Genomic DNA, 144,179 nt, shown 5'->3' on the forward strand with positions numbered 1-144,179 from the left:
GGATACTTATCCTCTGAGCAATGTGAACAAACATAAGAGGTCACTTATCGCCCAGATTTACCAGCTCGCTGGCCTGGCTCAGACTGGAAGGGCAACCCTGGGATCTGATAGGTGGCTCCAATAGCACCCAATGACTGTATGGATCGAACTTATGGCCTCGGCTTCCAATCAGTTGGGTCGGCCGCTACACTTTAGGATTTGCCTTTGCTCATGGAAGTATTAAGCCATCCTTACAACAAGCCCCAATAAATTTGCCTTATTGATATGCGGTGGGCAAGGTCTGTATTTCAATGGTGTGATTACATAGCTGCCTTGTTTGTACCGTCTATAGAAACAACAGATATTATGATTAAAGTAGAAGCTCTAACTAACTTCATGAAACAGGCCCTCCTGGACAACACAAAGGCAATCCAAGTTTTAAATGAAGAACAAATACAAATGAGAAAGACAGTGATTCAAAATTTGATGACTTTTGACATATCTGGGCTTCCCTGGTGGCTCAGAGGTTAAAGCGTCTGCCTGCAATGCGGGAGACCTGGGTTCAGTCCCTGGGTCGGGAAGATCCCCCTGGAGAAGGAAATGGCAACCCACTCCAGTATTCTTGCCTGGAGAATCCCATGGACGGAGGAGCCTGGTGGGCTACAGTCCACGGGGTCCCAAAGAGTCGGACGCGACTGAGCGACTTCACTTTCTAACTTTCACTTTCTTTGACATACTTATGGCTGCCCAAGGAGAGACCTCTGCTATAATTAAAGTCAAATGTTGTGTATATATCTCTGATTTGTCTGGCAATGTATCAGCTGCTCTAGACAACATGAAAAACCAGGTAAAAGCTATGTCAAATGATAATCCTTTTTTGGACGTTGGTATTTTCTTGGATCAAAGTGACTGGTGGAAAAATCTTTTTGTCATTATTTTGTTAATCATTGTATGACTAATTTGGGGACCTTGTATTCGCCAGTGTATACCTCGATGTGTAGCCTCCAGACTGACAGCCCTGCTGCCGTTACACAGTCCCCGCGTACAGTACCTACCCATGACTGATGCCCGTCTTTCAAGATAAGATGAGCGTCAAGAGGGGGCAATGTTGGGTGGGGCCAGTGTCAGGAAAGCAGGAGAGACTCCATCTTGAAGCCTGTCATCCATCTGAAAGGCAGGAGGTAAACTGGGCCTGAACCCTGCCCAGGAGTGAGGAAACCATTGCTAACGAACCCTCCCTACAGATGGCAAATGGAGATTGTAGTTGAGGTCAGGCTGCCCCTGTTAGATTAACCGTGAAACATCCCCCCTTGATGTACAATCATCGTTTCCCCCCTGCTTTAACCTTAATTGCTTGTTCTCCCAGCACCTACTTGTAAAACTCAGTCATGTACAACAAAGAAGTTGCTAACATGTAACCAGTCACATAGCCGGGAGTATAAAACTGGGCCTCTCAGAAACATCAGGGTCCTTGTTGGGAACCGATTCCCCTTGGACCCGCTGGTGTAATAAACCGTACTCCACTGTCCTGAATGTCCCACGAGGTGTGTTTTGCAACTCCAGATTCCACAACAATAATAAGATTGAATAGTGATTTTATAATGATTATTTGCCTGATTCACCCGCATATTTATTTCTAAGAGAAGAAATTGGAAACTTTCAAAAATCTACTCAAAGCCTGCTACATATTTTAATTAGAAAGGCAAAGCCTCTCTATATTCTTCTACTGAATTTTCTTGAAGTGAAGTGAAGTCGCTCAGTCATGACCAACTCTTTGCGACCCGTGGACTGTAGCCCACCAAGCTCCGATGTAACTCAAATCTGAGTATGTATTACACATCTCAGAGATGGTGGGGAAGGGTGGGGAACATATACATATTAGGTGCAAAGAATATACATACATATTTGTCAAATTAAAAAATCGACACAACCTAAAAAGTTCAGAGTTAACGTTTTACTTGGTCGGAATTTTTAGGACTTCAAGCCTGGAACACCAGCATCTCAAGGAACCCCAAGAGAACTGTTCTGAGGAGGTGAGGGGAGGGGCCAGGTTATACACAAGTTTTGAAACAAAGGTAGTCTGAACATCAAAAGACTGTTGTTAATTAAAGAAAACCAGATATCTCAAGTTAAGGCATTTAGTGCTTTTCAGTATATGGGAAGATGCCAAGAGTCTGGGCTCACTGAAATCTTCCCTTTCATATGCATCTCACCTACGTGGGGCCAGTATCTTGGGTTTTTTCACATCCAGAGCTCCCCTTAGAGAGTGGGAGTCCTATGGGCTGCTAGTTATCATGTATGTTTCTCCTTCCAGAGTGCCCATAGGGCTCAGGGACTCACACTGAGGGCTGGATTCACTAATGACTATGACATCCTTACTTACTGAAAAGGCAGGAATACTCCATTTCTGAGTTTTTCCACTGATATGAAGACTAGGCCCTTAGTCCGAGAGAACTTTAAAAATATTTATTTGTTCCCAGAAGGGTTGAGCAATGCTGAGAAATCTGTTGAACAATGCTCTACCCTCTTCATTAACTTGGAATTTGTTTTCCCTGGGGTGTTACACAGGAGTATTTTCCTTTGTATTATTTATACTCAAAGGGCTTATCAAGCAAATTAATAATGTGAAATGGATTAAAGGTAGAAATCTTTAAAGTACTGAGGCAAAACTTTTAAAGCACCCATTTGAGGCTTGAAAATTAGTTTTCTCTAGGCACAAAATAACAGGGTGATTACAAAAGATTTCTTCAGTTTCCCAAAGCATCTACCCTAAAAATCTTGACCAGGAAACATATGGTTAGCTTATTTGTTGTCATTACCTGAATTTGAAAAAATAAAAGCCCTTTTCTTTAAAAATTCCTCTGCTGCTGCTGCTAAGTCGCTTCAGTCGTGTCTGACTCTGTGCGACCCCATAGACGGCAGCCCACCAGGCTCCCCTGTCCCTGGGATTAATGGAGAGATAAAAAGACAATTATTTTAAGATGTTAAGGCAAACAGGAGGAGAAACTGGGGGCTCCAGTGACCTCAGAAGCTGCAGCTTCAGTGGCCTGGAAGGACAGAAGCCACACCAGAGAGGATTCAGGAGAATAGAGCACCAAACTTTCTTTTCTAGAAGTTTTAAGACAAAGAAAAGAGGAATGGGTGTTGCTGGGTTAAAATGAGGTTGCTTGTTGTTTAAGAAAAATCTGACTATGTTTGTAGCTTGAGAATGATTCAATAGAAAGGAAAGAGTTAAAATGCTTGGAAGAGAGAACATTGAGGAGACAGGAAGTGATGGAACCAAAGGTAGGATGAGGGTACAAAGGAGTGATCAGAGTTAAAAAAGAAGCTGAATACTTTTTAAGTTGGACAGGTCAAGGAAGGTCAATACAGGGTTAAAAAAAAAGCCGGGGGTGGTGAGGTTGGAGTCCTAAGGCTGCTAATGTGCTCACCAAAGCAAGCGAGTAAATCAAGCAAGAGGACTCCACAAGGCCAGATGTCCAAGCAGAGAGTGGCAAGGGTGAGGTACAAATTGTTAGGTAGTCAGTGTAGGGTTGAGAGCCTTGGTCTTCTTCTAATTTCAACTTATTCCCTCACATAGATGTTTTGCTCTGTTAGCCCAAAGCTCCAGTTTCTAGGCATTCAGAGGAATGCCTCCCTGGTCTGGAGGGTCATAAAACTTTTAGACCCAGGACAAGACAATCATTAACTGCTGTCCAGTATATCAAGGAGAACTGCAGGTAAATCATTAACTCTTAAACATGCATCTGGTTCCTAAATAATGGTCTGGGGTCTTGAGATAGTGTTGAGGGATGGCGTCTCAATGTCTCAGGAACGGAGAAACTGGGAACCAAAAGAAAGCCATAAAAATGAAAAACTGGACATTGCAACATTCAAACTGATTGGTCAAAAATGACATATATTAAAGTCACAAGCCAACCAAAAATGTACAGATCAATACTAGTAACGATATAAGAACTGCTGTTATCTCCTTCTTTTTGGGTCTCTTCACCCCCTCTCAGGGTCTATGCTGAGAAGTTTGTATCTCTATCCTTTAAAATAAACTTTGCCTGTGTGTTTGCGAGTTTGAACAATTCATTCTTTGGTTCCATGGACAGAACTTGGTTTTCACATTTCAAGGGTAATGCCAGGAGGGCAACCATCAGTAGCAGCCTGGAGGGATCCAGGTTGCAATAGTTTGGAGAGCTCTTGGGGAAAATGGAATTGATAGATTACCTGATGTTGTTGATTATCTGGGAGAAAAGATGACAGATCAGATGGACAAATGGAAAAAAGTCAAGATAGGTACCAAGGAAACCATGCAAGTCAAACATAACTTCAGACACCTAATACATGCTGGATGCTATGTGCTGCTGCTGCTGCTTCAGTGGTGTCCGACTCTGTGCGACCCCGTAGATGGCAGCCTACCAGGCTCTGCCATCCCTGGGATTCTCCAGGCAAGAACACTGGAGTGGGTTGCCATTTCCTTCTCCAATGCATGAAAGTGAAAAGTGAAAGTGAAGTCGTTCAGTCATGTCCAACTCCCAGCAACCCCATGGACTGCAGCCTACCAGGCTCCTCCATCCATGGGATTTTCCAGGCGTACTTTAATATGTATACTTTTATTAATCCTCCTCATTTAAAGAAGAAGAAACTGAAGGACAGGGAGATGAAATCAGTTGCTTAACATCACAGATCTAATAAGTGACAAAAGCAAAGATCTAATCCCAAGGTCTGGCTCCAGAGTCTCTAACCCTAACCACTAGAATATACTGCCTCTCCAGGGAAGGGGAATGAGAATCAAAAATAGAAAGAGACAAGAAAGAAATGCTATCATTATACACTCTGTGGCTATGCAATGAATAATTTTTACTAGCCATAACTACATATTAACTTCCTATTAATTTATAAAATTAATTACATTATTTTGTGAAAAACGTGATGTGATTAGACTGTCAAGATAGCAGACAGAAGTGCTCAATGGGTTAAGCTTTCAGCCTACATGCAACATAAAAGATAAAACACAACAAATATAGTCAACAGGTCAGGAAATAAAAGCACAAAATATTATTTTAAAATATGGAGTTGGGACTTCCCAAAGGCTCTGCTTCCACTATAGAGGGCATGGGTTCAATCCCGGTGGGAAAACTAAGATTCCACATGCTGTGCAGTGTGGAAAAATAAAATAAAATAAATGTTTAAAAAAATATGGAGGTAATAAGGAAAAACTGCTTGAATAATTGAAAGTGATTACCTCTGGGGAGGAGACTGAAAAGGATATGAGGGAGATGCTACTTCTTTTTATTTTATGTTTTATAATATTTGCAACATTTAAAAAACATTGTATAGGAAATCCCCTGGTGGTTCAGTGGTTCGTGCTCCATACTCTCACTGCTGAGGGCCTAGGTTTGATTCCTTATGGAGGAACTAAAGCCCCACAAGCCAAGTGGTGTGGCAAAAAATCCACAAACAAACAAAAACCATTGTACATATATTAATTTAATAGAAATGCAGGAGAATGCAATCACCATAAGGACTGGGGTGGGGGCACTATAGCACTTGGATTGTTTTTTGCCCGAGTCCCAAAATTTATAGCTATTTTTTCCTAAATGAATACTTCCTTGATTACCTGTAACTGAAATTAATTAAACTTTCACTATCAGATTGAGGTCCCAGGACCTTTATAAGTGAAGACTGGAGACATTTCTTCTTTTATATTTAAATACCAGTAGAATGCCTCACTAGGTTTTCTTTTCATAGCTGAGAAAATTTTAGGGAATTAGAATAATTAGTTTTGTTGGCTTTTAAGCCATTCTTGAACTGGAAATTAAAATTTGCAATGAAGTTTTCTAAAATCAAAAGTTATAAAACAGCAAGTGCATGACTATTTTTTTTCTTTAATAACATATGTATATCAATATTGTTTTCAGTTCAGTGAGTGTTTTTAAACTCAGCATTGCCTTCTCCTTCCTAAAAGGGAAAAAAGAAAATGAAAAAAAAAAAAAACCACTTCAAACTCACAAGGAGAAAAAAGCAAATTATAAGCTTGTTATTTATAGTATGTCATATATATATATGCATATATAATTAACCTGTATAAAAGGAGCTAATTTAGTTAATTTAAGAACATTTTTGTGGGGGGAATATTTCACATGGTCTGCCAAGAGCTACAGTCTTATTAAAACAGGCCTTTTATTGCTTATTCCAGAGAAAATCCACATCAAACGGGACTGTAAAATTACCTACATGTGAGGAGGAACACTGTGCAACTGTCTTTCTTGAAAAGGCCTGCAGAGCACTTAAAATAAAATTAAGGTGCCACTGTTTTCTGTCATGCCTGCTGACATTACGTCTGTTCTTTTTGACTCACCACAGATGCAAAGGATGTTACTGACCAGACCTTAAGCAGTAACTGCAAAACCCTCAGAACCAGGAAAGGAGGAAACCTTCAGACTCAGCATGAAGACAAAAAAGAGTTACCAGCCAGTCCATTTCTACAGAGATCAAGCCATTAGCACTGTCACCCACAACAGTGCACCCAGAAGGGACTTCAGGATGGAGAAAGCCAAGAAGCATTATGCATTTTACCCCAGAGATAGTTAAGATGCATCTCTAAGGTAAACATCCTGGCCCCTATATAATTAAGAGGCATATCTATGAAAAAATTTCAAGAATCCCAGATTCCTACCTCTTCCCATTCATAGAAAAGTATTGAAATAATTAAAAATATTGAAATTTCAATTATTTCAATAAAAATATTGAAATATTAAAAAAGTATGAAATAATTACCTTGAGATTAGTAGTTATCTTTTTATGTTTGACCACGTTTTTTCCCCAGCTAAAAATTTATTATTTACATTATTTATTTATTATTTACATTTATCCTGGCTTTCCCCTTCTTTCTCTGAAGCCAATTTCTCAATTCGGTCTTATCTGAGAGGCCATTTCCTGGGCTATGATTCACAGTAAGGTCCCTGAATACAACTGAACTCACTTTACATTGTGTATTTTTCTTTCAGTTGACAGCGGCCATATTCCTTTGAGATCTTCCAGAAGAGAGGAAGAATCAGCCTGCATAGATTATTTAACATTTTTAAACTGGTTTATTAATACCAGTCATGTCGGACCCTGCGACCCCATGGACTGTAGCTGGCCAGGCTCCTCTGTTTATGGGATTTCACAAGGAAGAATACTGGAGTTGATTGCCATTTCCTACTCCAGGGGATCTTCCCCACCCAGGGACTGAACCCTCGTCTCTTGCATCTCCTGCATTGGCAGGTGGATTCTTTATCAATTTAATTTAATGCATGGTTAGTCCCCATTTTGCAGATGACAAAACTGAGGCTCAGAGGTCATCCAGCCAGTTCTTGGTTAATATCTGATGTTAATATCATCATAGAATCCTTCCACATTTGACATAGATTTGAAAAAAAAAAAGCTCAGGATTCAAGAGGCCTGGATCCTACTACGAGCTCTGCCTGTAACCCAGTGGTATGCTCCAATTTCCCTAAAAGGTGAGGAGACTTCATAGCCCCAGCAGGCTTAAACTGAAGTGGATTTCACACCTTCCCCTCCCCAGGGGAACAGAAACTCCTGGCACCCAAGTAGTCTCCCAGGGTGAGAAGTGGGGCCAGAATGACCATCCCAAACAACAGTGAACCTGACTAGACAGTCTCAGTGAGATCCTTGGCTTCTGATGAGTCATAGACAGCCACCAAGCAGGTGGCTGCACCAATCTGGTACTGTTTAGGCTGGTTTTGTCGTTGTTGTTGTTTTAAATTATTATTTTAAAAATTTTAGTTGGAGGCATTTCTCATTACTTACCATGGCTCTGAGTAGGGCCTGCTCCATTATTTCTCTTCCTCTAAATGCTGGCACCTGAGATTCAAGGAGATTGTTACTGACCACCACTCTTGGACCCTTTTAATCAACAGAAATTGATAAGGGGCCAGAAGAGAATTTCAGGCAAGAAACTCCAGCCCCAATAAAGGTTGAGAAACATCACAACCTCAGATATGCAGATGGCAGAAAGCAAAGAGAAACTAAAGAGCCTCTTGATGAGGGTGAAGGAGAAGAGTGAAAGAGCTGGCTTAAACCCAAATATTAAAAAAAAAACAAACTAAGTTCATGACATCTGGCTCCATTACTTCATGGCAAATAGAGGGGGAAAGTTGGAAGTAGTGACATATTTCCTCTTCTTGGGCTCTAAAATCACTGTGGATGGTGACTGCAGCCATAAAATCAGAAGATACTTGCTTCTTAAAAGGAAAGCTATGATAATCCTAGACAGTGTGTTGAAAAGCAGAGACAACTCAGTCCACCAAGGTCCATATAGTCAAGGCTATGGTCTTCCCAGTGGCCATGTACGGTTAGGAGAGCTGGACCATAGAGAAGGCAGAGCACCAAAGAACTGATGCCTTTGAACTGCGGTGCTGGAGAAGACTCCTGAAAGTCCCTTGGATATCAAACCAGTCAACCTTAAGGGAAATCAGCCCTGAATATTCATTGAAAGGACTGATACTGAAGCTGAAGCTCCAGTATTTTGGTCATCTGATGAGAACAGCTGACTCATTGGAAAAGTCCCCAATGCTGGGAAAGTTTAAGGGTAGAAGGAGAAAAGGGTGTCAGAGGATGAGACAGTTGGATGGCATCACCAATCTAATGGACATGAACTTGGGCAAACTTTGGGAGATGGTGAGGGACAGGCATCCTGGCGTGCAGCAGTCCATGGGGTTGCAAAGAATCAGACAAGACTGGGCTACTGAACAACAACAGTTTCATCACCAGGGAATAGAAGCAAGAAATGGGTACCCTTGCGAGCTCTCGGAGGCAGGCTGCGTGGGTCCTTGACTGGTGTAACAATAGGGATGGATGAGTGGGTTTGGCAAAAGGTGAACCTTATTATGGGCTTCCCAGGCAGCACTAGTGATAAAGAACCCACCTGCCAATGCAGGGGATATAAGAGATGTGGGTTCATTCCCTGGGCCAGGAAGATCCTCTGGCAAGGGGCACGGCGACCCACTCCAGTGTTCTCACCTGGAGAATCCCACGGACAGAGGAGTTTGGTGGGCTACATCCCATAGGGGTGCACAGAGTTGGACAGGACTGAGCACGCGTACAGGTACCTTACTGTGTCTGTCTACCCCTTTGGTGGTGCAGTGTACAGGGATCATGCATGTACCCTGCTTTAGCTCCTGGCACCTCAAAAACTTGTAGTGACTTTTTTTGTATCCTCTTGCTCAAGGTTGTCTCAACTGTGCATGTGTGCAGTTATTTTTAGTCACTTATAATTTCCCTGTATCCTACTGCTCAAGAAGGTTGTCCAGGTGCAAGCACTCTGGAAGCCTGTCTCAATTCTAGAAGGGTCTGTGCTGCTCATAATCCAAGCATTGGTTCCCATGGACTTTTCTCTTAGTTTCCATCTCCTCAACTGCCAACAGACACTACTTTGCCAAAGGTGAAGGTCAGATTTGTGTCATGTCCCAGGGGATCAGATACGTGCCTTCCAGTCCCTGTACTGCTTTTTCAGCTTTACTGTTAAACTTTGGGCAAGTTATTTAAATTGCCTGAGCTTCAGTCGCCCCATTTCTAAAATACAGAGAATAATCCTTATTTTAAGGAATGAAAGGAATTTGGTGCAAAGTTTGCACTAACAGAAATTCCTCTTCTTGGGGAAGTGGCCATGAGGAGATTTAGGTAGGGAGAACTGTTTCTGCATGTCACAAATATCCGTGCTCACTAGCATCCGACTCTTTGTGACCCCATGGACGTAGCCCGTCAGGCTCCTGTATTCAAGGGATTTTTCCAGGCAAGAATATTGGAAAAGGTTGCCATTTCCTCCTCCCAGGGGTCTTCCTCCACCCAGGGACTGAACCGGCGCCCCTTGTGTCTCCTACATTGGCAGGTGAACTCATTACCTCTGAACCACCTGGGAAGCGAGAGAGGAAGGCGGGATGCAAACCAAGTCCCTGGGCGCGGATGTGCTCTCCTATGGGTGGTGGAGGAGAGACTGGAAAACAGGGAAGCACAGAAAGGGTTCTCCCTGGATCCCTTAAGGTGCCATGGTAACGTGCCAAGACAGCTAAGTGACCAGGGATTCGTAGCGTGGGCAGAGGGAATCTTACCAAAGTTTGAGAAACTTTATTGGGAGATGAAGAAGATAAAGGGACTTCTGAAACAGGCATCCCGTGCATACACCAGTTCAGGACGAGGCCGAGCACAGACTAGCACCCGGCCATCCTCATCGCGCCGGTTCAGTGCAGGGCACTCGGAATCATTCACAAAAGGCTTTATTGGAGTCAGCAACCAGCTCTTCCACCGGAGCCGCGGATTGGGGGCGCTGCTCCCTTCAGGGCCGGGGACCGAGAGTGCCGGGCCAGCCTGTCGGCGGTCGGACTTCGCAGTCCAGCGCAGCACCGGGAAGTGATGACCACCGCCGGCTGCTTGACGCCAGCGGAAGTGCGAGCCGCGGGAGATGGGGTTCGGAGGCGGTGCCCCGGGAAGGGGCGGGAACGGGGAGGGGCTGAGGGCGGTGGCGGCCTGACGGGGCGGGGCGTGGGCTGCGGGGCGGGGCCTGCAGCGGGGGGGCGGGGTTTGGCGGAGGTTGTTTTCACCCAGGCCTAGGTCCCCCAAGCTCAGCTGGTGCTGCGCGGCGTGGAGGTGTGAGCGGTCTGCGGGCGGACGGTTGAGCCGGAGCTAGCCAGGAGCGCCGGAGGGAAGCTGCAAGCGGGCGAGCGCGCGGGTGGTGGTGGTCGGCCGCCGCTATGTCAGCGCGGTGCTGTGCGGGCCAGGTGAGAAGAGGGAGACGGATCGGTGGAAACCTGGCCAGTAGCCCGAGGCACCGCGGGCTTCCCTGGGTGTGCGTCCCGCCTCCGCCGCCGAAAATGGGGCGGGTGACCCCGCGCCGCCTGGGTGAGTGCCCCGGGCCGGAGCGCGGCGCTCAGCCGTCGGGGAAACCCTTTGCTTCGGCGGGCGGACCAGAGGCACACGGGGGGCAGCCCGAGAGGTGACCCCGAGGTCTTCTCGTTGGGCGTTAGGTAGGAACTTGGCTTAGGGCGGGGCAGGCAGGGTTCGGGCGGAAGGTGCCGACTGTTTCTGGAGCGTGTCGCCTACTCTCCAGGGCACGAGTGTGTGGAGCCGAGCTCTGTAGGCCACCGGGCTCTGCCAGTCCCGTGAATCCAGAGAAGACGTGGGTTTGGGCAACCACTCCTCTGCCATGCCCTGAAAGAAACTCGGCTCGTTTGGCTCAGGCGTATTGCGCTTGACGTCTCCCAAGGCTCCAGAACTCTGGCTCTGTTCATTCGAGAACAGAGAAGCCTGCTTTCCAAACCGTAGGGCTCAGGTGTCGGCACAGGGAAGAGTCAGCCCTGCTTGTTGAATTTCCCGACCCAACCCTGGCTGGACACGAACGCGCCGCCTGGGTAGGAACCTCGAGCGTTCTCATCCCCCTTTCAGCTGTGAACTTGCCCGAGCCTGTTTGTAACTCTCGCCTATTAAACTCCCGAGATCTTAAAACACCTGTGCCCGCTTGGGATCGGCGTCTTCTACGGGTTGGCAGTACGTCAGGGCAGAATTGGTAGTAGGTGTTAACCTTTAACGCTGCTTTCATTCCTTCTTGCAGCGTTAGGAAGGAAGAAGTAGGTAAAATCTGCCAGACGTTGCTCTCCCACCTTCTCAGACATGTTGATTATCAGCATTTCTTTACAGAGTTTTAATGGTTCGTTTTTTCCAGTGAGTCTAGCCCGGCTGTCGCTGCTTGCTGGTACATTCAGCCTTGCGGTAATCAGGCCAGCCCGTAAGGGATGCAGGGGTTAAGCTGTGGGTTTCTGTATAGCCACCGATTAGACTGGTAGATAATCCGACCTCTTTCCAGTGGCCCTGTGAGAAGTTATCGCTTGGGTTTTTGAGGTGTAATACTGTCCTTGGCATGCGTTCAAGCTGGTCTTTTCAGAGATGAGGAAATCGAGGTTTTTAACTTGAGGTGGAATGACTTGCCTTCTGTCAGGCAAAGTGACAAGAGAGGGCACTGGAGACCAAAGTGGACCTCACAAGGCGGCTTTCAGAATATTCCAGATCTCAAGAAGGCTTTGCAAATCGTTCATTGTGGTCGTTTTGAGGGAGTTCCATTTTGAGGTGACCCCTCATTATATAGTGATTAGGTTACGATATTTCGAGGCACCTGTCCCCAGTCGCTTGAAAGCCCCTTGAGGCTTTCTGTGGCTCCCAGTGGGTAATTTAGAGCTCGGAAAATTATTGCCAGTACTCAAGTGGGTCTTGTAAAAGAATTATTGGTATGGTTGATATTTTGGCAGGGTTTTATGACTTGTTTCTAAAATCCCCTTCTCAGGATTTTGGAAAGAACCAAATACTGGCTGTTCATCAGAGGGAAGTTAACTTCTTCTTTCTTGGGACCGCTTGAGGCTTCACTGTGGTGGGTCTCAACGCTGGGAGGCGGGTGATGACGCTATGATTTCATATGAATGAAACTGTTAAGTTTACATTAAAAAAAAACAAACACAGCCCCGTCAGAAAGTATCCAAGTCTAGAAATCCTTACAACTTTTTTGAGCACATGTGCACTGTTTTTACTTACATCACTTCTGACATCAATTTACGGACCCCACCAGCCCCCACCCCCTACTCCACACCAGTCAGTTCCCCAACTCACCGGATATTAACTGGATGTACAACAATACAGTTTAATTCTGACATTACCTGGATGTCAGATATCCCCCAGGCTAGGGGCCTAATCCTACACCACCACCCTCCTCCCTGTCTGGCACCCCGCACATTTCAGCATTTAGCTGTTGTCATTAAGTCTTCTGGGCCTCCCATACCCAAGTAGAAGACCAAATAAATATTCCTGATTATATCACAATATCACATCACCTACTATGTGCTAAGAGCTGGAGATAGGCCAGTGAGCCAGACAGACATCATCTCTGCCTTCAGTGGTTGTTCCTGCTGGGGCAGGGATGGGGTGGCATTATATAAACATTGGAGCAAGGAAACAATAATATACTGTAACCAGTAAACAATACTGATGCTGTAACAGGTCCTGGTGGGCAAAGCGGCCTCTGTAGGATTGTTGGGGAAGTCTGTCTGAGAAGATGCCCTTGGAATTGAGACTGATGGAGAAGCACCCATGTGAGGGTCTGGGTAGCGAGCCTTCCAGGGTGTTTGAGGAATAGTGAGGTGTTGGAAGAGTCCAGGAGGCTGGAGTGTCGTAGATGAGGTAAAGAGGCAGGTAGGGCCAGGTGGGGTCAGTCACCGATGGATTTGGGTTTTATTTCTCTTACAGGGAAAGGTTGTTGGGGGATTTTGAGCAGGTGAGAACTGTGGCTTGATTTACACTTAGAAGATCGTTTTGGGCGCCATGAAGATTTGAGTGTGTCAGGGACTAGTGTGGAAGTGAGAGCAGTCAGAACCGTTCATTCAGTGAATGCTTTTAAACCGCCTCCTCCTGGGTGTGAGCAGTGTTCTAGGCTTCAGCAGTGAACCACAATCCTTCCTGGTGGAGCTTGAATCCTGGCGATCTGCTATTGCTATAGGCCAAGGAGAGAGTGTACTACCTTAATTTAGGGCATAGTAGTGCTGACGGTGGGATGGTGTTGGTTCTGGGCATATTTTAGAGGTAGAGCTGGACTTTTGCATGGGTTAGAAGTGGAATGTGGAAATGAGATTCTGTTTGTGACCCAGGCAACTGAATAGATGACAGTGTCTCACTGAGGTGAGGAAGAAGGATATTTGGCAAGAAAAACCCATCGTTTTCTTCTGGCTTTGCTACATTTGAAATGCCTATTAGAAGTTAAATAGAGATGGCCAGTTATCAGTTGGATTTTTAAGTTGGGAGAAGTTTGAAGTTGGAGATAGAAATTTGGGGACCTTAACTGAAACAATGTGTAACCCAGAAAATAGCCTGGGCTTTGGACTCAGGTCTGGGTTTGAATTGGGGAAATTCGGACACTAAGGGCTGGTGTGACTGTGCGTATTATTTACCCTCAGTTTTCCTCAGCTGTTGAATGGGTATGCTAATATCTCCCAGGGTTATTGGGAGGATTACATGCAATAATGTCTCTAGTACAGGATTTGGTATAGAGTCAGGGACCCCCCACATCTTGGTGGCTGTCACCCAGTTGTACCTGGACAGTCTCCAGGTTGTTTTATTTTTGCTTTGACTCTGATACACTTAGATTTTGCTTGGGTTGTTGGCTTCTAGTCTGTTAGCTGCTCAGTCGTGTCTGACTCTGTGACTCCATGGACGGCAGCCTGCCAGGCTCCTCTTCCATGGAATTCTCTAGGCAAGAATACTGGAGTGGGTAGCCATTCTCTTTTCCAGGAGACCTTCTTGACCCAGGGATCAAACCCATGTCTCCTGCATTGTAGGCAGATTCTTTACCATCTGAGCCACCAGGGAAACCCTGGTGGATGCTAATGGAAGCAGAAATCACAGGAGGATGGTCACTCTATACCTTCTGGGTACCCAGCACTGTGCTAAGGCCTCTAGGCAGTGAACAAAGCGCATCCTTGCTCTCCTGGAACTTAAAGGCTAGTTGGGGCTGGAACTGTGAGGTAGGCTCACTACTGAAAAATGACAGGACGCCCTTTCAGAGGTGAAATATATAATTGGAAAATTTAGATAACCGCTATCAAGGCAATTTGAGAGTAAGGCTTGGCAGGTTTTACTCCAGGCAGGTATAAGCATTAATGATAATAGTAACAATAGCTGGAGCTTATTTCATGTCCACAAGTGTGCTGTTTTTACCTACATTATATCACTTACACTTCACAGGAACTCTGTGCGGTCGAGGAACGTTCATTTTGGCTTCCTTTTGCAGGTGAGGCAACTGCAAGAGATAAATTAGCTTGACTGATGTTTACATGGTGGTGGAGCCAGGCCTTCAACACTGCGCCACCTGACTTGAGTCGGATTTTTTAATTGGGAGACTGCTATTCCTTATTATTCTAAATACAATATGAACAAATCAGAAACTGCTGCTCATTGTTGTTGCTCATAATGGCCCTAATAGCTCAGTTGGTAAAGAGCTATGATGCTTCCCTGATAGCTCAGTTGATAAAGAATCCACCTGCAGTGTGGGAGACCCCAGTTCAATTCCTGGGCTGGGAAGATCTGCTGGAGAAGGGATAGGCTACCCACTCCAGTATTCTTAGGCTTCCGTATGGTTCAGCTGGTTTCTTTAATCTGTCTGCAGTGTGGGAGACCTGGGTTCGATCCCTGGGTTGGGAAGAGCCCCTGGAGAAGGGAAAGGTTACCCACTCCAGTATTCTGGCCTGGAAAATTCCATGGACTCAGAGTCCACGGGGTCTCAAAGAGTCGGACACAACTGAGCGACTTTCACTTTCATAGTGACCCTAAGGCCGTGTTAAATACCTCATTATGCGGCCGTCTTGGTAGTTATTGGCAGTTGTCAGGAGTCTGGCGAGGTTTAGCTTCTTCCTCACAGCGGTCCAGGTTATAGACAGTGAGTCTCAGACCACATTCTGCGACTGGCGCAGATAGTTATCGGCAGGCAGGCACAGAACAGGTACACAGCCTGACCTGTGGCTTCTCGAAGTTGCAGCTCTTTGTCCTTCTTGGTGAAGCAACATGCAGCTTGCATGTTCACCTGGAGCAGATAACCTTCTAGAAGGAAGAACTTGCCCAGGACTGCCGAAGCATAGGACCTCTTCGATAGGTCAAACCCACGGTGCCCCTCTCAGGCAGAAGACTCACTTTGTCCTTATAACCAGTTCATATAAGGGCAGAAATGCCAAGGTATTTCCAGCCAGATCATATTACTTGATTCCTGAGATTTTCCCCAACAAAAGTCTGTTTCTAACGTCTGTTAATTGTCTAAAGTCACCCAGAGACTCCCCATTGTCAAAGATAAATAAAACTGGACATTAGTTAAAGCAATGAAAACAGATTTTATTTGGTAATCACTCATTGACGGAAAGAGCTGAGCTGCGTTCTGATGTACAGGTGCCTGGGAAAAGGCAATGGCAACCCACTCCAGTACTCTTGCCTGGAAAGTCCCATGGACGGAGGAGCCTGGTGGGCTGCAGTCCATGGGGTCGCGAAGAGTCAGACACGACTGAGCGACTTCCCTTTCACTTTTCCCTTTCATGCGTTGGAGAAGGAAATGGCAACCCACTCCAGTGTTCTTGCTTGGAGAATCCCAGGGATGGGGGAGCCTGGTGGGCTGCCGTCTCTGGGGTCGCACAGAGTTGGACACGACTGAAGTGACTTAGCAGCAGCAGCAGGGAGTTTTAAAGGGAGGAGTGAGTGGGGGCCCAAGCAGAGTTAGGGAAGTGAGACATTTGTTCATATGGGTTGGGGGATGAGTCTAGCAGGGTCTCCTGGCTAGCAAGTTAGATTCTCTTCTTCCACCAAGACTGAGAGATAGGCCCTATCTTTCCAGAGGGCTTCATTTTAAAGGAAAGGAGTTTAAGTCCTTGAGAAAGACATTCCACACTTGTTAGGAAATGTGTCTGCCTGTTGCTGTCTGCAGGAGCAGAGGAAGGACTCAGGGTTGTATAATGCTGTTAAGAAAGGGAGGTCAGGGCTCATCTTGACTGTATAAGTTTCTTTTCCCAGCCTTGAACCTTTCCGCACAAGGACTCAGAAGGCAGCTGTGTCATCCCAGGCAATGCAGCCTTAGGCTGCTAGAAGCCCTGATAAAGTTTGCTCAAGTTCTTCATGCAGGAGTTTGGGCAGAGTTGCTGTGCACCCCACTCCAGTACTCTTGCCTGGAAAATCCCATGGACGGAGGAGCCTGGTGGGCTGCAGTCCATGGGGTCGCGAAGAGTCAGACACGACTGAGCGACTTCCCTTTCACTTTTCCCTTTCATGCGTTGGAGAAGGAAATGGCAACCCACTCCAGTGTTCTTGCCTGGAGAATCCCAGGGACGGTGGAGCCTGGTGGGCTGCCGTCTACGGGGTCGCACAGAGTCGGACACAACTGAAGTGCCTTAGCAGCAGCAGCAGCTGTGTATCGAGAGTTCTTGCAGCTTTCACCAATTCTCATCATTCCGCTGGTTAACAAAACCTGGGGTCATGGGAGTTAGAGATAACTGAAGTTCCCACAGGAGGTTCTTAGGGGGTGGCCTCTGTTAAGTGTTAACTGGAATTGGTCGATCTTCCTTATCAGGGCATCTTTTCACCTCTAGATTGTAGCTTAAAACAGATAAGCACACAAGCACAATCAATCCATGAAGACTTCTTTGAAGAGTAAATTACGTACCAGATAAAGGTACTGGTTTCTCTGAGGTGTCTCTCCTTTTTCTCTGTAAAACCCAAATCTCTCATTTAAGGCCAAGCTCAAGAAGCCTTCTCCTCAGAAACGACCTTTCCCTTACTTTTCGAGATCCTTCGGAACTTGCACCCCAAACCTGTCTGTACCACCTAGAACATAGTCGTCTGACACACTGGAGTTGTTCCCTGGTTACTGCGTGGGTACACTTCCTCTCTCCTCCTAGACAGAGCATGTACTGTAGACTAGATGAACCCCCTGTTGTGTGTTTTTGGTTACACAACTCTCTTTCTCTACAGCTCGTTGTTTACAGTGATTGGAAATGTTAGGTCCACATTACATCACGTGTTGCTTCCACACTTGGAAGGGATCCAAGTACAAAAGTTCATGCTTTTCATGACTGATGCTCTTTTGAACAGTGAGGGGGTATTTATGAAATACATATCCTCACCCAGAGAGAACTGTATTTGATATTTTGACTCAGATTTAACATATAATTTTACTTTGCAGAGTTGGGATTACGTTGTAGGTACCATGTTTGATTCACCTCTTTGCTGAATTACAGGGTGACCAAGGCAGTTTTTTAAATGTACCAGCCACTCATTTGCAGCCAGGCTTTTTATACTTATACCCAGGAAGTAGTGTAGTGGTCCTCTTCCTTCAACTTTGGAAATTTTTTCAGAGGAATTAAGTAAATGTAAATATGTGACGGTCGGCTAATAGGCTTATGTATTAATAGTGTGTATGTATGGGTGTTTCAATTCCCAAAAGACTAAAATAATGAAAATCCCAATTTCACCCTTTTCAGATGCCATTGACAATATGGTGCAACCATTTTCTTCCTCTTTTTTAAAAAACAGTCTTTGTTGAATTTGTTGTCATATTGCTTCTGTTGTGTATGTTTTGGGTTTTTTGGCCACAGCAAGACATGTGGGATGTTAGCTCCCTGACTAGGGATCGAACCTGCACTCTTTGAAGTCTTAACCACGGGACTGCCAGGAAAGCCCCCTGGTTCAGCCATTTTTAATATCATCTTTAACTTTGGTCTTTTTCTTTACAGCTGTTTATGCAGATACCATCTGGCTAGATGGTGTTTGGATCCCTGTTTTCTTGCTGTGTGAAAGATTCTGTTTTAGTTGCATTAAGTTTGAGTCCCGTGCTTATCACTAGTGTTGGCAGTTTTTTCTATTCATTTTATAAAATGTAATCCAGATGCAGTAAAATGGCTATATTGTTGCCCTACCTTACTGACAAAGGTGGTGGTTTGACTGAAGCTAAACTGTTACAGAAAGAGTGGTTTGGAGATGTCTCTGTGTAGTTAGCCAAGTTCAGGTTGTTGGAAAGAAGTCTGTCACTGACCTTAAACAGTAAAGAGAGTGAAGATCACCGTTGTAGGTGGAAAGTCAACATGAAAGTTGCTCATTCAGATTTGTTTTCTTGGGCAGCTTTAGAGCTGACCTGGCAAGCTGACAAGGCTTAGGGTTGAGGCAAGTCTGAGTGGGCTTACTTTGCTGGGATCAGGCCGATCTGTTGGGAGTAGAAGGCAGCCTCCAAATCATCTCTCTGCTAATGAGGTAAAAGGGAAAAACATCTTGCCCAGTGCTTGCTTCCCACCTTTGTTTCCTCTGTCAATATCACCTCTAGATTTCCCAAAGATACTTAGTATCTGCAAGTGTGTTAGATGTGAGACTCAGAAGTGTTTCCGTTTCCCAGGTGTTTTCATGTAAATCAAACCTTAGAAAGGACAGAGCAATAAGGAAGGCATCATCTACTTGTATATGAGAGCAGGACAAGTGATATGTGGCCTGTTCATCTATGATAATTTGACATTAAAAAGGACGTCCTTGTACAGTGTGGTACGTCTGCAGAGCTAGCCATTGGACACAATTCCATTTTATCCTTTGACTAAGCTGCTTTCTGTGGCTTTAATTATAATGGTAATTATAGATAAAGATCTTGTGTTCTTTCCTTGTCCTAAGTCAAGCAGCATTGTAAGTGAATTGTCCTTGCATATTGCTGCTGTTAGTTGGATTTATGGCTGAGATTGGGCGCTGAGAGCAAGGTGAATCAAGTACTCCTCTAAAACACCTTGATTGTCCTTAATGCCAAAGTGAACCTTTGCAACCCTCGTTAAAATGAATGTTAAAACATTTCCAGTGGGGATATCCTCTTATTTTCTAGTCAGTGTTTTAAAGATTTTAGAACATAACCTGGAAGTCAGTGCAGTATGTGTACAGGAGATTCAAATAGTGGATTGTTTTGATTACACAAAACATCTGTTTGAATTTTGAAGGAAGCAAGACTTTACTTTTGGCTTTTCTTGTGTAGTTTGCCTTGTGAAATTAAAGTTGAGCTGATGTTTAAGGAAAGCAGCTGTTCTGGAAAAACTTAGGGTAGGTTTTTATCACAGAATAAACTTTGAGACAGTTTGTGGGTTTGAAGTAAGGTTACAGTGTATAGTGATTAGACAGCATTTTTCCCCTCGTGAAAACTGTCTAGTCAAAACAAAAGTAGGGAAAACGCATACACACAACCCCTTCAATCTTATTTATGCAAAGATAACTAGGAAAGATGGAAAATCAGGCTAATGTTTGTTTAAGTATCATTTGTTATAAACTGGCCAACTGCTCTTTGAAACAAAGCCCATGAGGTCTTTATGGGATTTATTTTCCAGTGCTTTGTATCACAGTAATTTAACCGAGGGCTGAGTCGCCTAATGTTCTGATCCTTAGTATGTGTGGCTCACCAAAACTGGGGAAGAGTTCATTTCTTTTGTTCCTGTCTCCCTGCTCATTGAACTCCTCCAGTGGCGTTCTCAGAAATAATGGCAGTATTTTGTAACCATAGTAATGAAACTGTTCTCTATAATAAGATACTCTGTTATTATGAATTTTCTCCAGCTTTCATAGCATTATTCCTCAGAATCCTAGGACATTGTTGACTTATTTCATTTTCTATTTTTCCTTTTAAATAAAGGCTAACAACCCCTAAAGCTATATGTCAATTGATAAATGTTCATTGGGTACCTAGCATAATGTAAATCAGCGGACTGCCATTCATGCTTAGGAGCAACTGGTGAATTGATGCTGGATGAACTTGAGTATAAAATTCCTTCTGCATACCTGATAGAGATTTGTGTACCTCACCTTTTTTCCTTTATGCTTGGGAAAGGAAAGGCAGCAAGCAGCGGGTCCCTTGAGGGAGATTAGCCTACCCAGGGGAGCATGTGGAAAGCTGGGTCCCTGAGAATGGGCTCTGGGGGTTCCATGTAGCCCTGTGGTCACACACATATGTCTGTGTGTATTCTAAACACTTTTCCTAGAAGAGGATCTTTAGCATTTCTCAGCTTCTCAAAATCGTCTTCTGACCAGGAAAACCCCAATATAGCCTGAGCTTGGAAAGACCAGCCCTGAAGAGGCTTGGGTACTTCCTCTTTCCAAATTGCAGGACGCTGAAGCTTATTTACTGTAAGTTTTCCAGTAACCTGCCAAATTTTAATGTAGAGGTGACTTCCATCCCTTTGATTTTTCTCTTCTTCCTTCTCCCTCTATTCTTTTTCCCTTGCCCCTCTTTTTCTTCTTCTTCTTTTTCTTGTTTGTGTGTTTAATCTACAGGGATTTTATTCTTTGGAAAATTCTAGGGAGGCATGTCTAGTTCTGGATCCAGGTTAGGCTGTTTGTATGGTGATTGATGAGGTAGACTGAAATTGGAAATTTTTGGAAGAGACTTTGAAAGGCATCCCTTTTAATTCCCCATCTGAAGCTTAGAGATCTTTTAAAAATTCCTCTGCCAAGTTACATCTGGTGTGTTTGAACCTCTCCAGTGTTGGGGGGCTCACTACTGTTCCCAGTTTTTAAGTTTTCTGAGCCTTGCTTTCTTTGTTCATCAAATGGGGGAAATTTGTGTGTGTCAGTATTAAACTCTGTCATCTGTAAACTGGTGATGCGGGTGTGTCAGGGTTCAGAGCAGAAAACTGAGACCACTCTGAGTAATTTAAGCAGAAAAGGATTTAATGCAGGTAATTAGCTGTTTAAGAAATAAAAGACCTAGAGGAACAAGCGTCAGGGGCCACCCTTTGAACTGTGGGCTTTAAGAGCACACAACTGCAGCAGTAATCCAGGAGCCTGGAAGCCCAGGCTGCTCCCATCACCACGACTGCCTCGACACCCACACAGGTGGTGGCTTCACACCAGAGCCCCGTGTCTGTCCATTGCAACCGCCTGTCCTGTTCTAGAATCTTGCCTGGCGGCAGGCCTTGCAGCAGGTGGTGTCCCCTGCCAAGTTTTCATCTTCCAAATATTGTGAGTGTTGCCAGTTGTCAGGTCCCAAGCAGCAAAGGAGTCTGAGAAATGTTGCATATTCCAGATTCTTCAATACTGGAAGACCCATAGGAGGAGGAGGGAATGGAGACTGAAGGAGATAACTAACCGTGTGGAGCGTAAGCTAGCAAGAACTAGTGTGATAGCTCTACCCTCGTGTGTACGGCACTAATCACATCGTGGCTTGACCAAATGACGGCCGCCAGAGTGTTAAGGGGGTTCATTTAGAGGCAGGAAGATGAAACGTGTGTCATGTAAACTGGTTTTCCTCCCCTAGTCTCTTTGTTGCCTGCTAATTTTCCCATATAGTCAGCTTGTTAATCCTCCTACCAACGTTTAGTCCCAATCATGCCATCCCTTGCTGATTTTTCAACCCCACTGGGGTTAATGTAATGGATTTTCTAAATGCAGGTCTTTGGTAGGATTCTGTTAGTGGTTTGTATCAAGGTAACATATTCCAAATAACATTTCTGATATTAGTAATTTGTGTTCTTTTTTCTTTTTAAGGCCTCCAAGAGTTTATCAATTTGAACAGTGTTGTAAAAGAAACCTTTTAAATTGTTGTTTGTTTTCTGTTTCGTTGATTTCTGCTCTTTATTTCCCTCTTTTTACTTACTTTCAGCTTAATCTATTATTATTTATTTTAGGTTATTTTATTGACTATTTTAAGATACTTAGATCCTTATTTTAAATCTTTTTTTTCCTCTAAAATGGGTCATTTTATGTCCCACACATTTTGATATCATTCATTTCAAAATATTTTCTAATTTCCCCTATGATTTCTACTTTGATCTGTGAGTTATTTGTAAGTGTATTGTTATTTTACAAATATTTGAGAATTTTCCGGAAGTATTTTTGCTATTGATTTCTAGTTTACTCCTGTAGGGGGTTTCCCTGATAGCTCAGTTGGTAAAGAATCCACAAGCAATGCAAGAGACTCCGGTTTGATCCCTAGGTTGGAAACATCCCCTGGAGAAGGGATAGGCTATACCCACTCCAGTATTCTTGGGCTTCCCTTGTGGCTCAGCTGGTAAAGAACCCACTGGCAATGCGGGAGACCTGGGTTCGATCCCTGGGTTGGGAAGATCCCCTGGAGAAGGGAAAGGCTACCCACTCCAGTATTCTGGCCTGGAGAATTCCATGGACTGTACAGTCCATGGGGTTGCAAAGAGTCGGACACGAGCGACTTTCACTTTCTTACTCTTGTGATCAGTGAACATACTCTGTATATATTTTTCCTTTTAATTTCCCACAGTGCGATACATCTTGGTGAATGTTCTATGTGCTTTTGAAAAGAATTTATTTTCTACAGTTATTGGATATAGTGTTCAGGTTGGTAGTTAGTGTTGTGCTCATCATCTTTATCTTACTGATAGAGCGGTCTAATACTGTCAGTTACTGGGAGAAGGATGTTACGTTTTTCAAATATGATTATATTTTTGTCTCTTTCTCCCATGAGTTATGTCAGTTTTTGTCTAATATATTTTGAAACTTTTAGGTCTATAGACACATTTGGGATTGATATATCTCCTTAATGGCTTGATCCTTTTGTAAAATGATTCGTTTTATCTCTGGTAATGCTGTTTATCTTCAAGTCTTTGATGACCGTACTACCCCTGCTCCCTTTTTATATCACATTGTTTTTTTCTTTATTTTTTGGGTCATGCTGGATCTTTGCTGCTGCGTGGGCACTTCTGTAGTTGTGCCGAGCAGGGGCTTCTCTCTAGTTGTAGGCTTCTCTTTGCAGCGGCTTCTCGTGTTGTGGAGCTTGGGCTCTAGGCACGCGGACCTCAGTAGTTGCAGCTCCCAGGCTCTAGAGCACAGGCTCAGTAGTTGTGGATCCTGTGCTTAGTTGTTTCCACAGCATGTGGGATCATCCCAGACAGGGAGGGAACCTGTGTCTCCTGCACTGGCAGGTAGATTCTTTACCACTGAGCCTCTAGGGAAGCCCCAAGCTACCCTTTTAACTCATTTGTGTTCTGTATTTTAAAATCTGTCTCTTATAAACAAATGTAGTTGGGACTTGTGTTTTGATCCATTCTGACAATCTCTACCTTTTAATTGGGTTTTTAGATCATTTACATTTATGTAATTATTCATGCTTGAACTTCAGGCTGTATATTGGTGGTCAATTCCATTTCTGCTTCCGCTTCTTTGTTCTTCGTTACCTTTTAAGGGGAAGGTAGGGTGGATGTTAAATTTTTTTCAGTATTCTATTTTCTTTATAGCCTTAAGTTATTTTATTAAAGTTTTTTAGGCTGTACCTTACAGGCATGTGAGATCCCTGGCCATGAGATCAAACCTGTGCCCCACTATGGTGAAAGTGTGGAGTCCTAACCACTGGACCACGCACTAGAAAATTCCCCTTTATTGTCTTTTCCTTAAAATTCTGCAAAGATTATAATATATAATATTTAAAGGATAAGAGTGGGTCAATTTGCTAGCCACTAATTCAATTTTTTTAGCAAATGATGAATTAACAGTATTTTCTGCTTTATAAAAATAATATATAGTTATAGAAAATTTGGGAAATACAGGAAAGTACAAAGAAGAAAATGAGTAGCATTTGTAATCCCACAGAGAACAAACCCTGATAGTTTTTTGTTTTATTTCATTCTAGTATTAAAAAAAAATAAATAAATTAGACTGGGAGTTCCCTGGCTGTCCCGTGGTTAGGGCTCTGCACTCTCACTGTTGAGGGCCTGGGTTCCACCCCTGGTTGGGGAACTAAAAAGATACCACAAGCTGCATGGCTAAAAGCTAACTAACTAAATAAAATAGACAAAATAAATTAGACTAGACTATGCTTTGTGTACTGTTTTATATCCTATTTTCAAACATTATGGACATTTCCATATATGGTAATAATGAGAAAATTTTACATCACATTTAATTGATCATGTTGACATTTATTTCACTAATTATCCTTTAGTACATGTTTAGTATATTAAAAAAATCTTTTTTGTTTTTAGCCCTATACCTCTTACTTTAGGTTAGAGCTGTGGAAATAGTCCTTCCATCATACAACATGACTATGCATTCCTAAAAATCACACTCTGCCAAACAGAACAGTACAAAGCACAGGTCTTGTGGGGAAGATGGCTTGGAGCACAGTAGTGAATGTTTTGTCAGTGACACATTAAGAATTAAAGGAGCCTACTAAAAATGATATTACAGTTTTACAAATGTAAAATGTTTAAGAGATATATAAATACTATGAAAATTTGGCACTTGATCTTGAAAAAGACCTGAAAGTTGCTTGTGGAAGCAGGTGTTGGAAAAGTTGCAGCTTGTAAATTGTTGTAAAGTGGTGGACGGAGGGTTATCTGAAGTTGGGTCGGAAGTTGTAACCCCAGATGTGCTTTGGAGTGACTCATGACACACGTGGAGCAGGAGAGTGTGCAGCTACGGTTTCTGTGCAGCTCAGTTCAGCTGGGCAGTGTTCTGCCTTTGGTGCACATTTCTCACAAACAAAATGCACACATCCTGTTATGCTCACATTGTTACTTAACATGGCAGGAAAAGAAAAAGTTTTCCTTGACCCTCTTAGGGTCTCGGCTGGATCTGAAAATTAAATTAACAAGGACAGATTATTAGGTGAAAGGCGTACACATTTATTTTATATACAAATTTTATGTGACTTGGGAGCCCTCACAGGGCTTCCCTGACAGCTCAATTGGTAAAGAGTCCGCCTGCAATGCCGGAGACCCCAGTTCAATTCCTGGGTCGGGAAGATCCGATAGAGGAGGGATTAGGCTACCCACTGGTATTCTTGGGCTTCTCTTGTGGTTCAGCTGGTAAACAATCCACCTGCAGTGCGGGAGACCTGGGTTCAATCCCTGGGTTGGGAAGATCCCCTGGAGAAGGGAAAGGCTACCCACTCCAGTATTCTGGCCTGGAGAATTCCATGGACTGTATAGTCCATGGGGTCACAAAGAGTGGGTCATGACTGAGCGACTTTCACTTGGGAGCCTTCATAAGGAAATGAAGGTCTCAAAAATAGTGAGACCTACTTTTATATTAGATTGAACCAGGAGAGGCAGTTGTGGGAAAATGACTCAACTGTGTGGGGAGGTAAAAGGAAGATACAAATTATTTTAACAAGGTCCCTTTGTAGAGAATTCTCTCCATCTCAACTTCTTGTCCTTGATAAGAATGTCTTCCTCCTGGTGCAGGGAGGGTGCTTCTCCTGTAGGAAGTACATCTCCTCCTTTCAGGAAGAAACACGAAGGTCAGAGTGCCCTCCTTGCACCTGCTGTTTCTCATGAATCTTAGCTCAGAATAATCAGTATGCCAAACTGCTTTCTGGGGGAAGATGCTCTGAACTCCTTCCATATTAATCTTGGTAAAACAAATCTATATTTTCAGGGCAAGTATAGCAGAACCAAGTATAAAATGCATAGCTCAGAAGCCCTGGACGTGGCAGATATCCTTCAGGAAGGCTGACCAATTCACATGCCTGTTAGCAGCCTGAGGGAGGAGCTGGCCCCCCTGTCTCTCTTTGGACCAACTCCCAGAAAACTGGTGCTGGAAGTGGCTGGAAGGGTCTGCTGCTCCTCCTACCCAATTGTGCTTTGATTTCTTGTGCTATCCTAAGCGGACAACTCTAGAGACAGGAACTTCCTCTCTTCGGAAACAGCTCTGCCTCATTTTAGGGAGCTCTGGTTGAATTCCTCTTCCTGCCAGCCTCCCCAAGCTGAAATGACCTGTTGGCCCAGATAATGGAGAGTTGCCATAGTTTTGCAGAATAGAAGAGGCAGCATTGAAGGTGGCAATGGGCTCTGGCTCTTGGGGTGTGGAGGACCATAGTTGGGTACATGCAGCTGCTCCTAGTTATGAAAATCCTCACTGTCCACCCAAACGTTAAACTGAAAATTGGGACATGCTGACAAAAGGGGAATTGTACCTCTGGGTATGGGAAGTTTCAGTCAGAAGCCAAATTACTGGAACTTCTGGCATACCCAAATCATTTTTAAGGGTAATGGGCAGGCAGTTTGAGATTAGAACCATCCTGGGGAGTTTTTGGTTGGCAGCAAGCCAGAGAAAGTCTCACTGCTGACTGTGAGATTCTGATTGGAGTAATGCCCATCCCTCCTTTGGGGGGCTTCCATTCTCAGACACCTTTCAGACGAGGAGAATCTAGTCACTTATACAGTCACCTTCTGGAGCTAGATAAATCCTTAAGGGATTAAAGGAGAGACAGGTCCCAGAGCTCAGATCCTCTTCCAGCTGCACACAGCTCTTCAGCGTGCAGCGGTGCCTGCCGCTGTGGCCTTTGCTCAGCCCCTGTGCCTTGTACACAGTGGACATTTGGTAACTGATGAGAGAGGGGATGGGTGGGTATTGGGCTTTTTCTGCGTGTCTTTGCAGAGCAGTTCAATGAAGCGTGCTTCCCTTGTGGCTCATCTAGTAAAGAATCTGTCTGCAATGCGGGAGACCTGGGTTTGATCCCTTGGTGGGGAAGATCCTCTGGAGAAGGGAAAGGCCACCCACTCCAGTATTCTGACCTGGAGAATTCCATCGACTGTATGGTCCATGGGGTCACAAAGAGTCGAACACGACTGAGCGACTTTCACTTTCCAATGACGAGTTCATGGATATAGATTTTTTAAAATTTTGTTTCTTTATTATTTACTTTTGGCTGTGCTGGGTCTTTGCTGCTGCATGAGCTCTTCTCTGGTTTGGCGAGCGGGTGCCACTCTCTAGCTGTGGTGCACCGAACTTCACATTTCGGTGGCTTCTCTGCTGTGGAGTACAGGCTCTAGGGTGCACAGACGGCAGTAGTTACAGCAGGTGGCTCAGTGGTTGAGGCACACAGGCTTAGTTGCTCTGTGGCATGTGGGATCTCCCTGGACCAGGGATTGAACCTATGACCTCTGCATTGACAGGTGAATTCTTTATCACTGAGCCACCAGAGGAGCTCATGGATACAGATTTTAAATATAATCTTATAGCTGAAATTTCACTTTTTTTCCCCCCTCTGTATTTTGCTGCAGTAAAATCAGTTTAAACCTTTTGTCCCCTCTCTTCTCTTAAACTCCCAAGCAGTCGTTTGAATTTTTTTTTTTTTCCATGAAGTTCTGCTCTGTGGATCATGTGCTTTAACAGAAAGCAGTTTTAAGAATGTACTTTCTTACTACTTACTAAACCATATAGTTTGTGAAAGTTGCAGGTTGCTGAGTAAGGGGTATTAGGCTATTTAGATTGAGCTGGTTAACCAACAAGGCTCTCTATGCAAATTGTTATGCCCAGCAGTGGCTTCTGGCTGCAGGCTTTGAAAAGCGTGAAGCACTAAATTATTTCCTTATGATGGGATGGGGGGGCAGGGCGCGGTGAGTGGGGAGGAGAGGGATGTGGGTTGTCATGGGATTGTATTTTCTTGGAAGCCAGAGGTCTGGCAGAGCTAAGGCTCTGACTTCACTTTCCTGCTGTGGCGTGGCGGAAAGGAAGCCCGCTGCAGAGCACTGGAAGCAGCTCTCATTCTCCCATCTGCCCTTCATTGTGAGACCAGCCATACTCCCAGATTTTAGATGCCCCGCTTCTCCTCCCAGCACTGTCCTGCCATTCCCCTTTCCCCATCTTTCTAAGACTGAGGGTAATATAAATGCTTGAGTTACTATAAGCAGAATAGGGAGCTCCTCATCAGAAACAGTTATCAATTCTATAAGGCTGTTATTGGAAGGGTTGAAGAAAAAGCTGTAACTAATTGAGTTGTGACATTTGGGAGGAATGATCTTAACTAGTGGGTCCCTGGGGCAGTGCTGTTTGTATTTTGGGTGAAGCAGTTCTTTCTCTTGAGGGAGTCCTGAGCTGGTATTTATTAATAGTATGCTTGGTAACATGTAGTGTCTAAGCTAAGCCAGTCAGATGTCAGTAGCACTCAACAGTCTTTGTAAAAACACTGCCATCACGTTTATTAACAACAACCCACCAGGCCACAGAAGGGTGGGATGGTGCTGCCCAGATAAGAACTACTCAGTGCTTTGGCCTTTTTCTCATAGTTTAAAATGCAGCATGGACTGGATCCTACTTCCTAGGGCATATAGAGATGGAGAAAGGGCACAGCAACGTAGATAATTCGACCATCGCACCGCCTTGACTCCCATAATATGTGTTCAAAACTTGACATACAGATGGCAGGCTGTGTTTCGGGCATAGTTTACTTTCAATATTGCTCAGAAGTATCATATTAAGGTTGAGTGTTTAAGCTAGTTAGATAAAGTGTATGTGATAGGAGAGGGGAAAGCATGCTTTATGGTGAGAGGGTTCATTTAGACATTTCCCCAGCGTGCATTTAGTTGCTTTTTTGTGTGGATAGTCCAGAGGCTGTACAGTTGAGTAGTTAAGAGCCAATTCTGGTGATTGGCAGCCTGAGTGAAGGAGATAGGAAACTGAGATTATCAGTTTGGTTCCACAACAGTTGGTAAAGGATGTAATTTATTTTTATCTGCCCCCACCCACAGTTTACATATGTAAATGAGGCTTTTCTTGACTAAAATGTACTGAGGTGAATAGAACTAGGAAAAAAAGTGTGCCACTCATAAAAGTGGGTGCCAAGATTATAGTTAAGCTGTCAAATCAGTCTTTGTCAGAGTGCTGCAGCGGGCTGTGGGTTACTAGGAAGTACTGAAAGGGCTGTTTTGGATACAAAAAATTGTTAGAGGAATGGGAGCTCCGGTACTAAGAATCAGCCGTTTCCAAATTGTGCAGTCTCAAGAAAACTCAGTGTTGAAAGATCCATGAAACACTTAATGTAAACTTCACAAAGCATTTGACAGCTGACCAATAATTTAAGAATCACAGGGAACAATTTCAGCTCCAAAGTGCTGGGAATTTGCCCTTGGGGACGCTTTATTCCTGTTTAAACTAACAGGTGTTCAAAAAACCTCGTAGTTTTATTTTTATTCTTAAAGTGGAGTTGGAGCAGTGCCCAAGCATTTACTTCTCTGCTGAGCAGAAATACCCAACCTTTTAAAATTATTTGAGATTTCCCTTTTTTCTTTTTTTCGGGGGATACTTTATTGTTGTTTTCAGTCTCTCAGTCGTGTCCGAATCTTTGCAACCCCATGGACTGAAGCCCGCCAGGGCTCCTCTGTCCATGGCATTTCACAGGCCAGAATGCTGGAGTGGGTTGCCATTTCCTCCTCCAGGAGATCTCCCCAGACCAGCGGCTGAACCCACATCTCCTGCACTGGCAGGCGGATTCTTTACCACTGAGCCACCAGGGAAGCTCAACTACTTTCTTATTTGTCTAAAAATGAGTATATTAGATTATTTTTTATTTAAAGAAATTCCTTATAAAAAGTAAGAGCTTTGAGATGTAGTTCACATACCTCATAGCTGAGTTCACATAGCTCATCCATTGAAAATGTTAAAAATTCAGTGTTTTTTTAGTATATTCACAGAGTTATACAGCCATCACTACAGTCTAACATTAGGACATTTTTGTCACCTCTGTGATCATTAGCAGTTGTTCCCAGTTTCTGCTCAGACCTCTTCAGAGCCCTGACAACCACTAATTCACTTGCTGACTCGATCGATTTACCTATCCTGGATATTGTATGAGAATGGGACTGTACACTTTTACATGACTTTTGTGATGGGCTTCTTTCACTTGTTTTCAAGAGTCATCTGAGTAGTAGCATGTGTCCATACTCCGGTCCTTTTTTGTGCAGTATGCCACATTGTACTCAGCCATTTTTTCAGTTGATAGGTGTTTAGATTGTTTCCACTTTATGGCTGTTTCAAATAAATAGTTTTCCAAAGAGGTATTCCCACCAGCAATGTATGTGGGTTCTAATTTATCCATACCCTCACCAACAGTTTTTCCTCTTTTTTAAAAAAATTTGGATTATATCCATTCTAGTGTGTGGAGTGATGTCTTATTTGGTTTTGATTTCCCTAATAGCTGATGATGTTGAGCCTCTTTTCAGGTGCTTATTGTCCCTTCATATTATTCTTTGGAGAAATGTCAATTCAATCCATTATGGTGCTCAGTTGCTCAGTCATGTCTGACTCTTTGCAGCCCCATGGACTGTAGCCCGCCAGGCTCCTTCGTCCATGGAATTTTCCAGACAAGAATAGTGCAGTGGGATGCCATTAACTTTGCCAGGGGATCTTCCCAACCCAGTGATCGAACTGGGTTCATGGCTCATTTCTAAACTTTTTTTTTTAATTTAATTTTAAGGGTTCTTTTTATATTCTAGATACCAGCTCTATAAGACATGTGATTTGCCTGTGTTCCCTCTCATTCTGTGAGCTGTCTTTTCAGTTTCTCAATGGTATCACTTGCAGCTTAAAAGGTTATGAAGACTTAGTCTTGTGTTTTCTTCTAAGAGTTTCATAGTTTTAGCTCATACGTGTAGGCCTTTGGTCCATTTTTCGAGTTCATTTTTTTGTGTATAATGAAGAGGCCCAACTTTATTCTTTTGCATTTGGATATCCAGTTCTAGCACCATTTATTGAAAATATTGTTTATTTCCAACCTAAGTGGACACAGATGAAGAGAAAATAAGATGTACAACGACAATACAGATAGACCTTGAGGCATTATGTTAAGTAAGTCAGAAGCAGAAAGGCAACTATTGCACGGTATCACTTACGCTTGGAATCTAAATAAAATGTCATACTCACAAAAACAATAGAAAAGTAGTTGCTGAGGGAAAAGCAAATGTTGGTTAAAGGGTACAAACTTTCAGCTCTAAGATGAATAAGACCTGAGGATCTAATATTAATATATAACCTGGTGACTGTAGTTGATAACACTCTTATATAACACTATATATAATTGAAATTTGCTAAGAGAGGAGAACTGAAATGTTCTCATACACAAAAATATGTGAGGTGATGGATGTGGTAATTACCTAGATGGGCGGAATCCCTTCAATGTGTATCATAATGTGCCCTTGAAATATCTTTACAGTTTCGTCAATTTTATCGCACTAAAGCTGAAAAAAAGAAAAGAGTATCTTTTTCCTTCAGTGAATTAACTCAGCCCACTTGGCAGAAATTAATTAACCATAAATGTTAGGGTTTATTTTTAGGCTCTCAATTCTGTTAAGTTTTTGAAATTGACTCTATGTTGGAGGAATTACTCATCTGGGGTTTGGACACAGTGGGACTCTTGATCAGTGGGCTGGAGGTTGCAGTTTGGGGACTGATGACCAGTCATTCTTAGAGAGTTGACTCATTTCTTTGTGATCATGAGATGTATTTACCGAGGTCTAATTGTAAGTTACACAGGGTTGTAGTAGATGTTGTTGGAGGCATGAGAGATGGTTTTGTTTGTACAAATCACAAAGTATAAATACTGTGGCAGTAGAAACTGGAGTCATCCCTATATCACAGTTAAACTGTCCTCCTGAGTCATGGAGTTGTCTGGACTGACTGAAGTACACTTCCTTGCTGTATGAAGCACTAACCAGTTCTTCATGTAATATTGTCATTTATTAAGCAATAGCTTAATTGGAAAACAAATTTTGATTGGATTTTCCAAAACAATTATTGTTTTTAAAAGTGCCAGTTCCTCTTTTTTTCTTTTCCATGCTTAGTTTGGTGAGGCAGTTAAGAGTGCTGACTTTAAATCACACCTGCTTTTAGGGCCTGTCCTCACTCTTAATAAGCTATGAACATGGGCAGCTCATTTCCTTGAGCTAAGCTTCTCATTGCTCTGGTGGGGATGGTAAGAAAAGTGTCTCACAGGTTGGGAGAAGTTGTCCACGTGTAAGAGAGGCCATCTGAGCACTGGGAAGTGAAAGCTGCAGAGTGGGAGCACTTCCCTTTGTTGTTTGATGTTAGGTAGTTATGAAACATGCCCTCCCAACCCTCACCAAACCCACTGAAGGAAACTGAAATGCAAGGGGAAATAATTTTTTTGGTCACTTGAGAGGTTTGGGTGATGGGACTGAGGATGCTGAAGCTACAAGTTCCTGGAACAAGTTGAGTTGCCAAGAAGAAGAGAACCCTTATGTTCCTTGTCCCCCTGTCCCTTGTGCAGTGGGAAGAGAGCTGGCAGCCAGGTAAATCTCCCTAAGCATCAGCTCCAGGTTTGAGTTGGAGGAAATGAGATGCCAGCTACTTTGCAACTAGATCCCAGCCCTTTAAGCCTCTGAGCTTTCTTTTTGAGGGCGAGAAGAATAATGTTGGTACCTACCATTGTTGTTCTAAGTGTTTTACTACATTTTCTGTCCTAAGAAAAGGTGGCAAGCATACACAGAAGAACTGTACAAAAAAGATCTTCACGACCCAGATAATCAGGATGGTGTGATCACTCATCTAGAGCCAGACATCCTGGAATGTGAAGTCAACTGGGCCTTAGAAAGCGTCACTAAGAACAAAGCTAGTGGAGGTGATGGAATTCCAGTAGAGCTATTATCAAATCCTGAAAGATGATGCTGTGAAAGTGCTGCACTCAATATGCCAGCAAATTTGGAAGACTCAGCAGTGGCCACAGGACTGAAAAAGGTCCGTTTCATTCCAATCCCAAAGAAAGGCAATGTCAAAGAAGGCTCAAACTACTGCACAATTGCACTCATCTCTCACACTAGTAAAGTAATGCTCAAAATTCTCCAAGCCAGGCTTCAGCAGTATGTGAACCGTGAATTCCAGATGTTCAAGCTGGTTTTAGAAAAATCAGATGAACCAGAGATCAAATTGCCAACATCTGCTGGATCATCGAAAAAGCAAGGGAATTCCAGAAAAACACCTATTTCTGCTTTATTGACCATGCCAAAGCCTTTGACTGTGCAGATCACAAGAAACTGTGGAAAATTCTTCAAGAGTTAGGAATACCAGACCACCTGACCTGCCTCTTGAGAAATCTATATGCAGGTTAGGAAGCAACAGTTAGTATTGGACATGGAACAACAGACTGGTTTCAAATAGGAAAAGGAGTACATCAAGGCTGTATATTGTCACCCTGCTTATTTAACTTACATGCAGAGTACATCATGAGAAACGCTGGACTGGAAGAAACACAAGCTGGAATCAAGGTTGCTGGGAGAAATATCAATAACCTCAGATATGCAGATGACACCACCCTTATGGCAGAAAGTGAAGAGGAACTAAAAAGCCTCTTGATGAAAGGGAAAGAGGAGAGTGAAAAAGTTGGCTTAAAACTCAACATTCAGAAAACGAAGATCATGGCATCCGGTCCCATCAATTCATGGGAAATAAATGGGGAAACAGTGGAAACAGTGTCAGACTTTATTTTTTGGGGCTCCAAAATCACTGCAGATGGTGACTGCAGCCATGAAATTAAAAGACGCTTACTCCTTGGAAGAAAAGTTATGACCAACCTAGATAGCATATTCAAAAGCAGAGACATTACTTTGCCGACTAAGGTCCGTCTAGTCAAGGCTATGGTTTTTCCTGTGGTCATGTATAGATGTGAGAGCTGGACTGTGAAGAAGGCTGAGTGCCAAAGAATTGATGCTTTTGAACTGTGGTGTTGGAGAAGACTCTTGAGGGTCCCTTGGACTGTAAGGAGATCCAACCAGTGCATCCTAAAGGAGATCAACCCTGGGATTTCTTTGGAAGGAATGATGCTAAAGCTGAAGCTCCAGTACTTTGGCCACCTCATGCAAAGAGTTGACTCATTGGAAAAGACTCTGATGCTGGGAGGGATTGGGGGCAGGAGGAGAAGGGGACGACAGAGGATGAGATGGCTGGATGGCATCATGGACTCGATGGATGTGAGTCTGAGTGAACTCCAGGAGTTGGTGATGGACAGGGAGGCCTGGCGTGCTGCAATTCATGGGGTCACAAAGAGTTGGACACAACTGAGCGACTGAACTGAACTGATGGTGTTGAAACTACTATTATCTAGACGAAGTGATGGAGGTGCAGAGATGTTAAGTGACCTTGTATTTGATGGAACATTTAGTACAAGCTAATGTTGAATACTTTTATGTGCCAGGAATGTGGGCTGAGGACCTGGGTCTCATGTACTTACAGATATCATTATCGCTTTGATATGGAGTAATAAGTCTGTTTGCATTATTCCACCAGCCAAGAGATTCCTACCTGCATTAGGGAGCAAGTTTCTAACTTTGTTTACTTTTGCCCTTGCCTAGTGTTGACTTAAACTATGAATGTTTAATGTGGTGAGTTCAAATTCTTGTTTGTTTATATTGATCAATTTTCAGTTATTTGATAACTTCAAAGGTTAGTCAGAAAACTATTTTGTTTTATGCAGTCTCTGAAGAGATGACCCCTGGTAATTAAATTAGAAACAATTTTTTTTTTCTATGTGAAGTATTGAGGTGATATTTTGAGGGAAAGAGGGTCATCTGAACTTAAGAAATTTGCTTTAAATCTAAATATAATTTTTGTTTTCTATCTTTTGCATCTTGTTGTATGATTCATTTGGAAGATTTTTTTTTTTTTTTTTTTAGAAAGAGTGGGAGGTATTCTAATGTCAACAGCAGGAAAAATGTGAATCATGGAACAGTTTAGAAATGGGCATTTTGTGCAGAATCATTGATTGAGAATGCAAGCAACTTAATTTTTTTTTACTTAAAGTAATTGTTGAAAGAAGGCTAATGATAAAAGGTTTGGATTGTAGTTAAGATTTTAGGCTTGCTGCAAGTGCCAAATTCAGTTTGATTCTATTTTATGCTTAGTGTCTGTTTTTAAAACTAGAGTCCAAAATAATTGCTAGAAACTTTTAAACATCATCCCTCTCTGTAGAATATCACTGTATCGTGAGTGCATCTCAGCACCTCTTGATGCCTGCTCCATCTTACAGATGGTACCATAAAAGTTTGGATTTGAGTGTTAGGACCTGGCTGGTTGAGTTCACATCTCAGCATATCTAGTTGCAGCCAGGAAGCCATCCAGTGGACTCAGGACATGGTGGCTACTAATGGACTCTTCCCACAGTGCTGCTTCATTCCACGTGGACTCCTGCAAGGACAGAGAGCATCACAACTTCCCTTGAACTTGATCTGGTTTTTGTTTGGAGTGTTACTGAGATTTTCAGTCATTTGGACAGCCTTGATGTATTCAAAGCAGACAAGATGGGAGCTAACCATTCTAGCCTCACTCCTTTGAACTGTGTCCTGAAAAACTGGGAAAGATTTGATCCCCAGAGCTTAAAGAAGACACCCTTGATCTTCCTTGTGACACTGCATGGCCACAACAGTTTAAAATGGCAACAGGAGAATCTATTAAGCATTTCGTAGAGACTGAAAGTCTTTTAACTGCTATATATTGTCCTAAAGAAGTAGCCCTTACGCCTTGCAAAGGGCACAGCAGGGACTGGAGTAGAGTAGCCAAGGGTAATCAACTGGCTGACTATCAACCAAAAAGGTGGTGCTTTATGAAACCCCTTCACTACAGATGCCTTTGATCTGGACAGGTCCTATGAAACAGGAAAAACCACAATATACCGAGGAAGAATTAGAAAGATATGAGGAAAGAGAAGCGAAGATTACTGATAAAGGATGCTTAGAGTTCAAGGACATGGACCACAGCCTTGTCTAACTTAGTGAAACTATGAGCCATACCATGTAGGACCACTCAAGATGGACAGGTCATGGTGGAGAGTTCTGACAGAATGTGGTCCACTGGAGAAGGGAATGGCAAAACAGTTCAGTATTCTTGCCTTGAGAACCCCATGAACAGTATGAAAAGGTAAAAAGATAGGACATTGAAAGATGAACTCCCCAGGTTGGTAGGTGCCCAATATGATACTGAGATCAGTGGAGAACTAACTCCAGAAAGAATGAAGAGTTGGAGCCAAAGCAAAAACAACACCAGTTGTGGATGTGACTGGTGATGGAAGTAAAGTCTGATGCTGTAAAGAGCAGTATTCATAGGAACCTGGAGTGTCAGGTCCATGAATCAAGGCAAATTAGAAGTGGTCAAACAGGAGACAGCAAGAGTGAACATCAACATTTTAGGAATCAGCGAATTAAAATGGACTGGAATGGTTGAATTTAATTCAGATGACCTTTATATCTCCTACTGTGGGCAAGAATCCCTTAGAAGAAATGGAGTAGCCATCATAGTCAAGAAGAGAGTCCGAAATGCAGTTACTTGGATGCAATCTCAAAAACGACAGAATGATCTCTGTTTGTTTCAAAGGCAAACCATTCAGTATCACAGTAATCCAAGTCTATGCCCCAAACAGTAATGCTGAAGAAGCTGAAGTTGAATGGTTCTATGAAGACCTACAAGACCTAACACCCCAAAAAGATGCCCTTTTCAATATAGGGGACTGGAATGCAAAAGTAGGAAGTCAAGAAATACATGGAGTAACAGGCAAATTTGGCCTTGGAGTACAGAATGAAGTAGGGCAAAGGCTAATAAAGTTTTGCTAAGAGAAAACACTGGTCATAGCAAACACCCTCTTCCAACAACACAAGAGAAGACTACACATGGACATCACCAGATGGTCAACACTGAAACCAGATTGAGTATATTCTTTGCAGCCAAAGATGGAGAAACTCTATACAGTCAGCAAAAACAAGACCAGGAGCTGTGGCTCGGATCATGAACTTACTGCCAAATTCAGACTTAAATTGAAGAAAGTAGGGAAAACCACTAGACCATGAGGTATGACTGAAATCAAATCCCTTATGATTATACAGTGGAAGTGACAAATAGATTCAAGGAATTAGATCTGATAGAGTACCTGAAGAAGTATGGACTGAGGTTTGTGACATTGTACAGGAGGCAGTGATCAAGACCATCCCCAAGAAAAAGAAATGCAAAAAGGCAAAATGGTTGTCTGAGGAGACCTTACAAATAGCTGAGAAAAGAAGAGAAGCTAAAGGCAAAGGAGAAAAGGAAAGATACACCCATGTGAATGCAGAGTTCCAAAGAATACCTAGGGGAGAAAAGAAAGCCTTCCTCAGTGATCAGTGCAAAGAAATAGAGGAAAACAATAGAATGGGAAAGACTAAAGACCTCTTCAAGAAAATTAGAGATACCAAGGGAACATTTCATGCAAAGATGGGCTCGATAAAGGACAGAAATGGTATGGACCTAACAGAAGCAGAAGATGCTAAGAAGCAGTGGCAAGAATACACAGGAGAACTGTACAAAAAAGATCTTCATGACTCAGATAATCATGATGGTGTGATCACTCACCTAGAGCCAGACATCCTGGAATGTGAAGTCAACTGGGCCTTAGAAAGCATTACTACCAACAAAGCTAGTGGAGGTAATGGAATTCCAGTTGAGCTATTTCAAATCCTGAAAGATGCCTGCACTCAAGATGCCTGCAAATTTGGAAAACTCAGCAGTGGCCACAGGACTGGAAAAGGTTTCATTCCAATCCCAAAGAAAGGCCATGCCAAAGAATGCTCAAACTACTGCACAATTGCACTCATCTCACACGCTAGCAAATAATGCTTAAAATTCTCCAAGCCAGGCTTCATCAGTACGTGAACCGTGAATTCCAGATGTTCGAGCTGGTTTTAGAAAAGGCAGAGGAACCAGAGATCAAATTGCTAACATCTGTTGGATCATCGGAAAAGCAAGAGAGTTCCAGGAAAACATCTACTTCTGCTTTATTGACTATGCCAAAGCCTTTGACTGTGTGGATCACAACAAACTGTGGAAAATTCTTCAAGAGATGGGAATACCAGACCACCTGACCTGCCTCCTGAGAAATCTGTATGCAAGTCAGGAAGCAACAGTTAGAACTGGACATGGAACAACAGACTGGTTCCAAATAGGAAAAGGAGTACGTCAAGGCTGTATATTGTCACCCTGCTTATTTAACTTATATGCAGAGTACATCATGAGAAATGCTGGGCTGGATGAAGCACAAGCTGGAATCAAGATTGCCGAAATATCAATAACCTCAGATATGCAGATGACACCACCCTTATGACAGAAAGTGAAGAAGAATTAGAGAGTTTCTTGATGAAAGTGAAAGGAGAGTGAAAAAGTTGGCTTAAAACTCGGCGTTCAAAAAACTAAGATCATGGCATCTGGTCTCATCACTTCATGGCAAATAGATGGGGAAACAGTGGAAACAGTGTCAGACTTTATTTTGGGGGTCTCCAAAATCACTGCAGATGGTGACTACAGCCATGGAATTAAAAGATGCTTGATCCTTGCAAGAAAAATTATGACCAACCTAGACTGCATATTAGAAGCAGAGACATTACTTTGCCAACAAAGGTCTGTCTAGTCAAGGCTATGGTTTTTCCAGTAGTCATGTACGGATGTGAGAGTTGGACTATAAAAAAAGCTGAGCACCGAAGAATTGATGCTTTTGACTTATGGTGTTGGAGGAGACTCTTAAGTCCTGTGGAATGGAAGGAGACCCAACCAGTCCATCCTAAAGGAAATCAGTCTGGAATATTCATTGGAAGGATTGATGCTAAAGCTGAAACTCTAATACTTTGGCTACCTGATGTGAAGAATGGACTCATTGGAGAAGACCCTGATGCTGGTAAAGATTGAAGGTGGCAGAAGGGGATCACAGAGGATGAGATGGTTGGATGACATCACCAACTCAATGGGTGTGGATTGGAGTGGACTCTGGGAGTTGATGATGGACAGAGAGGCCTGGCTTGCTGTAGTCGATGGGGTTGCAAAGAGTCAGACATGACTGAGCAATTGAACTAAGTAACTAACTCAGCACCTCCTGATGTGTGCTCCATCTTTGATGGTGCCATAACGGTTTGGCTTTGAGTGTTAGGACCTGGCTGGTTGAGTTCACTTCTCAGGACCTTAGGAAAGTTGCCTCACTTCTGCTGACCTCAGTTTTTTCATTTGTGAAAAAGAAAAAAACTGGAATCAACATTCTTTTTAACTTTTTCTCTCTCCATCACTCATTCAAAGTCAGAATAGCGACTAAATTTTTTTTCTGATTCTTACTGTAGTACATTTTCATGCCCAAAAGTTCAGTAGTAGTTTCTCATTTGTGAAAAGATGGCAAAAATACCATTGAAAATGGGTAAATCATATCAGCACTAGGATTTGAGGATGAAATGACTCTATGTTAGGAATTTAGGACCTCACCTGGCACCTAGAAAATACACAATACAATTTTCTATTATATAAAAAAAAAATTTATTACTACCGCTGCCACAACTTACAAGAAAAGTAAACAATGCCAAATGCTTTTCAGAATGAAGAGGTGTGTGACCTTCCCCCAGGCACATGTCCACAGTTAACTGTCTGTTTCATTTGAAGAGCTGCCCAGACACCCAGTGTGTTTTATCAGCAGCCCCCCTACCCTCTTCTGAACCAGGGCCTCAGGACCAGGTGACAAGGTTTGTCAGGATGCTTTTGTTCAGGGACAGGAGGTCTAGATGGCATCGGATGGCACAGAACTCTCCGACACGTGCAACTCCCCCCCGTCCCCAACAGGGACGAAACTTCCTGTTACTGTTCTTAAAATACATCTGCACAAGGAACCAAGGCCACACATGAGGGAGCTCATGAATCAAGTTTTTCTATCAAAATATCACAGAAATGAAAATATTCTCATACCAGGCCCTCCTCCCCAACCCCAACCTTCACCTTCATATTTTTAATCCATCAGAGCACTGACTGTGACAGCAAGTAAGACAGAGGAGAATCTAAGGGTGGTTCTCCTGGGGGGGCATTCTTTTTAATGAAAGAAGTCACTCATGTTGGGGGTGATGTGCTCTCTGCCACAGAATGATACTTGGATGCTGGAGACTGTGGCTGTACTTTCGTGTAACAAGCCTCTGGTATGGTGCTGAGTGAGGGTCGGTGAGGAAGATGCGGATCTGATGGGCCTCAGATCTTGTGTGCATGAAGGTGCTTTAGAGGCCCTCTTGATTTTATGTCTCTGTATGGAAGCAGGTGGAAGAGGCTTCAAAACAGTGTACTCCAAGTCTTCTGGGGATGAGGTGATGTGATAACAGTTTTTGGAATTCTGATGGGCTTTGCAGTCAGAGGCTGAGGTTTCCTCATCTATAAAATAAGGATCGTGATACATCATATTGAATCGGGATTCCTGGTGGTTCATGGTTAGGACTCTGCACTGCCAAGGCCGGGAGCGTGGGTTCAATTCCTGGCTGGGGAACTAAGATCCCACATGCCTTGGTACCCCCTCCCCACAAAAGGTTAAATCAAAAACTGTCTTGAAAACAGCTTAGTATAGTGCCTTGATACAGAGGAAATGTTTAAGAAATTGTTTGTACCTATTATGTATAATGAGTACCTGATGCAAAGAACTGACTCCTTAGAAAAGACCTTGATGCTGAGAAAGATTGGAGGCAGAAGGAGAAGGGGACAACAGAGGACGAGATGGTTGGATGGCATCACAGACTCAATGGATATGAGTTTGGGCAAGCTCTGGGAGTTGGTGATGGACAGGGAAGCCTGGCGTGCTGCAGTCTGTGGGGTCGCAGAGTTGGACATGAGTGAGTGAGTGCACTGAACTGGGTAGAATGATCTCCCTGGTTTCTTAAGGCACTCCCAGTTTTCTTTCTTTCTTTTTTTAAAGACACTCCTAGCTTTAATCTCCAGTGTTTTAATGGCAGAATGAATAGCATATAATTCTTTGCATTCTTAACTTGTGGAACTTGCTGCGAAGTTTGATGCTCTGAAGTAGGGCTGGGGCTTTGTTCTGTCTCTGGAGTTCTATTTGTTCTTCTTAGGTACACCTGCGTATGTGCAGACACACGTGTATGTGTAGGTGCTTGTCACACATGCACACAACCCCACCCTGTGCTTCCAAGGCACTGTTGAGGTGGCAAAGCTGCTGTCTTTATCTTTCCTATGTTACAAGTCTCCAGTCCTTGCACCTTCAGGGTTTTGCTGCTCACTGCTCTCATCCTTGTGGAGTGCCGTATTAGAAAGAACAAGAATGAGTTCAAGGCTTTACGTTCATCTCTGTAGTGGGAATAAAGTTACACTCCATGTTTGTCACATAGGATGGTTATCAGGATAGAATGGGAGGAAGTTTCTGAAGGTATGATTAAAATGTTACACTGATAATTAAACCTTGTGCATTAAATAGAGATGGAGATGGATGATACCCTGCTGCTGCTAAGTCACTTCAGTCGTGTCTGACTCTGTGTGACCCCACAGACGGCAGCCCACCAGGCTCCCCCGTCCCTGGGATTCTGCAGGCAAGAACACTGGAGTGGGTTGCCTTTTCCTTCTCCAGTGCATGAAAGTGAAAAGTCAAAGTGAAGTCACTCAGTCGTGTCCAACTGTTCACGACCCTATGGACTGCAGCCCACCAGGCTCCCCCGTCCACTGAGGCAGAAATCCCAGTTCTTCCACCTACTAGGTATACCTTTGTTCTTTGATCAACTTTCCCATCTATAGTAGAGGTTGATGATATCAGGGTTATGATGAACATTAAATTCTGTAGTGTATATGAAGAATCTAGGGAGGTATTGTTGTCAGTCGCTAAGTTGTATCCGACTCTGCGACCCCATGGACTGCAGTACGCCTGGCTTAGGTATATGTTTTACTTAACAGGTGCTCAATGAATTGTTTTTGTACACACTTGTCAGTAGCTGTTACTTATGTTAATTTTATTTTTGATGCTTATCTAATCCTATTTTTTCTAGTTTTCCCCAGTTTCTCCCTTGCCTTCTTTGGGAAAACTGGACATTGGCTAAAATGCCTGGCAGTCAAGCCCTTCTTGCTGTCTAGTTGGTGATTGGGACATATTTTATCATCGAAGGTTAAGTGGATTTCTGTTTGTTCCTGGTAGCTCCTTCTTTTCGTTTTTTTTTTTTTTCCTGCTTTGGAATGCTTCAAGTTATTCTGGAAACCAAAGTGTACCAGGAATTTACTCTGTGAGATGAGTTTTAATTTGATTAGAATACTGACTCTCAAACTTGTCCTTGGGATGAGATACTCTCTGTAAAGTGTGGAGTTCCTTACTGAGCACTATGAGAAAGTTAGTGATATGAACTAGATATGATTATGTAGCAGAATGTAATTATTATATATATGTCCTATAAAATCCCAAGCATTTATTATTGAAAAAGCACGCTAAATGTCATCTTCTAATGCCTAGCTTTTTATTAATATTTATGATGTGTTCTTTCTGTTTGCCATCTGTCCATACATAATTGAGAGCATGTGGTGAAGGCTTAAGGAAAAATATATGGAATTAAGAAATGAAAATTGAGAAAATGAGGCCATTTTGGGGGAATATTTTAAAATGTAGGTTAAATTATCATCTGAGTGTGGTGAAGCCCACAGATCAAGAGATGACTGCCATTGCAAAGGCAGTTTGTTATAGGGGTCCCCATGCCATACTGGGCCACACAGGGAAGCAGCAGGGTCAGGAGACAGGAGGAGTGAGGAAAAGGCATGGGCAGGAGTCTTTATTGTGGCTTCCTTGGGAAGGCAGGGCAGGGTGAGCACGTTTAGGGTTGGCTGGTTTGGGTAATGTCAGTAGGCTCTGGGGCATAGAGGATGTGGTGTCTATGTCTGGTATGTGATGCTGGGATGGTCAGGGCAGAGAAATATTACTTCCTGGAGCCTAAGAGCCAGATAGTAGGGGTGATTCAGAATATGACCCTGGGTTCACTAGTTTACATGTGAGAGGTTTACTTAGAGAGGATTTATTTGCTACATCTAGGGATTAGCTAGGGGGCTTCCCTGATAGCTCAGTTGATAAAGAATCCGCCTGCAATGCAGGAGACCTGGGTTTGATCCCTGGGTTGGGAAGATCCTCTGGAGGGGGGAAAGGCTACCCCCTCCAGTATTCTGGCTGGAGAATTCCATGGATTGTATAGTCCATGGAGTCCCAAAGAGGTGGACATGACTGAGCAACTTGCAGCTTCTTTCAGGAATTATATAGCCCGGAAAGGAGCAGTCCCTTTTGGGTCAGTTAGGCCCCAGATACCAGAGCAGCAAGAATATAGAAAATTAAAAAAAAAACACTATATTATATTTTGTTCCTGCAAGTTAGGGAAACGATGACAGTGATTTAATTTTAGTAACAGACCCTTTGGCCCAGCATGTGACACAGGAGTGGGAAAAGGACCAGAGTGTAAGACTCTGGGGTTGGAGTCGATGAGGCCACAGTTTAAGGTCTAGTTCCCTGTGGCCCAGGTTTGTTCTTATAGAGTGAATGTGTGTTCAAGGACCACCGTATCACCAGTTCTCAAGTTGTGGACACTGAACTTGCCTGTGATGATGAGAAATAATGGCTGGAGACAGTGGGCCAGCCAAACTTTGCCATGCCACTGAGAAACGACCTCAGAACAGTGGTCCCTCCCTGGTTGCATGGTGGGGTGACTCCTCTGCTGGGAGGATGGTGCAGTAGGGTGCTCCCCATGTCAAAGCAGCATCTTAGGGGGGCTTACTCCAGAGAGAGAGGTTGGGGCCGTTGTAAATAAAGCAATCCTTGAAACTCATTTTATGGTATTTCTTCCCTTCTGATATTTTTGATTTTGCCAAGGTTGTCTTGTTCTATAACCTACCCCAAGAGAATGAATTTTATACATAAAATAGCAAAGCAAAGCATATGTGGAAGGTAGCGAGTTAAGTGGGCTTTGTACTTTTTTTTCTGGGTCAGAAGATTTCTACTGTTTTATTCTTCACCTATTATGATTTTGCATACTTTTCTTTTTTTAAATCCATCCTAATGTTGAAAATCTGGAAAAACTGGGACAAGGTAAAGAAGATAAACATGATTTAAAATCACAGCTCTGGTTAATATTTTAGTCTGTTTTCTCTGTCTTTTCCCAGAGATGTGTCCATGAGCATTTTCTTGTATTAATTATTTAATGACATCTTTTTCAGGGACTGTATACTTGTCTGTCACAATCCCCTTGTCATACTGAAACAGTGCTTGATCCCCCTGGAGATGTGTATTCCCCATCTGCCATTCCTGAAGAGTCCTCCTGCGTGGAAACTGAGTTACTTGCTGTGAGGGGAGGGGAATGTCTTCCTTAAACACACGGCCGCGCCTGCCTTTGACTTGTTCCATATCCACGGGACAGGAGGCTCTGCTGCTGCAAAAGAGAAGCCCTCCCTGAACTCCTTGAGCTTGGGCACAACTTTGAAGGAGCCACAGGTCCCCTGGGGAGCTTATTAAATGCAGGTTCTAATTCTGAGAACTGACAGGTTTCCAGTGATCCCCATGCTGCTGCCCCGCACTAGGCACCACGGAGTTCAGGTGCTTCCGAATTTGCCGGTCATGTTCTGCTCTGGGCCAATCTGGGGGCCTTCCTGCACTTCCTTTGACTATCCCCTGGTCCAGGCTCTTGTCCGTGGCCCTCTGCTCACACCACGTCCCCACCAGACCTGCTTTTCTCCTCACTGCAGCAGCTCTTAGCTTCCCAGGCCTCCGCCTCCCGTGTCCACCACCAAGTCAAGGTCCAGGGAGGTAAGCTAAGGGCTTTGACTTCATTGCCGCCCGCATCCTCCCAGCTGCCTGCATGGGTGCTCAGGCCTTGTGCTGGCTGATTCCTCTCTCTCCACAGAGGGTGGGGGCTCCCCGCTTCAGAGACTCCATCCCTCAGCCCTAGCATGGCCCCAGCCTGCCAACTCCCAAGCTTGGGCCCTTTGAACCAGGCCTTGGATTTCCCTGGGGGAAGGAAGGAGGGGCCAGACAGATCCAGACTCTTCCCTGGAGCCCTCTACTTCGTCCACTCCACCCAGTTGGCTTGAGAAATGCTAGGTTTGACTGAACAAATAACAGTAATTAAGGCGTATTTCCTGAACTGCCCACCCCTTGGGCCTGTTTACCTTGCAACCCAATAATAGTTCATTGAGTGTGTGCGTCTGCCTAGCTCTGTGGTCCCTGTGTTTGATTTTGATGCTGAGGTACTGTTCTTCACGTCTAGGCCTGGTCGAAGAGCTCTACTTTTGTGGTTTTAAGCAGCAGAGGGAACACCACCCCCAACACGAGTGACTTCTTTCATTAAAAAGAATGCCCCGGGGAGAATCTCCCTTAGATTCCCCTCTGCCCTACTTGCTGGCACAGTCAGTGCTCTGACGGGTGAAAACTATGAAGGTTGGGGTGGGGGAGGAGGGCCTGTATGAGAATATTTTCATTTGTGATATTTTGATAGAAAAACATGATTCATGAGCTCCCTCATGTGTGGCCTTGGTTCCTTGTGCAGATGTATTTTAAGAACAGTAACAGGAAGTGGGGGAAGTTGCACGTGTAGGAGAGTTCTGTGCTATCTGATGCCATCGAGACCTCCTGTCCCTGAACAAAAGCATCCTGACAAACCTGTGACCTTGTCCTGAGGCCCTGGTTCAGAAGAGGGTGGGGGCTGCTGATAAAATGCACTGGGTGTCTGGGCAGCTCTTCAGATGAAGCAGACAGTTAACTGTGGACATTTGCCTGGAGGGGGCGGGCACACACATATGTGTTCCTTCCCCTTCAAGCTAGAACGGGGGAGGGAGAGAGAAACTTCAAGGAGAGGAGAGCTGAAAAGAAGGCTTTCTGAAGCTTTGAGAGGCTGAAGAATGGAGAAATTAACTGAGAAAGTTTTCTCAGCTGTAGGAAAACAGTGCAGCTCTTACTTCAGCTCTGAGAAAAGGCTGTGCCCTCAGGCCCTTTCATGTGGCCCCCAGGCTTCCCACAGAGAGATGACTGAGGGCGGCCCTGTAGGAGGGTCCCTGTGAGAGCCCCCGTGGGCCTCTGTCTCTTCCCTCCCTGCCTGTGAGGGCCATCTGCTTGCAGCTCTGGGTTTTCCAAACCAGAGGCCATTTCTGACATTTCTGTTTTCAGTTTTTTTATTTGGTTAGGTGAAAACAGGTTCGAAATGTCACCTTTTATCAGGCATTGGGGAATCCTGAAGAACAGAATTAAATGAAATCCTGACTGCCGGAAAATCTAGGACAGGGGGCATGTGCAGGTTTGTCCCTGCGCAGAGTCACTGCTGCTAGTCTCATCTTCAGAGATAGCCGGCTTGTCACGGCCACGGGTTGGAGGTGTCTTGGGGAGGGAAAGTGGCCAGCAGTTGACTAGGCATGTGGGTTGTGTGGGGGATGCAGGGAGGGACTTGCTTGCTTTTCAGAAGTGAGAAGTGGGCACATCAGGGGGCCTGGGCACTTGGCAGCCATAGCCTGCGGCTTCAAGAGCTTCAGCTTTGTGGCCCCCCACCGCAGGGTTGACTCATCATAGGCCATAAAGTGCCATCAGTGTACCTATGCTGTGATGGAAACCTTTCACATTGTATTAGACACTTAGACACTTACTGCCTTCCCGTTAAGAGTCGACAGACCATCGTTTACTCAAGGTGCCATGTTTTAGTAGGTTTGCATGTCTGTGAATTGACTGCACTATGGATTCAGAATTGTGGGACCCACGCCTGAGTTATTGGCTCATCCTGCTTCCAGACTGCTGAGTTGTCGCAACCGATGTGTTTTTCGCTGGTCCACTGATGCCCTTCATTAGATCTGTCCTCAGATTTCCTATCAGGAAATTAAAGAGACTGGACTGGATCAGAGGCTTTCAACCTAGGTGCTGTGACATGTCCCAGTTTGAGTAGAATTTTGGGGTTGCTAAGTTTGTTATAAATCCCCTAGAGCTTCACGAGGGCAGTGACTGTACTACTAGCTTCTAGAATGGTGCCTGGTCACTAAGAAGCACTTGGTAAATATGTGTTGTATCAATATGTAAGAACATTTGTAGTGTTGTGCATCCCTATGTTTTGTGCATTGGAGTTGCACATGGGATTTCATTTGGTGAGAAAGGAGTGCATTGCTAACCCCTTGAAACTGCTGGCCCACCTCAGCTCTGAGGTCATGGCCACTGGAATTGTTGAAATGAGGTCATTTCTGTTCTCCTTCCCAGAGCATATTTGGCTCTGTGGCCTCCTTCATTGCGCTTGGCAGGGTCTGGGGTTGGGCTGGAGAAAAGTGCTTCTTAGGACTTGGCAGATTCTTCCCTGAGGCATAATCTCTATGACACAATCAATCAGGCAAATTCCGGGTTTTGTGGTTCATTAACTGCTTATTGATAAGCTGTTATGAAGTAGAACAAGCAGTATTTTTCCCCCACCTCTCCTTTTGATGAGAAGACTTAAAACTGACTTTAAAAAATGGTTTAAACCTAATGAGCACTTTCCTTCCCATCATCCTACACATTTCCATTTTGAATTTCAAGGTTTTGTTTTCGTATACCATTTTCCCCCCTAGAACTTGTTTAACTCGTCTTTCTCAGCCTTGTTCTGCTGCAGGTATTTGTGGCTTCAGTGGGTGCAAATGAATGTTCTGATCGCCTCCTTTGTTCCTTAGTGGCAATAAAGAGGGCTTGAGGAAAGTGCCTCCATGCACATGAGACCACTCTTTCCCAGGTTGGTGGGATGCTTTCCTGGGCTCAGATCTCAGGAGTTTTTATTTATAAAAGTATTTTCCTTCAACAGGTGCAGTTACCATCCACATTAGAGCAGAAAATGAAAATATTATTATAAATGAGGTATCATGATTTGCTCGCATCCCCCTCCCATCTTTATTTTTCCACGCCTCCCTGATAGACTGAGGAGAAGGGGTGTCTCTGAGGAGGAAGAACGTGACTATGGTGATGTAGATGATAAGTACAGGTGGCTTTCTTGGGAAGAGGGTGGTACTCTGTGCCAGGCTCTGTGCTAAGAACTTTCCCTGAACTGATTCATTTACTCCTCAAAATAACCCTGTGAAGGAGGTACTTTTATACCCATTGAACAATGAGGTAATTGAAATGTGGAGAGGTAAAGAATTGGCCCAGGAGCCCATAACCAGGCTTGGGTGTGAACCCAGACAGCCTGGCCCCACTGAGAAGGGGGAGGGCAGTTGTCTGAGGCATTTCTGATTATCTCCACTTGTGTGTGTTGGGGGGTGGGGTGGTTGCTCCTGGCATGTAGTACATAAAGGCCGAGGATGCTGCTGCTAAACATCCCATAGCTCAAAGGACGCCCCTTCCCCACCCCCCACGAAGAATTATGTGGCCCCCAGTGGTGCTGAGTTTGACAAACTCTTCTCTAGATGATCTGTCTCCCAGGAGGGTTTGTTTTCTATTGAACTGCCAGAAAGCAGAGTTTACCTTTTAACTTAAACTTTATAGATCCTCTCCACCAACCTACTAAAATATATCAAGTGTAGTGTTTTTTTTAGAAGATACACAAGCAGAGGAGTGGTGTCAGGGAATGACTCAAAGAATCCGACTGCTGTCTGAGAGCAGAGAGCTTGATCGGCATTCCTTCGGTGCTGAAAGTAACACTAACCTTGTGAGAAAGAGACTCCCAGCAGTGGGGACGGTTTTGTCCAGACTCATGGTAACCGGAAAGCCAGTGCTGGCTTCGCAGGTGTTGGTTGATGGCCCGTCTTTGGCTGATTCAGTTTGGGTCCCAGCGGCTGTGGGTGTTCAGTGCTCTTGAAGGAAGGACACTGACCCTTGACAGTTTTCATGGGATGCTGTTGAAACCAGCACATTCTAGAATGTTGAAACCTGTGTCAGAAACCCCTGTCCCAAATTCCTTTCTTTTTTTTTTTAATTTATTTTTTATTTTACTTTACAATTCTATATTGGTTTTGCCATACATTGACATGAATCCACCACGGGTGTACATGCGTTCCCAAACATGAACCCCCCTCCTACCCCCCTCCCCACAACATCTCTCTGGGTCATCCCTGCTTACCAGCCCCAAGTGTGCCATATCCTGCATCAGACATAGACTGGCAATTCGATTCTTACATGATATTATACATGTTTCAATGCCATTCTCCCAAATCATCTCACCCTCTCCCTCTCCTACTGAGTCCAAAAGTCCGCTATACACATCTGTGTCTTTTTTGCTGTCCTGCATACAGGGTCATCATTGCCATCTTTCTAAATTCCATATATATGTATTAGTATACTGTATTGGTGTTTTTCTTTCTGGCTTACTTCACTCTGTATAATCGGCTCCAGTTTCATCCATCTCGTCAGAACTGATTCAAATGTGTTCTTTTTGACGGCTGAGTAATACTCCATTGTGTATATGTACCACAGCTTTCTTATCCATTCATCTGCTGATGGACATCTAGGTTGTTTCCATGTCCTGGCTATTATAAACATTGCTGCGATGAACATTGGGGTACATGTGTCTCTTTCAATTCTGGTTTCCTCAGTGTGTATGCCCAGCAGTGGGATTGCTGGGTCATAAGGCAGTTCTATTTGCAACTTTTTAAGGAATCTCCACACTGTTCTCCATAGTGGCTGTACTAGTTTGCATTCCCACCAACAGTGTAGGAGGGTTCCCTTCTCTCCACACCCTCTCCAGCATTTATTGCTTGCAGATTTTTGGATCGCAGACATTCTGACTGGTGTGAAGTGGTACCTCATTGTGGTTTTGATTTGCATTTCTCTAATAATGAGTGAAAATTCCATTCACCATTGCAACAAAAAGAATAAAATACTTAGGAATATACCTACCTAAAGAAACTAAAGACCTATATATAGAAAACTATAAAACACTGATGAAAGAAATCAAAGAGGACACTAATAGATGGAGAAATATACCATGCTCATGGATCGGAAGAATCAATATAGTGAAAATGAGTATACTACCCAAAGCAATTTACAAATTCAATGCAATCCCTATCAAGCTTCTAGCGATATTTTTCACAGAACTAGAACAAATAATTTCAAGATTTGTATGGAAATACAAAAAACCACGAATAGCCAAAGTAGTCTTGAGAAAGAAGAATGGAACTGGAGGAATCAACTTGCCTGACTTCAGGCTCTACTACAAAGCCACAGTCATCAAGACAGTATGGTATTGGCACAAAGACAGAAATATAGATCAATGGAACAAAATAGAAAGCCCAGAGATAAATCCACACACATAGGGACACCTTATCTTTGACAAAGGAGGCAAGAATATACAATGGAGTAAAGACAATCTCTTTAACAAGTGGTGCTGGGAAAACTGGTCAACCACTTGTAAAAGAATGAAACTAGATCACTTTCTAACACCGCACACAAAGATAAACTCAAAATGGATTAAAGATCTAAATGTAAGACCAGAAACTATAAAACTCCTAGAGGAGAACATAGGCAAAACACTCTCTGACATAAACCACAGCAGGATCCTCTATGATCCACCTCCCAGAATTCTGGAAATAAAAGCAAAAATAAACAAATGGGACCTAATTAAAATTAAAAGCTTCTGCACAACAAAGGAAAATATAAGCAAAGTGAAAAGACAGCCTTCCGAATGGGAGAAAATAATAGCAAATGAAGCAACTGACAAACAACTAATCTCAAAAATATACAAGCAACTCCTGCAGCTCAATTCCAGAAAAATAAATGACCCAATCAAAAAATGGGCCAAAGAACTAAATAGACATTTCTCCAAAGAAGACATACGGATGGCCAAATTCCTTTCTGATGCACCTACAGAGTCCTGTCCCTACAGTTATGGAAGAGACTGTGAAACCCTTGGAGCTTTAAGGAATTCTCTGAACCCAAAAGAGAAAAACTTAAGAATCTGAAATGAAGGGACGCATAAGAGCCAATTTTGGGTTCAGGCAAATACACAGCTTTGAATTCAACTCCTTGAATCCTTAGTAGCCATTAATTTTTCCCATTTCATTTTTATTTGCTTCATAGTCTACCAAGCAGAGGTTTATTTATAGCAGTTGAACTAAAAAAAAGTTACAAGGGTTAAAGAAATTTTAAGTTGAGGTAAAAAAATTTACCATCTTAACCATATTTAAAGATACAGCACAGTAGAAATTTTCTACTTTTATGACTCAGTTATAGTAATAGTTCTCTCTATCTGTTTTCTACCAATTACATAGCTGAAGTAGATCTCATTTACTCACTGGCTGATTCATTTAGCAAATATTTGAATGTTTACCACCCATAAGGTAGAACAGGAATGTAATTTTGTTTTCTTCCAAAATAGAAACTTGAAGTGTTTTTCTAATTATAAGATATGTGCCTTTAAAATGTATTAAAAAAAAAAAAGATATGTACTTATTGCAAAGAGTTCAGAAAATACAGAAAAGCATAGTCACTCATCACCCTACAACTCTGTTAGCTACTGTTGATGCACTGATGTATCCTTCTAGATTGTTTTTTGTTGTTGTTATGGCAGATCTATGTGTTGTTATAATTTTACTCCAAATGCTATCATACTCTGTTTTTGTGTTATTATTTTCAGTTAATGCAGTGTGGATATCTTTCCATGGGCTTCCCAGGTGGCTCAGTGGCAAAGAATCCACCTGCCAGTGCAGAAGATGCAAGAAACATGGGTTTGATCCCTGGGTTGGGAAGATCCCCTGGTGTAGGAAATGTCAACCAACTCCAGTATTCTTGCCTGGGGTGGAAAGAGCTTGGTGGGCTGCAGTCCACAGGGTCACAAAGAATCGGTCATGACTAAGCAACCGCGCACATGCGCGCGTGCACACACACACACACACACACACACACACACCTTTCCATGATGGCAATTTTTTCTGTATAATCAGTGGGTGCATTGGATTCAATAATATGAATGTACCATAATTTCAGTGATCAGTACTCCTTCCAGTACAGAAAGGAACATCCGGGTTTCCTTTCTTTTAAACAAAATGTTATGTTAGTGTAAGTTCATGTGCCCAACGCATAGTGAAGCCAGACAAACCAAAACATCAGAGTTTGGAGTAGAGAAAGGTTCATTGCAGGGCCATTCAAGGAGGCGGGTGGTTTGTGCCCAAACTCCCTGAAGAGTTCCAGCAAAGCATTTTTAGGGTGATCAGCTTGTGCACAGTTCTCTGAATGGCTGATGGTGAGGTGACAGGGTGATGTCATAGGGGTTAACATTATCAAGCTTTAGGCAGTAGTAGGTCTAGGGGCTAGGTGCTCATGGTCAGAGAGTAGTTAGTGTCTTCCACTTGGTGGGGGTTTTCACATCTGTAAGACAACTCAGGAATGTCCATTAGACAGTGTTATCTAGGTACTTCAGAGAGGAGCTGAAGCAGAGGGTTTAGAGGATGGTTCCATGGGCCTATTGCTGCATTTCCAGGAATTAACATTGCACAGGAGGTATGTAGTATTGATATAGTAACCATTAGTTGAGTGAATAAATCACTTGGTTACTTCCACAGGATTAAGGGTAGGGCTTTAAAAATGGGATGGGGCTTCCCTGGTGGCTCAGAGGTTAAAGCGTCTGCCTGCAATGTGGGAGACCTTGGTTCGATCCCTGGGTCGGGAAGATCCCCTGGAGAAGGAAATGGCAACCCACACCAGTATTCTTGCCTGGAGAATCCCATGGATGGAGGAGCCTGGTGTCTACAGTCCACGGGGTTGCCAAGAGTTGGACATGACTGAGTGCCTTTTTTTTTTTTTTAAATGGGATAGCACTTGGTGGTGAGGTGGGGAGCTTGGTGATGGGAGGGGCTAAGCTGCTTGGGCAGGTCTCTAGTAGAGGTCCTCCAGGTCCACTGAAGCCAGAGGTTACCTGGAGAGAGGAAGGGCACACAAAGGGAGATGGCTTCTTCAGATACTTGTTGAATGCTTTCTGTACCCCCGAGGACAGGAGACTGGAACAGCTTCCTGACTTGCCACTTCCTCCCCACACAGCCAGTTTCCCTTCTGTAGGAAACCAAGGTTTCAGGCCAGTGTGGTCTGTGGTGCATCCTCTTTGTATCCCAGCAGTGAGGGGAACAGGTTTGCAAAGAGCCTACAGGTTCAAATCTTGACCCTGCCACTTGCCAGTTCCATAAGTGGGGCGATATAACAGCTAGTGATAAAAGTTGTTGTACCTTACAAAGGGCACAGTGTTAGCTCTGGTTAGCTAATATCATTATGGATTAAATAAGCTTTACTAGGTTGCCCTACATTCTGTTCCTATCTATTTATTTCTTTGTGGCGGCACTGATTCTTTTTCATTGCTGTGCTGCAACCGTCTTGAGTTGCAGTGAGTGGTGGCTGCTTTCTAGTGGTGGTGCGCAAGCTTCTCACTGTGGTGGCTGCTCCTGGCTCTGGGCTCACAGGCTCCGGTACAGCACAGGGGTCAGTCATTGTGGTGCATGGGCTTGGTTTCCCAGAGGCATGTGGGAACTTCCGAGACCAGGGGTTGAACCTGTGTCCCCTGCATTGACAGGTCGCTTCTTCACCACCATACCACCGGGCAAGTCCTGCCCTATATTCTTTTGAGTGGGAGAAATCCAATAAGCCCTAAACAAACCAGCTTATTAACATATACATAGTATGTGTTGAGTTTCCTAAAACACGATCATTGTGTGAATTAGCGACTACCAGCCACCTGTATCTCTTATGCAGTAAGATACCTCCTTATTGAGCAGAGTAGTTGAGTGTTCTGACTCCAGCTTTCAAGGCACATCATTCCCCCGCAAAGCTACCGGGAACAGGCCGCACCAGGTTGGCAAGAGTTGCCGTTTTCCACTCCCTTTGCCTCCTGGTTGTAGAGAAGGAAAAGGTCTATGTGAGCTCGATGGGAAGATGTTTCTGAGCATGGAGAGGAGAATGAGCTGCAGAAGGCTGGTTGTGGAGACCCAGATTTAAATAAATACTGCTGTCGAAGTAGAATCAGTTCTTCCTTACCTATGCTGACTGCTGGTGATTCACAGAAAGTCCTGAACCCTCAAAAGAGAAGGAAGGCAAGCGGGCTGTGACGGGGCATGAGGAGTATGTGATGTGCCGCCAAAAGATGCGGAGATCAAAATTAAAAGAGCGCGCAATTTACTTTTATAAAATATTCTGAACCTACTTTTATGTCTTGAGTATTTTTCTTCTATTTTCTTGGTGTTACATGCCCCCGGCTTGCACAGGAACACCTGGGTTCTGCTTCCAACAGCTTCAACATCTTCCCTTTTTTAGGAACTTGCTACTGCTGCTCCATCCCCTCACTGTTTGTTAAGGGACAGTATTATAATTATTGTAGTTAACAAAAATCTCTGTGAAGTCTTTTCCTCAGTTCTGCTGAGCTCCTGCATTTCCAAGTGGAAAAGGACTGAATGAAGGTCCATGTCAGATTTGAAGCGTTCTTTCCTTTTGAAGTTTGAACTCAGTTTAGATGGCACTAAAGCCAACCAGGCTGTCCAGAGCTCTCGTGGAATAAGTCTGAATGAATGCTGGGAATCCCTGGTTGTCCAGTGGTTAGGGCTCTGGGCTTCCACTGCAGGGGGGGCATGGGTTCGATCCCTGATTGGAGAACTAAGATATCTGGCAAGCTGTGAGGTGTGCCAAAAGAGAAAAGCAAATGTTTCCCATGTTGCTGAGGGGCTTACACTCCCCCAGACTAAAGCACTGGAACTAAAAATGTGTCCTGAGTTTGGAGTGATTCTTGTAACAAAAGCGTCGTACGCAGCTTGTTTACCTTCCTAAGTGGAAGGAAGGGAACCCGAGGTAATGGGATGCCTGAGCCATGACGGTGAACGTGAGTTTTGGCACTGCCTCGGGAGCTGAACATTGCAGATGTAGTATGGAAGGCAGTGCTGCAGGGATGCTCATAGAAGCCACGGCTACACGAGGAGCCTTTGACTGCTCCACTTTTCAATTCTTCTCTTTCTGATTGATCTTTCTGCCTTCGTGCTTTGGGCTTATTAACCCAGTGTGCTTGCCTCTTGCAGGTCATTTTCATCATCTGAGAGTTTATGGGTGGGAGAGGTCAGGTCACCTGCTGCAGGGATGACCAGACTCTAGCAGGGGTGCCTCCGTGCCTCTGGCACCTGGTGCTCATTGGTGCTTGCATTTCCCCTGTGGAGTGAGACATTCAGCCTTAGAACCCACCTCAGGACTGCCATTGCCAATGAGTTGAGCACGAGATGAAACCTCTTTACCTATCCTCTGCTAGGCTCCTTCAGTGTGCAGATGAGGAAAACCAAGTCCCAGAACTGCGCAGAGTTAGAGTCCAGGCCCTCTGGTCCTCAGACCTGTACTCTTCCACCAGTGGGCTTAGGCAAGCCTGTTGGAATTGTGAAGACCAGACCTGAGGGAGGGAGAGGGGAACTCTTACAAGATACATGTGTGTTTATTTACATGGATTTTATGATTCTGTGACATCTCTTTGGCTTTCTTCCTTATTTCTTGCTATTTCCAATTGGTGGTGGTGTCAGCAGGGAATTCTAGATAATATAGAAATTGTGCTTTTTAATTTAACAAAAGAAGAGCCTGGAAGTTACTACCAGTCCTAACTCATGTTTCACTTCTGTGATCATTTCCTCATGTCCCTGGCATCAGTCCTTAGAAGCACTCTCAACCTGTTGACTTAAAAAAAAAAATTGCACAACGTGAGAGTTGTGAGTCAGGTTCTAGTTAGGGCAAGATGAGGACTGCAGCCCAGGAGAGAGCACCTCAGAGAGCCCTGAGAAACTGCTCGAAAGAGGTAGGGGAGAAGGACAGTATGTATGTGATTTTGGTAAAGGGGGAGTACGTACAATCAAGCATGTTTATTTTTAGGAGGTTTCTACTAGTCTTGTGAAGCTTCTGCTAGTCACAAGAAACAGTCATCACCATGAAGGATTTTAGTGCTTCTGTGGACATGAGGACATGTAAGAATTGGGCTCATAAAATCAGCTCCTGAGAATATGCAACTCTCTGAAGACCTGTCCTGCCAGTTTTCGCAGCTCAAAGACTTCTCTCCACCCTGAACTCCTTCAGAGGGTGTTGAGGTCAGCCGCTGCAGCAACACATGACTTAATCCTTGCAGAGGTGAAAGGCAAGCAAGCACCCAGGGCAAGCGACAGTTTGTGGTTGACAAGCCCAAGGCCAGTGGGGAGAGGACAGGGACGTTGACTGGTGTTTATTATTTTGGGGGGTGTGTGTGTGTGTGTGTGTGTGTGTGTGTGTGTGTGTGTGTGTGTGTGTGTGTGTGTCTGTGTGTGTGTGTGTGTGTGTGTGTGTGTGTGTGTGTGTGTGTGTGTGTGTGTGTGTGTGTGTGTGTGTGTGTGTGTGTGTGTGTGTGTGTGTGTGTGTGTGTGTGTGTGTGTGTGTGTGTGTGTGTGTGTGTGTGTGTGTGTCTGTGTGTGTGTGTCTGTGTGTGTTCTCCTTAGATAAGAGAGGAAAACTCACACTAAGGGGAAGGCCCAGCTCCAGGTAGCAGCAAGAGGCTGGCTTATCCTTTCATGTGGACTCTGCTCACCCTCCTCTTTGGAAAAAGCACCTTCTATTTAGAAAAGCCTTTACTCTTCATGCTGTGGTTATTTCAAAGGAAGTTAGATATAGGGTGTGAACAGCTCTTTGAAATTTTTTCTTTTTCAGTATATTTGAAGGAGGGGGAGTTCTTCAGAAAGAAAGAAATCACACAAGTCAATGCCACATTGCAAATATTTCTGTATCAATATCTCAAAACATAGTTACTTATCTTAAATAGTCTATTTGCTTTTTTTTTTTTTAATCACAACGGCAATACACATACATGGTTAAAAACCCAAACAGGAGAGCAGAACTGTGAGGCATAGCTGTCTTATTTCCCTCCCCACATCGAGGCCCAGCCTCCTAGGCCCACCCTCTGGCTGATTGACGTTAGCGGTCTTTGTATCCACACACCCCACTTATAGATACGCATTACTATAAAGTATCCGGCTCTACTGACTGTGTTAGTTTACCGTCGTAACCAAGTACCACAGACCAGGTGGTGTAAATAAACAACCGACATTTAATTGTTCACAGATCTCGGGGCTAGAAGTCCAGGATCACGAGAGGCTTCTCTCCTTGACTCGTAGATAGCTGACTTCCCCCCGTGGCTTCACATGGTCTTCCTTCTGAGTGTGTCTGTGTCCTAATCTCTTCTTCTTATAAGGACCCCAGTCATACTGGATTAGGGCCCACCCGATGACCTTGTTTAATCTTAACTTCCTCTTTCAGGGCCCTCTGTCCAAATAGTCACGTGCAGAGATACAGGAGATTAGGACTTCAGCATATGATAGGAGGGATGAGCATAAAGACACAGTTCTGCCCATAACGCTGCCTTCTTCTTTTAAACTATGTCTTGCTTTGTGGAGAGTCCATAATTAATTTATTCAGTCCCTGTGCAGCTGGAGACTAAGACTGTTTTTATGCTTTTAATGAGCAATCTTACACTTAAACCTCTGTGCCCTTGTGTCATCATACCTGCAGGACGAACTTCTAGAAGAATTGTAAACAGTGTCCTCCCAAAGGATTGTCTTGGGTCCCTCTTGAATGTATACTGATTTCCTGTGGGGAAAGATTGTGTGCAGAAATTCAAGGCCTTCATAATTAGCCCTCTGTGATACAGTGTGGGCGTGAGAGGTTGAGTACAGCATGTGCCGTGTACCCTTGGCCTTGTGGAGTGGGGTTGTGAGCCCTTTCGTTTGAGGAGTGTTGCTGTTAGGAATTTATCGTATGTTATTCATTTAGCATCTGTTTATTGAGCCATTGATGGGCACTGTTTTGTTCATAAGTTGTTTGTTTTTCGATAGATTTTATTTTTAAGATGTTTGGGGTTCCAGCAAAATGAAGAGGAAGGGACAGAGACTTCAAACATAATCCGTTCTTCCTCACCCCACCATCCCTCTCCCATTGTTCACACCCCTCGCTACAGCGGCGCATTCACCCCACCACAGCTCTCCCATTGTTCACCACCCCCCACCAGAGTGCTACATTCTTTACACAGCTCTCCCACTATTCACAACCCCCACCAGAGTGCTACGTTCATTACACACACAGCTTTCCCATTATTCACACACCCTGCCAGAGTGGTTCCTTCATTACACACACAGCTCTCCCACTATTCACACCCCCACCAGAATGCTATGTTCATTACACACACAGCTCTCCCATTATTCACACGCCATGCCATAGTGGTCGGAGAAGGCAATGGCACCCCACTCCGGTACTCTTGCCTGGAAAATCCCATGGACGGAGGAGCCTGGTGGGCTGCAGTCCATGGGGTCGCTAGGAGTCGGATACGACTGAGCAACTTCACTTTCACTTTTCACTTTGATGCACTGGAGAAGGAAATGGCAACTCACTCCAGTGTTCTTGCCTGGAGAGTCCCAGGGATGGGGGCGCCTGGTGGGCTGCCGTCTATGGGGTCGCACAGAGTCAGACACGACTGAAGCGACTTAGCGGCAGCAGCGGCAGCAGCCATAGTAGTATGTTCGGTACAACCAGTGATCTATGTGGACACTTCATTATCATCTAAAGTCCACCGTTTACATTAGGTTTCACTCTGGGTGTTGCACATTCTGCCTTTGTTTTTTCTACCTTTTCAGTAGAAAGTTTAAGTCCTTTCGAATCAGGAATAACCAGACACAGACATTCATCTCCAAGCTGGTGACAGCCCCAGAAGTTAGACTGGCTAGGAATTGATTTCTCCAGTTTTGAAGTTGTAGGTTTGGGGACTGCCATGTATGCAGGTCAAGAAACAACAGAACTGGACATGGAACAACAGACTGGTTCCAATTGGGAAAGGAGTACGTCAAGGCTGTATATTGTCACCCTGCCTATTTAACTTATATGCAGAGTAGATCATGTGAAATGCCAGGCTGGATGAAGCACAAGCTGGAATCAAGAATGCTGGGAGAAATATCAATAACCACAGGTATGCAGATGATACCACCCTTAGGCAAAAAGTGAAGCGGAACTAAAGAGCCTCTTGCAGGTGAAAGAGGAGAGTGAAAAAGCTGGCTTAAAATTCAGCATTCAAAAAATAAAGATCGTGGCATCTGGTCCCATCACTTCATGGCAATATGATGGGGAAACAATGGAAACAGTGACAGACTTTATTTTCTTGGGCTCCAAGATCACTGCAGATAGTGACTGCAGCCATGAAATTAAAAGACGCTTACTCCTTGGAAGGAAAGTTATGACAAACCTAGACAGTGTATTAAAAAGCAAAGACATTACTTTGCCAACAAAGGTCCATTTGGTCAAAGCTATGGTTTTTCCAGCACTCATGTATGGATGTGAGAGTTGGACTAAAGAAAGCTGAGCACCAAAGAATTGATGCTTTTGAACTGTGGTGTTGGAGAAGACTCTTGAGAATCCCTTGGACTGCAAGGAGATCCAACCAGTCCATCCTAAAGGAGATCAGTTCTGAATATTCATTGGAAGGACTGATTCTGAAGCTACAATACTTTGGCCACCTGATGCGAAGAATGGACTCATTGGAAAAGACCCTGATGCTGGGAAAAACTGAAGGCAGGAGAGGAAGGGGACAACAGAGGACAAGATGATTGGATGGCATCACCAACTCAATGGACATGAGTTTGAGTAAACTCTGGGAGAAGGTGAAAGACAAGGAAGCCTGGCATGCTGCAGTCCATGGGGTCACAAAGAGTCAGACACGACTGAGCAACTGAATAACAAATGCCCAGAGTAATAAAGCTGTAAATGTCAGGGAATAAAAGATAAACCCATTTTATAAATTATACTCTTCCAGAAGGAAGGGGTAAGTCAGCAGGGCTGTGAGATTTTCCTTGATGCTAACATAACAGTACTTTCACGGATGCTGTTTTGAATTTCCACTTCCATGTCAATGATAGCTTAAGATAATGAGACGTAAGAGACGGGGGTTTGTTCTCTGGGTCGAGAAGATCTCCTGGAGGAGGGCATGGCAACCTACTCCAGTGTTCTTTCCTGGAGAATCTCACGGACAGAGGAGCCCGGCAGGCTACAGTCCGTGGGGTTGCAAAGAGTCAGACATGACTAAAGTGACTTAGCGTGCACGTAGTACACTTTTACTGTTTGTGATTGGCCTAGTTTTCTTTGATAAATGACTTGTAGGCTAGTAGAGCTCTGCTATTTGATTCTAATATTAGGCATGTGTGTGTATATATGTGCACACATCTATATCTGTCTATCTATATGTATGTGTGTGTGTATGTGGTGGTGGTTTAGTTGCTAAGTCATATCTGACTCTTTTGTGACCCAATGGACTATAGCCTACTGGCTGCTCTGTCCATAGGATTTCCCAGGCAAGAATACTGGGGTGGATTGCCATTTCCTCCTCTAGGGCACTGAGGGATCAAACCCGAATCTCCTGCATTGCAGGTGGATTCTTTATCACTGAGCCACCAGGGAAACTCATATGTATATACACATAAATGCCATATACAGAGTTAAAGTGAAAAATAAGGAGAATTTTGTTGATTTAAAAAAATGCACAAAATGAGAGTTGCCATTTAAGTTTTCTTTGGGGGCAAAATGAGGACTGTAGCCTGGGAGACAGCATTTCAGATAGTTCTGAGAACCTGCTCTGAGGAGGTGAGGGGAAGCTTGAATATATAGGAGCTTTGCAACAAAGACTTCCCTGGTGGCTCAGAGGTTAAAGCGTCTGCCTGCAATGCGGGAGACCTGGGTTCGATCCCTGGGTCGGGAAGATCCCCTGGAGAAGGAAATGGCAACCCACTCGAGTACTCTTGCCTAGAGAATCTCATGGACGGAGGAGCTTGGTGGGCTACAGTCCACGGGCTCGCAAAGAGTCGGACACGACTGAGCGACTTCACTCACTCACTCTGCAACAAAGGGCACGCAGTCTGAATATCAGAAGATTACTGTCCCCAGAAGTTTGGCACTTCGCTATGTATGGGGAGATGCAAGAGTTGGGTCTCATTGAAATTGTTCCTTTGATATATATCTCAGCTATTTGGGGCAAGTATCTTGTGTTTTCACATCCTGAGTTTCCTCAGAGCTCCTGGCTCACGTGGAGACTGCAATTGCTGATGACTGTCACATACTTGTTTACTGATATGGCAGGAAATAGTTTCATTTTCCAACTAAAAAATTAGGTCTATACAATGATACATGACTTTAAAATGATAGGATTAAACCAATATGATTTTCTCTTCATTTTCCATAATCATATTCCTCTGTTACTATTTGTCTTTAAATGATCAATTAGGCTCACATTATATCTGCATCTGTTCATTTTTCCCTCTGTGGAGATAGTTAAGTGTAAAGGTTGATTCTGCTTTGGGTAAGTTATGTCATGGCATGTATCATCTGCTTCTAAATATTTCTTTTTCCATGTAGGATAAATATTTGATCACATTTGAATTTGAAATACAGTAAAACTGGTTATCTAAGACCATGGAGCTTAAAGAGTTAGCCACCAGTGAATGAGGCAGTTGGGAAGGAATTTGAGAGGCAGAGGAGGGAGGCAGGGCTGGGAGAGGAGCCAGCTAGGCCAGTGGGAGGAGAAAACAGGGAGCTGCGAGGGAGAGAAAACAAAACTTGGGGCATATGAGTGGAAAGGGATCAGCAAATCAAAGACAGAGACTGTGGGTGAGTGAACTGTGAAGGAAGGTGGCCTGTAAGAACACCATAAAGGCAGCGGAGTTAGGGTTCTGCTGTGTGATCTGTTAGCTCAGCCTGGTAGAGGAGCTGATCTTGCAAAGCAGTGGCCCAGCCTTACGAGGCAGGAAGAGTCTTGAGGAAAATGGCTTAGAAAACTGCATGTAAGATGGAAAGAGCACATTAGGACATTTCAAGTAATGAAATAGTGCAGAATGACAAAGGGCTTAAACAACAGCGATTTCATGAAGTAGATTAAATAATTTGGGAAATGTGTATCTTTCCAAGATCTGTCCTGATGATTACAGCCTGTTGTCATCTTACTCCCGTGATCTCTTCTTACCATAAGTGATGTTTATAGTGTAGCCTTCTAACTGATGCTTGTTTTGAAGCCGTGCAAAACTCTCAACTTCCTGCTAAATCATGATCAAAAGATTACATTGTTAGGTTTTTATATATAGTGTTAAAACACATAGGTTTGGTGGTTATTTGTAGTTTATGGTAATCTCTTTTGTATTATTCTCTATTTACTAAAGAGCAAATTCCTCCCTGAAACCAGGTATGTCTGATTAGGTTATCCAAGGGACCAGCAGTACATTAAATATGTTACCACCCTTACTCTAATACATGAGGAGTCTGAGTCTTGAAAAGTAAGGAAACTTGCTTGGGGCTCATAGCTAATAGGTTACAGAGCCAGGTCCCAAATCCAGGCTGGCTGAATACTTTGAGCTTGTAACAACGCTGTGTTCTCTTGCCCGGTGGTTACTAAAGAATTAGTTCCTTTTAGGGCAGTGAAAATACTCTTAATACTCTAATGATGGATCGATATCATTGGACATTTATCTAAACCCGTTACATACAGGACACTGAGAATGGAGCCTTATGTAAACCATGGACTTGGTGTGATTTTGAGGTGCCAGAGCAAGTTCATCCTTGGTAAAAATTTTTTTAAAATGTACCATTCTGGTCAATGATATTGATAGTGGGAGAGACTGTACATGTGTGGGGATAGGGGGCATATGGGACATTGCTGTGCCTTCCCCTTAATTTTGTTGTAAAACCTAAAACTCTTAAAAAAAAAAAAATCTTCAAGAAAAAGAAATTAACGCCAGACCCAAACCTGAAAACTTAGTCCCTGTTTTTATTTAATATTCTCAAGTCAAATTATGTCCAGTTGCATTGACCGATAAAGCCCAGTCCTGCCCACTCATTGGCCTCAGGCCCAGCCTTCGTGTGTGAATCTCTGAGAGGTGCCTGTGTCTTTTGTGCTTCCTGTTTGTGGTAATCCGCCCCCTCCTCCGGCCCCCACCGTGCCATGCAGCTCGTTCTTTGGCTATGGATTTTGACACGTCTCTTTCTTGGGCTCAGCTTCTTGGTTTTCCCATCCTTCCCACCTCACTTAGTTCTTCTAGTTCTTGGCTTCTTGTGCTCTTCCCTGCTTGTTTTTGTCTGAGTGATCACAGTGCTTTGGGTGAAGGGCGCCTTCTCTGTTTAGCTATTGGGCATCTCCCAAGCCTCACCATGTTTATTAACGACAATGTCAGACCAGTCCTGGCAACAGCTTTGTTCACACACATGGGTGGGGGCTCACCTGCAGAGGCCTGGGCTCAGTGTCTATAAACGAGAGGCTCTGAGAAGACGCTCTGTGTTCCTTTCCCAGCTGGCCTGCTGCTGTGGGAACGCCGGCTGCTCCTACTGCTGTGGCCCCAAGGTCCGCCAGTCCCGGAGTACCCGCTTCATGTACGCGCTCTACTTCATCCTGGTCGTCATCATCTGCTGCGTCATGATGTCCGACACCGTGGCCAACGAGATGAGGGAGCACGTGAGTCAGCCCCTTCCACTCTGCCCATCACCGGCGATGGTTAATCAGAGGGTGTGGGAAGCATTCAGTGCAGAGCATGGGGCCCAGCCACCCGGGGTGGTTTGGGGTTATACCTGTTCTCCCCGAGCCTTGCTGAAGCCTCTTCAATGCTTTCTCTCTAAGCGGACAAACCCTTCCCCATCTTGATCTTTAGTGGTAGGTCAGATGCCTTCTGATGCTTTTGGTGGAGAAGATTGTATGTGTTGTCTTAGCTTTGCTGATGGCTGATTAGATGTGTAGTCTTTCCTTGTAGACTTTTGTACTTTTGCCTTGTCCTAATGATGACTACCAGTGTCTCCAGTCACAGCTATTATATGAACACTTAATGTGGCCAGTGTGGTAAAGCCTAGACCATCCCACACTTAATGAGGAGTGGGCTAAAGAGGGGGTTTTACTTTACTGGACATGTCACTTGTAGGGTGGATGTTTCCAGGGGTGAAGGATGGATTTTCTTCCAGTCATTGCCTGGGCAGTATCTGCAAGGTATCCCTGGTATGTGGTTCTGAGAGAGACACATATAGGACCTTTTTCTGGAATTTCCTCATAATGGGCCTAATGATGAGGGGTTGAGTTGGGGATTCTGAGGGAGCCCAATAAATAACGCCATCCTTCCCTTCTCAGGTTCTGAATAAACTGACAAAAAATACTGCAATGTCAGCAAGTAGATACGAACATCACTTTTATCCCCCCAAAAGCGGTATAAGACAGCATGACTCATATTTGCAAGGAAGTGGGCTTCCTACTACTGAACCCCCAAAAATGAGTCAGACTTAACCCACCTGGGGACCCCACCTGAGCCAGGGAACACTTCCTCTACAGCAGCACGTTTGCTGCAGGCATGTTCTCTGGGGGCAGCTCTCCTCGGAGGGAACGGGAGAGAAGAAGAAAGGCTGACCAGCTAGACCCCATTTGCCCCACAGACTTAGCGCTTAGCACTGCATCTTCCAGGGGCCCAGACCCATCTTCCCTTGCCCAAAGGGGCAAGGTCAGACAGTGCTCTCCTGGAACCATGGAGATGGAGCCACCAGGAGCAACTCCCAAGGAAGTGTTTACCCCTAACCTTAGGCTGCAAATGCAGATTATCTTAAATGTACTCAAGGGCCTCAGAAAAAACCATTTTCTTAGAAGTACTTGTTGGAGAAGGCAATGGCACCCTACTCCAGTACTTTTGCCTGGAAAATCCCATGGAAGGAGGAGCCTGGAAAGCTGCGGTCCATGGGGTTGCTGAGGGTCGGACACGACTGAGTGACTTCACTTTCACTTTTCACTTTGATGCATTGGAGAAGGAAATGGCAAACCACTCCAGTGTTCTTACCTGGAGAATCCCAGGGACGGGAGAGCCTGGTGGGCTGCCGTCTATGGGGTTGCACAGAGTCGGACACGACTGACGTGACTTAGCAGCAGCAGCAGAAGTATTTGTTACAGTCTTACCCAGTAGTTAAGGTAGGCCCTTGGAAGTTTTCTGTAGGGTAAGGCTCTTATTACTGGGGTTGTATGGTCTGGAATATATTAGAACTAATGTCAAAACTTGTGAAATTTAGATTCTTCTCTGATTGCTTTAAACATGGATCTCTGCTCAATAAGGCCCTGCGTTGGGGCCTATGGGGCCTTCAAACTTGAGAGAAAAGGAGCTTATAACTCAGAAGACTGGTATAAAGTCTCCTGAGGCTTAAAACCAGGTAGAAATTGTGCCATATGAGAGGATGCATGAAATGCTGTGAAGTTTGACAGCAGGGAGACCAAGGGCTAAGGCTGCTTTGTTTGACTACACCAGGTCCTACTATATCTCAGGTGTGTTTGCCACTCATCTCCTCTTACCATGGTTTAATCTTGAATGTTTGTGACAAGAAGTTTGAGAGGAGGAATCTTTGAAAGAGTAGATGTAACTCTTACTTTGATTACTTCAGCTTTTCAGGTAACTTAATGTTCTCTTTTTAAATGAACAAGCATTGGCTTAGGGACCCCACATGTCACTCTGGGAGAAACTGCCAGTGTATCCCCATTTGCCCCATAAGCGTCCATGGGACGCTTAAGAAACGTTTGATCTCTGTAGATTAGGCTTTGGATCGCAGAAACACAATCTCTTTAGAGAGGAACCCATCAGAAATGTTACTGGAGGTAAAGCTAATTTGGGAATGAAGAGACATATTTTAGGATGTGAGTTTAATAATAATAATTTGTAACATTTGATTGCCATCCAAGTAACCTTCCTCATGGAACAGTCCTCAACAACTCCAGCCAATATTTATGGCTTCTGGCTGATTGCAGAACTTTTAAGAAACAGAAGATTTTTTTTTTTTTTTTTTTTTAAGAAAAAAAAAATGGGGGGGAACAGAAGGTGCTGACTGATGTTGCTAGGGAAGGCTTCATGAAAGCAGTGACTCGTGTGATGAGTGTTTCAGTTGCTAATATCTGTTGGGTGATATGCCAGGTTTTATTTTAAGCATTTTACCTGAATCATTTCAGTTCATCACTACTGTACTCAACCTGAGCAATAGGTTGCCACTCTCCCTGCTCTACGGATGAAGAAACTGAGGCTCGGAGTCATTTACGTACCTTGCCCAAGGTCTCCATCTCCAAGTGGTGGAGCTGGGATTTGAACCTAGGCTGACTGAGTTCTTAGTGACTAGGCCCTGTAGGGCAAGGCATGTGTGGAAGGACAGGGAGGAGATGTGGGCAGGTAAAGTGACTTGCAGGAGTTTCAGGGCTAAGGTGAGGCATTTGGCTATGGTCTCATGGCAAATGGGAAGCCATTATAGATTCTTAAGTAGGAGGCTGTTGTCATAGAAACAGGCTGGGCTGCTTAGGGAGGTCGGGGCAGCAGTGGTGTGTGTGCAGAGCAGAAGGCGGAGGAAGGGAGGGGAGGAGGGAAGGGGCAACCCTGACTCCTCACAGAGGCTCTTATAAATGTTTCTGTGCTTGTCCCCTGAATGTACTTATTTGAAAATGGTTTGGCTGGGCTTTCTGCATAGGGAATGAGGCTCCCGTGGGTGAAACCAACCTTTTTCCATCTCTGAGGCCTCACAGGGTTGGCCGGCCAGCTGGTCACAAAGTCAGTTTGTTTCTTGGCCAGTGGAATAGAGGCTGACTTCATCCTCAGGCCTTGCTTGAGGGCAGGTGCTGAAAGGTCCCCTTGTGGGGACACACGCTGGGCTTTGCCGCAGTCCTTGCCCTCTCTTTGCTGGCCTGTGGAGATGTCGGAGGATGTGAGAGAAAGAGGGGAAAGCACGTATCCTTTCCCCAGTCCGGATGGGAGTGTGTAATTGCCTCCCACCCAGCAGCCCTGCCTTCGTGCGCACCGGCCAGGGCTCTGTCCAGAGCCTCGCAGGCCTCTGGTGTGAGCGTGAAGGGCACAAGGCAGCGCCTTTTCCGTTATTTTCAGTCTTCGCCTTGGCTGCAGAACGAGGCGGGTGTTGCAGTCTGAGCAAGAGGGAGCTGCCAAGAGCTGCTGGGCCAGACTTCGTCCTGCCTCTTCTCACTGTTTCTGCAGACCTGTGGAAGTTTTGTAATCGAATCCTGCTGACCTTCAAAGTCAGATTCCCTGGGGGGCTCTCAGGCCCTTTGCTGGATCCCCAGGTTGGGAAGTCTGTTGGGGGGTCTAGAGCTTCTGCAACAGTGCGAGAACTTCTTGGGTATAACTGTTCTCCAGTTTGTGGAGGACCCACCCACGGGCTCGTGCATGCGTGCTTAGTCGTGTCCGACTCTCTGCGACCTCATGGACCATAGCCCGCCAGGCTCCTCTGTCCATGGGATTCTCCAGGCAAGAATACTGGAGTGGGTTGCCATTTCCTTCTCCAGTGATAAAGTATGAAGTGAGTGAAGTGAAGTCGCTCAGTCGTGTCTGACTCTTTGCGACCCCATGGACTGTAGCCTACCAGGCTCCTCCATCCATGGGATTTTCCAGGCAAGAGTACTGGAGTGGGGCCCTTGGTGGAGCTAATGGCGACCTCCTCCTTCACGAGGACGAATGCCACACGCCGCGCCTCCCAGGACTGCCGCTGCTCGTGCCCCGGCCCTGCGGCAGGCTGCTGCTGACCCGAGCCTCTGCAGAAGGCCCTCAGACCCAGGCAGGTCTGGGTCAGTCTCTTGTGGGGCCACTGCTCCTTTCCCTGGGTCCTGGTGCACACAAGGTTTGGTGTGTGCCCTCCTAGAGTCTCTGGTGGATATGAAGTTTGATTTTAGACGTGATTGTGCCCCTCCTCCCGTCTTGTTGGGGCTTCTCCTTTGTCCTTGGTCGCGGAGTATCTTTTTGGTGGGTTGCCACATTCTCCTGTCAATGATCATTCAGCAGCAAGTTGAGATTTTGGTGTTCTCCCGGGAGAAGATGAGCACACATCCTCCCTTCTCCCCTTAGGAACTTCCTCTTTCTCATGAGCACTCTGATTCTGCTGTGCTGGTTGACCTGGCTGTGATTTCTGTCTTCTCCTGTGAGCATTTTTCCCATCTCACAACATACCGCCTGTTTTATTGCAAGTCATCGTTGTCAGTAGCTGTGTAATTCACTCAGAAATAGTCTTGAGATATGTGATGCCTGTGGGGATTAAAAATCCACTTTAGAACATAGGAGAACAACTACAAGATGGGTGAGAGATGTAAGCCTTCTGCCTGGCACCACCGAATCAAGATGTAACTTCTGTGTGGAGGGATGCTGACCCTGAGGTTTGGGCATCCTGGGAAGCTGTGCGAAGGAAGGCTGTTCTTGTTTCCTGTGGGGCAGGAGCTCTGAAGACTAAGCCAGTGCTGGAAAAGGGAGGGCATATATGGCCGTTGGGGCTGCCTCCCTGTGAGCTGTGTGCCAGGTCCAGGTAGGAAGAGCCCGCAGGCCCCTGCACTGAAGCATCTCAGATCCGTCTCCTCTAACCCGTGTTCACTTGGTCCCCAGGCTGACTCATTGATGGGGTGGTAGGTGGTGCCTGAGATGGCTGAAGCTTTGTGTCTTACTTTTTTTTCAGAACCAAAACACATCTTCCATATTTTGGAAGGCCGGTGTTTGTGTTGTTGTTGTAGTGTGTGTGGGTTTGCTTGAAATTTAAAATTTGAAGAATCGTTCCTTGTATTGAGAGGAGAAGCTACTATGATCTTTGGTTTTGATAGCAGTGGTTTTTTTGGTCCCTTCCTTTGTTGTAAAAAGTGTTAACGTTTTATAGTCTTAACTTGATCTCTTTTGGAGACATGTTTTGCTTTATATACATGACTTTCTGCTGGTGAGTTTAGGTCATTTTCCTCTGAGTAGAAATGTGAAATTGCATCCTCCCTATGATTGGATGAAAAGAGCATTTTGGTTCTTTTCAACACAGGGTGATAACGTAGGCAGAAAAGGAGGGCTGGATGAGATCCCAGAGGTGAGGGGCTGCCTCTGGCTGCAGTTCCTCAGCGTCTTAAAAGCAGCTTCTGAATTCCATTCTTTCCCTGAACTTGAGAAAAGCCAGCCCCAGCCCCGCCCATTAGCCAGGCCCACACCCAGAGATTTCAGGTGCCCCTGAAAACCTCCTAGCCTAGGAATTGTTCGTTGGTTTACAAGCTCTTCTTGTTTGGCCTGCAGATTTTTTTTTTTTGTAATGTGCGGTTGGCTGCCTGTAGAGGGCCAAGCCTGCTAGCTCACCGTAGACCCCGTTGCTGGATGCTTACCTCTATCCTTACTTCTTGCTTCCCAAGAAAGGCATTTGGATGTGCATCTCCTGAAACAGCTTAAGCTCTGAGTTTACGAGTTTGTGAAAAGGCTTGTGTGTATCAGAATGGACCCCAGGCTCGTTGCCCAGCCTGATGAGGAGAGAGGTTGCTGAGTGTGCTCAGTGGTCTGTGCGGATCTGTGCACACAGGCCCAGGCTGGACCCGAGAAGCCCCTTCCTGCCGTGGCTGGTCTGCCCTTGGCTTGCTGGAATCTGGCGTTTTTTAATCCGAGGAGCCATTTAGAGATTGTCCTAGTCACTTTGGTTGGGTGGACTCAGTGGACTGCTCAATCTCAGGACCCAGGTGGGGTGGAAGTGGGACAGTGATGGGATCTGAATCCGGCCCCTTTTTCAGTTACACTCCCAGCTTACAATCACCACCTCCCCCACCTTAAACACATTTCAAGTATATGTTCTAATCACGATTTCTACAGTTATTATGAAGTACAAATTTGCAAAGGAAGGCGAACAGGGATGGATGTTGAGGCTGCCAGCTATGGATTTAGGCCCTTGGAATGGAGGTAGCAGGATGGGCTTAAAGGATTTTTCTCTATTTATTCAGAAAATCCAGTCTCTCTCAACACATCCCCTAGAAGTGATATATAAATTACCTTTGGCCTGTATTTCCCAGTCATTTTCACTGTGCATTAGAAGGAGAAGAAGATGTGTTAATAGGAAATTCATGTATATTACCTGTATTAGCATAAGATTATTCGGAAGTAGATGGATGAAATTGAAATAAAGAAGTACTATTTATAGCCAGGCTTGTTCCAAGCCACATCCGTATCTGGAGATTCTCCCCACCCCCAGCCCCACCCCAGGCAGTGAAGAGGTCATGTCCTGACCTGATCCCTTCCCTGAGGCAACACTTTCATTTCTGGCTTCGGTTGTTCACATCCTGACGGGTCTGCTGGTTGAGGCAGGCTTTTCTCAGGACAGGCCCGGGATCCTGACAGATCATCCTCCCCACTTTTTCCAGGTCCAGTGCTGACCACCTACTTCCCCACAAAGGTCGTGCAGTGTTGGGTTTCCAGTCTGCTGTCGGGCAGTCCTGCTTCAGCCTCCCAGGCTTCCTGAGGTCACATTCCAGTTCTCTTATTGAGACTTGGATTGCCCTCCTGTCCCCGGCTTCGCATGTTCGCTTCCCTCAGACTTCTTTCTCTAGATAACTATCCCCATGGGTGACCTGAGGATGTTGTTGGAACTTGTATATCTCCCAAATGGTACTCCATTTTCAAATTCCAGAGTCCCCACAGGCTGTAGAGGAACACAGAAGCTACTTGCCTCAGAGAAAAACTTAGATTTCAGAATGCTCTCCCGAGTACACCTGTGGTCAGTTCAGTGACGTTTAGCCAGCTTTGGTGGTTCCTAGAGTTGACAGAGCTTTGATCCACTATGTTAGAGATGCTGAAATTCAGTAATGAGCTGTTCTACTTTTTATGTTTAACCTGCATTATTAGGAATATGAAAGCATTAGGGATAGTATTGTTTTGGGGAAAGCCTTCCTGTTCCCAGTCCCTTGCTAGTCACAGGGGATTAAAAAAAAACACAACATGAAACAAAATTACTAGTTAAAGAATCTGGTTAAAAAGATAATAGATGTGGGGGGGAGGGGAAACGATGTAGCTTCTGTTTACGTCTTCTCCCCAGTGAAGAGACAGCAGATATTATGTGGTGTTACATGTTACACAGAAAATATTGCCCTCTTTTGACAGTATAATTTGAGTAAAACATTGTTTCACAATGGCAGAGTCTTCCATTATAATCCTAAGCAGTCTCCTCTTTTGACAGATGAGAGGGGTGGCCCAGGGCAGTGAGGTGGCTTGTCCAAGGCGTGACACCAGGTAGCGCTGGATGAGGACCTGGGACCACTGGACCCCCTCTGGGGGTGCCTCTCTGGCCTGTTCAGCCGGGTCTGGCTGTTGCTGAGAAGCAGCAGGAGAAGCCTTAGCAAACACCCTTCCTCATGATTCCTGAGCTTCCTTCTGGACTTACGGTGAGGGGGAAGCATCTCCTCTGGAAAACGCAGGCCTCGGCAGCTTCCTTAGCTTTCCTTCCTCACCAGCCTCCTTCCCTCGTGAGAGCCAGAAGCTGGGCTCCAGGGACGACAGTTAGTCTGAAGTAGAAAATAGGGGCAACCGCAAATCTACTGTTTACTTATGTGGTGGCTTTGCATGTGAAATAGAACCTGCCTTCAAGTTGTGTTTGGTGTGACCATCTTTTCAAAGTCAACAGCAGCAGTGAAAAATACTCTGCTTTGGTCACAAACACCATGTAATTTGTCACAGCACAGAATGACAGGTATTCACGCTCAAGCTGGGAAGTCTGGCTCTTGCTTTGATTTTGGTCTTTACTGGTTGAATGTTAGCAGAACCTTGTACCTGAGACCTTGCAACAGGTGTTGCTGTGCGTATTCAAGTTATAGGGAGCAGAACTCTATAGTCTCAGCTGGTATTTTCTGTTTTGTGTTAGAACAAGTGTTGACTTAGTACCCCCCGGCCCACCCCACCCCCCAGAAAAATTGCTGACCCAGTTATCTGATTATGGAGTTTTTTATTTTTATTTTTTTTTAATTCAGCTGAGATAGAATGCTTTTCAAAAGTCCTCCTCCTGAACACCTGCTGAGTTCATTGTACTGCTCTTGTTCCTTATATGTGTCCAGCAGATCAGCCAGCGTGTTTCTGAGGTTAAAAGGTTGGTCTGGGCCATTGAACTTCAAGTTCTCTGTAGAATACAGAGGGGGAATTCTTACTGTGGCCTGATCAGAGTTAGCCAGGGGTGTGCTGGCAGTGAGATTCCATCTTTTAAATCTTCTGGGTCCCCTCCACTCTCAGTTGGCTGACTCTGGGGACACATGTTTCCAAACAGTTCTATCTTAGGTCCACATTGCATCCGGACGTAACACCACCCAAAGAAGACCATTCCTGTGGCCCCCCATCCGTCGCTTCTTTCGTGGCTCAGGCCCCAGCCTTCAGTACTTAGTGAATGCGGGCAAACGATGGTGGGAAGCAGATTGGTTCTGCAGGCAACGATCTGAACTAATGTGAAACCCTGCTGAGAGTTTTTTTGAGTCTGAACCAAAGACAAAGAGACTTGACCCTTGTCCAGTAATAATGAGCTCCCCAGGAGCCAGAAAACAAGAAACAATAGTTATTGTCCTTTGTCTGGAAGATCCATTATCCAGAAGCTTTGGGGGAGCATCGGATGTTAGTAGGATCTCCGTTTCAGGATGCACTTCACTGTGGGCAAGGGACGATGAGATGTGAGAACTGAAATTTTCCTAACCCCGTTTTTCTGTCATCATCAAAAGCATCTGTTAAGCAACAGTCTGCAGAGGCCTTGACGCTCTCTACAGATAAATGGGACAGACATGATCTTATGGCTGGAAACAGCTCTGTTGTGACAGGGCCAGAGGCACAGACAAATGGCACAACATTAAACAGTAGCCTCAGATTGCGGCGGTGAGCAGCAGACATACGTATTGTGAATAGTTGAGTCTTGATATTTGATAAGGGTTTAAAAGACTGATCGTGTTACTTGGTTAAACTGTAATCTGAGTTCTTGTTTAAAAAAAAAATCTTTTAAGTCATGTAACTGATTCCTTCCTCCCTCGCTCCCGCCCTCCCTTCTTTCCTGCCTGTGTGAGTGCCAAGCACTGTGCCAGGCGCATGGGATGCGGGCGTGAGAACTGGGCCTCCTTATGTAGTTTCTGTGTGTGAGGAAGGCGCCCCTAGCATCAGGCCACATGTGCACGTGGTTGTGTTTGAAAGTTAAAAATATCTGAATTCCATTAGTGATTATCGGAGATGGTGGTGTCAGCTTAGCGCTCCCTTCTGTTGACCTCTGGGGTCACGTCAGAACTCAGGAATGCTTTCCCCCTATCCTTATGTGGAGGAACTGGAAGTCCAGGTGAGGAGGGAGGTTTGTAAAAGGGCTTAGAGTGTTTTGCCCTCTAAAGCAGGGTTGAGCTTAATCACAAAGAGGGGTTGGGTATTTGCTGGGAGGGTTGGGGTTGGGGGGAAGCAAGGTTGTGGTTTTTAAATTTCAATGAGGCTGTTTCTACAGTCTTAAAATTAAGTCTAAAATTATATCTTGCAACACGCTGGCTTTCATCAGTGTGGGTTTTATTTTTGGTTCCACAAGTCGTGTTTGTATAACAGATGTGAGGGTTTTTTTTCTTTTCCTACTATGTGGGCTTCTGACCCACAGAAAAAAAGCGCTGAACTCAAAGACATGTCCTCCACCACCCCTTTCACAAAGCTTTTTTATTTTTTTTGTAGACAGACAAATTAAACCCTTAAGCTGTAGCCCTGAAAATAACATATGGCAGATGAACAATTTAATTCACTTAAAAGCACTAAGTTCCATTTTGGGGGCAGCAGGGCATGCTCTGGAGAAGGCAGGACACTCAGGGGAGGACCATAGCCAATTGATCACGACCAGTTGAGCTGATTGCCTGTCTGCTGTTCCTTTCACTGTTGATTTGTAGAGTAAGTCATCACCAGTTGTCATTTGCCTTTGAGATGCTAATTTACACTTCAGCAGTTAGCACAGCTCCTCAACTCTACTTCCTGGTCCTGGGCTGGGCAAACCTTTCCTGTAAAGAGCCAGCTAATAAACATTTCAGCTATGAAGGCCCTGTGGTCCTTAGCAACTACTCAACTCTGCAGCCAAAACAAAATACCAACAAATGAGCATGGCTGTGTTCCAATAAAACTTTATTTACATAAACAGGAGCTGGCTGGTTCTGACCCACAGGCTTTCCTTTGCTGTGCTGGCCCATGGTTGACCTCAGTGGCCCAGTTGGTGTCCTACGCAATTGTTCTCCCCTTTCCCTAAAGGGGAAACTTGAATGGGCTAAACTTTGTGCTGAGGGTCCTGGAGCTCCTGATTAAGTTGCAGATACCAGGCTGTATGAGCCGTGTTCTGGGTTGACTAGGCAAGAACAGCACAGCAATAAATTTAGTGAGACACACTGAACAGCATGATGTTTTTACTCGTGACAGATTTACTCATCCTGGCCTTTTGAGATACATGGTAAATCATTCACAGGTTAAAAATAATAATAATAATCAGCCCTTCTTTCTATGTAGCCAAACCAAGCATTTTGGTGATTGGGAGGAAGTAGGGGTGGAGAAAATGAGTATTTGGTACCCCAGTTCCTCTCCTGGGGGCCCCCAATTCCTGGTCCAGTGTAAAATGAGAAGGATGGTGGGCCAGAAACCGAACTGTGTGTGTGGCTGGGCTCTTAGCCCTAGAATTGGGGAACAAGTGACCAGGGGCTCTCAGAATCTGGAGGGTGTAGGTTTGGTAGTGTTGACTGGAAAAACATGTGCAAACTTTGAGTGTTAGGTTTCATTCAGTGGGAATGTTAGGACTCGAGCCCAGGAGACAGCATCTCAGCCACTCCTGAGAGAGCTGACTCTGAGGAGGCAGGGGAGGACCCAGGCTATGTATAAGTTTGCAGCAAGGAGGCAGGTAATCTGAATATTGGAAGAATACTCTGTGGCTCAGCTGGTAAAGAATCCGCCTGCAATGCAGGAGACCTGGGTTTGATCCCTGGGTTGGGAAGATCCCCTGGAGAAGGGAAACGCTACCCACTCCAGTATTCTGGCCTGGAGAATTCCATGGACTGTATAGTCCCTGGGGTCGCAAAGAGTCAGACACAACTGAGCGACTTTCACACTTTTAGGTTGCTCAGTGGGTAAATAATCCTCCTGCAATACAGAGACTCAGGAAATGGGGGTTCAATTCCTGGGTCAGGAAGATCCCCTGGAGAAGGAAATGACAACCCACTCCAGTATTCTTGCCTGGAGAATCCCATGGACAGAGGAGCCTGGGGGCTAGTGCATGTTAGAAGACTGAAGAGGACTCTTCAGTCGCAAAGAGGACTGAAGGAATGGAGCAAGCACACACTTAAGAAAAGCCAAATCTGTCACATGAAGAGATTCAGCCATCTTTTACGTATGGGAAAATGCAAGTCTCCGGGTTTGCTGAAGTCATTTCTTTCATATGCCTCCAACTATCTGGGGCCAGACCTGCTTTCTTTATTGTTCACTTCCTAATTCCCGTTTACTGTAAGGGGTGTCCGATGAGGCCACCTCTCACATTCCACCAGCTCCTCAGCTCTAACGCGGAGGAAGTAGCTGATGGTTTCCAAATAGCTAGCTTTGTTTCAGGCTCAGATATTTGCATTTGAAAGAGACTTGAGTGTAGAGCGGGAAATATTTCATTTCACAGTAGAGTTCCATCTTTTGGAGAACATTAGGTTTCTGTGTCCTACCTAAGGCAAAATCATGGATTGTTGTTGTTCAGTTGCTAAGTCGTGTCTAATTCTTTGTGACTCCATGAACTGCAGCACTCTAGGCTTCCCTGTTCTTCACTATCTCCCAGAGTTTGCTCAAACTCATATCCATCGAGTCGGGGAGACCATCCAACTGTTAGGGGAAGCACACTGATTGAAACCGCCCACCCTGGCCAGGCACCCTAGTAACCATTTGCATGAGTTGTTTTATGACAGGAGATCCTGATAAGGAATACAGAACTAATAAGCCACCACCAACAGGAAGGGTTCGGGAAAGGTCTAAAGGAGATACCGCGTGTCCGTCCACTTCCCAGAATCCCTCTCGCTAGCATCCATCTTGGCTGAGCGATGTGTGCGCCACCAGGAAAGACTCTGAATTAGAATGATTGGCCAAAGACCACCCGGAAACTAATCCCATCACCATAAAACCCGAGACTGTGAGCCATGCGGCAGAGTAGTTCTCCTGGGTTCCCTTACCCTCCTGCTCTCCACCTGGGTGCCCTTTCCCAATAAAATCTCTTGCTTTGTAAAAACATGTGTCTCCTCGGACAATTTCATTTCCGAGTGTTAGACAAGAGCCCAGTTTGGGGCCCTGGAAGGGGTCCTCCTTCCTGCAACACAACCATCTCATCCTCTGTCGCCCCCTTCTCCTCCTGCCTCCAATCTTTCCCAACATCAGAGTCTTTTCCAGTGAGTAGGCTCTTCACATCAGATGGCCAAAGGATTGGAGCTTCAGCTTCAGCCTCAGTCCTTCCAGTGAATATTCAGGGTCGATTTCCTTTAGGATGGACTAACTAATGTGGATAGTCAAAGTTAAACCATGAAAATGCCTGAAATATCCGTAAAGTAGAGCTCACATGGCTAGCATTTCTCTGGAAAGTTAGCTCCTTGTTAGCTTGGAATTTTTTTTTTTTTAATTTCTTTATTCATTTATTTATTTTTGGCTATGCCGGGTCTTCGTTGCTGTGCTCGGGCTTTCTCCAGTTGTGGAGAGCAGGGGCTACTCTCGTTACCGTGCGCAGGCTTCTCATGGCAGTGGATTTTCTTGCAGAGCGTGGACTCTAGAGTGCTGGCCAGTAGTTGTGGCGCACGTTACTCCGTGGCATGTGAGATACTGCCGGACCAAACCTGTGTACCCTGCACTGGCAGGCGAGTTCCTAACCCCTAGACCACCAGGGAAGCCCTAGCTTGGATTTTTAATCTGTTTTATTTGCTGCCTGAATCTCCATAACCTAGAAGCATACCTGTACATAGCAGATATGAATGAGAGTGACCAAGCCCTGTGCTGTGATATCTAGGTATATTTGCATACCATATAGTATGCATGAAGAATACACCTGTAAACTCCCATTTCATTGGACTTTCAGTGGCTATTGACAGAAAACAGCCATGAGCGTGGTTGGATTTGCATATTCAGATCACCAGGCTCTTCCTGTTCACACATTCAATGGGAAGTTAGCTGATTTGGTGCTGCTCACTTAGGCCATAAGCACATCTTCCCACTGATAAGCGGTCTGACTAGAAAGCCCTGCCTGTTTAGACACTTGGTCCTTTCCAAGGAAACCCCAGCATCTGAGTGTTCAAGAGAGAACTGTCAGTGGGCTTTGCTCCTCTCAGCGGGCAGAGACTCGTCTATCAGACCCTGCATCCTGCGGGAGAGAGAGTGGGTCAGTAACTGTGTCTTCCATCTAAAACAAAGTCCAGGCCTCCACAGCTGCAGTCTTATCTCTGGGCTTGGGTATGGATTTGCTGTCTGGACTCAGGGCCTTGGTCCACCCTTTTCCCCTTGATTTTGGGGAGCAGTGCTTACTGAGAAGCTGACCCTGTGGGAGCAGCAGAGGCTTTCCTGGCTCCGAGACGGGGTGGGGGGCTCCGTTGCCTCCTCTGTTCGTCTTGTCTGCTCTCCCTGTTACCCATTACCCTAGAGTTTTCAGTCCTCCCTGGGAAGAGTTTGTCAGTGTCTATTAAAATTTAACCACCTTCATGATCCAGCATTCATCTTCTGGATGTCAGTCTTACCGTGGGTCTGGGCTGTGGACTTCTGTATAGTAGTTTCAGTCAGTTCAGTCGCTGAGTCGTGTCCGACTCTTTGCAACCCCATGAACCACAGCACGCCGTGCCTGCCTGTCCATCACCAACTCCTGGAGCCATGTCCATTGAGTCAGTGAACACCCAGGACTGATCTCCTTTAGGATGGACTGGTTGGATCTCCTTGCAGTCCAAGAGACTCTCAAGAGTCTTCTCCAACACCACAGTTCAAAAGCATCAATTCTTCAGTGCTCAGCTTTCTTTATATAGCAGTTTAAAATGTTGCAAATATATTTATGTGTTGAACATGCAACAATCTGCGGGACATAATGAATGGGGAGTAACAGAGCAAAGGGCCTACAAGGAAGTGTGACAGGGGTTCCCTCTGGAAGCAGTCAGGTTAGGGTTGGAGTCATGATAGGGGAATTCAGTTACCTGTATCTGTTGTAATTTACATTTTCCTCAGCAACAAGAATGTAAATATGTGTTGCTTGTATGTATGCTCACTCGCTCAGTTGTATCTGACTCTTTGTGACCCCATGAACTATAACCCGCCAAGCTCCTCTGTCGAGGGGATTCCCCAGGCAGGAATACTGGAGTGGGTTGGCATTCTCTTCTCCAGATTGCTTGTATAATGGTAAATAAATATATTTTAGAATGATGCACTTTTAGGTTTGCAGTTAGATTTCTTGAAAGCAGAGGTGAAAGGCCTGTTAGGGTCACTTCCTGCCCAGTATCCAGCCCCGTGGACTGTCTCCTCTCCTCAGCCTTCAGTCTCTGCTCTGGAGAATATTCTGATTACTGCCCCAAATGACTCTTCGTTGCCAAATCCAATGGTACTTCTGGCGTCTCATCAGCTGGTGGTATTTGACATACTCTGCTGGCTCAGCTTCTCTCTGGCTCTGTGTCTTTTCAGTTTCTTTCTTGTTTTTTTTTTCCCCCTTCTTCCCAGTCCCTGGATGTTTGCATTCCTCAGCTCTCTGGGCTGTTCCCAGCTGTGTCTCCTCCACGCCCCGCTCCTCCACCTGGGTTCCGTCGAGTGCCTCCTTTGCCATCTCTTCTGGTCCCTACCAGTCCTTTCTCTAGTCCTGCTCGCTCACCATCTGCCCACATTTCCCCGTGATTCTGGAAGCCTATACTTAACGGAATTACTACCCCTGCACCCTGGAACCGCCCCTCTCCTGTGCTTCCTATCCACTGCTGGCCCACCATCCAGCCCGCTGCCAAACTAGAAATGGGGCATCTTGGTCCTTGGTCCCTCTGCCTTCCCTCATAGGCCGCACCAGTCAGCACATAGGACTCTGTATTCCGTGGCCCCAAGCCCCACTGGTGTTGCCTCATTGAAGCTTTATATGAGTTTTCGCTGGGATTAACTCTTATCCTCCTTCAAGGTTAGGAAGTGGAGTGGTTCTTTGTGCATTCTGCCTTCATAAATCCTAATTCCCTGAGCAGATTGACGGTAGCTGCCCCTCGTTTCCCTTGTAAGGAAGAGCCCCTCATGTCGTCATTATTAGTCAGTTCTCTGCAAGCTGTCTTGTTTCAATTGAAAGCTTATTATTTAAAGTTTGTGATTGGAGTTGTTTTCTAACTATCTAATCATATTTGTGGCGGTTTGATCCTGAAAGGCTCATGGTGGAGGGGGAGCTGTGAACTCTAGCATCGTCTCTGTCTTGCATGCTTCTGAGATTCTGGGGAGTTACTACTGGGGACATTAAGTTCCTGACTGCATAGGTGACTGGGTCAAATAAAACCAGGCTCAGTGGAATTTTAGTTCCCCTTATAACGTTTAATGGGCTTCCCAGGTGGCTCAGTGGTAAACAATCTGCCTGCCAATGCAAGAGATGCAAGAGAGACAGGTTGGATCCCTGGGTCAAGAAGATCCCCTGGAGTAGGAAATAGCAACCCACTCCAGTATTGTTGCCTGGGAAACCCATGGGCAGAGGAGCCTGGCGGGCTACAGTCCATGAAGGTACAAAGAGTCAGACAGGACTGAGCAACTGAGCACCCACACGTGACTTTTAGTAATGACACATTGTAAACTTTTCTCTTAAAAATATTTAGAAATCTGAACAAAAGAGATGTGAGTACTGGTGGTTACTCTTTTTTGGTTTGGCTGCTCTGCATTGCAAGTGCGATGATCTTGGTTCCCTGACCAGGGATGGAACCTGCGCCTCCTACCCTAGAAGTGCAGAGTCTTAACCACTGGACCACCAGGGAAGTCCCTGGTGGTTACTGTTTTTAAAAATAGCCCCCCCAATCCCGAAAGGGCCTCGAAGGTAATAATTTACAGAGAAATGACACTTGATTGCTAGAAGCCGTCAAGGGGAAGATGGAAGCTGATTTTAGCCTTCCCCGTTTTGCACCTCCTATTCATGGGTGGGTAACAGACATGGGTGGGTCCACTGTCATGGACACTGGAATTTTTTCACAGAGAAAACTAAACTGTCTTTAAAAGTTTACAAATAATTGGAATGTCAGAAAGGGAAGAGAGTCTTGGTTCTGAAGTTTATTTCAAGTAAGATACTAAACAGAACCTTCTAGATTTTGTGATATCACTCCTGCTCAGCTCTCCCCAAGCTTTCTTTGCAGCTTGGTTTCATTCAATGTCCTAAAAATTTGATATAATGGAAGGTAAGACTCATTAGCTTTGCTAATGTGCCATTTACTCATCTCTTTAAAATAATGTTATGGGGACATGATGCTCCTTTTCCTCTTCATTTCTGTAAGAACCACTCCCAAATTCTATTCTTTATTTCTAAGTTTGTATCATGTGGGCCCCTGGCCAACTAGACCTATAGGCCTTTCTAACCCTGCCATTATTTCTTCACATTTATTTGCCCAAGATTCAAATTGTTTTAAGGGCATAGCCAGCATCTCCCCTCAACAGACAAGCCATGGGGATTTTCTAGCAAACATCTCTAGGCTTAATACTCGTGTTGATGTTTTGAAATGTCTTCCCTGATTTGGAAGTTCAGATATATTTTCTTTTGAGTCGTGACTAGGTCTCTGAAAGACAGGTAGTGAGTACTGTTTTTAGAACTCAGTTCTTATACAGGCATACCTTGTTTTGTTGTGCTTTACTTATAAACTGAAGGTTTGTGGGAACCCTGCCTTGAGCAAGTGAATCAGTGTGCCATTTTCTGAACAGCATTTGCTCATTCTGTGTCACACTTGGATAATTCTTGCAGTATTTCAAACTTTTTCATTACTGTTGTTACATGTTCAGTGATCTTTGATGTTACTGCTATGACTAACCAAAGGCTTAGATGATTGGTGTTCTTTAGCGATAAAATATTTTTAAATCTTATATTATTAAATTTTTAAACAATGCTTTTTTTAAAAAACACACAATGCTATTGCACACTTAATAGACGGCAGTATAGTGTAAACTTAACTGTTATGTGCCCTGGAAAACCAAAAAATTCATGTGGCTTGCTTTACTGTGCCCTTTGCTTTATTTATTGCGTTGATCTGGAACCGAACCCACAGTATCTCTGAGGTATGCCTATATAGATGTGCCAGGGAAAGGATCACCTTATTGAAAGTTGCCAGTACAGTTGTTCCTTGGTATCCTTTGGGGGTTGGTTCCAGGACCCTCTTGGATATCAAAATCCACTGATGCTTAAGTCCCTTATATAAAATGGACTTGCATATAACTTAGGCACATCCTTTTATATACTTTAAATCATTGCTAGATTACTTAAAATATCTAATGTTATGTAAATAGTTTGAGGTACATGACAAATTCAAGTTTTGTTTTTTGAAACTTTCTGGGAAAAAGAAATTTTTTAAAATTTCTTTTTGTGGTTAGTCAAATCCATAGATGCAGAACTGGCAGTTATAGAGAAGTTCAACTGTATCTTTCAGTATGAATCCTTTGGTAAAGTGAATAGAGTGTCTACTGAGTTCTAAGATGTTCATCTCCCCTCTTGTTTAAATCAGAATGCATCAGCCAATCAGGGGTTCATGTAATGTGCCTGACTTCCTCCCCTGAAATTTTTTTTTTTTGTAAATAATAACTTTAGAATTAAATACGTTTGCTTAATGGCTACTATGGATCAAGAACTGTGATGAGCCCTTTTTACAAGGATTCACTGATTTAATTCTCAGAGCAGCTTCATGAGGTGGAAGGCAGTATTATTTCATTGTACAGGTAGGGAAACTGAGGCTCAGCTAGGGTGTGTAATTTTCCCAAGTTATTAGTGGAGTTAGGGTTGGAAGTCCACATGAGCTCTGCTCGCTGATACTTTGTGACTTTGAGTTTGGTTGCTCAGTGGTTAGCAGGAAACTCCTTGCCCTCGGGTCTGTATAGAACCAACACAGATGCAGGTCCCTGGATGCCCAGAGCCAGACATAAGAGGCAACATCCTTAGGAGGCCTGTCCCCTCCAGCCCACAGTGTGGAATCTGTGTGTGATGTATGTTTTCTTTTTCTAAAACTGGGATGGAGCTCGGAACAGCAAATATTTAATCAGAGCAAATTCCCGTTGCTAAATCCTGCCAGCTTGTTCTACTCGGAGGTTCTTTACCCAAAAATATTCACCACATGCTGAAAGCTAGACGACTTGAGTCACCCACAGAGCATAAGGCAGGTCTTAGTATTTAGAGTAGGGGGTTGTTTGCCTGCTTTTATTGTGGATGAGATATACAGTGCCACATACTCACCCTTTGATAAGCCTAAGGGCCCCTGGCACAGTAAGTAAGGGTTTGGGGAAGGGGAGTTTGTGGGGGATGACAGGGTGGGTGCTCGTGCCTGCTGGCAGGAGCATTCTTCCTGAACTGATCTGAGGAGAAGAGAGACTTGGGTGTGGGTAGGGAGGTGGAGAAGAATCTGGCTGGGAAAGATGGACTGCGTAAATTAAAGGGACGCTGACTCCAAAATCACTGCAGGGGGTGACTGCAGCCATGAAATTAAAAGATGTTTACTCCTTGGAAGGAAAGTTATGACCAGCCTAGACAGAATATTAAAAAGCAAAGACATTACTTTGTCAACAAAGGTCTGTCTAGTCAAGGCTGTGGTTTTTCCGGTAGTCATGTATGGATGTGAGAGTTGGACTATAAAGAAAGCTGAGTGCCAAAGAATTGATGCTTTTGCACTGTGGTATTGGAGAAGACTCTTGAGAGTCCCTTGGACTGCAAGGAGATCCAACCAGTCCATCCTAAGGGAGATCAGTCCTGGGTGTTCATTGGAAGGACTGGTGTTGAAGCTGAAACTCCAATACTTTGGCCACCTGATGCGAAGAGCTGACTCATTTGAAAAGACCCTGATGCTGGGAAAGATTGAAGGCAGGAGGAGAAGGGGACAACAGAGGATGAGATGGTTGGATGGCATCACCGACTCAATGGACATGAGTTTGGGTAAACTCCGGGAGTTGGTGATGGACAGGGAGGCCTGGCGTGCTGCGGTTCATGGGGTCGCAAAGAGTCAGACACGACTGAGCGACTGAACTGAACTGACATGCATGTGTTATGGCAGGAGTGTTGGGGTGCTGTGCAAAAGGGATTAGCTTTGCTGATAGGGGGAACAGAGAAGGTAGGGGAAGAGCTGAATGAATATTACAGAGCAGTAAATCCCATATGAATAAAACAAATAAGGTGGAGGCATGGTGCCTCCTTTTACAGATTTAAAGCAACATTACCTCCTTATAACTTTACTATCGTGTGAGATGAGTGCAATTGTCCGGTAGTTTGAGCATTCTTTGGCATTACCTTTCTTTGGGACTGGAATGAAAACTGACCTTTTCCAGTCCTGTGGCCACTGCTGCTGCCGCTACTGCTGCTAAGTCACTTCAGTCGTGTCCGACGCTGTGTGACCCCATAGACGGCATCCCATGAGGCTCCCCCGTCCCCGGGATTCTCCAGGCAAGAACACTGGGCCACTGCTGAGTTTTCCATATTTGCTGGCATATTGAGTGCAGCACTTTCACAGCATCATCTTTCAGGATTTGAAATAGCTCAACTGGAATTCAGTCACCTCCACTAGCTTTGTTCGTGGTGATGCTTCCTAAGGCCCACTTGATGGACAGGGAGGCCTGGCATGCTGTGGTTCGTGAGGTCACAAAGAGTCGGACACGACTGAGCAACTGAACTGAACTGAACCTCCTTATTACCAGTACCACTCATAGGGTGCAGCTTTTGTTTCCTGCTACAGGCTCTGAAACATTCACTTGTACGGGGTCCCCCATGACTTCAGTAGATGAAGATTTTAACCGTGTGAATTTGCTCACTCATTATGAAACAGCTGAAAATTCAGACTCCTTCAGAAAGCCCTTCTAAGGTCTCTCATGACCTGGTGGGGGTGCATCCTGTATCTTAATCACTGTTTTCAAGTAGTTTCCAGACTCACCTTCTCACTGGAATGCTCCAGGGTGCTTCCAACCCTATATGTTAAAAACAAACTCCCAGAGCTCTTTTCAGTTCCTAGGGGTTCCCTGGTGGCTTAGAGGGTAAAGCGTCCGCCTGGAATGCGGAAGACCTGGGTTCAATCCCTGAGTCAGGAAGATTCCCTGGAGAAGGGACAGGCTACCCACTCCAGTACTCTTGCCCGGAAAATCCTATGGACAGGAGCCTGGGAGGCTGCAGTCCATGGGGTCGCAAAGAGTTGGACACGACTGAGCAACTTCACTTTCCTTTTTCCCTTTAATCCTACTCCCCCTCCACCCTAAATACTTTAAAAAGGCAGATAAGAACCCTCTCCCTATCCTTCAGTCCTGCCAACTATGACTTCTACCCATAGACTTTGTGTTTTTTCTGCTACTAGTTTCCTTTCTTCAACTGTTACCCGGACTGTTAATTCAGTAGCCTTCTAATCCTCCTGCCTCAAACTTGTCCCTTTTCTCACATGTTCTTCACTTTGCAGCCAAAGGCATTCCAGCTTAAATAGTTGTTTCCCCTTCCTTACAGTGTGGGAGCCAGTCTTCTTGGTGTGGCATATACCCGGCCCTTCCCACCAAGATCATGCCTTCTTTTGAGCTTTATATCTTGGCAAGGAATACTTTTTTAGTATAAGTATGCCCCATTCAATATTTAGTCTAAGTGTATCCCAAAATATTGTTATATTAAAAATTAGTTGTTATTTATACAACATTTAAATTTAACTAGACAATCTGTGTTTTACCTGGCTTGGTCAAAAAATAATACTAATATCTCTCTTTGTGGATTTACATCTTGCTGTGATCTAAAAAAAAATGGAGTTGCAGGAACTTGCTGACCACAAAATATTTGGTATTTCTTTATGAAATATTTTATAGCTATGCATGAAAGTGGAACTATTATAATGGGATCTCAGTAGCAATGCATTTTTGCCCAAGACACTCATTTAAAAAAAAATCATATTTGAGATCCAGGTATAGTAATGATTGCAGATCTTTTCTGAGGGAGAGAATCCTCAGGGAGGAAGATGAACTTCAATTACATTTAGTCTTCCTTCTGTTTATAGAAATCTTTTATTTTAAAACTTTTTTAATTTTTATTTTTTGGCTGTGCTAGGTGACTTGTGGGATCTTAGGTCTCGGATGGAAATTTTAATAACCTCATTGTTACTGTTTCTTTAGGATCTTTTCTGTAGAATAAACGAAATTATCATGCTTCAGCTTTACCTTTAGTGTTTTGTCCTTTCTCCCCCTGGTTTCAGTTTTTGTCTTGTGAGTAAAGGCTAAATGAGATTTTTCAACTTATTTTCTGTTCTGAAGAGTGTTCAGCTTTGATGTTGGTAAGAAGCAGATTTTTCTCTTTTTTTTTAACAGTAAATCTTTATTTTCTGACATTAATAGAAATGTGCTGCTTGTTCTCATAATGTAAGTTTTTAATTATTCTGATAATGTAAGTGGGTTTTATATTAAAACCTTCTAATTGTACTGGAATAAACATATTCAAAAGCAGAGACATTACTTTGCCGACTAAGGTCCGTCTAGTCAAGGCTATGGTTTTCCCAGTAGTCAGGTATGGATGTGAGAGTTGGACTGTGAAGAAAGCTGAGCGCCGAAGAATTGATGCTTTTGAACTGTGGTGTTGGAGAAGACTCTTGAGAGTCCCTTGGACTGCAAGGAGATCCAACCAGTCCATTCTGAAGGAGATCAACCCTGGGATTTCTTTGGAAGGAATGATGCTAAAGCTGAAGCTCCAGTACTTTGACCACCTCATGCGAAGAGTTGACTCATTGGAAAAGACTCTTATGCTGGGAGGGATTGGGGGCAGGAGGAGAAGGGGACGACAGAGGATGAGATGGCTGGATGGCATCACGGACTCGATGGATGCGAGTCTGAGTGAACTCCGGGAGTTGGTGATGGACAAGGGAGGCCTGGCGTGCTGCGATTCATGGGGTCGCAAAGTGTCAGACATGACTGAGTGACTGAACTGAACTGAACTGAAACCATTGTTGACATTTATCAGATTAAGATCCATAAATAAAGAACTCCAGTGGATCAAGTAAAAAATCCTATTAACCACCAATTCACAGTACAACATATTAAATTAAAAAAAAGATGTGAACCTTACTAGTAATGAGGACTATGGACATTGAAACAGTTTCATGGTTTTTAACCCTTAAATGTGGTGCTCAGGCTGGGAATGTGAGCAGTCTCAAATATTGCTGGTGGAATATAAATGCAGCCTTTGAAAACAGTGATTTGACTTTGTTGCTTGAAATTTTAAAATGTGGCTACTCCCTGACCCATTGATTTCATTGCTAGGTTAGGAGCTTATCCTACATAAATAAAGGCATATGTGCACTTAATCTCTATATTTACACATTTTAAGAAAAAATACCCATGTATTATACGCATAACTTTTAAAAATTCTGATGCTGGATTTCAGAATTCATTAGGGGTAAGTGAAGGGTGAGTGGTGCGTTATGAGCACTATATCTCTAAAAAGGATTCAGAGAAAATTAAGGAAAAGGTCTTTGGAAGAGAGACTTTCTTCTCAGTCTTAATTTCTCTTGGTACATGGTGTATTTCACATTGGATTTTGACTTGCAGGCTGAAAGAACTGCACCAACTCTTCCTTATATAGTTTTAACAAAGACTTTCTTTTTCTTCAGATCCCTTATTTTGAAGATATTTGTAAAGGCATTAAAGCTGGTGACACCTGTGAGAAGCTGGTGGGGTATTCTGCAGTATACAGAGTCTGTTTTGGAATGGCCTGTTTCTTCTTCATCTTCTGCCTCCTGACCTTGAATATCAACAACAGTAAAAGCTGTAGAGCCTACATTCACAATGGGTGAGTCTTCACAGGGATCGTTTCTCCTTTCCTTGAACTCAGAGCAGCATTCCAAGGCGTCTTCTACTCGTCACACCCTCTGACTGCTTTCTTCTACTTGAAATTGTTGACAGTGATTTTAGAGAAGGTGGAAATTGCACTTTTCACCGCACGGTGGACTAAGAACTGAATTCCTGTTTGTGACACCTGATGCCATAAATGAGAAATGCAGTGGAGATAAGAGTTTATTTCTCGTACCAAGACCTTCCCCCAGGTCATTTCCACCCTGCAACAAAATGGTTTGACAGAATCAGGGGCCAAACATTGAGTCTGTCTAATTATGGGAGGAGGCAGTCCCCAGTCACTTAATTTCTTCCCCTCCATTTGAAGTGAACAGAATCATGGATTGATACACTTACCTTCTAAGAGGTCTTTTGTCCTTCCTTGAATATCATTTGAATACATTTCCTGTTTTTGTTTTTTTTTTTCCCCTCCAGCTTTTGGTTCTTTAAACTTCTGCTGTTGGGGGCCATGTGCTCAGGAGCCTTCTTCATTCCAGATCAGGAGACCTTTCTGAATGGTACGAATGGAGGGTTGGGGGTATCTATCTATTTTTTACTCACTTTGTAAAATTGTTCCAAAGCGTAGTCCAGGGTGCCTTTGATAGTTTAGGTTACTAACATTCTTGTAGCTTAAAAAAAAAAAAACCTACCTCACCAGCCCACACTTCATTCACCCTCTCTACTTCTTGTCTCCCCGCTCAACACCCCCCACCCCACCTCCACCTGCCCGGATTGGTGACAGAACCTCTAGTCACTCTACTGGCTGAAGAATTGACGTTAAAGGTTATTGGCCTGAAGAGAAAAAGAGGCACTTGGAAAACTTGTTTGAAAACTAGTTTAGCATATCAGCAGCGTGACTAGGGAGACCTTGTTCTTTCTGCCCTACACATAAACCCAGGGCTTCTTAGCAGCTTTAAATCTGCTGCAACGATAGTGGGCTAAGAAAGGCTATGTCTAAGATGTAGCTGTGTCTAAGATAGTGGGGTCCTCTAGGCTATATCTAAACCTGACTGATGTGAAACTGTGTAACATTTAACTCTATTCAGTCAATTATATTCAATTCAATTGTATATCCTTATCGATGGAATCTACTAGAAATATTTAATATGAAGCATTCAATCATAAGTGAAACAAGGGGCCTTTCTTTATTTGAGCTAGGGAGGGGAAAAATAAAGCCTGCGTTTCAGTTTCAAAGCACTGTTCAAACCCAATGGATTCACTTTCCTAATTAAGATAGTGAAAGTGTTCACACTGTGAATGAGGATAGGTCCTCAATGAGCCACATGCCAGGTCCAGCGAGTTTCTTAGGGTCACACTGCTTCTATGCATCCCTTAAGGAAGTTGTATCCAAGTTGTCTTTTAACCTAAAATGCCTGTAACTAGTTTTCTAGTCCCCACAGAGGTCCTTGTATATATTAGAATAATATACTTAGAATGCATGGGACCTAGCAGTTAGTCCACTAGCTCAGCTCAGTTGTTTTATAGATAACCCAGAGATGTGAGTTGCTCATCCAAGGTTTGAGCTGCTTTGTGGCTGAGCCAGAAGTATGACTCCAGTTTGAACCTCATTTCTTCACTGAACCTTGATGGTTCTCTCCCCAGTAAAATTCAAATATTGGGTTTTTCTGGCAATGTGTGATTTTACTTTAAATGGGGGGTTGTTGTTGCTTTTATGAATTAACTACATCTGTTAAGGTATCTGGCATTTATTTATAGCATGGAGGTGAAGCTTGGATGCTGTGGTGCCAGACTGCCTGTGCTCGTATCCCAGCCACATCCTTTACTGGCTGCAGGACCTGGTCAGCTTATGTAGACTCTGTTTTTATCATCTGTAATGCGGGTATAATAGTAGTACCCACCTTGTACAGTTGTATGGGAATTCAGTGTGTTAGCAGTACAGGGAGCCTGAGGTAAGAATTAACCATAGGCATTACTCTTTTGAGTTAGACACTTGGAACCGTAACCTCATCTCCGTTCAAACGGTCTTCTTTTGCAGCCTGGCGCTATGTGGGAGCTGTCGGAGGCTTCCTCTTCATAGTCATCCAGCTCCTCTTGCTTGTGGAGTTTGCGCATAAATGGAACAAGAACTGGTATGTGCCTTTGTGGAAAGCTTCCACGTGAACTCACTCTCTGGCTCAGAGGAAGTACCCAGTGTCAACAGAGGCCCTACCCTGAGTCGTATGGCCAGGGGTTAGCAACCTGCTTACACCCAAACTGGTTTTTGCTGGTTCTCTCCCTTCCCTCTGCTCTTTGAACCTCTTCCTTTACTCCTCTCCCACACTGATTTTCTCTCATTCCTACCTTTCTTTTTCCCGCGTCAGTTCTTTTTACTTTTTCCTCCCTTTTCCCCTACACCCTCTCATTTGGACTCTGAGACTTAGCCATGGGCAACCCCCCTGCTGAAGCCTCACAGCCCAGCTCTGTGCTGTGTCAGTGACTAAAAACGTTGAGCGAGCTTTATCTTAGGCCCCCATCCTTGGCAGATTAAAAAAGAAAAAAGTAGTTTGGAGCTGAAAGTTCACTTTCAGCAAAGACTATTCAATGGACTAGTTCTTTCCTCTTTAAAAATAATTTTGTTGCTTCTCAACTGCCTAAGAGAAGAAGGGCCCCTTCATTAGGAACTTTTGTTGTGCTCACTTAGAAAGCCATCCTGACTTTTAAAAATATAGACACTAAGTGCCTTAAAAATAGGATTCACGTCCCAAGATGTGTGGCAAATGCCAGACTGTTCGTGGCTCATTTTATTTCTTGCTGAGGCTACGTTGAGGAAATGACTAGACAAGGGTCTGGCTTCTTCAGTGCTAAGACCAAGATGACTTTGTTACTCTGGGCAAAGCTCTGTCTGACTTAACTGCTCTGTCTGACTTTATAAAATATGAATGAAAATAACTGCCTGATGTGTCTAGTAAGGCAAAAGAGTTATTTTGTAGATTTTGTAGGCGTCATGTTATTTTATACTGTTTTGGGGTAGGGGAAATCTGAAAGTTCTATATGAATGTGAATTTATGTTTTTAATTTTAGATAACATAAAATATACTGTCCACATTCTCTCAAAACACTTTTCATTCTGATTATATTCTGCAGCTTGGTAGTTGTTGTTTTGTTTGGGTTTTGTTTGTTTCTTAAAGATCAAATCATGAGATGCATGAATGAAAAGTCATTCTATTATTTGGTAAATACTAGAGTATGCACCCTGGAGAAGGAAATGGCAACCCACTCCAGTATTCTTGCCTGGAGAATCCCAGGCAAGAGGAGCCTGGTGGGCTGCCGCCTATGGGGGTCACACAGAGTCGAACACGACTGAAGCGACTTAGCAGCGGCAGAGTATGCACCCAAATGCCGATGTTAAAAATGTTTATAGCACATCAGATCATCTTCCAAGTAGCACTACAGTTGTATTTTGGTATTTTTCAAGTCTTAATCACTATGAAAATGCAGATTTCCAGGTCTGAATTGTGCTCATATGTGAATTTTTTTTAAGTGTATTTGTTTTTGGTTGTGCTGGGTCTTCACTGCCCCTCAGGCTCTTCTCTAGTTGCGGCGAGCAGGGGCCACTCTTCATTGTGGTGCCCAGGCTTCTCTTGGGGAGCACAGGCTCTAGGGAGCACAGGTCAGTAGTGTGGTGCACGGGCTTTGGTTGTTCTGCGGCATGTGGAATCTTCCCAGACCAGGGGTTCAACCTGTGTCCCCTGCGTTGGCAGATTCTCATCCACTGTACCACCAGGGAAGTCCAAAATATAAGTTTATTATTGCATGCTGTCCTACATTTTGAGTCATCCCGAAAACCTAGTATGTTTGGGGTTTCTACTAGATCTTGTTTTGAGGCTGCAAAGTTTTCCTAAAGATAAGTCTAATGGGTGACTGTAGTTTTATGTGACCCTGTTTTCTCAGTTGTACAGAAGAAATGTGCACAGTAAGTTAGAAATGCATTTTAATTGATTAAATATCACACTTTCCATTGATTCTTAATGTACTTTCACTCTGAATTGTTTATTAGACAAAATATAATATGTCACCCCCAATTTTTTCCAAGATTTTCACAAATTTCAAGTTAGGAACTTGGTAGTAAAATATTAATATCTTTGATTCTGAGGGCCTGATTTGCCCATTAAATAGTATGTTCTCTTGAGAATGCTTGTGCTGCTTTATTCTGACTTTTAATGTTTTGATTGATTCTGAAGCCATTTTCTAGGACTGATTATCGATGCCAAGTTTTAACAGGCATTTTGGAAGAGTTTGATCACTTTAAAAACTTTCCAGAAGCCACCTAATAGGAATGGCTTAAGAGCTTTGCAGCTATTGATGTTGCTATTGTACTGGCTGTGGGGCCAGTATCCCAACAAAATCCCTTTTGTCCACATACTCGTGGCTTGTTGATCTGCCTAAAATTAAGATTAAGCTAGGAAATGTACAAATATTATTATTTTTATGTAAGTTCATTTAATTTAGGGTTTTTTTTTTTTAATGGAGATTCTTGCTTTCAAGGTTAGTCTAGAAAATATAATACTTGTATCTCTCTTCAAGGATGAAACAACCAAAGTTTTTCTTCCTTTTTCTTTTTTTCTCCTTTTGTAAAGATCTTGAGAAAGAGATAATCTCAAAGGCAGTAGGACAGAAAGGCCATGGGCCTGGATACCAGGCAGCAGATTTTACTGTCCCTGACTATCTGGCTGTTTCACTTGAGGCAAGCGTGCGTGTTCAGTTGCTCAGTCGTGTCTGACTGTGATCACATGGACTATAGCCCACTAGACTCCCCTGTCCATGGGATTCTCTAGGCAAGAATACTGGTGTAGGTGGCCATTCCCTTTTCCAGGGGATCTTCCTGACCCAGGGATTGAACCCAGGTTTCCTGCATTGCAGGCAGATTCTTTACCGTCTTTGAATCTTAAGGCATATGACTTGACTACTCTGACCTCAGTTTTTATACCTGTGAAGTGATGTGTTTTGTTCTTTTGTTAAAAGATAAGCTAGGGCATTTAAAAATGTTTGTGAAAATTGATTCAAATTTAGCACTCTCCAGTCTAGCAAGTAGAAAGGAGCTCTGAGGAGCTGTACAAAATAAAAGGACTTTTATAGGCAAAAGGGAGCAGAGACAAGGAAGTTACATTAGGCAGAAAAGCAATTTAGTTATTGTGAGGTAACTTCTATAGGGGATGGCAGGTCCTACCAGTCAGACTATCTAACTAGTTCACTAGACTATCTAATTAGTGCTGAATAGGAGATTTCTGATTGACTGGTTTAGTTTCTGATGGACTGTTTCTGGGAGAGCTGATACTCTGTTGCGTTGGTTTGGTGACATGGGGCTTAGCCTTAGTGACTTCATTTTAAGTCTTTCATCTTGTTTTTAACACTTCCTAGGTCAATTTTTGTGGTTTAAAGTGTCAGTTCTATATCAAAACTGAAATCATAAAAAGTAAACAGTATAGTCAGGTGTTTCTAATGAAGACCCATTTTCTAGACTTCCTAGATTTAAAAATTCATGTTGTTCTTGGCTTTTGTTCTCCCCTAGCCCTCATCCCTGAGCCCAGCCACCTCTTCTAACCTGATAACCTGCTTGCTTCTATATCTATACACTTCCTCCTGCTGCTTGGTCCTTTTCTAATCTTCATCCAAGTGCTCGCATTGAGCATTGATTCAAAAGTTTTGGAGTGCCAACTCTGTGCCAGGCACCGAGAGTATAGTCATGGCATTATTTGGTGTGTCTACAGAGGTTGTCTCGGGAGGACCAGCAGAGTCCGGAGCAACAGGTAATGGCCACTTTGTCGTCACTGCTGCATCAAATTGTCCTCTGACAGTTGGCAGTCCTTGCTCCAACATTCTTTAAGCACCTGTTGCTTGCCAGGCATTTGACAGTAGGCAGTGAATGCAACAGTGCCCTGCTCTGTGGAGTGTATATTCTCCTGGAGAGGAGCGGGGGTAGCTAATAAATCTAATCAAGCAGATAAGTAATAGGTTCAATGGTGGAGAGTGTGCTGTGGGTGTGAGAGTTGGGGCAAGCAGGGCAGGGAAAGGGTTTCATTATAAGGCATGAGGGAGATGAAGGAACTTGAGAAGAGCCTGAGGCAGGGCTGTGCTGGCTTGTCTAAGGAGCGAGGAGACATCCACTGTGGCTGGACCCCAGAGGTGCGAGGGGAGAGAGCAAGGGATAAAGTCATTCATCAGAGATGGCCCTGGACCAGATCATGAAAGGTTTCTGGGGCCATCATGGCAGATGGCAGGGCACTAGAGGGACAGAATCTAATGCACATTTTAAGTTAAGAAAAGATGAGAGGAGGTTGTAGGTACAAGTAAGGAGACTAGTGGGAGGTGACCCGGGGAGGGATGCCGTAGCTTGATGCTAGATGGTAGCAGCAGTCAGATGCTGATAGAGTCTGAAGTGGGAACCAAGGGAGTTTGCTGCTGGAGTTGGCATGATGCTGGGGAGGGGGGGAGGAGCAAGGAGTGAGACAGTGGTCGAGCAACTACGGTTCTTTATATACCCCACCCCTAATGGAATTGCCACGTTCTGAGGTTGGGAAGACCATAGGAGAGCAGGTTTGGGGATGGGAGTTTGAATCCTGGCAAGTTAACCTGGACCTCCTAAGGTCCACAAGCCAGTTAGACCTCCAAGTGGAGATGCTATCAGGGATAATATGAGCCTGGAGTAGAGAGCGGAGAGGTTAGGGTTGAAGATTTAACCTTGGGAATCCAAGCAAAATCAACTGTTAAGAAAGTCCTTCTTACACTAATAAAATAGCCCAAAAGACTGGTGAGGACATAGCTGGACCCGCCACTTACACACTGGTCAGCAGTGTTCACCTTTTTCTTCATAAGCCATTTTCTCTCCCTGTCAACAGGTAGCATTTGACTCTTTGCTTTCTCTCAGTCTCACTTTATCTTCATGTGATTTGTGTGCCTTCTCTATTACAATGACTCCACAGTCATCAGACCGCCTGGCTCGGTGTCAGGAGTTTGATGGTCATTATCATTTTGGCCTTTCCTCTTTGTTTTCTTTCTGGCCGCAATAACTTCTCCATCATTCAAACGTTTCAGCTGGGCTGCTTGAACACTTTCCAACTCTGTGAAGACATTAAGCAAGTTGCCTGCTCTGACCCCTAAGGCAGATGAGGTGATTCAGACCAACCCCTATTGTAGTTCTGTCCTCTTCTTTTAGCATCAGTAAGCACTCTTCTTTGTTCTGAACAATCTCTATAGGTTGTTAAGCCACCACATACTTCTCCCATCCCTTTAATAATGTTTATATAAAATAATATAATCTTTACACTAGTCTCCTCTCCTAGAGTCTTTATTATAAATCCCATTAAAATTTTTACTCCTTTTCTGCCTGATTTTATTCTTCACTTTTTTTTTTTTAGAGGGGTGGCTGTGCTCCAAGGCACTGGGATCTTAGTTCCTCAACCGGGAATCAAACCTAGGCCCCTGGCAGTGAGAGCACTGAGACCTAACCACTAGCCCACCAGGGAATTCCTGCCTTCACTTTTTTTTAATGTCAGACTCTTCCTTAATCATACCTGGCATTGTTTGGGAGAAGCAGTACTGATATAGAGTCTTCTTTTCAGTGCAAGGACAAAAGAGAGAAGGTCAGCCAGTCTTTCTCTGGGTGGAGTTCAATTACTTCTCTCTCCCTAAACAGAAGATGGGTATCGGCAGGAGCTGCTGGTACCACTTGGAGAAAGAGACTGGCACCTCCGGGCTCTGTGTTTCTGGGAAAATTCAGTGAGAACTCCAGCACACAGCCCACTTTATAATACTGCCAGAACTTGTCCTGGGGTAGTTGACATCCAGAATGGGGAAGCTAAAGTCTGTGGATATTCATTTTAGTTATTGAATACACTTGAATCAAAGACTGAAGTTTTTCAGTGTTAAGAAAAAATTCTAAGCTTGAGCCAAGAATTTTTTGCATATTCAGCTGTATCTTCTAGTTTTTAGTTGGTAAAATGATTGTTTGCTGTTGGTCACACACTAAGTCGTGTCCGACTCTTTGTGACCCCATTAGACTGCAGCACCCTAGGCTCCTCTGTCCTTCACTGTCTCCTGGAGTTTGCTCACATTCATGTGCATTGAGCTGATAATTCTGTCTAACCATCTCATCCTCTGCTGCTCCTTTGTCCTGCCCTCAGTCTTTCCCAGTATCTTGGTCTTTTCCAATGAGCAGGCCTTTCAGATCATGTGGCCAAAGAGTTGGAGCTTCAGCTTCATTCCTTCCAATGACTGTTCAGGGTTGATTGCCTTCAGAATTCCCTGGTTTGATTTCCTTGTGGTCCAAAGGACTCTCAAGAGTCTTCCCTAGCACCATAATTCAAAAGCATCAATTCTTCAGCACTCAACCTTCTTTATGGTCTAACTCTTACATCCATACATGACTACTGGAAAAACCATAGCTTTGACTATATGGACCTTTGTTGGCAAAGAGATGTGTCTGCTTTTGCATATGCTATCTAAGTTTGTCATAGCTTTCCTTCCAAGGAGCAAGCATTTTTTAATTTCATGGCGGCAGTCACCATCCACAGTGATTTTGGAGCCCAAGAAAATAAAATCTCTTGCTGCTTCCACTTTTTCCCCTTCTATTTGCTGTGAAGTGATGGCACAGGATACCATGGTCTTAGTTTCTTGAATGTTGAGTTTCGAGCCAGCTCTTTCACTCTCTTCCGACCAAGAGTCTCTTTAGTTCCATGTTTTCTGCCATTAGAGTGGTGTCATCTGCCTATTTGAGATTGTTGATAGTTCTCCTGGCAGTCTTGATTCCAGCTTGTGATTCATCCATCCTGGCATTTCGCATGATGTGCCCTGCATAGAAGTTAAATAAGTAGGGTAACAATATACAGCCTTGACATACTCCTTTCCCAGTTTGGAACCAGTCTGTTGTTCCATGTCCAGTTCTGACTGTTGCTTCTTGACCTGCATACAGGTTTCTCAGGAGGCAGGTCAGGTGATCTGGTATTCCCATCTCTTTAAGAATTTCCCACAGTTTGTTGTGATCCACAAAAACTGGTAAAATGATAGGTCGTCTGAATAACTCCTTACCATGGTCCGGGATCTGACAGCATTAGCTAATAATGCTTGAAGGGTGGTAGATATTGTTGGAGAATCAACTGACCTGTCTTCCCCCCACCCCTTCCTCTTCTCCACTTCTGGAGAAACAGGACTGCAGGCACAGCTACCAACAAGCTGTGGTACGCCTCTCTGTCCCTGGTGACCCTCATTGCGTACTCCATCACCACGGGAGGCTTGATTTGGATGGCAGTGTTTTATACCCAGAAAGAGGGCTGCATGGAAAATAAAATTCTCCTGGGAGTAAATGGAGGCCTGTGTCTGCTTATGTCAGTGGTATCCATCTCACCCTCTGTCCGAGATCGTAAGTACGAGATCCATACTTCCTGTTCATATTATAAATGTCTTTGACCGTAATTTTGGAAATTATGGTCAGTTCTTTATTTACCACAGGTGGGTCAGTGATAGGAAAGGTGGGATTCCATTGTCCGCTTCCTACCCTGCACTGGGCTGAAGGTGATAGTCAGTCATGCCTTTGTCAAAGATTTGAGTATAATGAAGTCAATAAATAAGAAGATAGATGTTACTATTGTTAAATAATGTACTACAAGGAGCATTTCAATGGAAAATGCCTTTAGTGGATATTTAGCTCTTTCCTATAATCTCTTTGTAAAATTTGAAAAATGAGAAGGCTCCCAGAGGAGCTGTTTTGGGCTTATCTTTGACTTAAGACCTCTGTGGACCACAAATCAAGGACAGCGTGGTCCCACAATCAGGAAACAGGAAATCCAATCCTGGCTCAGCCATCTGCTGGCCCCAGGAGCTAGCCTTTCTCAAATCCAAGTCCTTCCTCAACAAAGCCAATAGAAACCTCTGAGCCTGATCTTGCTCATGGTTGTTTCAAAGCCAAAAGAAAGAAATGACTGAAGTTCATTATTGAAATTGAGGTTGTTATTATTCACCCAGTTCCTTTATCCATTAAGAATTTCCTAAAACATTATTGGTATTCAGATCAAAATATTCTTTGGGTTAAATTCTACCCTTTGAAATAGTTGCAGTTTGGTTTAGTGCCATTAATTGTTAAGGTGGGTCTCATTCCCATGCCAAAGAGCACCACTGGAAAGGGCCTATTTTTTACCTTTATTGGTCCTTATAATTTGATAGGTAAAGTTCTGGAGATAAATTTAATCAGAGGGAAGACTGGGTAAAACTAAATCTTTTATGTCTGTGGATGGTTGAAAATTTCACTGAAAAAAAGGTTGAGTCCTTTTTAGCGCATCTTGGTTACTCTTAGCCATCTGAACCGTTTAATTTAAATATTGTAACATAGAAGGCCTTTTCCCAATAAATGCTGAGTCCCATAGCCACATTCTTTGGCTTGACCAATTCTGGTATTTCCAAAGGTTTTCTGTCCATTGATAGATGAGAACTCTTCCCCAGTGGCATGGATTCTGAGTATCTGATAGCTTTGTGAGTCTGGAATCCAGGTCCTCCCTGTAAAATCCATCATTTACCCCACTAAGCTATGTGATCTCACAAATTAACAGTGCTGAATTTTTTCTGGAGACCTTGTGATTTAAGAACTAATGTTACAAACCTCAGGGAGACCAGGCAGTATGTTTCAGTACAGCTATAGTTATTATCAAAATAAACTGTTGGGTGAGAACTCAGCAGAACTTGGCATCTCTGAAATGGCATTTAGGTTCAGTGTGTCACTCCCTCCCCCCAAAGATTTTAGTGTTATATGAGAAATACACTATGTACCTCTTCTTACCTTCATGTCTGGGGCTCCAGGTTTGAGGGATGTTATTTGGGGCAGACCTTTTTTTTTGGTGGTGGGGGCGGTGCATATGCTTTCTCACCATTGATTTATAACATGGTCCCTTCTTGTTCTCCAGGACAGCCACACTCTGGGATACTGCAGTCGGGTCTCATCAGCTGCTATGTCACGTATCTCACGTTCTCAGCCCTGTCCAGCAAACCTGCAGAAGTAGGTAAGCTGGCCTTATAGGGAGACTGTGCTTGCAGGGTGCGGGTGAGGACTGTGTCTCCTCGAACTATCGTTTAAGTATCAGAGATGCAATGCATCAAAGTAGAGAGGTGATCTAGATTTCCTCACTAAATAGTGTCGATGCTCAACATCACTCATTATCAGAGAAATGCAAATCAAAACCACAATGAGGTACCATTTCACTCCAGTCAGAATGGCTGCGATCCAAAAGTCTACAAGCAATAAATGCAGGAGAGGGTGTGGAGAAAAGGGAACCCTCTTACACTGTTGGTGGGAATGCAAACTAGTACAGCCACTATGGAGAACAGTGTGGAGATTCCTTAAAAAAATGGAAATAGAACTGCCTTATGACCCAGCAATCCCACTGCTGGGCATACACATTGAGGAAACCAGAATTGAAAGAGACACGTGTACCCCAGTGTTCATCGCAGCACTGTTTATAATAGCCAGGACATGGAAGCAACCTAGATGTCCATCAGCAGATGAATGGATAAGAAAGCTGTGGTACATATACACAATGGAGTATTACTCAGCCATTAAAAAGAATACATTTGAATCAGTTCTAAAGAGGTGGATGAAACTGGAGCCTACTATACAGAGTGAAGTAAGCCAGAAAGAAAAACACCAATACAGTATACTAATGCATATATATGGAATTTAGAAAGATGGTAACAATAACCCTGTATGCGAGACAGCAAAAGAGACACAGATGTATAGAACAGTCTTTTGAATTCTGTGGGAGAAGGAGAGGGTGGGATGATTTGGGAGAATGGCATGGAAACATGTATAATATCATATATGAAATGAATCGCCAGTCCAGGTTGCTTGGGGGTGCACTGGGATGACCCAGAGGGATGGTACGGGGAGGGAGGTGGGAGGGGGGTTCAGGATGGGGAACACATGTATACCCGTGGTGGATTCATGTTGATGTGTGGCAAAACCAATACAATATTGTAAAGTAATTGGCCTCCAAATCTAAATTTAAAAAGAAAAAAAAAGAAAAGGACTAGAAAATGCAAAAAAAAAAAAAAAAAGTGTCCTCAACATGGGACACGAACCTGGACTTTCCTTCTCCTGAGGCTTCTTGCTCTGCAGGAAAGACATGAACTCACGAGGGCTAATGAGTTTGCTTGTAAGCCTAATCTGCAATTTCCGCTCAGAAATAATCAAATAATCAAATTATCAGAAATATTCAAGATATTTCTTTTTCTTCTCTTTATTATTGCTATTGTTTTTAGATGGTTATTAATTAACTTTCAGTGATCATTTCTCTGACTCTAACAGAGTGGAAAGAGTGTGGGGGGGTGGTTCTGCCACTTCAGTAACTTATATAAAGTGACTTACTGTTCTCTTCCTAGATGTCTTGCCTTTAAAATAAGAATGTTAATTATTATTTTAAGAAGATAATTAAGATTCCTCTTTTACAGAGTGGTTTTTAAGACTTCAGTTGAGTATGTGTATATATATGTATATGTACAGTTTCTGGCATGTCAGAGGTGCTTTATCAAGGTTGCCTATTATTTTTGTAGAGTAGTTGCAACAGATATTTGAGAACTATCAAAAGACCATTATAGGTTGTTACTGTATGAGCCCTTGAGCTTTCCCAGTAAAGGACCATATTTTCTTATTTTGATCTCCAAACTCCTTATATTTCATCTTTTTTTTCACTTTTGTGATATATAGATGTATGTATACATGTATACTCATATATATGTAAGTATATATAAATGTGTGTATGTTTGGGTATATTTTATCTTATATAAATCAAGTTAAATACATGTACTCCTTTCTCTAGAGTAGAAAATTGATGTTTTCCTTTTTTAAATTTAGAAAGCAAATGCAAAGATGTTTTTGAAAGTTTTAGCATATACATGTTGTATGTATGGGATTTGCCTTTATAGCTATTTATAGTACAATGTGAATATAATTGTAGGTCTTTTGTTAAGTATAGTCTATCCTGGATATAACTTTTTTAGAAAAAAGCTCTATAAATTTGACTTCAAGTTTATTTAAATCTAGTCTATTTAAAACTTTTATGAGTATTTGACTGTTTACATATTAATCTCTGGCTTTAACTTAATGGGGTTTTTTGGTTACAGCATTTTTCTTCTCAATGGCAGGTATCACTTAAATACAGAAAAAAAAAAAAAAAACCTTTTAATTTTGGGTGGTAGTACTTAAATAGCAAAGTTCATATTTTGGTCAGGTTTGTAAAGAAAATTTTCAGTGGCCTAAGAATAAAGATTCCTTAAGCCACAGCACACAGTTAAGTTTACAGTTTCAAGTGGGAGTACAAGTAATAATTTTAGTGCAACTTCAAGCCCATAGAATGTGCATGTTTGTACAATGGTTTGTAGCCTGTTATTTTATATTTATGTTCCTTATTTTGGGGCAGAGCAAACAGAGCCAGATTGGGTGTTCAGAATTGAAGACTGTTAGATAAAAAGTAAACAACTAATGATGGTAATGTGATAGAAATCTTTGTTATATAGCCTCTACAATTTTATTAGACCCTAGCCATTTGAGAAGTTTCCCAGGTTACAGCCTAAAAGATGTCATGACCATCCTATTACTGACAATAGAATGACTTCTTATCTGGGTGGAGGCTGTTGGCCAGACAGCAGTTCCTGCGAGTTCCTGTTTGATTGTTGGTTCGTCTCCAAGGATGATAGACACGGAGGAGGCTCTCAGTTACCTGCATGCTACCTGCTGCCCAGCCGGCCGATTTATTGTTAACTTTTACTCCCTAAGTTGTATCCGACTCTTTTGTGACCCCAGGGACTGTAGCCCACCAGGCTCCTCTGCCCATGGGATTCTCCAGGCAAGAGTACTAGAGTGGGCTGCCGTTTCCTTCTCCAGGGGATCTTCCCAACCCAGGGATCGAACCCGTGTCTCTGCATTGGCAGGCAGATTCTTTACCACTGAGCCATGAGGAAAGACCCATGAGCCAATAGTTTTTACTATTGCTCCAATAGTACTGAAAAAGAACATGACTCTTAGAAATCCCCTGGTACTGAAGACCCCTTTAGCACTAAGCTGACACCCGAGGGTCTTATTCTGAGAGGCTGCCTAGGTGGGAGAGGGTGCTTTACAGAGCAGCGATCTAATCTGAGTTAAGTTGGATGATAGAGGGAAGCCTTCGCAGTGCTGAGTGTTCACTGTTCTATACTGCATGAATTTCCCCAAAGTGAATGCATCCCTGAGTTACAGAGGGCTTTTCTAATATGGCAATGATTCCGTTTTTCTTTTCTTCCCAAGTTCTAGATGAACACGGGAAGAACGTCACCATCTGTGTTCCTAACTTTGGTCAGGACCTATACAGGGACAAGACCTTGGTTGCTGGACTGGGTACTGCTATCTTGTGCGTGTGCATCTTGTATTCATGGTAAGTTTTAGAAGTTACCTGAGGCCATCTTTGCAGACTTTAAAAGTACAAGAGGAAAATTTACGTAAGTTTTAGCAGTATGAGGCAGTCAAACAAATACCATCTGAGGAAAAGGGAAAATGAAGCCTGAAGTAATAAGGTGGTATTACAACATGAAATCTAGCTGTTTGGACTTCATTTTACATAACTTGTATTTCTTTGGGGTAAATAAAATAAATATATACTGTATGTTGCGATCCTTTAAAAGATGGTTGAGTATTACTTGCTAAAGCCCTGTTGGAGAGTAAGGGAGCACAAAGTGAGGAAGAGATGGTATGTGCCAGAATGTTTTGGCAACTTTCTACTCCAACAGAAAAAACGTTTGTTCTCTTGTTGATGGAAAGAGTACAAAGTACTCCATACACAGACATTTTGTGTTTGGTCCAGGAAAGACAGGAAACATTTCTTTTATGCTAAAACTCACATTGCTTTTAAGGAGTGAAGTCATTCCTCCAAAAGTAGGTGTGATTTATAAGCAGGCTGTGTTTTAGGTGCTTGGGGTGGGGTTTATTATTTTTAAATCTATATTAAAAAAAATACCAGAGGGAGAAGAGTAAAGGGTAGGAATCATAAGTTTCTTATTCCATTTACATGTCTCACTGTTGATCACGCTTCCCTTTGACAGTCACTCGTTCATGTTTAGGTTTTATTCTTGTGTTTTACATTTTGGTATATTTCAGTGTCTAAAAATTTCAACCAGTCACAGGCACGTTATAGTGATCCTTTGGCCAAAACTGAACCATCCTTGGTAGCTTGTATAAGTAGACTGTCTCTCTGTGCATGTTGGCATTTTCTCCTACAGCCTCTAACACCCCTTCATGCTGTAGAGAGGGACCAATAGACATTGGCCTTGACGACAGACATAGGCAGGAGAACTGAGTTTTATGAAACATGTGTTCACAGTCATGCATCAAGCTTGCAAAGGCATGCAGTGTCGGCTCTCAGCCTGTCTGTGACATAGTGGCAGCCTCTCCACACTGCAGCAAAAGTGACCGTGGCGAGCAGTTTCTGGCCTTCCATTATGATTAATTCCATACGTGTTCACTGACTCGGGCTCACATCAATGCATGTTTTCAGGAAAACCACTAAGGCACCCACATTTTAATCCTGATTCTCAGTCCTTCCTTTCCTAAGTTTTTCCTTCCTGAGTCTATTATTTTGGGGCTTTAGGGGAGAAATGTCAGCAACATGGCTAATTTTATGATCTGTCATTCACTTTTTTTCTGTATTGGCATGTAAAAAATATTGGTGATTCCAGCAAGGAGAAAGTAGGTTACTGAACTATAAATGTAGAATATTTCATTTTTAGAATAAAATGTAGTTGTATTTACATATGAAGAAAAAGTCCTAGAAGGAGATAAACCAAGCTTGTAATGGTGCTTGTATTATGTATATAATTTTTTTGTTTTTTTTTCTTTAAAAGTGTTCTTTTTTTAACATGAGCTATTGCTTCTTTTGTTTGTATTATCAGAAAAAAACTGTAAAGATATTTGATAGACTAAAATCAGATGTTTTTGTGAGTTGCTGAATGCCTAATCCCACATGATTAAAAATATTTGCTCCCTTAGATAAACTAGGGCTTAGATTTGCTATCAGTGGAAAAGATACAAAAATACTATTTAATATGGTGATAGAACTGCCACCAGTGGTTTTGGTTTGTGGTGTGTAATTTCTACCCTATACGTCGCTTTTGAAATTTAGCGGCACCTTAGCAGAAGTTGGCAAGGTCTAGTCTGAGATTCCCAAAAGAACTTTTGAAGCTGACAGCTGCTATGTAAAATCCGTCTAAATGCCAATAGCACACATTATTGAATGCTGGTAATCAATCTGCAAAACCATAGTGCTCGAAGGATGAGGAGACAGAAAACAGCAGCCACACCAAGTGGAGCTGGGGAGTAATGAAGCAGCTCTGTGGGTTGCTGCAGCACACGACATGAATATACCTCCTGGTGATATGGCAGTTGATTCCTGGGGTTTCAGCGCGGTGCTGCACAGCGAGGGGGGCCCTGGGTGACTGGTGTTTGCTCTAATAACCCACTGCAGCTCCAGGAGGAGTGGGCTTTGAGAACCTTATAGCAAGCAGCCTGGAATTCGAGGGGGCTTTGAGTTCAGCCCTAGGAGGGCCTTGAAAAGGGGAAATGTGGAAGGTGGTACAATTTGGAGGGTTTCCAATCTTGACTTCCTAGACTCAAAAAGGATTGAGAAGTTGGAAGATGTTACGAAAGGAGGCTGCATTGCCAGGGCGAAAACTGTCATTTGAAGAAGATTGCAAGAATGTCTAGATTTCTCGATAGAATCTGTAGGAAGACTAGCTGGTTGTGTGCATTGCAGAGAGAATAAGTCACCCACTTTGTTTCTTTTTTAAAAAAAATTTTATTCTTATTTATTTTTGGTCCTGTTGCTATGAGTGTGCTTTCTCTAGTTGTGGCGGGCGGCAGCTACGCTTTGTTGTGGAGCTGGGACTTATTGCAGTGGCTTCTCCTGTGGCAGAGCACAGGCTCTAGGGTGCACAGGCTTCAGTACTGTGGCACAGAGGCTCGGTAGTTGTGGCTCGCGGGCTTAGTTGTCCCAGTGCATGTGGAATCTTCCCCAACCAGGGAGTGAATCTGTGCCCCCTGCATTGGCAGGCAGATTCCCAACCCTGGACCAGGGAAGTCTGAAATCTCCCATTTCAACAGAAGTCCAAGACTGCTTGGGACTTCAGTAAGATCTTAGAGGCTCACTGTGCTGTGTTCTTTCCTAACTGGAGTATCCCCTCCCCACTCCCAACCACAGACACACAAACACACTCTCTCTCTAATGCTTCTTTAGGAGGCTCTCATAATGAACTCCAGTTTTGCTTTTTGGCTTTCTGCCCCAAGTCCTGCTTCTGTGGCACTCACTATGAGGATGTTTTACTCTTGGCTGTCTTAGCTTGGAAGTAGGGTTCAGCCAAAACCCACATCCCGGCTTTCCAGCCGAGGCCGCCCCTTCCCCTGTACCCAGGCATTATGCTGTAAAGAACCGTCACAGCCTGAACCCCGTCTGTCCAATGAGACAGGATTATGGAGTTCATCATGTTCAGTCCCCTCATGGAGTGGAATTTCCTGGAGGTCCAGGGGTTAGGACTCTGCTTTCACTGCCAAGTGCCTGGGTTCGATTCCTTGTTGAGGAACTAAGAATCCACAAGCTGTGCCCCGCCCCCTACCCCACAATAGTCAGTTCCCTCCGTAAACGTACAAGGAAACTGAGATGTGGAGCCTGCTCCTATATGTCTCACCCAGTTACGGAAACCTTTCCTTCCCCCTCCTTCGCTGAAATATTGGGAGAGACATGTTCATAGTCATTTTTCTTTCCCCTGGGATGACTTGGAGTCAGGTCGTTTTACTCAGGTGGACCCATCAGCTGGGTAACTTACATAATTGCATTATTAGGAGGCATTTGTGCTATAACATGTTTCTGGCTATTTTAGTTTTAGCTATACTTAAGAGAAAAGAAAATAAGTATTTTTTTTCAGCTGTCTAGGAATTTGAGTACAAAATTGGAAAAACTGAGAATCTTTAGTAGTGGTCAAACAACTTGCTAGTTCAAATGGGACATTCACAGCAATATGGCAGACCATTTGGAAATAACTGAAAGATTAGTAAGATGGCATTGGAGGGACTAGTTGAAGCTGAGAAAAGTTGGCACATCAAGGAGGGTTACCTGTACTGTTGGTGTGGGCTGGACCTGCTGCCTTTTTTTTTTTTTTTTTTTTTTTAATGAATTGGGGGGTATATTTTTGGGAATCCTGTTACTCCAGACCCTGTCAGCTAGAAATCTTCATGTCTCTGCATCAGGGGTGTGTTGAAGGCCTCTTCCTACAAACTCTGGTTTCTCTTGGGAGCTGAGTCTCCAGCTCTGTGTTACACTGGGAAGGAAGTTGAACTGGATCACACCAAGGCTGAGAATAGTCACGTGATCTCTCAAGGGCCCTGTAAGTTGGTCAGGGGCAGAATCTGTGGTCTCCAGCAGGAAAGTCTGGACGTGTTGGCTGGAGATTTTCTGTGACCTAGTGGAGTTTGGCCAGTTCCAAAGGCAGCTGAAGCAGATATGGAGGGACACCTGCATTACAAATCTTTCTTCCAGTGTGCAAGGGGTTCAGAGCTCAACAGAGGTTGGCAGGGCTTGGGGGTAGCAGGGTGTTTATATTTTTTCATTGTCACGGCAACAGAAAGATGCTACTGGCTTTTAGTGAGTGAGGGCTCAGGATAATAATCAAATAAGGTTACTAGACAGTTTGTGTCCAGTGAAGCTCTGCCCCAACCAAATGCTGTCAGGCTCCTCCCACCCCCACAGGAAGTACAGGGTTAAAGTCACTCAGGCCTGAGCCCTGGAAGGGAAGAGGTTATGGATAATCCGGGAATTGTCTTGTGCAGACCAGATGGTTCTAGTAATAGTCAGAGTGCAGACAGTAAGAATTTCCCAGGCTTTTAAAGAGTTTGTAAAAAACAAAAGCAACAGTATTTTCTCAGTAATTCTAAGAAGAGTGTTTTGTGGATAAAGGCTATGACTGAATAAAGATCTTATAGTTACATTTACTTACAGAAGTCCATATATATGATGAACTGATTATAAGTATTTTTAGAAGTAAGAACAAAAGCTCGTGCTCTTACTATCCTCCGATGATGAAAGTAAAGTGACAGAGGTGCCAGGACCAAAAGTTGGCTTTTCTGAAACCATCTTATTCCCGAGAAGTTAGGAAATGGAATATTAAGTCATGCTCCTTTAAAGAATAAACGTCGTCTTTCAGATGAAAATTCCAGATATTGATCTTTTCCTAAAGTTAAGTCCCATGTCCCCCCATGGAAACGACAGACTGTATTAACTCATAATTCATATGCGCAAAACATAGCACCTTGAGTGCAGGAGCCAGGTGTGTGTGTTTCTTGGGCACACAGCCATGGAATTGTTTCTGTCACTCCTCAGACCAGGCTCAAGCCAGGAAGTGGTAGTGGAATGGGCCTCCATTAACATCCATCTGTTCAAAGCAGAATTGAAAGTGATGCTGTTGGACTTGAGTGGACAAAAGAAATGATGATCTTGGATCCCAGCGGACCTTTTTATGAGGGAAGCTTTCTATTGTTTATTTGCATCTCATTGATCTCTTCTCTCCTTGGGAAAGTGGATGAAAATGAGTCCAGAAGACAGTGTTCCCTTTGTGGTTTATTTGGTTGAAATGAGTCTGGAATTGCTGCCTCTCCACTAACAGCTCCCACCGTCCCACCCTCTCCCCTATCCCTGGAGTGGCAGGAGGAACGGGATTGCTGTATGACTCACCGAGTTCCCAGTGTGTAGAACAGGGCCTGACACAGGGCACACCTTCAGTAAACATTTGCTAAATGAATCCGTATAGATTATTCATGTACACTGTATATTTACACATAGAAATGTGCTTAAAATGATCCACACCCCAGGAAAAAATAAATGCCTTTTTGTACCTCTGTAAGCCAGATTTTACAACATTTTACCTCTCTAGGCAGGAGGAAAGTGGCAGGAAGAATTTTTTTAAATGACATTGATAGCTACTCTATACTGAATTTCTAAATAGAAAAGCTTGTCTGTCCAAGGCTGATTATCACAGAAAATTGTGATGACCTTTGCTTTTCATGCCCTTGAGTTTTATCACCATTTCTGGCTTCTTTCATTGCTTTTGATCTCTTCTACGTGAGACTAGTCAAAAGGAGGGGAAATATAAAAGTGAAATATGAAAAGTATGTTGGCATTTGAAGGAGGAGAGGCAAAAAGCCAAAGTGAAAACCAAAATAACAGGACCGAAAGACAACTTTTTTTTTTTTTTTAAGCTTCTGTTTGCATAAAATGGTCTAATGCAATCCACAGAAGAAGATATCGGTTGTCGAGTTGGTCAGCCAGTTTTGGAATAAAGCGGGATATTAAAATAGACAACTTTTATTTAAGCAGAACTGTAGGTTAGAGCGAGCCTCCTGGGAGTCCTGGCCAGGTAGCTCTGCCCTTCTTTGACGCGTTATGTGACATGTTAATATACTCCGCTGACCTTTCTGTTTTGTCTTAGTTTGACATCAACTACAAGATCAAGTTCCGATGCTCTGCAGGGCCGGTACACAGCTCCCGAGCTGGAAGTAAGTTCATTTCCTTTCCTTTATCTCGGAAGACCCATTTTCCAGGAAGGCTTTTTATGTCTTTACTTGCATCTTTAGTGGTCTGCATCCCATGATCCCATTTTCTTTACTCAGGAAGGGACATAATTCCTGTACGGAAAAAGAAATGTCCTCAATATATTATAGGATTAAAATAAACGCTGTTGATTTTTCTCCAACAAATTCAGCCTCTGGCCACCCCACTCCCACCAGAGGCCTGGGTAGCTTGTCAGTCTGCTCTCTGCTTTTTTCCTTTGTCGTAACAGAATGTATGTGGGTTGTTTTAATTTCTGATCCCTTCCCCTAGTGTGTATCTGTCTGTGTTCTCCATACATGCCACGACTGTGAGGTCAGATGGCAGCTATTGGAAAGAGAAGGGGAGGGACACCCTCTCTGTGCGCACTGCTGGGCACTGTCTGTATGTGAGCTTATTCCTTGCAGCAGCTCCAGCACGTGGGCGTTTCATGGGGTGAAGAATAGCAAACAGTGAACAGAGGCCTGTCGGTCAGCAGAATATCTTTTTCTTTCTGATGCAAAAGTCCTTTTCTGAGGCCCTTGGTGGAACATCCACTGAGGTCACAAAAAGTCTAATCAGATGGAAGCAGCCAGAAAGAGACTCCTCCCTGACTCCAGGAATGGAAAGAAGAGGCGTTTCCAGGGACGGATAGGACTTGCTGTGTTCTGAGCACTGCATCTGTGATTTCATCTTCAAAGAAACCCAAGGAGGCTTTTATCTCCATTTTCCATCAGGGTGGGGACAAACAGAAAAGTCAAGTCCTTTAAACTTGGGATTCGCCAGCATGTAAACCATGTAGTCATGCTCGAGTCGGTGCTGTGTTTCCAGCCACTGTTGCCCAAGATCCAGCTGCTATCTGCCGGCTCTGCTGCTGACCCTGCCTGGTGTCCGACCCCTGGCTGCCTTTCCCTGCATGGAGGAAGAGCCCTGGGGTCTGTCCAAACACGGGCGCTTTGCTCTGGGAATGGACCTCCCTCCACCTGACCTGGAAAGAGCGGACCGTTATGAGGGGTTGTCAGTCTGCCAGGAGCATTCACCAGTTCTTTCTGTCTCTTGAAGGAGCAAACTGTACTGAGTCTGAATGGGTTGCTGCCTATTCTTCAGAAGAGAATGGCTCTAGAAGGCAGGCAGTCATGCTCACCACTGACTGGGTGACCCCTGCTGAGGCTGGACCGCTCTGGCTTCAATATCCCTATTGTGTACAGAGTTAAAAGTGCAAAGAACAGCAAGTCTCCGCATTAGATTTAAGAGAATGTTTTTCTTCTCATTCCGAGGAAAGAGCCCAGTGTTTCCCTCTGAACCGGAGCGCACACAGGATGGAAGTTGGTTCACCAACTCCTTGCATCACATTTCACAGGATAGACCTTTGAAAGAGAGAGTCAGTCATTGCTTGTGGTAACTTAAGCTTCAAAAGAACTGGGACCCCAGCATAACATGTCTTGGGCCCCCTGAATGAATTAATGAATCTTAGACTATATGCCTTGATCTAAGATTCTGTCAAGACCAGTCCCTCTATGACAAGTTTCCTTGACACAGGAAGGAAAAAGGGCTTGGCTTTGAGGGGTATAAATGGGACAAAGGCTTGGATTCCCACGTCCTTGCCCCCAGCTCTCTGTTCTTTATAATAAAACTATCAAGCCAAGAGGCATTGAGGACCCAGCACTTCCTAGACTGTTCTGGTATGTGTTGTGTTTCTTATTCTGTTTACCAGAGTCTTTCTGGAATCAATGTAGTAATTTTTCATAAATGCAATTTAAAAAAAAAATTAAGTTTGTTGTCTTGAGTAGGTCAGAAACGTGGTACGACGTTTGGAAGGAGCCACCCCCTGCGTTGCCGTCCCTGGTACCCCTGCTTCCCTTAGGCCGCCAATTCAGAGTCTGATTCTAGTAGCAATGTGGGTGGGCCTGCTGGCTCCAGATCCCTTAGTTTTCCCCTTTCTGAGTCTGTCGGCTCCACCATCAAGATATCACATACTGCCTGTTGCCCCTTGTGAAGCACAGACCTGGGAGTTCCCATCCGCCCAAGTTCCTGTCCCAGCTCTGTCACTAAGCTTGTTTGGTGACTTAAGGCCAGGTCTTCAACCTGGCTGACCCCAGTTTCCTCACCTAAATGCTGGATAATGATCTCAGCCCCTGGCGCCAAAGAAGATCGAGTGGAGCAGCAAGTAGAGCAGAGCACCAGGAGGGAGCTCCCAGAGGGAGGGGACCTTATCTCATTCACTTCATGTTCCAGGCTGAGTTTTCCAGAAGTGGCCACCAGGGCAGAGCCTGACGTGCAGGATATTTATTAGGGAGGCTTCCCTGGGTGGCTCAGAAGACTGTAAAGAATCTGCCTACAATGCAGGAGACCAGATTCAATCCATGGGTCAGGAAGATCCTCTGGAGAAGGGAATGGCAACCCACTCTAGTATTCTTGCCTAGAGAATCCCCTGGACAGAGGAGCCTGGTGGGTACAGTCCAGGGGTGTCAGACATGACTGAGCAACTAACACTTTGACTTTTCAACACATGCGGAGGAGGGAAGGCAAGTTGAAGGGCACTACAGGCTGGACAGAGCCACTGCTCACCCCACGGGTGCTCAGAGCAGATATGACCCATCAAAGCTGTCCCCCAGGGGTTGTTGCTGCACCTTTACACCTCTGCTAGGAGCTCTTATCCTGCGTGGGTTGCCCAGGAAGGGCTTGCTTGAGGGTGGGGCGACTCCCAGCTAGGGCAGAACCTGGAGCTGCCAGCCAGAGGCTTGCAGGGGTTGAGCAGGCACTAAGGGGGCACCCTGGAAGGGGCTCTGGGTGGCTCACCTCCATGTCCTCATGTTTCCCATCTCACCAGCCCCCAGACCATCAGGGAAGAACAGACACTTAGTAGAACCTTTCAAAGGGATGAAGTGTGCAGTTCTGGATTTGGGGTGTAGTTCAGATGGGGAAAATTTGGCACGCAGATGGCCTTTAGTTCTTAACCGATGTGGAGATGGAAAAGCAGAAAGCAAGCCTCCTGACTTGATTGGTTTTGCCCTCACAGGTAGCCCGGTGTTGCTTTTGCTTCGGCTCTGGGGAAGAGGGTAAGTGGACAACATTCCATCTGGGCCTCCGTGATGCCCTGCAGACCTGTACCACTTGTCTGTAGGCGTTTGGGATTTAGGCACAAATAACTTGAGTGGTAAGAGGAATTCCTTTATTCCAGAGCTGGTTTATCGTTTATATACTTTACACATTCTTCCCAAAGGGTCTTTGGAATTTGTGTTGGTATTCTGGCAGATGAGGAAAAGTTGATATTTTTGGCTCATATTTATAACTTAAATTACACAGTACATTTTTGAGGAGCAAGAAGTACATTTTTTTAAAGGAATGCAAATTTGGAAAATTTCTTTCATTCAGCTTCCTCTTCTTGAACTGGAACATTCCAGGGGCTTGAGAACTTTTGCTCTGCTGTCACTTTCTTCTGAATTTATAAGAAGTTTTCTGTGTTTAAGAGCTCTCTTCCATTAAAATAAATGTGCCAGTAGGTAACTCATCCTATTACAGAAGGTTCAGGGGTGAGGTGGGAGCTTGGGGCTTATGGCATAGATGAGATTGCCTGAGGGTACAAATGGTATTTGACAGCTTTTCTACTCAACAGCCTCTGGGTTGGAAATTAGGAAGTTTGGCTTTGCGAAAGTGGTAAGCATCCTTGTGTTCACTCACGGAGCTTGTGCTCACTTTGTGGTTCACAGACGCTGAAGAGAAGCGGAATATGAAAGAGGGCCCACGGGTCATTTATGATGAGAAGAAAGGCACTGTCTACAGCTATGCCTATTTCCACTTCATGTTCTTCTTGGCTTCCCTCTATGTGATGATGACCGTCACCAACTGGTTCAAGTGAGTGGCCCCTCGTCTTAGATGTTTCAGAAGTTAATTTTTTAAAACATCCTGTTCTTGACAGCCTGAAAATCAGACCTCTTGAAGTTAATTAGCCTCTTCTCCAAGACCTGCTGCACTCGTCTTCCCAGAAACAGTCCAAGTTCCTGACAGTCTTTTGGCATACTTTTAACCCTGGAAATTGGTGATGCTTACTGCAGCCTTAAGAAAATAGGAGGTTAATAGCATATGGACAGTCTGTAGCACATAGTAACAGAAATGGAAGAAGAACTTAGAATTCTTAAGCAATCATCTGGCTTTTAGAAAAGAGATGATACTCTTTTTTTCTACTTTGTCTTTTTTTTTTAAACACTTTCATTACAAAAATTTGAAACATCTGAAAAAAAAAAAAAACAACTAATATGTAAGTATGAAAAGTAGCATGGGCCCTCCACCCCAACTCCATAACCACTGCTAATCATATGATGTGTTTCCTTTCATTTCTTTTCTGTGCATTTATAAGCCTATATAATTTTTTTAAACATAAATGTGATTACACATATTTTCTCCCTTGAGGGTTGGGGTTTTTTTGTTTGTTTTTTTTTAACTTACATGATGAGTCTGGCTTTCCCTGTTACTACATGAAGATTCTTTTCGATTCCTTTTGTATCTTTCTTTGATCCAGAGTTTCTGTTGGATCATAATTTGGTGTACATTAGGATATACCTAAGGTAGTCATTAGAATAACTTAGGATAGATATTTGGGCTTCCCTGGTAGCTCAGTTGGTAAAGAATCTGCCTGCAATGCAGGAGGCCCCAGTTCAATTCCTGGGTCAGGAAGATCCACTGGAGAAGGGATAGGCTACCCACTCCAGTATTATTGGGCTTCCCTTGTGGCTCAGCTGGTAAAGAATCTGCCTGCTGTGTGGGAGACCTGGGTTTGATCCCCAGGTTGGGAAGATCTCCTGGAGAAGGGAAAGGCTACCCACTCCAGTATTCTGGCCTGAAGAATTTATTTAGACTCATTGTGCAACAAACATATGAGTGGCTCCTCTGGGCCACACTGCTGTGGGTGGCAGGGCCTATATTCTAATGCAGAGGCAGATAGTTCAATTCAGTTCAGTCGCTCAGTCATGTCCGACTCTTTGCGACCCCATGAATCGCAGCACATCAGGCCTCCCTGTCCATCACCAACTCCCGGAGTTCACTCAGATTCACATCCATCGAGTCAGTGATGCCATCCAGCCATCTCATCCTCGGTCGTCCCCTTGTCCTCCTGCCCCCAATCCCTCCCAGCATCAGAGTCTTTTCCAACGAGTCAACTCTTCGCATGAGGTGGCCAAAGTACTGGAGTTTCAGCTTTAGCATCATTCCCTCCAAAGAAATCCCAGGGCTGAGCTCCTTCAGAATGGACTGGTTGGATCTCCTTGCAGTGTGCCAGGGAATTCCTGGAACATTCTGGCTTGGGAAGCTTAAAAAAGGTTGGAGGCAGAAAATAACAGATATCAAGGATGTGTTAAAGCTGGAGCCCTCTCTCGCTCCTGGTAGGTTGGTATAGGCACTTTGGAAAATAGTTCCTCAAAATGTTGAACACAGAGTTATTATATGATCCCTCAATCGTACTCCTAATTATATACTCAAGAGGAGAAAAAAACACGTCCATGCAAAAGCTTATACACAAATGTTCATGGCAGCATCGTTCATAATAGCTCAGTGGAAGCAACCAAATGTCCGTCAGCTGACAAATGGATAAACAAAAGGTGCTATATCTACACAATGGAATATTCCTCCACGACAGAAAGGAATAAAGTATTATTACATACTACAGCGTGGAGACACCCCAAAAGAAATATGCTGAGAAAAGCCAATCACAAGAGGCCACTTGATTCCATGCCCGGTGACATGTCCAGAACTGGCTAAGCCATACAGACAGAAAGTGGTTAAGTCATGCCAGGGGCCAAGTGGAGGAGGAAATGGGAGGACAGCTAAAGGGCGCAGGGTTTCTTTCTAGGGTGATGAGAATGCCCTAGAATTGACTGTGGTGGTGGTTACACAAGTCTATGAATATAATAAAAACCGTGTGCTTTAAGTGGGTGTGAATTATATTAATATCTGAATTGTTCTAGGGAAAAAAGAAAGGCTGGGGTTGGGGTGGCGGTGGAAGCAGGGAGGGACACACTTAGTGGGAAGAGCCCTCTTCACCACCTGTTCTCTTCCTGCTCTGACCACAGCTGGGTCTCTTGTTTCCACAGCTATGAAAGTGCCAACATCGAGACCTTCTTCAGCGGGAGCTGGTCCATCTTTTGGGTCAAGATGGCTTCCTGCTGGATATGTGTTCTCCTGTACCTGGGTACGCTCATTGCCCCCCTCTGTCGACCTTCTCCGCAGTACTCCGTGTGAGGATCTGAGCAATCTCCTTGGTTCTGCAGCAGAAAGTGATGCCCTTGAACAAATATCCCAGGAGTCAAGCAGTGACTGGTACTTTGTGACAAGCTGGCATTCCCCTGGCTGGCTTCACTGGGTCTGAAAAACCTTCAGGGGAAGAAAAAAAAAAAAAATCACTTGATTCGCTTTTTGTAATTCTGAAATTCAAAAAGAAGCTACCAGTTTGCCCCTAAAGAATTGAAAATTTCACCTAAGTTGATGCTGAGTGTTTATAGATTTTGTATGTGTTTTACCCGTAAATATTGGGATAGTGGTCAGGCTAGTATTTCCCTTCAGCGTGTTTTTACCAAAACAGAGTTTGGGGAATGACATCTTTTCACTGGGATAAAAGCTTACTTTGTGTGGCCTATTACCTATCCCTGAAAGAGCCATGACAAAATCTGGAGCCCTTTGCCCCCAGTAGAAGGCAGACCCCTCAGAAGGCTCCACACCTCAGCCTGCAGAGCTCCTGCCCACCGTCCCTGGTATTTATTGGCTCCAAGAGGAAGCATCTGCTTTTCATTCCAGCCCTGTGCTATCTCCGCCCAGCCCCCACACGTTTCCCTTTGAAGTTGTGATGCTGGGAATCACAGGCTTCACTCTATCCTTGCCCTTCCCAGAGGTGCCCTCATCCCTTTGGGTTCAGCATCTACCTTATAATGTGAAAAAGCACAATTTGCCATCACCACCCATGTGAGTCCTCCCCACCAGATTGCCACCACTTGATCTGAGTTACTGCCTTAGTGACTTGCTTTGTAACTCAGATCAGGCGGTGATGGAGTAATTTTACCCTTACTCGTGGTGGTGTTCACGTGATGATAGAACAATGTTCGTGTTGTTTTCTTTGCTATAGTTCTTGTTTGTGGGTTGATAGTCATGATACTTTAGGACCTTACTTGGGAAGTTGCTTCTTGACGGAAGCCTGCTGCACCCCTCTTTCCATTACTGAAGTCAACCAGTTTCTCTTCCACGCGAGGCCTTTGAAATTGTAAAAGCAAAAGGGCTTTTGTTTTCTAGCTCTGTAATGTGACCACACCGTTAATGTCCCTTAAGATTTTAGGGGTAGATTTGCTAAAGTGAGAATCATAGGCAGCACCTCAGACAGGGCTGACCAGGTAAGGCCTCCAATTATACAAGTTGTAGAAGTGACCAGACATACTTAGAAAAAAAGGTGGGTGGGATGGGGAGTTATTTGATTAAGCCATGAGCAAAAGCCACAGAAATTTCCAAAGTACATACTCCTAAGGTGACACTTAAGAGAGGTTTGACTCTAGGCAGCTGTGTAAGAAGATCTCCATTTTCAGTGTTGATGCTCTCGTTCTCGTCCAGGGAGGAGTTTACGCAGTGGAATGTCCACCGGAGAACCCAGTGGAGACACAGTGGGGACCCGCCTTTTAGTATTTCATGCAGGATGGAAAGAATCCTCTCTGCACGTCGGGTCCCCCGTAAGCTGGGCTCCAGGGTGCCAAATGCTGACCTGGGAAATTAGTCCCACTTTTCATTTCCACTCACTCCTTTGCCCTCCTCTCAAGAAAATGGGGGAGTTGGGTGGATGCAAGGGGCATCCAGTGGATGAATTCCTCCAGAAACTTGCCTTAGTTACAGTGTTGGAGATTCACTTTTTAAAGGCACTCACTGTGTGTGTGGAGAGCCTTGTTTTGTACATTTGATCAAGTTCTTCCCCCCCACCACCCCCCGCCCAGATCAGGAGCTCTTCAGACTTGGTCCAGAGATCTTCTGTAGGCACAAAATGAGTGGTTGCCGTGTGTGGCCCACAGGGAAGCCCGTGGGGGTGGGAGCTCTGTGGTCAGACAGGTGGCAGTAGTGGGTGGTGTGTGTCACAGCACCCTGGCAGGGGGCACAGCAGTGGCTGGTGCAGTGACAGGCTCTGGGTAAGCGAGACTGGCTTTACAGAGATCAAGAGGACAGGCAGGTCAAGAGCTGGGGTGCTGTCAGTAGCTGGTTTTGTTGTGTTTTCTTCCTGCTAGGGTCTAGCATTCAACTCTGTGACTTTCGAGCTGGCCCTTCCCATGCAGAAACTAGGTCAGGGAGACACAGAGGAAAGGACATCGCCAGAGGCCGGGCTTCCTTCCTGAGCCCCTCTCTCCCGCAGCCAACCCACATTTCCCAGCTGCTTAAGACTTGGTTGGTGCCTGATAATGTTCCTTTCTGAAGGTCAGTCTGACACAAGAAGAGTTACAGTCACTCTGATTTTTATTCTCAACTGAACATTTAAGCAGTTTTATTCGAATGATCAAGAGAGATGTGGACGTTCTCTGAGGACTAAGGGTGTATAAATAAGATGTTGACTTTAATGATTATTAATTGTAGTAAACAGTACTCAGGTGATAAGTCAACATTCATGGGTTTAAAGAGTCTATGTTTTTGTGCTATTATGTTTTAAAAAACTGGAAACACAGTGCCAATTGCTTTGAGTTGCTATTAAGGATGATGTTCATTTGATAAATTCACTGATAATCTTTTAAAAATAATAGACTTTGCTTCCTACAACTTTTTATACATGGTTTAAAAAGTGCATTCTCAGAAGCTGCTGGTCAGATTCCTTTAGCGATGAGAGCTGAAGATTTTTTAAAACTGTGTGTCAGCTTCCTCGGTGCTGTTCGTCCGATGTGGAAATTTTTTCACTTCTCATTTTCATGAGTAGATACACATAAATAGAGGAAGGGATTCTTCTGGGGGTGTTGCTGTTTGTGTCTAGATGTGTCATCTGACTGAAGACCAGAGACTTGCTCATCAAAGGCTTTTAGAAACCCTACTTGGTCCTTAACTGGGTTGATTTTTTTTTTTTTTAATGCTGGTTAGTTGGTTTCGTTTTTGTCCTCACAATTTCTTGGGAAATGGCTTGAAAGAATTGTTTGCCAGAAGTCCTTGGAGCTCCTTTGTAGAGTAGATGGGCTGTGTACATGTGGGCTGATGAAGGTTGGGGTCCCTGGGGCTTTGGGATTCTGGTGGCCAGTGAGGGCGCTCCCACACCCCTTTGTTTATTTCCAGTTGCTCAGAGATGCCTTCACTATGGTTGACCTCTGTGCAGTGCTAATTCCCCCCACATTGTCTCTTTCTGCCTTTTTAAGATTATTTGCTTATTTATAATAATTTTGGCCAGAAATTTACTACCATTGGTGCTTCCTGTTACCCTGCAAAGGGAATTCCAGAGCCTGTATGCATTTATGCTGCCTAGGTCTTTTTCTCCTTTGATTGCCTTTCTAAAGAGCATCTCATTTTGGTGTACATTCATGTCCTACTTGTCTTGAAAATGAAAGGGGGTTTTAGATATAACTAAGAAGGATGTGATCTTGGGCCAGGATCCCACATGTCCAGAGAGCACCTTGGGCTCTCCTTCATTGAGGACGGCGCCAATACCCCTGGGTTCATGACGTTCTTTGTAGGGTATTCTCCTTGATTTACTAAATCCCTCTGGCTTCGTTCTTAACTGTGTTTCCTGCCATCCTTAATATATTTGTAAAGCCTCAGACATTTTAATCCAGTTTTGTATTTTAGGCAGAGATGTGCTCTCTAATATACTCGCTTAGCAGGATACAGATCTTTTGAATTAATGCTAACCATTCTAAAGATTTCTCTCTCTCTCTCTCTTTTTTCCCTTCCTCAGTAAATCATTTACAGAAGTGTTCATTTTGAGAGGATGAAGTATTTGGCTTTTACCAAAGAGGTGTTCTTTTTTTTAAAAGCAAAATCCTTTCAGCAAAAACTTAACTTGGGGAATGGTGGATTAAGAATGCATCTGTCCACACCCACTTCTGTAGGTGTTAATCATGTTTCTGTGAGTACAATGTTGGAAAGAATTCTTTAAGGTAATCCTTTGTGGTGAAGGATCCTGGGAAATTCTCTCAGGTAAAGAAAGCTTGCAGCAGATGGGTAATATATGTCTTGAGAGCTATTTATAAGAAATTTAAGGATTGTTTTGTTTTCCTTTATTAAAGATTTAAGGTTATTTTACTTTGAAAAAAAAAAACTACAGAAGTTTTATAGTCATAACTTTGTTACTTTAAAAAAAAAAAACTTGTCTGAAATAATTAGATGTAGCCAAATTATGTGGTTATGTTTTGCTGTTAGAATTTGAAAATGTAGTATGTGTGGTAATCTACTGTTTGAAATTTACAATGGTCTCAGATATGTTTGAGTTTTGGTAACTTTTAAAACTAGTTACTTTTTTGTTTTAAGTCGCAAAGGCACCTATGGGTTTATAATTGGGGTTTTTTTGAGTGCTAATTTTTCTCTGAAGCAGCCGAAGTTGACCAGTCTTTTTCCTAGGTAGAAAACTCAAAACTTGTAAGCTCTGTACTTTAATAAAATTAAAAATTGAAAACTATGTGTTTTTTTTTTCTTCTTCTTTCTATTGAATATATTTATAAATAAAGTCTGCCAGGTACCATTTTCCAAAGATGTCTTCAAATGTTAATTCAATCTCTCTCAAGTTTCATAGAGTCTGTTCTGCTTCTAGAAGATACAAAGGAAAACCCAAGTTTTTTTGTCTTCTTCCTTGCTGAAAGCCTCTACAGCCTGCTTTCTTCTTCTTATTATTATTTTTAATTACTTTGCTGTGAAGGGTCTTTGCCGTGGCGCTCAGAATCTTTAGTCATGGCATGCCACTCTTAGTTGCTGGACCAAGGATCAAAGCCGGACCTCCTGCTTTGGAGCATGTTATGTGACAATACTCATATGTTGGCAGAAGCCCTCTTATCTAACTGAGATTAGGAGACACTTAAGAGTCTTAGAAATCTTCTGTTTAGCCAGAGGATTTGGCACTTCCTTAAATCTTTGAGATCTTAATAAGAGGCTTTATCTTGACCTTGAGGCTACATTTTTACTTGTGGCATCTTAGAAATGATAAGTAATTAATAAAACGGTGTGGTTGGAAAGATATTTCATTGAGTGTGTTTCAGTGTGGTGTTAAATAAATTGTTCAGTGTGATCCAAAATCCTGCATGTATGAACTCCTTAAAAAAAAAAAATTCTGGCACTTGTTAAAACAGTAAGACTTAGGAATTTCCTGGTGGTCTAGTGGTTAGGACTCAGCATGTTCACTGTGCGGGAGTGGGTGGGTAGGTGGGGGGACTTGGGCAGTGAGGGCCGAGAAATCAACTCAGTACAAGGATAAGTGGGGATTGACAGCCAACAAGCAGAGGGATGAGGTGGTTGGATTGTTGGGTGGTATCACCAACTCATTAGACATGAGTTTGAGCAAGCTCCGGGAGACAGTGAAGGACAGGGAAGCCTGGCATGCTGCAGTCCATGGGGTTTCAAAGAGTTGGACATGACTGAGCGACTGAAAACAAGAAGAGCAGAGGGAGGGGATCCAGTAGATGGAAAATTACAAGAGGAGACCTCGGGTAGAGACATTCTTTCTCAAGGTAGACAGGCCAAGTGTAAGCAGACAGGGTAGGGGGCCCCCCAAGAAAGAACCAGGCATAACTTTAGCAACAGAAGCCATTTTAGGCCTGAGCTATTTTGTGATCTAAGCCTGCCACAGTGCCTGCCCTTACAGAGGGATAGGTCTCAATAGTTAACGATATTAAAGGAACAAAAGAAGGTAAGAACTAGTAACTACCAAGACAAGCAGATAACCTAACTTCATCAGAGACACCATGTCAGTTGTAAAGACTCCCAGTTCTGTTTCAAAAGTCAGGATTAATCCAAAGCACGCTCTTGAGTTGTTTTGCAGAATTCAACTCCACAGGAGTCCTCAGCCATCAGATTAACTGGGACCTAAGATGTAATGGGCTTCCCAGGTGGCACAGTGGTAAAGAATCTGCCTGCCAATGCAGGAGACACAGAAGAAGCACGTTTGCTGCCTGGGATGAGAGGATCCCCTGGAGTAGGAAATGGCCACCCACTCCAATATGCTTTGCCTGGAAAAGTCCGTGGACAGAGGAGCCTGGTGGGCTGCAGTCCATGGGGTCTCAAAGAGTTGGACACGTCTGTAAACAGGACACACATAAGGGATGATGATGATTTTTTTCTGATCCTCATGACTCCGATCAACTACAGCCTGGACTCTGTCAATTGTTGCCCCAATTCTATGCCATATTCTCCTCTGCTCACACCCCTTCGTGAATACACATGTCCCCTTAGCTTAAAACTTGGCAAGTTTTTGTGTTCAGGGAAACACTGCTTTGGGAAAGATCCCCGGTGTTTTCCTTACTTGCTGCAAGTGATAATAAATCCTTCCTTCTCTCAGTCTTGGGCTTGTTTGTATCTTTTGGCTGTGAAACCCACCAAGAGGCAATCCCAGTTCCTGGGTAACGAAAGGACTTGAACTTCAGATAGCAAGGTCTTGCTGAGCCAAGGTTGTGCTGCCCTGGCAAGGACAGAATGGATGTGAAAGGCTAAGGTTGAGACCTGGTCAAGAAGGGAGCTCAGAGGAGCCTGGTTTGGTCAAGGAGACGGACTTGGTCAGAACACGCACATTGTGCTCGCGTGCTCGGAGAAAATGCACCCAAAGCGTATGTGCCTGTTGTTTTGTCCCCACCCTCCGTTTCCTTCATATTTGGGGAACTGTTCGCATGGTTGTAGCAGGAGCAGCTATTTTCTTTCCATATAATTGTCATAGCTACAGTTAGTTGATTCAGGATTGGACTTTTCATTTAAGTTGGGTGATCAGCCTCTGGAAGTTTGGACTTGAAGTGAGGAGTTGGGGAGCTTAAACGATGTTATTAGTGTCTGGTTTAGGTGTTACGGACACAGGGAGAAAGCCAATTTGTGAAGATCTGGGATTAAAATGGATGTGCAGAGGGGCAAGTATGAAAGAGGGGAAGGGTGGGGCAGAAAGAATGGTCTTCTGGGTTTTCAGGGTGTTCTTAATGTTCCCCACTCAAATCCCGTTCTGGTGCCTCTGTTTGAAATAGCAACAAGAGCAATTGTTCATTGAGCACTTGATGTATGCCTTGTAAAATTCTCATAATGACCCTATGGAAATTACTGTTCTAACTTTAATTTTAAATTGGGGGGGGGGGAGGCAAACTTTTCTTAAAATCCTTCCTGCAGATATTTATTTATTTATTTTTTTACACAGGTGGCCAAATCTGACCTCTTCCCACCCATCTTTCCCATGTCCTTTACTTTATCATTTTCCATCCCTCAAGGTTTTCCCTTTTAGGTCAGTTTTTGCTTTTAATATGCAGAACTTCCTCTTGGTTTCTGTGTTTGCATAGGTATATCAGTAAGGAATTGCCTCTGAGTTATAACAGAGTGAACCTCAGTGTCTTAAACACATGGGATTTTGGTTCAGCATCCCAAGGATGTCAGGCCAAAGGTTACTGTGAATTTCTGGCTCTTTTGTGAACTCCAGGGGTTACTTTGCAGATTTATCTTATTTACACTCCAAGCAGAAGAGAAAAGTACATTGCATATTTCAGCACAGGAAGCATAAAGGTCTGAAATATCTTGTTATTGCCAGAAAACAGGAAGAATTTTAAAGACCCTCTGATGACAAGCTAAATTATGTCCAATAATAACTATTACCTAGAAATAAGTCTTGTAATCATTGTATGTTTATGTGTATTTTTCTGCCTTTTAAGGGGGGAAAGTGAGTGAAAAGACTCTTGAGTTAGAATTACAATATTAATAAAAATTCAAAAGATACAGGTAATTAAGTTTAAAGTCAATGTTTAAATGTTTAAATTACTAAGTTTATAAGGTTAAACTTTTTAGGTTTCCTGTGTTTTAAATCTTTAGAAAGTTTTGTCTATGCTAATGTGAGTCATCTTTGTTGGGTTTTTGAAAGGTTTGAGAAAATCAAATGTATTAAAATTAAATTGTACTTTGAAATTTCTAAGATTTTTTTAAAAAATATGACTATTTTATCACATTTTTAAGCCAAAGTATTTATCACATTTATAAACCAAATGTATTTATCACATTGATAGGCCAAAGAGATGTTAATCAAAAGCAAACATAAAATTAATCAATTTGCAAATAAAATGACATGAGTTTAAAGGTTTTAAATTATTTTAAAATATATATAATTTAATATATGAAATGGAAGTTGAAACATTTCAGTACATAAAAGCTGTCTTCAAACATAAGGAAAATTTAGATTCTTTGGGTGTGTCAGTCACTATAGGCTAAGATATGCTGTGGTAACAAGCAAGTCTAAAAATCTCAGTGTTTACAATGACTAAAGTTCAGTTCTCACTCACAATGCATTTCAATTATCAGATGTCTGCAGCTCTGCTCCAAGTTCTCTCCATTCTGAGAGCCAGACTGATACAGCAGCCCCTATTTGGGACATTGCTGATGAAGGTGGCTGAATTTGCCGCTCCAAAATATGCTACTTTGGAAAAAGGCAATTGAGAATATATAAGAAAAGTTCTTTGCCCTTCCCTATTTGTCTGAAAGCAGAACATAAATTTAGAAAAGCATCCCTCCTCCCCGCCTCTACCAGGGCGACAAGCATTAATCCCTGGAGATGACTTCGGACCCTTATCCATGGAGAAGACATTGACTTAAATCTGCATAATACACCTTTCTCTAATTTGCCATGCTTTTCCTGGTCACCTCTTCATTCTTGGCTTGCCCTATACCTTTTCTTTGCCTTTAGCTAAAGATGGTATTTAAATCTGAGTTCTAAGCTACTTTTGAGAGTTACTAATTTTTCCTGTATATTTCCCATGTATACATGATGTATAAAATAAAGGGTAGCAACACATCCCACCCCAAAATATGCCACCTGGATGTATCGATTATTTTGAGCTATAGCAAGTAAGGAGCAAAGCAGGGAGAGGCTTTCTCTGAATGCCCCTTGCCTGCTTATAGACAGATCCTCCAAAAGGGATTCAATAGTCATAGACCCTGTTGACTAAAAAGATGCACGATGTGAGCATTTTGAGTTAAGTGTTTTTTGGGGCAAAATGAGAATTTCTGCCCAGGAAACAATACCTCAGATAGCGCTGAGAAACTGCTCCAGAGAAGTAGTGGGGCAAGTGAAGTGAAGTCAAAATCGCTCAGTCATGTCCAACTCTTTGCGACCCCATGGACTCTACAGTCCTTGGACTTCTCCAGGCCAGAATACTGAAGTGGGTAGCCTTCCCCTTCTCCAGGGGATCTTCCCAGTGCAGGGACTGAACTCAGGTCTCCCGCATTACCAGCTGAGCCACAAGGGAAGCCCAGCTCCCATATAGCTAAGAAGCATATCTGTGAAAAACTTTCAAGGTCAATATATGTGATTTTGGTGAATGAGGAAGTCACACAATCATGAACTTATCTTACAGATTTTCTGCTAGTCACAAGGAGCTGATGTCACTATGAAGGGATTTAGTGCTTTTCTAGACTTGAGGACTGGGATCTTGAAATCAGTTCCTGAAAATATCTAACTATCCAAAGTCCTCTTCCGCCAGTTTTCCTGGAGCACCAAGCGCCTCACTCTTCACCCTGAACTCCCTCAGGGAGTGTTGAAGGTCAGCAGCTGCAGCAGCACAGGAGTCAATCTCCAAAGAGGCAGATGGCAAATGCCCTTGGCAAGTGCCCGTTTGTAGTTGACAGTCCCTTCCCCGGAGACTGTCATCAACCAAAGGAGAGTAGAAGTTGCCCCCACACCCAGATTTCAACATAAACCCCCATCTGTTCTTCTAAGGGTCCATTTATTTATCTTTCTTAAAAATCATTTACTCTTCCCTAAGATGCCTATGTCCCCTTTCTCCTTTCCCTATTAAGATGGTATGTACATGAATTGTAGGCCACTTTGGGGAGCCAGTTTTCCCTTGAGTATCTTTCATGTATAGGTGAGGTATGCATGTTAATAAATGTGTCTATTTTTCTTTTGTTAATGTGTTATATTACAGAGGTCTCAGCTTAGAAGAATGGAGGGAGAATTTTTTTTTTCCTCATATACATTGGGCTCAAGAAAGAACACTGGCAGAATCACAAAGTGACTCCCAAAGCTGCTTCCTTGAGGTGGTAGCTATCATATTTGTTATTACTGCATTGATCAAGCACATCCTATGGCCACTCTTGCGGTCAACAGGGTGGGGAAATATAATCTTCCCACAAGGAGAGGTGTCTCAAGTCACATAGTCAAGGCTGGTGCAATGAGACAGGCAATTGTTACCCTCCCCCAGAGTGGGGAAGCTGATATTTTGAACAATAATACAATCTACTATAATGGGGAATAAGATTTTTAAAAATTCTTACAATGTACTTTTTTCCCTTGTTATACGTGAGGTCAATGTGTCTTAACTTACAGACGTGATCATTCCTGGGTATTGGAATTAGGGTGGTTTTTAATTTTCTCCTTTGAAAACTTCTATAGTGAATATGTTTCTTTTGAGATTAAAATTTCAATTGAGAAAGTTTTATTAAAAATTACTTTTGAATGTAAACAAAAAATTTAAGACAAAAATTTATTTCATAACCAGATTGTGTGCTAGTCACTCAGTTGTGCCCGACTCTTTGCGACCCCATGGACTACAATCCACCAGGTTCCTCTGTCCATGAGATTTTCCAGGCAAGGATACTGGAGTGGGTTGCCATTTCCTTCCCCAGGGGATCTTCCCAACCCAGGAATTGAACCCAGGTCTCCTGCACTGCAGGCAAATTCTTTACTGACTGAGCTACGAGGGAAGCCCATAACCAGATTAAAATTTATAAATTTTATTTGGACAAAAAAGGCAGTTATCCACATAACTAATCTGTTATTTTTAATATAGGAAGGGTGATATTTCCAAAACTTTTAATATCTCACAACATAGAAGGAAAAAATAAGTTCTATAGCTTGTGTTTTAGGTATCTCTCTATCCAATCTGTCAGCTTAGAGTGTGGTTATGAAATGGAATGTGTTTGTTAAATACCTCAGTACATGATGAATGTTGGTTAGTTGGCTGGGGAAAGCATAGTCTCATGATGACTTAGAGGCATTTTGTATTACAAGATACATTCTTTTATGGTTATCTGGCTGATGTCATGAAATTCTGACTTTTGCCACCAGGGAAGATGATATTTCTCCTTGGCAGGAAACTTAAATACTTAGTACAGTTTGGCTTTCATTACATGTTATCACAGTGAAACTTTCGTGCTTAATTGGCTCTCCTTTGCATCTGATTTTACAGTCGGTACTGGTCTTACTGATGAACTAGCTTTTTGTAATCCAAGTTGGATTTCTGCCTAATTGGTTGTTTCTGTCCCAGTTCTACATGGTGGTTGAGACAAAATCAGATTTTCAGTTCTCCCCCTACCCCACCACTTTGGTTTTTCAGTATATTTAAATGGATTTTCATAATGATAATCCTAAAATGTTCTTCTCTTCTTTGTCTCTTGGAGACAAGAAAGCTCGCAAGATCACTTTGATGGGTGACTGACTCATAAGCTCCTCCTTGCTCAGATATAATCTCTGAACTGAGCAAGCTTTAGATGAGGCTTGCAAGAAGGCTCATGATTCAGCCTGTGATCCCACCAATAAATGGTGACAGAATCAATTTATTTCAGTCTTTCTTCCAGTATTTCAAGTAATAACTTGATATCTCTATGTCTTCCTCCCAACACTCAACCCACAGCATGGCCTTTTTTGATCCATTTGATAACATCTCTTGAATCAGTTTGCTCTTCTCTATCTCCAGGCCTTTTTAGTTCACCTTAGAACCCCAAGATTAGTAAAATGAACTTGCCAAACTGGCTCTCTCAATTTTCAGATATGCCAAATTCTTTACTAGTGTCGGTGACCTTTCGAGAATGTAAATCTAGTAATCTAGGTCACTCCTGTATAAGGAGCCCTAGGCTTCATCATATATTTATGGCTTTCAAGTCCCAGAGACCTGGCCTCTGCCCCATCTCTCAGCTACCTCCCAGGGCTCTCACCCTAATACTTCTCATGTCAACTTTGCAATACTGTTCAATCCTTTGGTATCCTTAAACGTTCCTTCTGGATCGTGAATTTGATTCTGCCGGGAGCATTCCTCTGTCCTTCATTTCTACCAACCTCCCTAAATTTCAAGCTTCCTCTCAGATACCTGTTCTTTAAGGACACACTTCTTAAAACAGCGCCCCCCTCAGCCCCACCCCTGTTCAGATTTGGGTTATTGAATGAGCATAATACTTTTCATAGTATTGTAATTTTCCAGTTTTTTGGTGGCATCCTCTTCTCCGTGAGGGCAGAGATGATGGGTTTTTTCACCACAGTATACCTAGCACCTAGGATAATGCTAGGATGTGCAATTGCTGTTTGTTAAATGGATGCTGGATGGGTGAATGTCTTCCCAGGGAAAATCAGCAACTAGACCATGCTGGTTAGTGATACTGGGAGGCACAGAATCTAGCACCTCCCAACTACCATCTCCCTGTGCCAGGAATGAAGGGAACCCCTTTCAGGTTGTCTGCCTCTGTCCATTTGCTTTGCAAACTGTCCCAGCCCTCCCTGCCCTTCAAAGGGTTACAGGGATGGGCTCCTGGTCGCCGTGGTCATAACCAAGGCTGCCCACAGCCATCACCAACTGGGTTCGGGGTTTGGGGACTATTCTAGGATGAATTATTTTATCCTAGAATATAGAATTTTAATAGTTGGTGAATTAGTTGGTGAATTATTCCAAGATAGACCCTGTGTCCTTTCCCCTGGAGACTAGACAGAGATCAAGAGAAGAAAAAAGGGGAGAGGGGAATTATCTCTGAAAATAACTCCCCCTTGTCTAGACAAGCACCATTTGACATAGGCCCTGTTCATGGCCATATTTTCTGCCCTGCGGACAAAAAAACGGAGATTTCTATTGGGAACAAGATAAGGTAGAGAAAACTCTCTGAGATAAGAGGCAAGATCGTGAGAGAGCTCTGGTAACTCTTCCAGACTCTGGTCTTAGGAACTTCATGTGGCCCAGATGCTGTCTTGACTCTGAGTTTCCATGAAACACTCCTGTAGCCTAATAAGAATTTTTTCTTTTATTATCGGTATTAGTGTGGGTAACTTAACATTACTAAAAACAGGATGTCACTTTATGTCTTAGAACCCTAAATCTGCTTGAAAAATAAGTACAGAAATGAAGACTAGCTAAAGGAGAGCAAGCGAAAGCGCTCCAGATCTTGCAGGGGCATCAGCCACCATCACAGGTGCTTGGCAGGCTCAAAGGCAGGCAGAGGAGTAGAAGAGCTTGATAGTGGAGGGTTATGTTCTGATTGGAAGCTGCTGCCATGAAGAAACTTGTTTTCAAGCTAACAGGATAACTAGATGCAGGCATCCCTTGTGGTTGGTATGGGTAGAGATTTAGTTTTCTCTACTTAGTCCTAAATTGGACGTGGGGGCAAAAATTAGGGAAGCTATCAGTTATTAATCGAATTCTGGCCATTTTGAGTCAATCACTACCAAGGTTGTTGTTTGGATTCCTGGGCTGGTTGCTTCATGTTGTGGGTCATAGTTCTTTTATTTTGTGTGTTTTTGGTTGTCGGTTGTTTTTTTTTTCTAAACTGTACTGCGCAGCCTGTAGGATTTTAGTTGCCTGACCCGGGAGGGATTGAATCCAGGACCCCTACAGTGAGAGTGCCAAGTCCTAACTGGACTGCCAGGAAATTCCCCAGCATTCTATTTCCATATATATAATCTGGCCATTGTCCATTTATTTCAGTATCTCATGATGATACTTGTATGTATCTACCTCCTTTACTTTAAAAAAAATAGTAAAAGAAACTTTTTCAATTCATCTTGGTCGAGGGCATAATGTATGTGGAAACATGTTCTGCTTTGGGAAAGTGTTTTAGCATAAGAGACACAGAAATAAGTATATGCATCCAGCCGGGGGTTCCAGGAGATGTGATCAGAAGAAGCCACCTTCCTGGAGAACAGTGGGAAATGCCAGATCCTCCACGTTCATCAGGCTTGGAAATCTGCTGGGAGGTTAAAGTCAACACAGTGGCTTTGGAATCACTTTGCCAAACTTTGTTTTCTTTGACAGCATTGCCACATCTAAGGCTTGGATTTGAGGGCTGGTGAAATGGGAAATGGATCGTCTGCTCGTATAGCATATAGCTGCAACTAATACCCAGACTGTTCCATGTTCCCCTCAGATTTCAACTGCCATAGGGCTCCCTCATATACAGTGGAGACACAGAACGATGTCTCCACGAAAAGAATGCTTGGGCATCACCTAACCTGCTTTCTACCACCTCCTCGTAGAATTCTTTAAAAAAAAAAAAAAAAATCTAGGTGAGGAAACAGATTTAGAAAATGTATTGGTTTTCTGTGGCAGCTGTAACAAATTATCACAAACTTAGTGGTTTAAACAACACAATTGAATTTGTTCACAGTTCTGGAGGTCGTAAGTCTGGGTGGGCTTGGTGAGGTTTTTTTCTCAGGGTATCACAGGGCCAGAAAGTAAGCATTGGCTAGCTGGAGCTCGTCTCTGCAACCCCTGGGAAGAATCTGCTTCCAAAGTCTTTCAAGTTATTGGCAGAAGTCAGTTCTGTGCGGCTGTAGGTCTGAGATTCTGGTTTCCCCCCTGGCTTCTAGCCAGGGGCCACCCTCAGTCCCTTCTCAAATGGCCCTCCATCTCCGGAGCAGCAAGGGCATATGGAGCCTTCTCACGCTCCAGTTTCTCTGACTCCCCCTTCTGAGCTTTAAAAGACTCACATGACTGGATCTGGTCCACCCAGATAATCTCCTTATGTTAAGGCCAATTGGCTTGGAGCTTTAGTTTTATCTAAAGAATTCCTTCACAGAAATCTGAAGATTAGTGTTTAATTGAATGAATAACCAGAAGACAGGACTCTCAGAGAGGCCATCTTAAGATTTGCTTACTACATGTTTTATATTACAAAGAAATTCTGAGCAGAGATAGACTCTTGAACCAATTCTAGGTAATGTGTAATTATTATGTAAAGGTGGAGAAAAAAGATGAACATTTTTCTGACCATCTATACATTCATTGTTAAAAAAAAAAAAATTCCTGAAGGTATAGGGACTTCAGTCTCATTTGCAAAAAAAAAAAAAAAAAAAAATCCAAGGCAGATATTCTGATTGGTGGGTGGCCTTCATCTACCCAGTGATTCAGAGACCCCCAGGTTCCATCCGAGTTGTAGCTCCCCACTTTCCTAGGGCCATCGCCTGCATCCAATTGGTGCAAGATGAAAGAACAGGGAGGACATGCATCTCCTCTTGAAGCCTTTGTCTAGCGGAATCACACATTACTTACAACCATTCCCTTGGTGTCAACTAGTCACGTGACTGTGCCAAACTGTCAGGATGCTTGGAAATAGAGTCTAGCTGTGTATTAATGAAGAAATGGATTGATGAATAGTAGTACTCTCTGCTTCAACCTACTGTGTGCTGGCACCTTACATAATTCTCATTTAATTAACACCACAGCCCTGAGAGGTATATTGGTCTGCTCAACAGAACTGACAGCCAGAGATAGAATTTTCCCACAGTTCCACAGCTGTTATGTGAAGGACCTAAGCTAGGATCTGTATCCTCTTTGACTCCCAAACTCTGTCTCCAGTTTGACATATTAGTTCTTCTATAGAGTGTTTGGAGATTAAGCTCTTGTTTAGGGATGGGTTGGTTGAATTATAATTTGATTATCATGGCTGGTTTTTCTCCAAGTGAATCAGAGTTACCTAAGTGGGTTGTTTGAAATCATTAGTTTCTAATCCCACCCACTAAAGTTTCATTCAGCCAGTCTGGGAGTGGGAGGGGAAAGCAGAAATCTGCATTAAAGTGAGCTTCTTGGGTTATTCAGATGTGTTGAAATGTTTGTAATATGCCAGTGCAGCCCGCCCTTCTGGGATAGGGAACATGAGGAGGTGAATTCCCGCTTGTGGTCTGGTAAAGGGCCCCTCACTAGAATTTCGGGTTCTGATCTGTTTATGAAATTCTGGGGCTTCTCCAGAGTATCTTTCCCTGCCCCACTCCAAGGAATGAGGTCACTGGGAGGGATTTTTTTTTTAATGGTAACAATATGGCTGAGTGAGGCCAACTGCATGCCTGTCTAATTATTCTATTCTCTGCCCAAAGCCCACCCATCTGAGCCCTGCAATGCTCAGGTTGGGTCACTGTTGGACTCCTCTAACAGCCTCCTTCAGATGCGTAGAATTTGAACCCAACTTCCTATCATCTGTGAAATCTCATGTCATTGGTGGTGTTCCTTGCCTGCGTAGCTTGTTAAGCCGATTTCTCACCCTGTCTTTGCTGAGGAAGAAATGCTTGCAGGCTTGTATTAGAAGGACCTGAGAAAGAAGAAAAGCAAGATGCTGCCTGCTGTTGGGAGCTTGCAGCCTAGTAATGGTAGGGTAAACCTACAATTACTGAGAGGAGTACTGTTTACAGAAGGAGGTAACATATTAGCTTATTTACTTCTTACAACCCCGAGGAACTGGCAAAAACTGAGGCTCAAAGATGTTAAGTTAGTTAAGATGACTCAACTAACTAGTGGTGGTAAAGCTGGTATTTGAATCCAGGTCAATTTGATTCTAAAGCTCATGTTCTTAGTTACTTTGAGCAGTAGGTTGAAGGAATATGTCCATACCCTAATCCCCCAGAACCTGTGAATGTGACCTCTGAAATAACGAAGGTACAGATCTTGAGATGAAGAGATCATGCTGGACTATCCAGGTGGGTAACAAGTGTCCGTATAAGGGACACACAGAGGAGAAACATACTTAAGAGATGTGACAGCTAGGCAGAGATCGCAGTGGTGATACAGCTGAGAGCAAAGAAATGCTAATAGTCACCAGAGGCTGGAAGACGTTAAGGAACGTTTTGTCCCCTAGAGTGTGGAGGGCCCTACAACAACTTGGTTTCAGATTTCTGTACTCCAGAACTGCAAGAAAAATAAATTTCTGGGCTCTAAGCCACTGGTTTGTGGCTGGCTTTTGTTTTTAACAGCAGTCACAGGACACTAATACATTCGATTTAATTTCATCAAAATCCTCAGGGAACATATAAGTCAAGGATGAATTAGGTTGTGTGCTGAGAGATTAAAAAATGTTTGAAAATCAGAGCAAGAGATCCCTGAAATTGGGGGTCAGTTGGTCCACGTAATTATCTGTTAGTACCCCCGCCCCCCGTATCAGGCTTCCGTCATCATCACCTTCATCATTTCTGTTACTGTTGACTGCTTACTCTACACCGGGCACCAGACTAAGTGCTTTTCCTGCGTCACCTCCGTTAAAGCTCCCGTCAGTTCTATGAGCTAAGTACTAGTATTAGCCTAGTTTTCAGATGAGAAGCCCGAGGTTCAGAAAGGTAATTTCCCACCTGTGGTTGTACAGGGAATAAGTGCCAGTGGGAGGCGGGGACTCAGGTCTGTCTTGCTCCTGAGTCTCGGCTGGAGCAGTTTCCTACACCATCTTCCCTTTTAGTAAATTCTTACACATGCTTAGCCATTGTGATTAAGGGCTCCGTCAGTTTGGGAGGCCGGGGCCAGAAGGGTGGACTGAGTGTGGTCTCTGTGAGCCTGAGTCCTCTAGTGTCTGGCGTGCCTCTCCAGGCCACAGCAGGCGCGACTCCGCAGATGTTTGCTAATGATGGGAAGGATGACAGCTGAGCTTGGGCTGCCTCACAGCCGTTGGAGAAGCATGTGACATCCTCTCGGAGGTAAGTCACCGGTTTCTGCATCGTGTTATTGGGCTGCTACCCAGGGTGTGAGAGAAAGCAGGTGAGCACCTCCTCTCGTCCCTGCCTCACCCACTGGGAATGAAGGTGTGGCGTGTAGATCCCTGAGAAGGGAATGGGGCATCTGGACGGAAGCTCCCTCTGGGCTGGTGGTGATCTGGACTGACTGACCCCGTCCCACTCTCTGTTCAGCTAGAGGAAGAGGACACGAGGCTAGATTTTCATTTCTGTTTCTCTTTTAGAAGCTGTCAGTGTTATGGATTACGACCCGGGTAAACTATCTGCAGTCCAAGAGAGAATGGAAAATCCTTGGCCCTGATTCTGACAGAAAGCCTGGTTTTAGAATTTGAGAAGGTGATTGGATCTAGTTTGCTTTTCTCCAAGTAGGGGAGAGACAAGACAGAGTGCCAAGCTGAGGGGCTAAAGGTAAGACATCTGGTTTTGCATTTTGTTGCAGCCAAGAGGCGTGGTTTTCGCTCTGCCCCGACTCCCCGCCTCCTCCCGCAGCATGGGGTTCCATGAGGCCAGCCTGTTGATTTCTTTTACATGTGTATGAAATTGACATCTTCTATCCCTTCCAGTGTGGAATTAACTTTGTGAATAATCTGTGAAGCAGCCCAATCAAAAAGATTTCCTTCATTGATAGGATTTTCTCTGTTTGTCAGCAGAGGTAAGAACCCCACTGAAGATTTGTTAAAGAGCCATAGACGAGTTCTAGATGGCCCTACTTGCAGAGGGTAAGTGCACTTGACTTCTATATATATATATATTTTTTTTTTGGTAATACTCTTTCCTAGTCTTCAGAGATTGAAGTGGGATTGAAATTATATTTACCAAGTTTAAGCATACTGATACCTTGAAAGAAGTAAACGTAAGACAACAAAAATATATAGACTTTTATGCAGTAAACATAAACTCAGGAAAGTTCCATTTATTCAACAAAATTTTGTTGCACCCCTACTGTTTATCAAATTCTAGGAATATGGAAAAGAATGAGTTTGCCTTCAACTTGCTCCATCTGTTTGGGGAAACCATGGTGCAGCTGTTGAAAATCACACTTTCTGGTGAGATTACTTAATGGTTTCTCCAAAGTGGAGAAAAGTTAATAAAAGAATGACAGTAATAAAAGTGAGGAAGCCAGAGAGTAGCTGGATTTACTACATGGTATGCTATAGCCCATATTATTTTGAACTAAATTCCAAGAGAACAGTGCAATAAGAAAAGTGATATGAAATGTCTATGAAAATACTGTGGAATAAGCCCAGGAAGGATGGACAGTGTTCCAGTGGGTCCTTCTCTAAGTAAAAACAGAGCACAGATGTTAAATCATCAAAGTGGGATGGGAAGCCTTTATCAAGTAATAGTCAATAGAAAGTTAAAAATCAGTCTTAGTGATTTATTCAGTGCCACCTCTTGCCATCTTGTTTTTTTTTTTTTTTTTTTTTGCTGGCTTGGTACAAGGCACAGGGTTATGGTGTGTGAGGAAGGCTTTCAATATGGCTTGGATAGTAAAGAGTGGAATTCTCTCAACTTCCTTATTGGTGTTTTGCTGTTTTGATGTGCTTGTCGACTCAGTTGTGTTCAACTCTTTGTGACCCCATGGCCTGTAGCATGCCAGGCTCCTCTGTCTATGGGGATTCTCCAGGCAAGAATAATGGAGTGGGTTGCCACACCCTTCTCCAGGGGATCTTCCCAACCCAGGAATCGAACCTGAGTCTCTTAAGTCTCCTGCAATAGCAAGCAGGTTCTTCACCACTAGTGTCACCTGGAAAGCTGTTTCAATATTAAAAACCAAACTGCTTCTGTTGGCAGCAGCCTGCTTAGTCTTGTGGTGGGGAGGGGGGCTCCGATGAGCCTAGCACGTTGGAAGGAAGCCTAGCCACTGGTGGCAGTCACTCAGGATGGGGCCTGCAATTGGTTTTGCCAGGCTGGCCACCAGGCTGCTGCTTTCCCACAGCTTCCTGAGCCAGGCCACAGGTGATCATGCCGGTTGGGGCCTGGGAAGTCTCCGAGTGCTCAGAGGACTCCAACACTGTGGTCGTGAATAGGAGAGTGGACTTGTTGGAAAAGAAGCTAGCCCATCTGTGTTCCGGGTCTGCTGTGGGGAGACCTGGGTCATGGGAGATGGTTTCCCCAGGGTACTTGGTACTTCCGCAGGAGCTGTTAGGGAAGTGGACCCCAGGAAGTGCTGCTAGGAGTCATGAGTGGCCACAAGCAAGCTGCTGGAGGGAATGGTTGGCAGGCTCTTGCTTGCGGGTTGGTGGAAACCTCGGCCACAACACTTTGCTGGCCTTGGGGTGTGATCATAGATGGCAGTGGGGATGGGTGCGGGTGGGGGAGATGGGGAGTAAGCCATGGAGCCCATCTGGGTAGGAGAAAGCAGGCACTGCTCCATGAACCAGATGCTCAGGGGTTGCCATCATTTTGAAATTGATAAATTGGGCATCAGTTCAGTCACTCAGTCATGTCCAACTCTTTGCAATCTAATGGACTGCAGCACACCAGGCTTCCCTGTCCAACACCAACTCCCGGAGCTTGCTTAAACTCATGTCCATCAAGTCGGTGATGTCTCCAGCCATCTCATCCTCTGTTGTCCCCTTCTCCTCCCACCTTCAATCTTTCCCAGAATCAAGGTCTTTTCCAATGAGTCAGTTCTTCACATCAGGTGGCCAAAGTGTTGGAGTTTCAGCTTCAGCATCAGTCCTTCCAATGAATATTCAGGACTGATTTCCTTTAGGATGGACTGGTTGGATCTCTTTGCAGTACAAGGGACTCTCAAGAGTCTTCTCCAACACCACAGTTCAAAAGCATCAATTCTTCAGCGTTCAGCTTTCTTTACGGTCCAACTCTCACATCCATACATGACTACTGGAAAAACCATAGCCTTGACTAGATGGACCTTTGTTGGCAAAGTAATGTCTCTGCTTTTTAATATGCTGTCTTAGGTTGGTCATAGCTTTTCTTCCAAGGAGCAAGCATCTTTTTATTTCATGGCTGCCGTCACCATCTGCAGTGATTTTGGAGCCCCCCAAAATAAAATCTGTCACTGTTTCCATTGTTTCCCCATCTATTTGCCATGAATTGATGGGACCAGATGCCCTGATCTTAGTTCAGAAAGTAAACCTGATGCCTTTATGGGAGATGGAGCCACTTTCTTGCTCTGGATAGGATCACCTCGACGGGAGAATGTTACATTTTTTTCTTAAAGGCGAAATGTTCCTAGGTTTTATCTTTTTACTTTGTATTTACTTTTAAAGTTGCACTTGTTCACCTATCAGTATTATGAAATCTGATATTTGGGATACTTTTTCTATAATGAAACATTCTCTTTTGATAAAAGAATCATACTTTCAAAAAATTTGGGGAGCCTAATGTGTAACTCTATACTGATGACACTTAAGCACATAAAAAATTGGAAGGACATTTTTCAAAATGTTAAAATGGATTGTTTTTGAATTATGGAATTGCAGGATTATTCCTCCTGTTTTTCCACGTTTTCTAGATTTTCTAAAGCAAGTTGCACGATTTTGATAATTAGAGAGAGAAAGATGTCACTAAAGAAATGATTGCACCTGATTAGCTGTAGCCCATGCTCTCTGTTGCCAGCTGATCCTCTGCCTTTGGCAAGAGATGAATTTCATGAGCCTGCAAGCCCTGCCAGGAAAAGTGCAATTACCCAGAACGAAGCCATCCTGGGGCCTGGCCAGCCCCTGCTGGAGGGAGGGACGATGCAGAGAAGCCCATCTGGAGAGGGGCTGCATTGTATCTCAGGGACACCCCAAAACTTAGCTGTGCCCACCTATAGATTCCTAGGCGGCATCCTAACTTAAAGGTGAATTGCTGGTGCCGGACTGCCAGACGGTTAAACGCTGCCTTGACTGGGGGGCTGTGTGCCTGCCTTGAAGTGCAAGGAAACATGGCTGGGCAGAAGCTCAGATGGGTCTGCACCTGCCTCAGGGCTGCCAGAGAGCATCACGCTTCCCTCCTAACAAGTATCAAGCTGCCTGATTGGAAGTTCAGGCTTCTGAAAGAATGTGTTGGAGACTAGGATTCCCTCCTGCTGTGTAGTCTAGCGCTGTTCCACTCCGACCAGTGACAAGACCAAGAGGAAAGGCAGGACCTCGGGTCTTGGGCAGACTTGCTGAATCAGACTCTGCGTTCCAAGAAATCCCCAGGTGACTGCAGAGCACAGCTGCCTTTGCATAGCTCTGCCACAGTTACCTCTCAGGTGGGTAAGCCTCAGCTAGTCTGCAGGGGGAGGGGATCCAGGCAGGAAGAGGGTGTCCTGAGGGTCCTGAGGAGCCCATGGGAAGCCTCGCCTTCCATCAAGTGGGCTGAAAGCAGAAGCAGCTTTGGAGGCCAGGCCCAGACTGCTGGAGAGATCCCTGATAAGTGTCTGCTTCTGTGATTTAGGGCAAAGGAGGCTGGGCAAGAGCCCGTTCCAGGGCAACCTTCTCTAGGAATGTGCGGGGCTTACTGGATAATCTCTCCCTGTCTCTCATGGGGTCTCTGGAGCCTGGTAGGAAGCAGAGGCATTATTTTCATTTTCCAGATGGTTTTGGGGGGATGGGGAGGAGGCAAGCTGGGATGCTGCCAGCTACTGAGAAAGCTAGAGCTCTTGGTGTAATGGGGCCAGCTGGCTCTTGGGCCACATAGGAAGGCTGTGTCCAGACACACCATCCTTCCAGATCTCCAGACACTGGCCGTTGGGCTGCTAGAATCTCCCAGGGGCTGCTGAGAGTTACGGACTCCTGGGCCACTTTCGTTTTTTTGAGGGGTGGTGGTGGTAGTTTCCAATGCATTAAAAGTACTGGGGAAAAAAGCTTAAATGCTATAGTATTTTAAGAAGAATTTACATTTTAAAACTTAATATTTAAAAAACAGACAATGTGAATATGGACTTAACACTGTATTAGTTTGCAAGGGCTGCCATAGCAAAGTACTACAAAGTTGGTGGCTTAAACAGCAGCAATTGTCTCACAGTTTGGAGGCTGGAAGTTTAGGATCGAGCTGTCTAAAGGGCTGCGTTCTTTGAGGCCTCTCTGTTCGGTTTGTAGCTGGCCATCTGCTCCCTGTGTTATTGTCACGTGGTCCCCTCTGTGTTTGTGTCCATTTGTTCTTCTTAAAATGTTTATTTACTTGAACGCACCAGGTCTTAGTTGCGGCCCAGGGCTCTTTGATCTTGGCTGTGGTGTGCAACATCTTTAGTTCAGCATGTGAACTCTTAGTTGCAGCATGCAGGATCTAGTTCTCTGGCCAGGCTTTGAAGCCACTGGACCACCAGGGAAGTCCCCAGCTGTTCCTTTCTTACAAGGACAGCCGTCATATTGGATTAGGGCCCACCCTAGTGGCCTCATTTTAACTTTACTTCTTTAAAAACCCTATTTCAAAATACATTATATATCCTGAAGCCTGGGGGTTCAGAATTTTTGGAGAATACAAGTCAGCTTGTAACAAACATTTGGAAATGACATCAAAAAGCTAGAATAAAGCCCTTTCATGAGTGTAAGACCCAGGCCCCATGGCCCTCCTTCCCCCACCCTGTCTTGTATCCTACCCATAAGCCAGCCAAGTAGGCAGCCTAAGGTATCTGATATTTCCTGTGTTTGTTGTATGTGGGGGTGGACACAGGGAGAAAAGTTCTCTCCCCAACTCTGCGCCGCCCCCCCCATCCCCCCACACACACACCCTTCGCCTACTCTGGCTGCTTTCTGTCCTCTAAACCAGTCTCGACTACTGTCCTCATGTGGATCGCAGAAGTTTTCCCATTTTGGTGGGAAAATCTGAGGGCTGGGCTTCAGCCCGTGCCCATGACTGTGGCCAGGATTCTGCTGCTCCCATGCTCAGGACGTGCATAAACAGAGCCCACCCAACACACTATCTTCTGGCCCTGAAGCTGTTCCACATACTGAAAGTGGTTTCCTGGGGCATTATTCAGGAATCCCAAAATGCCCATCTGGGCCAGGAGATCTGATCTTCAGACAGGCACATGTTCCAAGTCTTTAAAGTCCTGTCTGAAGCCACCTATTGTAGGTTGAACTCTGTCCCCTAAAGACATATTGGAGTCCTAACCTCAAGTACATCACAATGTGACCCTATTAGAGATAAGAGTCTTTAAAAAGGTAATCAAGTTAAAATGAAATTATAAGGGTGGGCCCTAATCCAATATAACTGGTGTCCTTATAAAAAGGGGAAATTCAGATACAGGTATACAGAGAGGGAAGCTGGCCATTAATAGGCTGAGGAAAGAGGCCTGGGACAGATCCTTCCCTCTTGGCGCTCAGAAGGATTCTTGATTTCCAAGATGGATTCCCCAGAACTGGGAGACATCGCTTGTTGTGTAAGCAGCCAGTTGACAGTTCTTTGTTACAGGGGTCCTAGCAGACTGATTTACTATCTGTGGTAACTCCTACCCGCCACCTCTTCTCTCCTTATTTGCTCAGCACTCTTTCCATACAGACTTGACTGGTGCTAGGCCCTGTTCCACCCCTGCCAGTGGTGCCCTCCTGAATTATGTGACAGTCTTGGATCTCTTCAATGGCCCTGAGCTTCCTGAGGGCAAAGACCAAGATTATGTTCCTTTAAAATATTCCACTGACCCTTGCCCAGTACTGGCCAGAATACCAATAAAGCCATGTCGATCTAAAGCATCTTCCTCCCTCTTTACTACTGTCACAGACTTTCTGGCATGGTTATATTGAGAGGCTGAGCCTAATGATGGTGAATGATGGAATTCCAACTGAGCTATTTCAAATCCTAAAAGATGCTGTGAAAGTGCTGCACTCAATATGCCAGCAAATTTGGAAAACTCAGCAGTGGCCACAGGACTGAAAAAGGTCAGTTTTCATTTCAATCTCAAAGAAAGGCAATAGCAAAGAATGTTCAAACTACTGCACAGTTGCACTCATCTTACACATTAGCAAAGTAATGCTCAAAAATCTCCAAGCCAGGCTTCAACAGTACGGGAACTGAGAAGTTCCAGATATTCAAGCTGGATTTAGAAAAGGCAGAGGAACCAGAGATCAAATTGCCAACATCTGTTGGATCATTGAAAAAGCAAGAGAGTTCCAGAAAAACATCTACTTCTGCTTTATTGACTACACTAAAGCCTTTGACTATGTGGATCACAACAAACTCTGGAAAATTCAAGAGATGGGAATACCAGACTACATACAATAATACCAGTACCTGCCTCCTGAGAAATCTGTATGCAGGTCAAGAAGCATCAGTGAGAACCAGACATAGAACAACAGACTGGTTCCAAACTGAGAAAGGAGTACGTCAAGGCTGTATACTGTCACCCTGCTTATTTAACTTATATGCAGAGTACATCATGAGAAATGCTGGGATGGATGAAACACAGCTGGAATCAAGTTTGCTGGGAGAAATATCAATTACCTCAGATATGCAGATGGTACCACCCTTATGGCAGAGAGTGAAAAGGCACTAAAGAGCCTCTCAGTGAAAGTGAAAGAGGAGAGTGAAAAAGCTGGCTTAAAGCTCAACATTCAAAAAACTAAGATTATGGCATCCAGTCCCATCACTTTATGGCAAATAGAGAGGGAAACAATGGAAACAGTGACAGACTACTTTCTTGGGCTCCAGAATCACTGCAGATGGTGACGGCAGCCATGAAATTAAGACACTTGCTCCTTGGAAGAAAAGCTATGACCAACCTAGACAGCATATTAAAAAGCAGAGACATTACTTTGCCAACAAAGGTCCGTCTAGTCAAAGCTGTGGTTTTTCCAGTAGTCATGTATGGATGTGAGAGTTGGACCATAAAGAAAGTCGATCACTGAAGAATTGATGCTTTTGAACTGTGGTGTTGGAGAAGACTCTTGAGAGTCCCTTGGACTACAAGAAGATACAATCAGTCCATCCTAAAGGAAATCAGTCCTGAATATCCATTGAAGGAGTGATGCTGAAGCTCCAATATTTCAGCCACCTGATGCAAAGAACTGACTGGTTGGAAAAGACCCTGATTCTGGGAAAGATTGAAGGCAGGAGGAGCAGGGGACAAGAGAGGATGAGATGGTTGCATGGCATCACCGACTCAATGGACATGAGTTTGAGCAAGCTCCGGGAGTTGGTGATGGACAGGGAAGCCTGGCGTGCTGCAGTCCATGGGGTCGCAAAGAGTCGGACATGACTGAGGGACTGAACAACATGCGGTCCTTCTAGTGGACCTGGACACAGCACTGCATCCGTTCAGGCTGAGGGTTCCTGTGACTTGGTCTCTCTGCCCTTCCAGTCTGATTCTGAGCACAAGCCCTGTTGGGAGTGGAGTGTGTCACTGTGAGCTTGAAAGGACATCCAGGAAGCCCTGGGCTCTGGAGGAGACTTCTGTGGGTGTGAAGTGGGGTGGGGGAAAGGGGAGGCCTGTTGGGTTCCTGAGCCTTTGCTGCCCCCTCCTGGAAGCCACATCTAGGTCCCGGAGAGTAAGCTGTCACAGAAACCCAGCTCTCCTCCAGCGTCCACGCCACCCGCCATCTCCCTGCAGGCCCTTCTCGGAGTGTGTATGGTTTGAACTTTGACAATGACATCCTCAAAAGTCTGGAGTACCAGCTTCTTCTCTGTCCTGAGCAGCAGCCATCGCAGCTATGCGTTGCGTTGGAGGGAGCTGAGGAGCCAGGAGCCTGGGAGGAAGACACTCAGGGCTCCCAAAAGAACAAGAGGAACAAGGATGCGGATAGGAGTGGCTGCTTCGGAGGCAGGGAGGGGCTGAGAGATGTGATCCCAGTGGAGGGAGTCTGCTCTGAGGATCCTGGTTGGATTTGACTTAACCCAGGCCTGGCCCCTGGCTGGTGACTAGCGTGTTCTGGGGACCCAGGGTGGGAACTGGTTACATTGATCTGAAGGGAAGGAGAGGCAGTGTAGAGGAGGGACCCCTGAATTATTAATAAGCTCTGAAGAGTGAACAGAGAAACTCCCAAGGAGGTGCAGGCCCCAAAGCTGCTCCCAGCCCCTCCTGGCCCGAGACACTGGCTGGGATTAGTCACTGAGGATGGGCTCCAGGGAGGTGCCACGGGCCGAGGGCATTTTAAAGAATAGGCCAGGTCAGGAGATCAGCAGGAAAACACATTTGAAATATTAACTCCAGTATTTCCCCTACCGCTGTCTCCTTGCTTCCCTGCACGCCAGTGCCCCCACCCCATACGTGAACTTTCAGCAGCCATCCTCCGGCCCCTTGGCCCCAGGTGAGGAATGTAACAGAGGAAAGCGCGACTGGCTCTCGGGTTCTAAAAGCCTGCAGCCGCTCCTGAGTGGACAGGATTCTGGATGCAGCCAAAGCATTTGGGACCTGGTGGGTTTGGTGAGTGGATTTCACCTGGGTGTGAGAAAAGATATCTCTGGGGTAGGGGAAGAGAGGAAGAAGGAAAGCAGTGACAGTACAGAAATGGGGGTTCTGACGGAGGGGGGAACGTCCTGTAAACTAGAAAGAGGCCTGGGGGCCCCCAAAGAGGAAGTGAGCTGTGTGGTGTGGCTCAGCACAAGTGACGCCTTGGCCCTCAGAGCGTCCCGTTGCAGCGTGGTTCAGAGAGAGGCACGTTCCTGCCTGAGACGGCCGTCGCGGTGGCAGCGGAGCTCCAGCCTTAGGAGGAACACGACCTTGAAAGGAGGGCTCGTGTTGCAGAGGCTGTGGGCGGAGGGGGCAAGTGATGTCTCAGTGGGCGAGTGGGCAGCTGCACTCCCTCCCTCACTGGGTGCCTTCACAGGGCTGGTGTGGTCGGCGGGATTGCAGAGCTCCCTTCCCCTTCCTGAGCCATTCTCCCATCCCCTGGTTAGTCAGTCAAGCACCAACCTAATACAGCGGGGAGGCGACTTGGCCAGTGGAATTAAGGTGACCAACCAGCTGACTTAGAGACATCAGCCTGGATTACCCAGGCCCAGACAAGAATGTCAATATGCTCTTTGAATGGCTGGGCTCATGCTGGTGAAGCGCTGGGGCCTGCCGCTGCTTGGGAGGAAGTGCCAGCTGTCTGGGGGTTCTCAAAACTGCCCAAGTTTCTGCCTTGTCTGGCTTCTCAGCTGGGCAGCAGCAGGTGTTCCCGGTCCCTTGTCTGAGCAAACCCGGCAGGCAGCTCTGCAAGCAAGAATGCTGCAGTGGGTTGCCATTTCCTTTTCTGATGCATCCTCCCAGCCCAGAGATTGAACCTGTGTCTCCTGCATTGGCAGGTGGATTCTCTACCACCGAGCCAACTTCCAGTTAAAACACAAGTCATGGGGGTGTACGTATAGCACAGTAACTATAGTGTTTTCTTGTTTTCCTCTAGTCTAATTGAGATATAATTGACATACAGCACTATATAAGTTTGGGCTTCCCAGGTCCTAGTGGTAAAGAACCTGCCTGCCAACGCAAGAGACTTAAGAGATGTGGGCTCAATCCCTGGGTCGGGAAGATCCCCTGGAGAAGGGCATGGCAGCCCACTCCAGTATTCTTGCCTGGAGAGTTCCATGGACAGAAGAGCTTGATGGGCTACAATCCACAGGGTCGCACAGAGTCAGACACGACTGAAGCGACTTAGCACACACCCAGACTATATAATGAACAAGGGTGGAAACCAGAGCAAGGAGCCAGAGAGACCACTCCCTCCCTTAGGTCCTGTGACAGTTGATCCTAAAGGTGGTGTCAGCATAGCCATCCATGCCAAACCTGGTTCCAAACAAAATGCTGTTGCAGACGTGACAACCGAGGCTGTGAGTGTGGCCACTGCAGCGCCTCCGACGGAGGGAGAGGCTAACGCGGAGCTGTGTCGCTATCTTTCCAAAGTCTTAGAACTCAGGAAGAGTGATGTGGTTTTGGATAAGGGTGGTAAATCTCGTGAAAAATTGGTGAAGCTTTTGGCCTCCACACTTCTGGAAGAGATCTTGGAGAAATTGAAAAAGCAAGTTGAAAAGAAATAAAAGCAAGAAACGAAAAGTATGTCCTTGAGAAACTTTTTTTATTGCTAATGATGGAGAGACTGTTAAAATACACTTTAATACAGAGAATGTGTAAATATATTTAATAAGAACAGGACTCAAAAAAGAAGTATGAAGATTAAAAGTACTGGACATGGAACTTAGGTTCTCAAATCCCTGATCCCAAACAGCTCGGGACATGTTACTCTGTTTTCACAGAATTACAGAGTACAGAACTGGAAAGGATATTTAGGATGACCTGATTCAGCCCCTTTCATTTTGTGATGAGGCTTCTGACTTCAGAAGTTGAGAGTATTCAGGATCACTTGGTGCAAGCTGGCAGCTAGAACTTAGATCCTTTGGCTTCTAGCTGAATGCAGTTTATCCTGGTTGTAAATTAAAATGGTAATATTTCCACAGCAATTACTGGAATTCTGGGGACTGCCTTCTAATCCAGTTTAAAAGTGACAGAGGAAACCTGTCACACTGCTTCATAGTGTCACTTTATATTTTTAAATGCTTATGTAAATGGCTTCCCTGGTATTGTAGCTGGTCAAGAATCCACGTACAATGTAGGAGACCCTGGTTCGATTCCTGGGTCAGGAAGATCCACTGGAGAAGGGATAGGCTACCCACTCCAGTATTCTTGGGCTTCCCTGGTGGCTCAGCTGGTAAGGAATCTGCCTGCAATGCAGGAGACCTGGGTTCAATCACTGGGTTGGGAAGATACCCTGGAGAAGGGAACAGCTACCCACTCCAGTACTCTTGCCTGGAAAATCCCATGGATGGAGGAGCCTGGTAGGCTGCAGTCCATGGGGTCACTAAGAGTCAGACACGACTGAGCGACTTCACTTTCACTTTTCACTTTCATGCATTGGAGAAGGAAATGGCAACCCACTCCAGTGTTCTTGCCTGGAGAATCCCAGGGACGGGGGAGCCTGGTGGGCTGCCGTCTCTGGGGTCGCACAGAGTCGGACACGACTGAATCGACTTAGCAGACTATATAAATTGAAGGTGTACAGCATGGTTGGACCTGCATACGTCAAGAAATGATCACCAGGGTAAGTTTAGTGAAACATCCATCATCTTATATAGATGCAGAATTGAAGACCTAGAGAAAATTTTTTTCTTGTGATTGACAACTGAAGATTTACTCTCTTAAGAACCTTCCTATGTAACATGTTGTTCAGTCTCCAAGTTGTATTTGACTATTTTGTGACCCCATGGACTATAGCCCGCCAGGCTGATCTGTCCATAGGATTTCTCCGGTAAGAGTACTGGAGTGGCTTGCCATTTCCTCCTCCAGGGGATCTTCCTGACCCAGGAATTGAACCTGTATCTCCTGCACTGGCAGGCAGATTCTTTACCAGGGAGCCACCTGGAAGCCCTCCTGTGTAACATACAGCAGTGTCAATTATATTTTATCATGAGGTACATTTTATCCCTAGTACTTACTTACTTTATAAGTGCAAGTTTGTACCTTTTGACCACCTTCATCCAATTCTCCCCTCCATTCTCCACCTCCCCAACCCCACCTCCAACCACGAATCTGATCTCTGTTTCCTATGAGTTCATTTGTGTGTGTGTGTCTGAAGTATAACTGACCTACAATACTATGTTAGTTCCTATTATACAACATAGTGATTTGATATTTCTCTATGTTTCAAACTGATCACTTTAAGTACTGTATGTTATCATGCAAAGATAGTACATGATTATTGACTATATTACCCACGCTATACATTTCATTCCTGTGTGGCATCCACTCTGAAACCAGAAGTTCATTCCTGCTCATTTCTCTACCTATTTCTTTTCTCCCCTCACCTCCAGCCCAGCAGCCACCTGCGTGGCCTCTGTATCTTTGACTCTCTTTCTGTTTTGTTACATTTGTTTTTAGTATATGTATTCCACATATAAGTGAAATCATACGATATTTGTCTTTCTCTGTTTGACTTAGTTCACTTAGCATAATATCTTCTAGGTCCAGCCATGTTGTCACAAATGGCAAGATTTAATTTTTAATGGCTGGGTGATATTCCTATATATATATATCATATATATACCCACACCACATCTTTATTCACTCACTTATCAGTAAGCACTTAGGTTGCTCCCATACTTGGTTATTATAAATG

At 44.1% G+C, this 144,179-nt stretch overlaps 2 protein-coding genes across 2 annotated transcripts; both read left to right on the plus strand.

The window, feature by feature from the left end:
• The first annotated feature begins 10,556 nt into the window (after positions 1-10,556).
• Positions 10,557-117,927, plus strand: SERINC5 (serine incorporator 5). Its single transcript, XM_040225872.1, has 12 exons — positions 10,557-10,748; positions 63,285-63,446; positions 86,526-86,704; positions 87,181-87,263; positions 88,742-88,835; positions 95,889-96,100; positions 97,635-97,730; positions 101,006-101,132; positions 107,224-107,290; positions 110,341-110,380; positions 111,032-111,176; positions 113,408-117,927. The coding sequence occupies exons 1-12, from the start codon at positions 10,722-10,724 to the stop codon at positions 113,553-113,555; spliced, it is 1,380 nt and encodes a 459-aa protein (XP_040081806.1). The 5' UTR covers positions 10,557-10,721; the 3' UTR covers positions 113,556-117,927.
• Positions 117,928-141,687: 23,760 nt separating this feature from the next.
• On the plus strand, positions 141,688-142,467 carry LOC120853750 (UPF0235 protein C15orf40 homolog). Its single transcript, XM_040227662.1, has one exon. The coding sequence runs from the start codon at positions 141,688-141,690 to the stop codon at positions 142,045-142,047; it is 360 nt and encodes a 119-aa protein (XP_040083596.1). The 3' UTR covers positions 142,048-142,467.
• Positions 142,468-144,179: the final 1,712 nt, after the last annotated feature.

This window comes from Oryx dammah, unplaced genomic scaffold (genome assembly GCF_014754425.2).
Source record: "Oryx dammah isolate SB20612 unplaced genomic scaffold, SCBI_Odam_1.1 HiC_scaffold_26, whole genome shotgun sequence".
In the NCBI taxonomy this organism is placed as follows: Eukaryota; Metazoa; Chordata; class Mammalia; order Artiodactyla; family Bovidae; genus Oryx; species Oryx dammah.

Coding starts and splice junctions, on each gene's coding strand:
- SERINC5 (XM_040225872.1), top strand. CDS start 10,722: ATGTCAGCGCGGTGCTGTGCGGGCCAG. Junction 10,749..63,284: donor CGCGGTGCTGTGCGGGCCAG/GTGAGAAGAGGG, acceptor TTCCTTTCCCAG/CTGGCCTGCTGCTGTGGGAA. Junction 101,133..107,223: donor GTGTGCATCTTGTATTCATG/GTAAGTTTTAGA, acceptor GTTTTGTCTTAG/TTTGACATCAACTACAAGAT.
- LOC120853750 (XM_040227662.1), top strand. CDS start 141,688: ATGAACAAGGGTGGAAACCAGAGCAAGGAGCCAGAGAGACCACTCCCT.